This window comes from Electrona antarctica (genome assembly GCF_951216825.1).
Source record: "Electrona antarctica genome assembly, chromosome: 14".
NCBI lineage: Eukaryota > Metazoa > Chordata > Actinopteri > Myctophiformes > Myctophidae > Electrona > Electrona antarctica.
In genome coordinates this window covers 39,072,966-39,217,144 of record NC_136795.1, presented here as the reverse complement: position 1 = coordinate 39,217,144, position 144,179 = coordinate 39,072,966, and the positions used below count along the sequence as shown (strand labels likewise).

General features: G+C 44.1%; 5 protein-coding genes across 10 annotated transcripts; 2 read left to right on the top strand and 3 right to left on the bottom strand.

Annotated features, from left to right (window-relative positions):
• The first annotated feature begins 57,526 nt into the window (after positions 1–57,526).
• LOC306936878 (uncharacterized protein) lies at positions 57,527–62,154 on the top strand. 2 transcript variants are annotated; one of them, XM_079520528.1, is made up of 3 exons: positions 57,527–57,652; positions 58,012–58,115; positions 61,652–62,154. In XM_079520528.1, exons 2-3 carry the CDS (start codon positions 58,012–58,014, stop codon positions 62,088–62,090), a joined length of 543 nt encoding a protein of 180 aa, XP_079376654.1. In that variant the 5' UTR covers positions 57,527–57,652; the 3' UTR covers positions 62,091–62,154. The 2 variants fall into 2 exon arrangements, with proteins under 2 accessions (XP_079376654.1, XP_079376653.1); XM_079520527.1 differs by having other exon boundaries at positions 57,531–57,643; positions 58,005–58,115.
• A 9,974-nt stretch (positions 62,155–72,128) lies between these two features.
• Positions 72,129–78,360, bottom strand: LOC306936554 (keratin, type I cytoskeletal 50 kDa-like). The gene is made up of 9 exons (XM_079520110.1): positions 77,654–78,360; positions 77,382–77,599; positions 76,558–76,640; positions 76,208–76,364; positions 75,839–76,000; positions 75,041–75,166; positions 74,154–74,371; positions 73,052–73,185; positions 72,129–72,437 (listed from the first exon to the last, which is right to left on the bottom strand). The coding sequence occupies exons 1-9, from the start codon at positions 77,982–77,984 to the stop codon at positions 72,193–72,195; spliced, it is 1,674 nt and encodes a 557-aa protein (XP_079376236.1). The 5' UTR covers positions 77,985–78,360; the 3' UTR covers positions 72,129–72,192.
• A 3,640-nt stretch (positions 78,361–82,000) lies between these two features.
• LOC306937187 (keratin, type I cytoskeletal 19-like) lies at positions 82,001–87,811 on the bottom strand (the record flags this gene model as incomplete). The annotated part of the gene is made up of 8 exons (XM_079520853.1): positions 82,001–82,257; positions 82,804–82,925; positions 83,689–83,906; positions 84,845–84,970; positions 85,720–85,881; positions 86,101–86,257; positions 86,457–86,539; positions 87,275–87,811. 8 exons carry the CDS (start codon positions 87,809–87,811, stop codon positions 82,001–82,003), a joined length of 1,662 nt encoding a protein of 553 aa, XP_079376979.1.
• A 4,540-nt stretch (positions 87,812–92,351) lies between these two features.
• ramp2 (receptor (G protein-coupled) activity modifying protein 2) lies at positions 92,352–101,756 on the bottom strand. 3 transcript variants are annotated; one of them, XM_079520112.1, is made up of 7 exons: positions 101,713–101,756; positions 100,885–100,953; positions 100,611–100,646; positions 97,511–97,543; positions 97,106–97,280; positions 95,322–95,554; positions 92,352–94,581 (listed from the first exon to the last, which is right to left on the bottom strand). In XM_079520112.1, exons 1-7 carry the CDS (start codon positions 101,741–101,743, stop codon positions 94,574–94,576), a joined length of 585 nt encoding a protein of 194 aa, XP_079376238.1. In that variant the 5' UTR covers positions 101,744–101,756; the 3' UTR covers positions 92,352–94,573. The 3 variants fall into 3 exon arrangements, with proteins under 3 accessions (XP_079376238.1, XP_079376237.1, XP_079376239.1); XM_079520111.1 differs by lacking the exon at positions 92,352–94,581 and having other exon boundaries at positions 95,104–95,554; XM_079520113.1 differs by lacking the exons at positions 92,352–94,581; positions 100,611–100,646; positions 100,885–100,953; positions 101,713–101,756 and adding an exon at positions 97,824–98,112 and having other exon boundaries at positions 95,104–95,554.
• A 4,678-nt stretch (positions 101,757–106,434) lies between these two features.
• On the top strand, positions 106,435–134,042 carry ezh1 (enhancer of zeste 1 polycomb repressive complex 2 subunit). Of its 3 annotated transcripts, none has more exons than XM_079520543.1 (20): positions 106,435–106,661; positions 108,226–108,425; positions 108,675–108,800; positions 109,442–109,564; positions 110,612–110,729; positions 111,122–111,355; positions 113,579–113,681; positions 115,583–115,746; positions 116,458–116,549; positions 116,673–116,841; positions 119,501–119,685; positions 123,270–123,361; positions 125,160–125,188; positions 126,200–126,325; positions 129,279–129,457; positions 130,192–130,287; positions 131,224–131,305; positions 131,390–131,470; positions 131,946–132,030; positions 132,636–134,042. In XM_079520543.1, exons 2-20 carry the CDS (start codon positions 108,234–108,236, stop codon positions 132,694–132,696), a joined length of 2,337 nt encoding a protein of 778 aa, XP_079376669.1. In that variant the 5' UTR covers positions 106,435–106,661; positions 108,226–108,233; the 3' UTR covers positions 132,697–134,042. The 3 variants fall into 3 exon arrangements, with proteins under 3 accessions (XP_079376669.1, XP_079376667.1, XP_079376668.1); XM_079520541.1 differs by having other exon boundaries at positions 108,675–108,812; XM_079520542.1 differs by having other exon boundaries at positions 108,223–108,425; positions 108,675–108,812.
• The last annotated feature ends 10,137 nt before the right edge of the window (positions 134,043–144,179 follow it).

Genomic DNA, 144,179 nt, shown 5'->3' with positions numbered 1-144,179 from the left:
ACCCGTGATGCACTTTGGCTAAAAAAAGCTAAAAAATAAATGCACCATGTACCATTTTCCCTTTAGGAAGAGGGGGTGAAGGTCAGTTTGCATAAGGAGTTGTCCCGCTTCCCGTGTCTCTGTGGCAAACGTACTATGTACTCAAAGCAAGTTCTTATAGGTAGATTCAGTGATTTCACTTAATTCAAATATCACTTATTTTTTCTTATTTTTTGGATAATCCTCCCTACTATAAAGTGTGCTGACCATATAAGGAGTTCCTCCCTGTCCCCAGTGAGCCCCTGGGGTCAAAAAACCCTAGTTTCGGTTTGGGCTTTGGGTGGCAAAGCCTTCATCCAATCAGGATGAGAGGGGCCTTCCTCCAATCATGATCGAGTGGGGCGGGCATTGGTGCACGTGCTGTTGGTCTGTTGTACTTCCCCCACTGTAGAGCGTGTGCATGTGCACATCAAAAAACCCGGGTGGACCGGGTTTTTTTCCAAATCACCCAAATCACTGAATGCTCCTTTAAGTAGATGTACCTATAGTTACTTATGGGTGGGGGTTTCGGGGAGTGCACAAACACAGGAGCCAAATTCCTCCCAATACACAAATCTCTGCTCTGCTCGCTCACTCTGACATTCCGGCTCCATCCATAAATCGTTGGCGTCGTTCCAAATGGTATTTTGCTTCTGAAGGAGAAAAAATAAAAAAATAAACTTAAATTATTTCTCATCCTATACTATGTATTTCATAATCATTTATATCTGTTTAACCGCTCGGCTATACTGTAATGTTCTATTACTGTGCAAATAAGGGAAACAAAACCGAAACTCTCTCAGAATGTCTTCCTCGATATCACAAAACATGAGTTTCCTCTCTCGTCTCGTCTCACCCGTATATAAGATTCTGCTCAGTAATCCAATCTCATTAGCCGTATGAATGGAAGGCCCTCTGTGTGAATCCATTAACCCATTTCGCGCGGGAACCCCTTTTGGTGTTAGCATTATGTTATGCTTTAGCTATTGAAAAATAGCAGATCAACAAGCTCATAGCGCGCCACCGAGTGGCTGACATAGAAACATAGCTTTTTCAGAAAACTGTCAGGATGTAGAAGACATTTTTAGAATCTGATCTGGTAAAAAGGGGTTAATAAGGCTTTAGTGTGACTCTCTCTGTGTAATCTCTCCAACCCGGTGGGATTAATCACCCACAGAGAAAAGAAATCGATCCGTTTAATCACCAGAAGATGTGACAAAAACGCTGTACGTCTCGGATGTGGTGGGAAATTATTGGACGATTGAAATTCATTGGTGGGAGTGGGGACGACGACGACGAGAACCAGAGGCGGGAGAAAGACGTCGAGAAAATTGATCCTATATTGCACCTTAATGGGGCAATCGTTCCACTTATTCATGCTATTTATTAAAGCTCGGATTGGCAATTTATATCTTCTGGAAACAAGCAATGATGGAAGAAATACAAGAAAACGAATCAACAATAGAAGGGAAAAAAACGAAAAAAACATTGTAAATAGGATTGCCAAGAATAGTACTGTGTACTGTCCTATATTTACTAGTAAATAGACTATTGCTATTGCTTGTGTGTGTGCTGCAGCGTCACTCGCCGTATTGATGCATTCCGTGTTCGGCAGAGGCACACGTATTTGTGAAACGAGGCCAGCCGGCGTCCGCTGAGATGCGATGTAACGTTTTAAGTTTTGATGATGCCTCCATGAAGCCCATAATGAGAAGAAATGAGGGTCGGCTAGCGGCGTTAACCCACTAATAAAATCTGCCTCCCTTTAAAGGGTGTTAGAAAACCACAATTACCCCCATGACATATTTTACTGCATGATTTATGAAGTGAATATTACCTCTCTCTCTCTACCACCCCCCCCCCCCCCTGTCCCTTGCACTGGCAGCAGAGTAATAAAGGGAAGTTAAGGGGCGTTATTGATCGGGTAAAAAGTACTCTTTGATTTGCCTCAGAGCTGAGGATGAACGTGGAGGAGGGGAGAGGGGACAGACGAGGGGAGGAGAGAGGCGAGGGGCGAAGAGGAGATTAGCGGAGCGGGTAGGAAAGGAGTTGAAGGGAGACAAACGGAGAGAGGAGGAGTGGGGAGGAGAGGAGAGGTGAGGAGTGGAGATGAAATGAGAGGAGCGGTAATGAGTGGAGTGGAAAGGAGAGTAGAGGAGATGATGAGATGGCAGGAGGAGAGGAGAGGGGAGGGGAGGACATGGGAGGAGAGGTGTGGGGAGGAGAGGGGAGGAGAGGACATGGGAGGAGAGGAGAGGAGAGGGGAGGATAGGACATGGGAGGAGAGGTGTGGGGAGGAGAGGAAAGGAGTGGAGAGGACAAGGGAGGAGAGGTGTGGGAAGGAGAGGGGAGGAGTGGAGAGGACAAGGGAGGAGAGGTGTGGGAAAGAGAGGGGAGGAGAGGACATGGGAGGAGAGGTGTGGGGAGGAGAGGAAAGGAGTGGAGAGGACAAGGGAGGAGAGGACAGGCTATTGATGGGTTTCTCTGTCCCACAGTGATGTTGTGCTGCCGCAGCCCCCTGGCCGTCTGGACACCCGCCACGTGTGAACAAGCTTTCAGCTCACATCATCTTCTCCACTTCCACCTATAATTGGCCATATGTGTCACCAACACCCCACTGTCTGTATATGTGCTGCTGCTGCTGCTACCGCTGGCTGGCTGGCTTCAGGCAGGGAGGAGGAGGAGGAGGAGGAGGAGGAGGAGGAGGGGGGGAGATTACAGCTTTGACAAGGTGATTGGTGCTTGATGCCTCTTGCTTTGATATGTCAGGTGGGCCCAGTCATGAAAAAACACTTATGATCTCTTGCAGCCTTGAGGTGTGTTTTTTTCCTCCTTTGTCTTTCTTTCTTTCTTTCTTTCTTTCTTTCTTTCTGAAAACTGTAAAATGGGCAATAATAACCAATTGCACACACTTGCTTATGGTGACGTCATAGTTGCTCTAAGAGAAATTGTGACATTGTGACTGACCTGGTTGTGTAATTGATCTGGTTGCACTTGCCTATCATTAGTCATTATTATTGAAGGTGGTAACAGTCCATTTGCTCAGTAAAATATTTCGGGGGCATATTTAGAATGTTTGCAGGCTTGAGTATGTTGAATCTAGTTTGCATTAATGAGGATTTAGTTGACACAATGAAATAAAATGGCGATAGTATTCCGTGTGGGGCAGACGGCCTGTCACAGCCAGATTTGGGAGAGCAGCGCAGCTTTGTTGTTGCGAGGAAAGCGGTAAAATTAGACTTTCGTGGTTGTTTTCGTCTCAGATTTAGTCCGACGGAGCGTCACAGTATAACTCTATGGGGACACAAAAGCGACACAAAAGTAGGACCCGGAAGTATCTCAGGAGGGGGCGCTCACGTCACAGTTAAAATACTGAATAGAGCTGTACTTCTTTAACTCGCCAGAAAGGTAAGATTATATTTTTGTCACAATATCAATGTATAGTTGTTATTGTGTCAGTCTTTGTTTTTGTTTTGCCTCACGTTAAATGATGCCATGTGACATAAGTTGTGACTGATGTAGTAACTATTATTTCTGTCATTATTTTGTTCACTGATAAATTATTTTAAAGGCGTAGTGAAACGGAAATGGTGGACATTTTATTTTTAAGTTTCAGACGGTTTCAAGTTGAAACACCGCTTTGAAGTTTCTGAACCAATCAGAGCATCGCATCCCTTCAGGCAGTTTGACGTTGGTCTTGGGGAGTGACATAAGTATTGCCTTCAGAAGTCAATCAATAGTTTAGAACCCAGGAAAACCGTTTCAGTTAGTAATTGTTTTTCACTAAGTTTAACTAAATTTTATTAATTTTTTTCAATTACAATTTTCGTTTTTTAGTATTATTTTAGTTAACAACCTTACTCGAGAACCATCTGGCAAAACTTCAAACTCTTTGCATTTATCACCACATGGATCCGAGGGAGAGCGACCCCCGGCAAGAAGAATTTTCGTTTTTGTCCTGTTTTTGTTTTGTTATGCTTGTTTTGTTTTTGTCTTGTTTTAGTTTTTTTTGTATTTTTCATCCTTTATAGCTATGTTGAATAATTAAAAGGGCTGGCATTATAAGCTGAGGCTTCTGCCAAACACTCCCTTTTGGTCAACAAAAAAAAATACCCTGAATACATTGTATAAGGTGTGTTTATTTTAAATGACCAATAAACTTGAAACTTGAAGTAGTAAAAAGAAAAAAAAAAGAAGTCGGTCAGAACAGTGGTTTTCCCAGAACCGCCTATCTGACCGATATACCAATATATAGGCATATGGGGTTCTGGTTGTCCAGAACCTTTTAGCCATAACCTTTGACCTGCTTGTCATACAGACGACAGAAGAGTCACCTCACTGGACTCGGTTCAGAGTCCTTGTCCTTCATTGTGATTGACAAGAGAGATGATCAGAGGAGTAGAGTTTGTACCATTAAGGTTCAATCCTGGACTGAAGTATGGGTAGAGTCTCTCAGTGAAGGTGCAGCCGGTGAAAGAGTACAGATGAACTCTGGCCTCCACATCATAAAAGGAGACCAAACCCTCCTCATAATTCAAAACCACTCCCACTTTCTGGAGCTCCTCTTTTGCAGGGAGGAGGACACTAGGGCTATCAAGAGCCCGGTACTCATTTCCATTCCTCAACCATATAGTCCAGTAACCATTGTTGGGACTCGGATAGATTTCTACCTTCCTGTTGATGGACTCTCTGACCACTCCTATTGACCATTCAGTCTTCCCTCCAACCTGAACCTCATAGTAAAAGCTTCCTGAGGAAAAGCTTTGTTCTCCTAACACAGGGGTTCTCAACGTTTTTGGCCGGGGACCCCCGGAAATGCTTTGGCAATGTCTCGGGACCCCCGCCCCGCCCCCTCCCGACCCCCAATATAAATTGACTGCTACAATAACCTTAAACCATTTTGGGCGGGAACCCCTTTTGGTGTTTTAAGCATTGTTATAATTTAGCTATTGAAAAATAGCAGATCTACAAGCTCATAGCGCGCCACCGAGTGGCGCGCTACGAGCTTGTAGGTCTGCTATTTTTGAAAAATCGTGAAAATAGAAATGTAAAAAAAATCTTTTTTTTGGCGGTGCGTAACCGTGAGAGCTGCATCAGCTCAGAGCTTCTCTTCCCCAACTGAGTGATTTCCTGTCGCAGCCCTCTGATCATCCACTGGATTTCAGATTCTGTCCTGCTGTATTCTTCTTTCAACTGAACTGACTCCTGAACTGTTGAACCATCTCAGAGATCAAAGTATTGACAGAGAATGCTGGTCTCTTATGGAAGGTTCTGTTACATAGTGGACACTGATACACATCCTTAGTGTTCCAGTAATGTGTGATGCAGGTTCTGCAGTAGTTGTGTCCACATGGAGTGCTGATTGGATCACAGAACACATCCATGCAGATAGAACACAGGAACTGCTCTTCATAATGGAGAACTCTGGCAGACGCCATCTCCACACACTGACAATAAAACTGCAAATATATGAACAATACTTCAGAACTGATTATCTAGTAACCTTCCAGTGAAGTCTAAGCCACTCACACTGTGGGAATCATCTTTTAAATCCAACTCCTCAAATCACGACATCATAAAGTCAGATTTGGCAAAATATGGAGTTACTCAAATCACAACATCATATATGATATCTATATATCAGCTTTGCCCATATTAGGAATTCCCCAGATCTATGTGGCATCAGACCGGTATCCAAGTACTCTGATTGGATCAGGTAACCACGGCAACCTGATATCAACAGACAGTGACGCCGTGCGCTGCGATTACAAACGTTTCTTTATCAGTGTTTGTAAAATGTTTGAGCAGTGCTAGGCGCTCCAACATGTGTGTTTGTTAGTCCATGGGCTAGACCAGAAGTGAGGGACATTTTTGGTGGCAAAATCTCTTTGCTACCATTTTGTTTGCTGGGTCCATATACAGTAAGTACTTTGAGACATGATAGCATTTTCAAAAGAGTAGTTTTAATACTTTTTTGGGACAATCATTGTTTCCCCATTAACTCCCATTATATGCAGAGTAGGATTTTGTGCAGTTTACTGTAGATGGTATATGTTACAATTAAGTTTGTACACACACAAATGCTATGACATATAAAAGTATGTTATAAAAGTATATAAACATGTAGGACTATAATAGTAATAATAGCATAATTAGCTCATTAATCCCCAAAACAAGAAATGACTATAACTTTGCCTTACTTAACTTAGAAAGGTGATCTAAGAGTCTAAGTCTATGTTTGTGATGGTTAGAAATTAATCTGTTACCATATAGTGCAATCATGCCACCTTTTTAATTTGCATAATTTGCAAGTCGTGAAAGAAATGAGATCAAAATAAGGACATTTCTACATTTTTCACAATTTAGTCAAGGATTATCTTAGTCTCTCTTAGACTCTGAGTCTATACATGTCCTGAAATGTGTATCTTGCCATGACTAAATTATTCAACCTTTTGTCATTTAGCATATTTGCATACATTATGAAATAATTAGGCTGATACCCATAAATAGCTATATGTTTTGCTTTACCTTTATTGAGAAGGATCTTACAGTCTAAGTCTGTTTTGATGTCCATAAAATAATGTCTTTTTGATTGATTGATTGAAATATTTATTAACAGTTTGCAGAATTACAGTACATTTCAAGCACAAACTCATTACAAAGACTGTTAACTGTGAGTGGACGACCCAATTAAGCATTACACTTGTTTACAAGAGGGTCCACCATGTTCAATTCATCAAAACATTTAGAGACGTACAAATAGACACTTCTATATAGTCAAAGAACAGAACAGGAATTCATCATAAAGGAGGGAAAAAGGGAAAAGAAACATAAACAGTGAGGGGAAAAGGGGGTGGGCGGTGGGGGGGGGGGGATTGAGATTTTACGGGGGCCAGTTTCGAATTGCAGCCGTCCGTAGGTGCCCTTTGAGTGCGGTTTTGAAGGAGTCAAGGGATTTACATGTCTTAATGACTGTTGGTAGGGCGTTCCACATTTTGGTGGCATAGGAGCGAAAAGAATTTAGTCCCTTGTTTGTGCCGAATCTGGGTTGTACATGGTTTGTTGCACTCCCTCTGGTGTTGTGGGTGTGGACTTCGTTAACACTAAGGAAGTATTTAGACAGGTACATGGGTATATTGGTGGTGTATCGAATCTTGTGGACAAGACCCATTGCAAGATGCTGTACTCTGTCGTCGACCCTAAGCCATTCCAGCCTGTCAAAGTGGGCAGGGGTGAGGTGGGTTCGGGGATGAGGCCAAGAAGGAGCCTGACCAGTTTGTTTTGGGAGGTCTGGAGCCTTGTTTTAAGGGCCTTTGAGGTGCTGTGGTACCAAGAGGTGCATGCATAGTCAAAAAACCTTGTACGAGGGCTCCTGTTAAGGTCTTCAAGGTGTTTTTATTGACCAGTGAGGAGATCCTGTAAAGGAATCTTGTTCTTTGATTGACTTTTTTGATTACGTTGGTGGCCATTTTATCACCGGAAAGATTAGCCTCCAGGATGGAACCTAGGTAGGTAATTTCATCTTTTCGTGTGATAATATTGTCACCCACTCTAACCAAGAAGCCATCTGCCTTGCTGAGATTACTATTTGATCCGAAGAGAATGGATTCAGTTTTTCCCAGGTGTAAGGATAGTTTGTTATCAGCGAGCCAGGTGCAGATTCTACCGAGTTCAGAGCTGAGGGTCTTTTCAACCTGCAGTTTGTTCCTGTCCGAGACCAGCAGTGCTGAGTCATCTGTGAACAGGAACAAGTTGCAGTCACAAGCTGATGTCATGTCGTTTACATATATTAGGAACAGTAAAGGCCCTAGTATGCTTCCTTGTGGAACGCCACAGCTCACTGGGAGGGGGGGGGGGACAGTGTTCCGTTCACCTCCACCATCTGTTCTCTCCCCTCCAGGTAGGATTGCATCCAGCTCACTGATGTACTATCAAAACCAATAGTTTTAAGCTTGTTAACCAGTATGGAGTGGTTCACGGTGTCAAAAGCCTTTTGGAGGTCCAGCATGACCATGCCGCAGTATTTGCCAGCATCCACCTCGTGTTTGATGTGGTCGCTCAAATAGAGGAGGCATGTGTCAGTGGAGTGGGATGTTCTGAAACCAGATTGGAACTCGTACATTAATTTATTAGTGGCAAGATACTTTTCAACCTGTTCAAAGACTATTGTTTCCATCACTTTCGAGATGGAGCTTAGAATAGAAATAGGGCGGTAGTTTCCAGGGTTTAATTTACTCCCTTTCTTGTGCAAGGGGGTTACTTTGGCCAGTTTAAAATCTTGGGGGACCTGTCACTGTTTGATGGAGAGGTTTACTATGTGGGTGATGATTGGAGCTATGGAAATGGCTGAGTCTCTGAGAAATTTGGAGGGCACTCAGTTTTTTAAGTACCTCCTCAGTTGTTACCATTACCATTTTAAAATCATCTTTACAAACACCTAGGTTTTTGTAGAAGGCTTTGATGTGCTCTACACCAAAACGCCCAGAGTGGGAGGGCAGTTTGTTAACCAGCGTTGTTGCAATGTTTGTAAAGAAGAGTAGTTGGCTACATCAAGCTTGTCAGTGATGAGGGTGTCATTCGATTAATTGTCATAATGTCATAATTAAGTTATGTAACCTTGATGATTTTAATCCTGGCTCAAGCCTTGAAGGAATCAAGCATGTCTGGTCTGGCTACTTTCAAGTCTTCATGCGCACAGCTGAGGATGTCCCAGTCGTGTACACCATGTCAACAGATGACCTGTCCTAGCAAGATGTCCCTGAGGGCTTAGCAGTCACTACTTATTGAAATGACCAGTTGCCCTCTGAAAGAGCTGAGGAAACACCACCACACCTGGATATCCCTATCTGGTCAGCATATAACTCAATCCTGGCATCTTGAGAAGCCTTTGACAGAGGTCTTCATGCTTTGCATTTGATTGCAGCTCTACGAATGGCAAACACTGATAACAGTCTTGAAGCTGCGGGCCATGCTACTACAATAAAATCCCTCCCTGTTCCTGGAAGGAAACACTTGAAAACTTAGATGAAAAAAAAAACTAAAACAATTAGCCCTTCACTAAATCCCACCCCAAAAAGCGATTGTCCAATGCCAATCCAAATAGTTTAGCAACGGTTGCTATGCAGGTCAAGCTTTCTTTGCTGCTAACGTGCCTATTGGACAAGGATGGGTTGGGGAGGGACTTAGTGAAGGGCTAATTGTCACCTGCATGAGCGCCCATGCGCGGCCAGTGAGAACGGCTGCATTCATTAGCATGTAGCAGATGATATTTTCAGTTGGAGTGATAATTTCACCTCGAGTGAAATTATTACTCCAACTGAGCTGTAAGAAGACGGAGACAAACCGTGCCCAGTGCTGAATCAACCCCTCCGAGGGCCCTGGCGCTATACCAAATCAAAAGGCCCCATGCATGCACGCACGCAAAGTTACGTTGAAATCGGTGACCTATGAATATGGTTTTGACAGAAGCAACAGCTGTACAGTTGGAGGCCATCGATATTGTCCTTTTCTTTTTGCTGAGGTTTGCGTGATCTGCGCAAAAGGACAGTTAACCCATTTTGGGCGGGAACCCCTTTTGGTGTTTTAAACATTTTGTTATAATTTAGCTATTGAAAATAGCAGATCTACAAGCTCATAGCGCGCCACCGAGTGGCGCGCTACGAGCTTGTAGGTCTGCTATTTTTGAAAAATCGTGAAAATATTTATTTCAGAAAACTGGAGGATTTAGAAGGATTTTTTTAAATGTTGAGGTCAGGCCTAAATGGGTCAAATGATAAGGGACAATATCGGTGGCACCCAACTGTACCTATTTGGAATAGTCTCCAGTAAGTGCCATTGTTAATCCGGGCCAGTGGGAGCAGTAGCCAGCAGTAGCTCTTCAGAATATGGCAGCAGCCGTTCCAGTGGTTAAAGTTCAGACAGCAACTCTGATTGAAGGAGAATGTTGGTGTACTTCACTTTTCTAAGGGCTGTGATCTACTACAATGCTAGCCTGGCTAATATGCCAGACGCGAATCAGCCGGAAAAAAGCCTGCCGGTGTATTCGACAGTGCGATACTACTATGTGGCTATACTACAGTGCCCCCTTAGCTAGGAGGAGGCAGCTATTTGATGTCCTTTTGAAATGAAGTATACACACATTGAGGACCCTCAATGTGTGATTTAAATTTGTGGTGGATATTGATTTATTGATACGTAGATTAGTGTATTTGTAGAATGAACCCCTCCTGCAAACTTTGGAAGGCAATCATAGCCATTCGGGATGTACTATTTTACTGGGAGTGTGTATGCCAAGTTTGACACAACTCAGCGGCGTCTGAGATTAAGTCAGATGGACGGACGGACTTAAAAGAAAATATGGCATAGAAACGTTATGTGTCTTGTTATTATATATTCTGTTTCACGTTAACAGTGCAATTCAATATATTTAACGACAGCATCTCATCATTTATCAGACTTTGATCCATTTTCTGCCTGCCCATCTCTGTGTCTTTTGTTTATTTTGAAATATCAAATTGTTCTATATACTGTAGGTTAGTTGGGCATTTGATGAAAACAGGGCAGTATTATGCGTGTCTTAAGTACCAGGTCTTATGACTTAACTTAAGACCTGGAGGCGTGGTCAATGCTGTTTGGCCCCATAGAATAGCCAAATGGCATTGATCACGCCTCCAGGTCTTAAGTTAAGTAATAAGACCTGGTACTTAAGACACGCATAATACTGCCCATTATAGGCTTACATTCAGCAAAAATAGCAGATCTACAAGTTTGTGATGTGTTGTGAGCTTATATATAGACAAATAGGTGTAGATGGGGGGAAAAAGGAGGGAACCAAGTACAGACACCGGAAGGACCCCAGGCAGCAAAGTGTTTAGGGTCAATTCATTGCTATAATCCAAACCAATTTAATTTTAAGTGAAGCTGTTTTTACAGTAGCAGAACATACTAAAGTACCAACACGCGTTACGCATTGCAATAATTACAATAATGAAATAAGTAATATGAGGGTTGTGTTGCCAGACTTGACACACTACTGTTTATCTGTGCCGTCTGAATGTGGGCCGATAATCATAGGCTGCTGTGGAAGTGCATTGATGGGGACGACATGGCCTTGTCGACATGGCAACCGCATCTTGGCCACGCGACACTGCTGCAGTATAGAGGATGGAAAGTGCTGTCATTGTCATACTTTATACAGAAATATCCTTGCCCTTTATCTTGTGATTCTCTGATAATAGACCTGGTATCATCACATCCGCCACAGACGCTATGGAAACAAAACAATGCTAATGACACTTTTCATTAAAGGCAAATTATGGAAGTGTGCATTGCAAATGGAACACTCTTTGCAGTTGAATTAACACGAAGGATGTTGCTGTGAACCTTCCAACGAACAGATGTAGAGGACCAGTGGTGTCAAGTAACAACTAGTACATTTACTTAAGAGGTATTTGTACTTTACTGGAATATTTTCAATTTCCAATCATTTTACCACTACATCTCGGAGGCAAATACTGTACTTTTACTGCACTACGTTTATTTGAAAACTGTAGTTACTTTGATTATTATTCCAAAACATACATTAAACACTTCAGTATACTTTAAGTATACATTTTGATGTCAATGCTTTCTTATTTTTACTCAAGTACATTTTTAATTCTGGACTTTTACCAGTTCTACATTGCGGTATTGATACTTTGACTTGATTAAATCAATTGAGCGCACTTTTCCCACCACTGTAGATGATACAGTGTCTCACTAATTCATGCTGTACTCACTGTATTAATCAATCTAAATTCTGAGGCGTCCCGGTGATTCAGCCATTTACGCAGAGCACAAAACACGCACACATGACTGCACACATGCACAGCTTAGTGTGGACCCCCGTGGGGACCTACTGTAACTCTCCACGGGCACTGTGGTTGTACCACAGAGCACCGATACTAAACAGTGATTTACCACGCACGCACGCACACTCACGCACTCACACACGCACGCACGCACACACGCACGCACGCACACGCATGCGCACGCACTCATGCACACACACACACACGCACGCACGCGCGCGCGCGCGCACGCACTCATGCACACACACACACACACACACATGCACGCACACACACCCACCCACCATCAGTGAGAAACAGTGAAGCAAATGTTAGATCCGCTGAGATTCTGCGGCAGGTTTTTTAGACCAGAGCTCACTCCATTTTTTACATTGATTTTAACGCTCAGAATCGATTTCTTATTATTTATTTTGTATTATATACTATATCTATATATATATATATATATATATATATATATATATATATATATATAAATTCTACAGATGTCTGTCTGTGTGTCTGTCTGACTGTCTGCCACTTCCGTAGCACTGCACAAGACTGCTGCTCGCTTATGGATCCATCTCCAAACGCGACGGCGCAACTCAACGCCCCTCGCGCAACATTTCCCTGTGCTCTGACCTACGCTGCTTACAAGCACCAAACACGTGCTTGCACTATCTTCATTTACTTCATTTTTGCCAAAATCCCCTACTATAGCATCGCGCCGCCATTTCCTTCCTCCGATTGGCTACTGGGATACAGATGCATGACGGGAAGCAAGTAATGGCTCACAGTTTTCTCATCGCCAACAGCTAATTCTGCTACACTATACACAAACTAACCTATCCTATAGAATTGCGCGCCAACTCCGTTTCACTCTAGCGCCGAAGCTTTCGCCGGCCTGCGCATGCAAGCCGGTGACTACACACATCCGGGTACCAACTGCGTTAACACCGCAGTTGGTTGCCTACCGTTTTAAGGTCAACCACGCCGATGCAACTCCTTACAACTCAAGGAGTCGCATTGGTGTGGTTGACCTTAAAACGGTTTTGTCCCGAGGCGTTGCAACCGCTGTGGTTTGGGCTTTAGCCTGTGCCTAGTGCCTGTCTACCAATGGTGGAAAGTAACTAAGTACATTTACTTGAGTTTGACCTGAGATCAGATTCTAAAAATGTCTTCTACATCCTGACAGTTTTCTGAAAAAGCTATGTTTCTATGTCAGTCGCTAGCTATTGAAAAATAGCAGACCTACAAGCTCGTAGCGCGCCACTCGGTGGCGCGCTATGAGCTTGTAGATCTGCTATTTTTCAATAGCTAAAGCACAACATAATGCTAACACCAAAAGGGGTTCCCGCCCAGAATGGGAGGTATTTGTAGTTTATTTTGAGGTATTTCCAATTTCCAATACATTGAGAACTTGAGTTACTAGTTACTTTGTACATTTTGATTATTATTACAAAACATGCATAAACCACTTCAGCCCTATATTTCGGCCATTTGAAAATAGCCGGTCTGCTATTTTCAATAGATTTGTTGAAACACAGTAAGGATGAATGAGACAGTACAGTAGGACAGCAGCATGTTCATTTCCCCCACATGCTCCGGTCTACACATACTGTAAATATATGCATACAATACCCAGCAAGCACGGTCAGGACCTGGACGAATTGGTGACGCCTCGATTGGGGCCTGATCAAGTCAAACCAAGACCAAGTCAGATCCTGATTTCAACCTAACATAAATTCTGCCCACTAAGACGGACGCCCTGGATGAATCAGGGAGAATCCAGTCATATCATAATTGGTCAGACCTGGCCCAGAATAGGCTGTTTTATTTCAACTGGTGAAGGCGTCCTGGAAATGACGTAAAGATCATCCCCATATGGGCTGTGATCTGGCCTAGCCCCGAACGTTCTGAACGTCACCGGAGGACGTCATCATAACGTCATCTTGACCTCATTTTGGCTTGCTGGGTAGCCTATCCATACATACTGTATACAGTATCTAGGCCTACTACAGTATACTGTATAACTCCACTCCCCGCTCACGTTTCTCTCTCTATATACCAGCAGATGAGTTAGAGCTACAGTAGAGCTACTGTATGTTTTACCACATTTCAATAAAGTATAGTATAATGTGAGAGTAATGATGCAACGACATGAACCCCATCCATCCCCGCCCGTTGCCCTCCAAGGTCGCTCAGCAGCAGCAGCAGCAGCAGCGACAGAAGTAGAACCAGGCCGGGGCATCAGGGAACCTGGGGAGAGTTGGCTCTGTCCCCCTCTAAAGGGGTTCAGAGAGAGAGAGAGAGAGAGAGGCACACTGGCACCGTGTCACTTGTGATGACTTAGACACGCGGGACCATAGGAGACAGGGCGCCATCTGTTGTCTGTCAGTGAGCTGCGTGCGTTGACATCACGACCACATACTGTACGAAGGAGGCTCTTTTACAATCTACATCTCCTCACAGTCACAAGCTCTGCTTCCTATTCTGGCTCCCACCGTGTCCTCAGGATGTGCAATGTCAGTGGCCAGAGAGAGACTGTCCTCCGACTATCTCTGTGTGTGTGTGTGCGTGTGGCGTGTGCATGCGCCCCCCCTCCGTTTCCCTACGTCTCTCTCTGTCTAGTCTGAAGGCAAGACGTGTAGAATCTGCCGTGGGATTATGTACCGTGAGCTGCTAATAATGTGGAAGAGCCTCCCGGCTCTCACTCCCGGAGCAACGGTGCAATAAAGCCATGGAGTCGGTGAAATACATGGCTATTTAATGGAAGTCGAAAGGCTTCCGTGCTGCCGTGCTATATTTACAGTTAGCCTTTATGTCTGAGCCCTCGCCTCCTGTGCGCCTGTCCGCCTCAGCCTGCCTGCCAGGCTCCTCGGAGGAGCGCCGGGCATCTGCCGTTCCCTGCGACTCCCTCGCAAGCCTCCCACTCCCGCTGCCAAACACACGCTGCGCGGAGCGTGTGTGTGCGCGCTCGGGCCGGGGCAATAAAGAAAGAACAAAAAGAGAGAAACGGCAGCTTTATCAGCCCCGGTTACTCGTTTGAAATTGACACTTTGGCCTCGCGCCGCCTTTGCCTGCCGGCACGTGACAACACAATCACGACCGAGGCGCTGCCTTTCACGTTAACACATTTTGGGCGGGAACCCCTTTTTGGTGTTTTAAACATTATTATGTTATAATTTAGCTATTGAAAAATAGCAGATCTACAAGCTCGTAGCGCGCCACCGAGTGGCGCGCTACGAGCTTGTAGGTCTGCTATTTTTGAAAAATCGTGAAAATATTTATTTCAGAATAAAATATTTATTTCAGAATAAAATATTTATTTCAGAATAAAATATTTATTTCAGAATAAAATATTTATTTCAGAATAAAATATTTATTTCAGAATAAAATATTTTTTTAAATTTTGAGGTCAGGCCTAAATGGATTAAAGTTGTCTGAAAGAGTCAGTGGGAGTGCAAGGACATCTTCGCTAGTGGTGAGTGGCTGTTTGTTTCGCACTCGCTCGGCTCTCTCCCTGCCATTTAGTTTGGTGCCATCTGCCTCTCACACCCGAGTCAAAGAGTGGATGACACGACAGCGGCGCGGCTCCGTTGTCTTGTTCTATTTATTTCTCGCTAATGAGAAATCAGCGGAGGGACTGGCATGGTGCTCGCAACCGCACACATACTGTACAGTATACATCCATGGAAGTCTTCCCAAGGCCATATGGTTTATCTACAGGGGGCTGCTTGACTCCTCTGACTCTGGTACACAAGAGGCACAAACGTTGATCGCACTTCATAAGTCGGTTGACATTGAGAGCCTACATTACCTCCACCAACGGTAATGTTTGGAGCGAGATGGGGCTGTCTGACGCTGCATGTCCACTGAACACTGAGAATGCTATCTGTGGACGTGCGCGTGCGTGTGTGCGTGTGCGCGTAACGTGTGCGCGTATGTGTACGCGCGTGTTGTTCCAGTGACTGACAGGTGGCATGATTGTCTCAGAGCAGTGGTAACGAACTTGGCGAGAAAACCCTTATGAAAAGGCGGCATTGTGACAAGACGAGCTACATTATGAGGAATGCTGTTGGCCACTGGGATACGCTGTGAGATTCCACTTGTCAAGATTGCCCTCCCTCCATCTGAGATGCTGTGTCCACACGTGTTAACTCAACGTTAGGCTTAAGTGCGTGTGTGTGCAGCACGTCAGTTCTGAGAGAGAGAGAGAGAGAGAGAGAGTACAGCTCCGCGTGTCTAATCACTGTACAGAGCCGTGGAATGTTTGAACGGCTGCAGATTGACAGTGGCATGCATGCAATGTTTAATTCAGCATCCTTGCACCAGTGCTTTTATGTATATCTATACTGTGTGTGGCTTGCTCTGCGAGGCATTTCGACATACAGTAAATACACATACTGTACAGTACACATTATGCTACACAATTCATGAAGCAGTATAGTGTACACACTGACACTACACAGTGTAACTTGGTTGTTTGAACACTCAACGGGATTTAGCCATGCATTAAAATGATCTATTAAAAATCACACCCGTGTGAAGTGAGGGGCGCTAATATATTAAAGTCTAACTCATGTTGATTAGGTGTGATGTAATGGTGATGTAAAACAAACGGTGCAAACACAAACATTAAACGCCATTAACAATAAAGAGACAATATGACGTAAATGACACATTATGACGTAAATCTTCCCTTCATTGTCAATGCGTTGACAATGAACATTGAACTAAAGACAAACATTAAACCTGTGTATAGGAGGGGCTAGCGCCCTTCAAAACCAAAATGATGATATTGCACTTAGCCAATCCCATTATTGAGGGGCGCTTTCCGAAATGACATCATAGGCCAGCCAAGTCTATGGACCTTTAATGTTTTTTTAGCCTAATTATAAACGAGTCTATGGACTTTAATGTTTGTTTAGGGCATTAAATGACAACGTATAAGATGTCATCTCGCTGATTCATAGATAAATACATCTTGCAATAAATGTATTTAATTTTTCACGGACATGAATCTGAGACAAGAATCTGGGCGCCCCTCACTTCACACAAAGTGTGATTTTTACATAATATAACATACAGTAGATTACAGCTGCACTAAAGTCGTCCAGATTCAGGTCTGCTTTGAGCGGCTCAAACTAAGCGAAGCGCTCGCTCTGTGCTCATTCCAGACCTGTGGGACCCTTTTCTTTTTCCAGGGTGAAAACTCTTCCGTGGTGCTCCAAGGGTGACAGAGGTTAGTAATTGAGAGCGACATCATTACGCAAACCTTTTGTCATGGCCGCTGCATCCATTCCCCCGCGCGCTCTCCTTCGCTGGTCCTATCTCCTGGCCTATTGTCTCTGGGTCGGAGCTGTAGGACACAAAACCTCTTTCCTCCCTGAATTTCCACTGTTGCTCCCTCTCTCTCTCTCTCTCTCTCTCTCTCTCTCTCGGCTAAGCTATCTAACATTTCAATATAGCAGTCAACTTGTTTCCTTCTTCTCCAGTCTCGTCTGTCTTCATTACAGCCGGCGAGCAAACCATTTAACCCATTTTGGGCGGGAACCCCTTTGGTGTTTTAAACATTGTTATAATTTAGCTATTGAAAAATAGCAGATCTACAAGCTCATAGTGGCGCGCTACGAGCTTGTAGGTCTGCTTTTTTTGAAAAATTGTGAAAATATTTATTTCAGAAAACTGGAGGATTTAGAAGTTTTTATTTTTATTTCAAGGTCAGGCCTAAATTGGTTAAGTGCTCTATTCTGTTTAGAGGACACACCATTGTGGATGAGGTCGACCTTACTATATACGCTATATGGGTTGTATGCATTTCTGTAGGTGTGTGAGCAGTCAATATGAGGAGTCTTTCATCAAAGCAGGGTCATGTTTGAATGAATACTAGAGCGCTCGCCCCCAAAACACAGTCGCTCCGGGCGTACAGCCGGTGGAACTGCTCAGCGTGTTATTCATAAACGTAACCTAATGAACTATGCATAAGCGGTTAAACCTAACCTTATTGCTATCGTTAACCTCAGTAAAACGGTGCCAAAACCTAGCCCTATTCCTAAACTTAACCCCAGTAAAACTATGCCTAAGCCTAAAACTTATTTCTAACCTTATTCTCAGTAAAACAAGAATACAAGAACCGCAAAACAGTCAAAAAAAGTATGAAACTAGGAAAAACTCACTGACGTACTGTACAGCAGCAAAGTATAAATTAAGACAACAACTATAAGTGGGGATTGCTAACTTTCCCAGCCAGCGCAAATCTTTATTGCTAGATTGACATGTGGTTGGATTCCTATTGGCAATGTACAGTAAAGCTTAGCCATCTGGCTGGTTGAACCAGAGAAAACTGGCATATACATTAAGATGGTTTACTAAAAAGAAGTGTACTTTTGTCTGTTGACTGGAACATCGCTTCACTAAACAATTATCAATAAAAGTGAATAAGTGAGAATTCTGTTGCATTATTTTTAGTAACTTCATAGTGCTTATTGTATAAAATGTATAGTGTCTTCGAGTGAGGGGAGGACGGAGAAGGAGATCAGCCGGAGAATTGGAGCGGCAGGGGCGGTATTGCAGTCGCTGTACCGCACTGTTGTGACGAAAAGAGAGTTGAGCCAGAAGGCAAAGCTCTCTGTCTACCGAGCAGTCTTCGTTCCTATACTCTCACCTATGGTCATGAAGTGTGTCACACAATAAGGTCGCGAATACAAGCGGCCGAAATGAGTTTTCTTGTGGCTGGCATCTCCCTTAGAGATAGGGTGAGAAGTTCAGTCACACGAGAGAGACTCGGAGTACAGTCGCTGCTTCTTCGCCTGGAAAGGAGCCAGCTTAGGTGGTTCGGGCATCTGGTTAGGATGCCTCTCGGGCGTCTCCCTAGGGAGGTCCTCGAGGCACGTCCCACTGGGAGGAGACCCCGGGGCAGGGAAGTCTGGAACACTCTGGTGGAGCTGTTGCCCCGCGACCTGACTACGGATAAGCGGTTGAAGATGGATGGATATTGCACACATGCTGAACTTAGCAATGTCTGTTAAGGGTTTTGTTTAGTTTTTTGTCAGAATTCAAGAATTCACAATTCGAAGTGACGTGTCGTAAGTTTGTAGATCAACTATTTCTGCTATTTTTAAGAAAAAATGAACACCCCAAACGCCCGGGGTTATTTAATCCATTAAATCATAGCGCCCAGCGATTTATAGCAGCGGAGGACATTTAGCGACGGACCGGATGTTATCCCGGGTGTGGCTGAAGTAGCTTGATGTAGCCAAAACACTCTCGAGGCGATCGACAACAACGGGAGATATGATTAATTCTAACGCGACTAGCGACGGGACCGCGGTGGGCCGTCTAACACATTAGAATTGGATGGAATGATTTAGATGAAGAGTTATTAACGTTTTAAGATTTTCGATCTCGTCGGCTAAAATGGGGGGGAACATTTTCGATGACGTCCCACCGGAAAATAACATCGAGTGTTGCGCAACAGACGCTCCCAGCCTGTGGAGCGATGCGATCGGTTTTGATATCAATAATCTCCGTCTTTTTGATCAATCTCCGTGAGTGCTGGGCGTTACTAATTGATAGGGCGGAGAACTCTGTCCTGTGCGCTAAGGGTGTTAATGGAAATGAAGAAAAAAATATCAAAAGTTATTAAATGTGCCAGTGATTTCTTTGTGTATTTAAGTCACGTCTGCCCTGTGCAATTTGTGATTACGAAGCCTAAAAGGCAAACAGAAATTGTAACGTTCTAATGTTCAATGCAAAAAAAACACAATTATTTGTGTGACAATTAATCGCCAACTTAAAGTTATAGTGGTGAAAACCCTATATTGTCCCTTATCATTTGACCCATTTAGGCCTGACCTCAAAATTTAAAAAAAATCCTTCTAAATCCTCCAGTTTTCTGAAATAAATATTTTCACGATTTTTCAAAAATAGCAGACCTACAAGCTCGTAGCGCGCCACTCGGTGGCGCGCTATGAGCTTGTAGATCTGCTATTTTTCAATAGCTAAATTATAACATGTTTAAAACACCAAAAGGGGTTCCCGCCCAAAATGGGTCCTTTTGCGCAGATCACGCAAACCTCAGCAAAAAGAAAAGGACAATATCGATGGCCTCCAACTGTATATATTCCTGATTAGACAGAATCAGATGGAGTGATATTATAAACCTTTTTGATTTGTCCCAAAACTACGAGGACTGACCCCCAACCTCTGTTTTGCAAACACACAGCATAGCATTGTGATTCATCCACCTGAACCCTGCAGTGCCGGCGTTCTGGGGTGAACATTTGGCAGATGTACATAAGTTCACAGCGCATCCCTGACACAACGCGCTGTGAGCTCCTATAGGCTAAGATAAATGGTGTAGAGGGAAACAGTAGTGCGCCTCTGGTCATCCATACGTATAGGCTTTAACCCATTTTGGTGTTTTCAACATTATGATATAATTTAGCTATTGAAAAATAGCAGATCTACAAGCTCATAGCGCGCCACCGAGTGGCGCGCTATGAACTTGTAGGTCTGCTATTTTTTTTTAATCGTTAAAATGTGCCTCAAATCTTTCAGAAAATTGTCATGATTTAGAAAACTTTTTTTTTTATTTCGACGTCAGGCCTGAATGGGTTAAGTCTTAACATGAGTGTAACACATGTTGTTTAACCCATTTACGATTGAGACAAGATTCTACAAATGTCTTCTAAATCAAGACAGTTTTCAAAAAAAGGACCCCAAAAGTTTAATGTAATTGGCCGCCGGCGCTGACCCCCATCTGAAAATATTTTGTTCCAGGGACCCTTCCAGAAGCAAAGATTTGTGTTAAAAACGTCTGCGCCACATTTTCACGATTTATCAAAAACAGCAGATCTACAATCTCATAGCGTGGCACTCGGTGCCGCGCTATGAGCTCGTAGATCTGCTATTTTTCAATAGCTAAAGTCATGTAAAGTAATGCTTAAAACACCAAAAGGGGTTAAACGGGTTAAAAGCATGTTTAGTGCGCCAAGTAATCTGTATACTGTAGCTGTTCAATTCCTGAGCAATTCTCAGCTTATAGCACTGCTTCATTTGCTTCCAGAACACAGCTAACAAGCACACGTGGCACAGTGTCACGTGCACAGAACCCACGCACGCCTTCAAACCCAAACGGGCCAAACCCCACTAGAGATCTTCCAAGTTATATACTGTATAGTGCGGCATGTTATGTGTTATCCCTGATCATCATCTTTTTTAGTTGTTCCGAGCGTAGGACGATGATGTTTGCAGAGGAGAGACTCATAATAATAATAACAAGCGCTCACCTCACTCCCCCGCCATCTGCAGGAGTTCAACTCTCCGCAGGTGACCACCGACGGGGATGAGCACAGTCGGAGTCACGCTGAGGCCGAGACCAACACCATCAGACGCCAGTAATGAACCCCCCGCGGACCGCCCCGCAGAGACACAACCATGCGGAACTTCTGGGGTCACTCGCCGTGAGCAACATGCACAGTGTAAAAGTGTGTGTGTGTGTGTGTGTGCACTGATTGGACATGAGTCATATCTGCTGCTGGGAGGACCATATATCTGCTAGAAGGCTGCCTTTACTGTAAGCTCTGATCGCGAGTGACCCGCAGTGGTGGCGTTGTTGATCGCTGTCGGGATGCGTTAGTGTCATTAGGACTTGTGGTGGTTTAACCCATTCAGGCCCGACGTCGAAATAAAATAAAAAAGTTTTCTAAATCATGACAATTTTCTGAAAGATTTGAGGCACATTTTAACGTTTTTTCAAAAATAGCAGATCTACAAGTTCATAGCGCGCCACTCGGTGGCGCGCTATGAGCTTGTAGATCTGCTATTTTTTAATAGCTAAAGTATAACAGAATGCTTGAAACACCAAAAGGGATTCCCGCCCAAAATGGGTTAAAGCTATCGCTGATGAAAATGTATGCAGATGTTAAAGTCACATAATTATGATCTACAATAGTCACGAGGCCTATAATGGGGTCAGGGCATTTTCACCACTTTTACAGGTTACCGGCGTCCCCCAGGGGTCTATACTTGGTACCCTCCTTTTTTTCTTAGATCATGGTCCTACAAAGTATAAACATGTACATCACATTATACATACAGTACAATACAAAAGAAATACACAATACAACACAATACATAGATGCATCTGTCACTGAACAAGACATCCTTCTTAGATTTTCGAAGCTTTTTTTTGGGCAAGTATGCACTTGCCAACACAAACGATTTACGCGCGAGTCTCCCTACTTTTAACCTTTTCTCCTGCTGTGCTGTCAGTGCTCATGATTGGTCATTTCTCCAAGTTAATCTCCAGATTTCATGCCCAACGCTCGCACCGTACACAGAAAATGTCTGTCCACTTGGAGAGGTAGGTGAGGGCATATATGAAAAAAAGGCACCTTACCCTAAAAAAATTGCAACAGAAGGTTTCTCAACTGTTTTGTGTAGTATTAGGTGTCCTTAATAACATACTAAAAGTTTACCAAAGTTTGACCATGCGAAAGGTGTTATTTTAGCATAATATGCATAATATGCCCATAACATCCTATATAAGGCAAAAAAGTCCAAATTTCATCATTCTTTAAGTAGCATGTGACATATGAAACTAGGGTGATTTCATGATGCTGAATCCATTCCAAGCATTAGTTTTGCAAAAAAACACTCATTGGGCTAAAAACGGCCAATGCCGTCATCACAAATTGATGATGCCAGCACATTTTGGCAAGTGGGCATGGCCGTTTTAAGCCCAATGAGTGTTTTTTTGCAAAACTAATGCTTGGAATGGATTCAGAATCATGCAAACACCCTAGTTTCATATGTCACATGTTACTTAAAGAATGATGAAATTTGGACTTTTTTGCCTTATATAGGATGTTATGGGCATATTATGCATATTATGCTAAAATAACACCTTTCGCATGGTCAAACTTTGGTAAACTTTTAGTATGTTATTAAGGACACCTAATACTACACAAAACAGTTGAGAAACCTTCTGTTGCAATTTTTTTAGGGTCAAACCATAATTGCACCTGTCTAGAGAGACTTTCCCCTTTCTAACCCCTAACGCATGCACGCACGCACGCACGCACCGCACGCACGCACGCACGCACGCACGTACGTACGCACGCACGCACACACACACACACACAGGAGCACATGCATTCACATGCACACACTCACGCTAAGCTGAGTGGACAGTTTGGGGATAAGGCATGGTGGGTTGACTGCTGCCTGGCTTCAGGCTGCGCTGAGTGGGCTCATTCATGCCTGGCTCCAGGGACAATGGAAACGGGAGGAGGGGTTCATATGCAGGGAAAGGAGGACTGCCGTCCCCAGAATAGCATGTGGGGTGGCATGGACGTTTCCCTGATTGACTAGCGTGGCCTGACCAGGTCTGGGACCAGAGAGGACATGATGGTGTGATGTGGAAACAGTACTCATATTTTTTACTTAAGTATCAATACTGCAATATAGAAATACTCCGTTACAAGTAAAAGTCTGGAAGTCAAAATGTACTTGAGTGAAAGTACAAAAGTATTGGCATCAAAAATTTACTTTTCAAAAAGTTTTGCCAACAAGCGATGTATACACTTCTCATTCAACAGGTCTCTCCTGTTCTGAATCGTATAATCATGGTCAATTTGAATATCCTATATTAAGATTCCCCGCCGGCCCACCCACCCACGGGTGGGCCGGCGGGGCCGTTGGACAGCATGCACTGATGTCAGACATGCGCTGTTGCCTAACAACGCAGAGGTGCGCATGTGACGGGCCCCTGTCACATGACTCTATAGTCATGTGACGGGCCCCTGTCACATGACTCTATATAGTCATGTCATAGACGCGTTATTATGTATCCCACCGCAGTTCTAGGAAAGCCCTGCTGTGATTGGCCAGTAGTCGTTGTGATTGACAGTTCTCGTTTTTATGACCAGTCATTAGTCCTACAACTACAACCTATCTCAAACCCTCACCCTAAACCTAACCTCCCATGGGGCAGCACACCTAAACCTAACCTTAACCCATGTCTAACCAATGACTAGTCTAAACTAAGTATGCACCCCCCTAAACCTAACCCGAACGTCCTAACCTCAGTAAAACTATGCCTTCCCGGGGAGCCAATCAGACACATGGTGAGGCGGGTCTACCCTAGAACGTTGGTGGGATTCATAATCACGCGTCATAGAACATAGACCATAGACATAGAAAGGTAGACGCCTCCTTCGGCTCTATGGGGCGTAGTGCTTCACAGAAGCGGACGTTAGGGTCTGACAAGTCCCGGAAAAGACGTGCTGTGATTGGCCAGTAGTCACTTGAGTGGCAGCGTAGCTTCCGCACTTCCGGCGCACGTCCGCCCTCACGTCGACACCCATGGCTCAAGCGAACTGCAGCGGCCAATGAGGCATCTGTTTTTGAGGGGCGCCAGCCCCTCCTATATTCAGCTTTTAGTGAATATAGGAAACTTCGTCCTACAAAAAAAACATTACATTGACAATGAATGGAGAATTTTACATCGTATAGTGTCTGAGCAAATCGGCATAGTGTCTATTTTACGTCATGATGATGTATGATGATAAGAGCGTGTGATTTTTAGAGAGAATTACTCGGGTCTCTCTTCATGACGAATAAGCCTTTCGCCTTTTACTAAAGAGCGTGTGATTTTTTTATCTATGAATGTGATGACAACCGAACAACTGACGCATTGGTCAGTTGGTGGGCGCCGGACATCACATACTGGCATGTTGGGAGTGAAAGCATAGCGGAAAACAAAAGAGCTGCAGCCAAGACGTAGGCCTACTGTAGGCTGTACTGTACAATACAGTAAGCTGTTTAACCAAAGATCTTCCTGTGAAACCGCTGCTAGGATACAGTAGCACAGTACATCCTGATTTACAGTGAATTGACCTTAACGAATACAATATCTAAATACCCTAGGGTGTGTGTGTGTGTGTGGGGGGGGGGGGTCGATGTATTAAATCAGCTAACGCGCTCAATTGATCTGAAGCTGATGCTCTTTAACCCTCAGATCTTTGCCTTTTTGAGCAAAGCCCTGGGAGGTAACCTCCACTGCAGCGCCCGAGGCCATATAGTGAATAAGTAAACCTTGACTTTATTTTATTTATTTTTTACTTGCTTTCAAATTTCGACTCCCCAAGGACAGGCCTCTGAGGTTTAGGAGGCAGACTGTCCATGCTGCGGGCAACGGGGCACAGATAGAATATCTCCACGTAATTGTTTTGTTCACTTTGGAACAAAATCAAGTCTGTGTGTGTGTGTGTTTGTGTTAGTAGTGTGTTGGTGTGTTTGCGTGCGTGCGTGCGTGCGTGCGTGCGTGCGTGCGTGCGTGCGTGCGTGCGTGCGTGCGTGCTTGCGTGTGTGCACACTCACGTCTTTTGCCACCAACGTTGGAAATCTGGGGACTAATCGAGAGTTTGTGGGGGGTTTTTTTCTTCACTTTCTCTCTCTCTCGGTTTTCTTGGCACTTGTGCAGATGGCAGACCTTAAAATATCAGTTTTCTCATAGAGGTGAGAGCATGAGGAGAAGCGTGGAACCAGCAGGACCTCTTATTAGAATTCACAGCAGCACATTGTCAAAGGGGAGACGAGACAGAGACAGAGAGAGAGAGAGAGGTGTGATGATATGGTTGCTTGACTTTGATTAACAGCGTGTTTTAATGCATAGACATTATGCCTCTGTGTTAATTTAACTCTGAGAGTTTAACCAAACGGACCTCTCAGAGTTTTTCAGTGGACTGTGTATTCATCACGAATCGGAATACCTTGAAAAATACATACAGTATGTAAACACAATGGGGTGCATTGGTTTAGTCCGACACCACCCTACCCAAAACCCAAACCCTAAACCTAACCTCACAGGAAGCCACGGGTTAGTTTTAACCTGCCGCGGGTTAGTTTTAACCTGCCGCGGGTTGGTTTTAACCTGCCACGGGTTAGTTTTAACCTGCCGCAGGTTAGTTTTAACCTGCCACGTGTTAGTTTTAACCTGTCACGGGTTAGTTTTAACCTGCCACAGGTTAGTTTTAACCTGTCACGGGTTGGTTTTAACCTGTCGCGGGTTAGTTTTAACCTGCCACGGGTTAGTTTTAACCTGCCGCAGGTTAGTTTTAACCTGCCACGTGTTAGTTTTAACCTGTCACGGGTTAGTTTTAACCTGCCACAGGTTAGTTTTAACCTGTCACGGGTTAGTTTTAACCTGCCACAGGTTAGTTTTAACCTGTCACGGGTTAGTTTTAACCTGTCGCGGGTTAGTTTTAACCTGCCACAGGTTAGTTTTAACCTGCCACGCGTTAGTTTTAACCGGCCACGGGTTAGTTTTAACCTGCCACGCGTTAGTTTTAACCGGCCACGCGTTAGTTTTAACCGGCCACAGGTTAGTTTTAACCTGCCACGCGTTAGTTTTAACCGGCCACGGGTTAGTTTTAACCTGCCACGCGTTAGTTTTAACCGGCCACAGGTTAGTTTTAACCTGCCACGCGTTAGTTTTAACCGGCCACGGGTTAGTTTTAGAATTCACAGCAGCACATTGTCAAAGACGAGACAGAGAGAGAGAGAGAGGTGTGATGATATGGTTGCTTGACTTTGATTAACAGCGTGTTTTAATGCATAGACATTATGCCTCTGTGTTAATTTAACTCTGAGAGTTTAACCAAACGGACCTCTCAGAGTTTTTCAGTGGACTGTGTATTTATCACGAATCGGAATACCTTGAAAAATACATACAGTATGTAAACACAATGGGGTGCATTGGTTTAGTCCGACACCACCCTACCCAAAACCCAAACCCTAAACCTAACCTCACAGGAAGCCACGGGTTAGTTTTAACCTGCCGCGGGTTAGTTTTAACCTGCCGTGGGTTGGTTTTAACCTGCCACGGGTTAGTTTTAACCTGTCACGGGTTAGTTTTAACCTGCCACGGGTTAGTTTTAACCTGCCGTGGGTTGGTTTTAACCTGCCACGGGTTAGTTTTAACCTGCCACGGGTTAGTTTTAACCTGCCACGGGTTAGTTTTAACCTGCCACGCGTTAATTTTAACCTGCCGCGGGTTAGTTTTAACCTGTCACGGGTTAGTTTTAACCTGCCACGGGTTAGTTTTAACCTGCCACGGGTTAGTTTTAACCTGCCACGCGTTAATTTTAACCTGCCGCGGGTTAGTTTTAACCTGCCACGGGTTAGTTTTAACCTGCCACGGGTTAGTTTTAACCTGCCACGGGTTAGTTTTAACTTGCCACGGGTTAGTTTTAACCTGCCACGGGTTAGGTTTAACCTGCCACGGGTTAGTTTTAACCTGCCACGGGTTAGTTTTAACTTGCCACGGGTTAGTTTTAACCTGCCACGGGTTAGTTTTAACTTGCCACGGGTTAGTTTTAACCTGCCACGGGTTAGGTTTAACCTGCCATGGGTTAGTTTTAACCTGCCACGCGTTAGTTTTAACCGGCCACGGGTTAGTTTTAACCGGCCGCGGGTTAGTTTTAACCTGCCACGCATGTCGGGAGTAAGACAAGTTAGTTTTAACCTGCCGCGGGTTAGTTTTAACCTGCCGCAAGTTAGTTTTAACCGGCCACAGGTTACTTGTAACCGGACTAATGCCTGTCGGACTGTTAGTATGTCTAGCCAACGTACTGTATGCACCCCAACACAATTTATCTTATACTTTTTAAATATAGACGGCAAGCAGCAGATGGTTTCAGCAGAAATATCAGTTTCATTATCATTACCATCATCATCATCATCATCATCATCATCATCATCATCATCATCATCAGATGTCATTTACATGTTCACGGCCATCATGAGCAGACACGGTGTAAGAATGAATGGGGGCATTTTGCAGAAGCTGACAGTGTCCCCGTGCAGCCTTTTTTTTGCCGGGCTGTCAGGGTGCAGCGCAGGGAGGGAGGGAGGGAGGGAGGGAGGGAGGGAGGGGACTTGAATCCGGGATGCAGATGCCCATGCAGGGCCAGCAGCTCTCGGCCGTGTCTGACAAGAAGGATACACTGGCGGGGAATTGTCTTCTTGGGCCGTCAGCCTGAAACGCAGTACCTGGCCCCCAAACCCCATCTTTTCCATTCACACCTAATAGGCAATCCATCCATCCCCCTCTATCTTCACCCCTGTGATGGGCAGCTAATTAATCACAATTGTGCAAGGCTTCTTTTTATCCAATCCTCCCCCCAAAGACCCCCCTCCCCCCCCCCCCCCCCCCCTGCGAAGAACCCCATCCTCCACCACAGCCCCCATTCTTCTGGTGTCTCTCTTTTGGCCCCTTTGCAGTAAGTGGCTAAAATAAATTACATGTCCTGGAAACACTGATAGGCATGACAGAATTTCATGTGATATATTATATATATATATATATATATATATATATATATATATTATTATATTATTATATTATTATATTATTTATTTTTGTTTTGTTTTGCCGTTCAGGCAACTTTTGCCACTGCATGTCTGTGTTTACACTTTTTTCTCTCAGAGATATATATAAAGATGATCTGGTCATCGTCAAGTTTTCTGATGTTTTCTGAAACAACAACACCTGACGGACAGGTTCTATCGAACCGAGAATCCATAGACTTGACGTCTGTGATCTAAGTAGAAGTGACAGATGAGAGAGAGAGAGAGAGAGAGAGAGACTGAGAGAGAGAGACTGAGAGAGAGCAGCAGTAACAAAGGGTAAAGAACAGAGGTAGAAAGTCACCTAGAACAAAGAGAGAGAGAGAAAGAGAGAGAGAGACGACAGACTGTAAATGACTCCTACAGTCTGGTCTGTTAGCTTTAGGAACAATGTTCTGTCCCATAGAAAACCCCCAGGGTCCATAAGGAATAAAGAGTGGGTAAACCTCACATATCACAGTTTCTTTCGCACTCTTCTTATTGCTCCTGTGCCTCTCCTTGACAGCCTCGTGATTCATTTCCTCTGGCCTGAAAGACGGGAAATGAATAGAAAAGCTTGGATATTGTCAGCTGCTAAATGGAAAAACGCTGGCTCTGGAGACACATGTGGCACAGGCGCAGGTAAGAGTGGTGCATGCAATGAGAGACGACACTCAAATCATACGCTCATACACCAAGGTACTGTATATGCAAAAAGACACCAACGTCATTTTCGCTGTCGCAATTGTGTCGCAATTGTTTCCGAAATAATTTGCTCTCGAGCTGGTCCAGCCGGCTGCATTCACTGCCATGTATTCATGGAACTTCCGTCCGGTGCGAGGTTTGCCTCCCGCACCAAAGCGTCCATGAAAGTGTCATGGCGTACCATGACGTCAGTGGCGTCTCTTCCCTCTGTAAATGGATTCCTTATATACATACACCCATTTATCTGTGCATTCTTCTGTCTGTCCGCCCGTCCATCCGTCCATCCATGTCTTTTCTATTTTGTAATACTTTGAAACAGCTTGAAAAAGAGATAACTGATCTCAAGTGGCTACCAGGTAAAATATATCAGAATCAAGAATCAGAATCGGCTTTATTGTCACATCAGAGTTTTTGGGGATAAAAAAGTGGGTGAAATTCGTTTTTGTGCGTAGTTCCCATCATGTCATTGTTTCCAAGAAAAACTAAGAAAGGAAAAAGAAAGATGGTGGGGGGTGGTAAGGAGATCAAGGCAGGGGAAAAAAGAAAGTTTGAGTGCTTTACAGGTAATGGTTTTTCTTCTGTGTGGGTCTTAGATATTTACAAGCTTTTGCCACACACGGTACAACCAAAAGGTCTCTTATCTTATTTACAAGCTTTGCTACAAACTGTAAAACCAAATGGTCTCTTGGCTTTTTCCACAAGGTGCAATAATAGATAAATCAGACATACGGTATATACACTTATTGTTAATGTACTGTATCATGAACCGGCTCCCCTCTCTCACCCTCCTGGGGATATGGACGGGTGGCTGCGTAGGCTGTGTGAAATGTTCACAAATGCCACCATTTATCTTCCAGAGCCCACATGTCCGTCAGGTGTCATTCTACCGACGGGGTGCCTCATAGCGTTCCGCCGCGCGCCACGCAGTCGAGTTGTTCCAAGGTTTTACATCGGCATGCCATTTCGTCCACTCGCTCTCAGTTGTTAACCCATTTAGACCTGAGGACGATTCTACGAATGCCTTCTGAATCCCGACAGTTTTGACCTATGTCAAAACCTATGTTTCTATGTCAGTGGTTCTGAAACTATTTCATGTCAAGAAAACAAAAAAATATGTGTAATTGGCTGCGGACCTCCATCACAAAATATGTTGTTTCAGGGACCTCTCAGAAGCAAAGATTTGAATAAAGAATTTTCGCTGTGAAATAATATATGTTAAAAACAATTGCACCTGTTTTCACGGTAAAACAAAAAAAAATTGCAGATCTACAAGCTCGTAGCGCGTCACTCGGTGCCGCGCTACGAGCTTGTAGATCTGCAATTTTTCAAATAGCACAACATATAATGTACAACATATAATGCTTAAAACACCCGAAGGGGTGAATGGGTTAAGAGACGTGAACAATAACAACCACCGCTGGTAACCGTTCATGCGTGTGTATTGTCCCTGGTGAGACTATACTGTTGTGCAGATGCAACATTCAGGAGGGAAATGTAAGCCATTACGTGTAAAGGTTCTCCGTGTCAGTCGGCCCTGATGCAGACCTGCTCAGCCGTACCGAACGCTGAAGCAAAGAGAAATGGAAAACATTTCAAGAAGCGCACACATCATCTAAATGCACACATGTAGAATCAACATCACACAGAGATGGCGCATGAAATCAGACTGGAGATTAATTTCAGACATTTCAGAACATTCAACCTGCCCTTTGCCTTTATTATTAGTTTTTTTTGTATTATACATTTGAATAAAGACGTATTTGACTTTATTACATTCAGTATTATTATTTATTTTGTTTATTTTTAATCAGGGCCGGGACTTTTAACACGTTGATTTCGATTAATTAATTACAGAAAAAATGCCGCACTAATTTTGTTTTACCACGGAACATTTCTCACTGAACGAGTTTCAGGTGGACCGACCATAGTGGTGCACCAACCAACCTGGCTGCATCGCGTGCCGTCAGCAACAACAAACCCCAATTCACCAAAACTAATCAGTGAATGAAGAAGCCGCTTAGATAAAGCTTTTGCCCCGTGGATGGGAAATTAAGATTTAGAAGCTATCATATGGAAGCGTGGTCATAAGTGCTCTAAACAAACAAATCCCATAGACTTCATGGGTGCCATATGACCTAATCTTCAAAAGCCATGTATTGGAGAGGCTAGCGCCCCTCAGAAATAAATTGATTGATTGATTGATTGATTGATTGATTGATTGATTGGTGATCAATTGGTGTGTTGTGTGTGTGTGTGTGTGTGTGTGTGTGTGTGTGTGTGTGTGTGTGTGTGTGAGTGTGTGAGTGTGTGAGTGTGTGAGTGTGTGAGTGTGTGAGTGAGTGAGTGAGTGAGTGAGTGAGTGATTGAGTGAGTGAGTGAGTGAGCGAGCGAGCGAGCGAGCGATGATGATGAATAAGAACTCAAATAAATTGTGTTTTGGGACATTTTCCAGGACAGTTATCGCTTACCGGCAAGGTTGGCTACAGTAAGTGTGGTTAGAAATGGAAGATGGATCTAAATGCACTGCTGCATGGTTGTCTCATGGATCTAAATGCACTGCTGCATGGTTGTCATATGGATCTAAATGCACTGCTGCATGGTTGTCATATGGATCTAAATGCACTGCTGCATGGTTGTCATATGGATCTATATAAATGCACTGCTGCATGGTTGTCATATGGATCTAAATGCACTGCTGCATGGTTGTCATATGGATCTAAATGCACTGCTGCATGGTTGTCATATGGATCTAAATGCACTGCTGCATGGTTGTCATATGGATCTATATAAATGCACTGCTGCATGGTTGTCCTATGGGTCTATCTAAATGCACTGCTGCATGGTTGTCATATGGGTCTATCTAAATGCACTGCTGCATGGTTGTCCTATGGGTCTATCTAAATGCACTGCTGCATGGTTGTCATATGGGTCTATCTAAATGCACTGCTGCATGGTTGTCATATGGGTCTATCTAAATGCACTGCTGCATGGTTGTCCTATGGGTCTATCTAAATGCACTGCTGCATTGTTGTCTGACACAACCTTCTCTACCACATTGTGTCCAGGACGTAGTAATCCCGATATACGTTGTCAGCTGGCGGTGTTGTGCGCTGTATTAAAATATCAGATCTACAAGCTAACAACAGCTGGTTGCTCTGCTATTTACGGCACACAACACCTTCATACAGCGGAATATAAATGAAGCATTGTAATGTCCTTGGGGGTAAAACACGGAAGATTCCGCAAAGACAGCCAGCAGCCGTTTCACATGCCAGTTCTTGTTTGTGCTAGTATGGCACATGGCCCAATATTTGTACAAGTCACCAATTAATATTTATGAGCTTTTTCAGGATTTTGACTGATATTCATGATGTTTCTCATTGAGCCATCTGCCTGCTCGCTAAGTTGACGTTGAGGTCGGCCAAGCATTCCGCGGCCCTTTATGAGTAGACTAAGACATTATTATCATATCAAGCTCAGCAACCTTGACTTACCCCTATAATGTTTGAGCGTGAAGTATCCCATTCATTTATTTCCTTTTTTATGCTATTGTGTTAAATATATTAGCATATTTAATATACTGTACAGTATTGGTGTTGTGTGGGCAGGCTTAAGAAAAGACATACAGTTTATATTTAAACATTTGACAACCAGATATATCACGTGTTGTACAGGATAATGGCAAGGCTGAACTACGATGACAGTAAAATATGGTACAGTACAATACAGATGAAATGAAATGATTACTATATTTACCCAGGGTATCTGGGCTAAGCTCAAGAACTTGTTTCCAGCCAGGCCCTGCTCATAGAACATTTCATCGTAGTGGTTCAATGCCTTGTTCAAGGGCACTTCAGCGGTGGTAATGTTAACGTGTCGGACCGCTGATTCGAACTGGCGACCTTCCGGTATCAAGACCGCTCCGCAATCCGTTCGGCCACCGCTGCCACAATACAGAAGCCACACATAACACTACATCAGTACATCACAGTAAAACAAACAGTGGCTGAGGGCTCAAGCCATACTATTTAGTGTTAATTCATGCATTTGTAACTAAGAACTGTAGACCTTTGCTTACAGGGCCGTTTGGTTCCATTTGTATACTCTCTGCATTACAAATGAATACATTAACACTGAGGGTGTGACATTAGAAGCTATGTGACATTAACCCATTTAGGCCTGACCTCGAAATTTAAAAAAAATATTCTAAATCCTCCAGTTTTCTGAAATAAATATTTTCACGATTTTTCAAAAATAGCAGACCTACAAGCTCGTAGCGCGCCACTCGGTGGCGCGCTATGAGCTTGTAGATCTGCTATTGTTCAATAGCTAAATTATAGCATAATGTTTAAAACATCAGGGTTCCCGCCCAAAATGGGTTAACTATGTGACATTAAAAGCTAGGATACAGATGGCACAGGCGCATATCATAAATCAGAAACAACACGTCCCAGCTTACAGAGGATCCGCTAATTACTGGCAATTGCTCAGAGGCTCATATCCCCGATCATATCACGTGACGCCACCGTGTTTGCATAGTTTAATTTATTATCACAATTCTGTAGACTGGAGAAGAAAAAAAAAATCGTCCCTGCAAACATTCCTTTTAATGATAGTTTGTAATTGTTCATATTCATGTTATGTGCTATTATCATCATCGTTATGATTTTCTTCGCTGTGTCTGCCATTGTGAGTTGTTCCTTTGGCTTCTGTTTATTCTGAAAATGTACCTAGTTCTGATATGACCTGAAAATGATGATCATTATATGAGGCTCATACGGCTTGTGGTTTGTGACCTAACCACAGTGTGCAGTGGTTCAAGTATATTTACTTAAGTACAATGTTGAGGTATGTGTACTTTACTTGAGTAATTCCAATTTCCAATACTTTTACTACCACTCCACTATACATCTCAGAGGCAAATATTGTACTTTTACTCCACTACAATTATTTGAAAACGTTAGTTACTACTTAGTTACTTTGTGGATTTTGGTTATTATTACAAAACATACATTAACCACTTCAACCCTATAGACATTTCGGTCAAATAGCTGCATTGTGAGCTTGTAGATCTGCTATTTTCAAAAGATTTTTTTTTAGACATTTGAAAACTTGAAATGAGACATTCTGCAATTTGCATAATGAGTATTTTTAACTTTTGGTATTTTTTTTTGTACATTTTGAATTCTGGACTTTTAATTGTAAGTAACGGAGATTGTAATGAGCATTTCTATATTGCAGTAGCTGCATGGCTATTGATACTTTTACTTAAGTAAAACATTTGAGTACTTTTGCCCCATCTGTGTCACCAGCTCACAGCACATCATCATCATCATGACGCAACGACGACGAGATATAAATATGGTTTAATCCATTGAGACCTGGAACGCATCCATGTCACGTTAGCGTTTAACCACATTAACCATTAACCCATTTTGGGGCGGGAACCCCTTTTGGTGTTTTAAACATTGTTATAATTTAGCTATTGAAAAATAGCAGATCTACAAGCTCATAGCGCGCCACCGAGTGGCGCGCTATGAACTTGTAGGTCTGCTATTTTTGAAAAATCGTTAAAATGTGCCTCAAATCTTTCTGAAAATTGTCATGATTTAGAAAACTTCTTTTTAAAATTTCGACGTCAGGCCTGAATGGGTTAAATAACAACACTGCATGGTCTCCTCTCGGTACAGGATGTGCGACCGGCGCTCGTCCTACTTCCAGTGTTCTTCTTGACATTTCATGAACTGCTACCACACGCCAAGATGGAGGGGAGGGGGGGGAGGGGGGGAGGGAGGGAGGGAGGGGGGGAGGGAGCGACACCAGGGCATGGGAGGAGGAGGAGGGCGCTCCCTCCGTGTTGATGTTTGACTGGTTCTTCTGGCTATTAATACACCGTGCACACTGAGAAAGGGGCATTACGGATTCGCCAGCAAACAGAGCTCATTCAGAATGTCCCCTAGCTGCTCCACAGGCTATATGGGACTGATTTAGTCAAGTTGGTACTCGCAGTCAAATGGGCGTACATTTCTGTCCTGGTAAATTTATAGCAGTGCAAACATTTTAGCACTTAATTGTGTTTAGAGTGCTCGCAGGCTGCTTCAAAGAGGGGCTTGAGTTTGAAGCTCGTCTGCTTATATAAACAAGTCCCAAAAGAGCATTCTTTTTAATTTAATTGAATTCATATATTTCTATTACTTTTTTTTGTCTCCCCCCCAATTTAGTCGTTTCCCAATTCCCCGTTTGTAAACTGCTGTCCCTTGTTTCAGCGGGAGAGTGGAACCGTGTGCGCACGCCGCGCGCTAAGGTCAACATAACTTATCCCCCCCCCCCTCTGAATAGGCAACCCCTGGCCAAACCAGCAGGGGCCGCTATTGCAGCAAAAAAGAACATGATCCCTGCCATGTGTGTTGGTTGGAGTGGAGCCAGAGGCACGCCCCATCATCCCATACAGAGTTAATTCATACAAAACACTGTGTTAGAGAGCCGAGGGGAGCAGAGTTCACAGTCTCACTATCGACGTCAACCTCTCTTCAGTTCCACAGGTCATTAGACAGAATGTCCCTTTGACCTTTAAGTACTGTTCGCCTCTGTGGGAATCAATATACTGTAAGTGGCCTCAGTAGTGTATATACAGTAGTGGTGGAGAAAAGTATACTCAAATGTTTTACTTACTCAATACCGCAATGTAGCTGTTCTCTGTTAGGCCTCACTCAGACCTTTAATGCATTGCTGCATGCTTGCTGTATGAATGCTGTGAGTGTCATGGCGCCTCAATGCATTTCCAATGGAAGTCACATGGTTTGAGGACTACATTTTGGACTACAAGCTGCTGTATGGCTTTCGGCTGTGTTTCGACTGCGCCCCTCCCCCTCATACAACACAAATGTTGTGTCAGACCATGTGACTCCCATTGGAAATGCATTGGGGCAAGCTGTGTCACACCCTTTGTATACAGCAAGCACAGAGCAATCTGCAGCGACCGTGTGAGTGAGGCCTTACAAGTAAAAGCCTGGTTTTCAAAATGTACTTTAATAAAAGTACAAAAGTATTGGTATCAAAATGTACTTAAAGTACCAAAAATAAAAGTACTCGTCATTATGCAGAATGTGCCATTTTAAGTTTTCAAATGTATACAAATCTTTTGAAAACAGCCGATCTACAAGCTCACAATGCGTCGCATCGTGACGCATTGTGAGCTTGTAGATCTGCTATCTTCAAAAGAGCTTGTAGATAGGCATGATAGAAATGTATAGGCATATGGGGCTGAAGTGGTTAATGAAGGTTTTGTAATAATAATATCTTCACGCCAAAGCAAAGGGTGGAGCCCAGAGCTATTTATGCTAGTTATGACACTCCCATTTAAACTTACATTGTAAACGCTCATAATTATAATAGTTATATTATTGCCAAAACCAACTTCTAAAACGGAACAGTGCAAATCCTTGGCTGGTTTCCATTTAAAATAGACTATAATCCACCTCCTTAGATCAGCTTATATCAATCACAGGTGCGTGATTAGTTTCTGCAGTGATCCAACTTGTCTGTAGGGAAGGGGAGTGCTTGTTTTCCTTTCAAGCCCCGCCCATGTAGGACTACGGGTGACTGAGGGGCTTCGGGTGGGGCTTGTAGAGAAAACCATCTGTTCTGCATGGATTCTCGGCTGCAAGGCTAAGTACCTATAAGTATAGTATAGCTAAATCTGGTTTGAAAAAGAAAAAAATATCTCTGCTGTCGGCTGGGAAGAAACCACCACGAACAAATACACTTATGTGCAATTGAATGTGTGGGTGTGTGAGTCTGAGTATGAGTGTGCCTAAGTGTACATGCATGTCTGCTCATTTGTTCGGTTCCAATTATAGAGGGTATGTGCGTGACATCATCCTACCCAGAAGTTATGTGGGAACACCTACTGAGAAAAAACTATACTTTCTGGCCTTGACAGCTCATACATCCAAACAGAAAAATCTGATTGTATTAAACAACGTTAAACTCACTTTGCCACTCGATTTGCCACTCACTTTATGCATGCGCATACCTTCTATATACACAAGAGTGTCAAATTACTTAGGATCCATTTGGTTGAATTTGTTCCTATCCCACAATTTTGTAACCCATTTTTTCACCCAGTGTCAATTGCCTAATGTAATCCTGGGCGCTACACTCCAACCGGGGGAGAGCAACGGATTGACCTCATGCTCCCTTCTATGCATGAGGAGTGCCGCTTCTTTTCACCTGACTGGGGTTGGACGTAGCGTGTGGAAGGAACACGTTATTCCAACCAGTTCCTTTCCCCTCCATCAGGCGCCCCGGCTGGCCAGGGGGAGGCAGTTTAGAGACCAGAGATTACGGCATGTTTTTTGTGAGGGTACCTACACTACCCTAGGGGACACGGGGAAAACATACAAATTCCACACAGAAAGGCCCTTTCGCCAACCCCACCTAGGGTATGGGCGCTGATGATTCTGTGAGTTAATCCATTTTGGGTGGGAACCCCTTTTGGTGTTTTAAACATTATGTTATAATTTAGCTATTGAAAAATAGCAGATCTACAAGCTCATAGCGCGCCACCGAGTGGCGCGCTACGAGCTTGTAGGTCTGCTATTTTTGAAAAATCGTGAAAATATTTATTTCAGAAAACTGGAGGATTTAGAATAAAAATGGGTTAAATCAAGGCCGAGTACAAACAAAGCTGGAACCTAACTAACTACAGCTTGCGCTGCCGCCCCGTGTCACGGGGGCCCCGTGGAAACCCTCAATCACCCGCGGGACAGCCGACCTTGACTCTGAGTAAATACCGACACACACTCTTTATCAAAGGAGCTTGTACAAAAGACACGCTTTAGCAGAAAAGGCACATAACCATGGAAACTGAGGACTAAGGAGCCATCCGTTGCATTGTGCCCTTTTAAACTGTCAAGCCGTGATTTAGGACGAGAGCGGCGAGGGGGTGCGGGACACCCTCCTTTTAAAGCCTGTCCCCGTCACCTCTGGATGAGACAGAGTAACTCGACGAGGAGGGAGGAGGAGGGAGGCGGAGGGAGGGAGACGAGGATGAGTGTGCAGGCGGGGTTTAGTGTGGGAACTCGAGGAAGAAAAATAAAGAAGGAAAACAATCCATATTCATGCCTGGACACATCTGTCTATAAGCCGGTCCGTCGCTCCACATTCATCTGCAGACGAAAGCAAAATGTCACACCTTTCACGTGTTCGCCCCGAGGCCGGAGGATGTTTAATTGCGTGGGTTGGGGGAGACGTGGGTGGCGTGTTCAAAACGAGCCCACGTGCAGCACGGGCCGAACCGACCGGGCGGACTTGGTGGGTGGGTGGGCGAGTGTCGGCCGGGCGGTGGGGGGGGGGGGTGGTCGGAGGGGGGGAGGAGCAGTAGGTTAGGCGCTCCCTGCCAGCAACAAGACACGAAAGCAATAAATCTGATGAATGATGCCAAGCCACTCAGGTGCAAGATCACCCCCACCCCCACCACCAACACATCCACCACCAACACATCCACCACCACCCACCCACCGCCTCCTCCACCTCCAGCAGCCCGCCAGTGGCAGCACGCATACAGTACACACACACACACACACACACACACACCCCCAGCAGCACACAGCAGCAGCTGTGCAGACCCCTCCCCCCCCCCCCCCCCCGGGGTCTGGGACGCTGTCTTATTGAGCACTGGGCTGTTTACCGAGCAACGCTTCCCATCAGGTTTTTCGGATCAATGGGATTATATTTCTTATAAAGCAGGTGGACGAGAGGTGGAGGTGATTGGTTGAGTGTGCGGTGTACGCACGTGTGCGTGCATCTTCGTAGCGTGCGTGTGTGTGTGTGTGTGTGTTTGTGTGTGTGTGTGTAGGGGTGGTTTACATTTTGTACGCGTGTGAGTGAGTGAGTGAAAAGGGCTGAGGGCCAAGGCATCAGGACAGGTGTGTGTGCGTGTGTGTGTGCACGTGTGTGTGCTGGCTGGCTGACGGAGGGCTGTGCGATGATGGAGAAGCGAAGGGCGGGGCGGGGTGGCTGAACGGATGCCTGCAGAGATGGGATGTTAGGCTGGGGATGCGTATCGATCTCCTGTCCGTCTTCCCTTCAGACCATCAGCGGCAAACACAGGCCCAGTGTTTATCATTTAGTCGATGAGGAGAATGAGGACGCAGCATCGACGGCGGGGGTGGGGGAGGGGTGTGGATATGGAAATGCACGTCTGCAAACTTTCTGGGACGTACAGCGTCTTTGTTGTACATGCACAAAGATGATTGTTCCCCCGAATGCCTGTAAAAACAAAAGGGCAAAACGGAAAGAATAGCAAAAATATTTCAAATTTGCTAATTGCATTAAATATGACTTTTTGTTCTTTTCAGGCTGTTGACACTACAGTCTGGTTTTTAACAATGTTTTTCTCCCACTAGAATTTGTGTTTGAAATGCGTATTTGTTTGTGCATTATACTGTACAGTGTCTCTGTGTGTGCGTGTGTGTGTGTGTGTGTGTGTGTGTGTGTGTGTTTGTTTGTGTGTGTGTGTGTGTGTGTGTGTGTGTGTGTGTGTGTGTGTGTGTGTGTGTGTGTGTGTGTGTGTGTGTGTGTGTGTGTGTGTGTGTGTGTGTGTGTGTGTGTGTGTGTGTGTGTGTGTGTGTGTGTGTGTGTGTGTGTGCTCATGATCAACCAAAACAGTCTGTCCCAAATTCAAATATTGCTGAAATGAGGATCAAACTAAAGGAGCTCCTCCTTAAAACATGAATCCAAAGTATTCTTCCTTGAAGCACGAATGTATCATGGCCGCCACGCCCCCTACCCGTCCAGCAGTGCAGGCACTTAAAGGACCACTTCACCACTTTTCAACCTATCTTCATATAATAGGTCCTCACTAATAATCATGATAAAATGGCACAATTCTTTTCTACTCAGTCTATGTCTCGTAGGAGGGCTGTGGACAGTTTAGAAACCGTCCTCCAGTGACATCATCATTAGGCAGATTTTTTTTTTAAACAAGATTGTTTTACAAAAATGTTTAGATTTTCATTATCGTGAGAACGATGGCTTCCATTTTCGCATTGCAACTTTTCAGGACTAGAAAGCCTGCAGTTTCTTTTAGCTTGTATTCCCCATCGATGATGTCACTGGAAGACGGTTTCTGAACTGCCCACAGCCCTCCTATGAGACACAGACGAGTAGAAAAAAAATTGCGCCATTTTTTATTATTATTAGTGAGGATCTATTATATGAAGATAGGTTGAAAAGTGGTGAAGTGGTCCTTTAAACACATTTAGGACTGAGGCCCATTCTAAAAACACCTTCTAAAATTCTGACCTAAGTTAAATTCTTCAAATTAGTTGCTGCGAGAGTGAGGTCTAGCCAACACCAACTCGGGATTCCTGGATCGCTGCCCTCCACAATTTCCTATCCAACATCAGGTTCTTGAGCTCTGCAGTGTTGTCAGCCAAGCTGTCGCGCCGCAGCACGTCTACATACAGTACATAGGTGGTACGCTTCTTTCCCCTCCTGGCTTTGCCCTGCATGGTTGGCTCCCATAGGGTCAATTTACTTGCCTCAAGTTCTGGGTGCCTGACGCAGTGCCCTGCCAGCCTCATCCTTCTCTTTCTAACTTTGTCCGTGACCAGTGGTAGGTCCCAATATTCAAATATGTATAAAAATTACAAACTACAACCACAAGAAAGGTATATAGGTATATAGTTAGGTATATATAAAGGGTTACCTGTGGGTTAAACTTTCAGTGTTCAAAACAGTGTGAAACGGTGTCACAGATCCTTGATATATTTACAAGATTGTCCATTCAATGCCCGGGAGTGCATGGTGGTCACTCCACGTGTTTGAAAATAGCAGATCTACAAGCTCACAATCTGTCGCAATGTGACGCCTTGTGAGCTTGTTGATTGGCTATCTTCAAAGAGCGGAGTGTGTGTGTGCTGTGTGTGTGTGTGTGTGTGTGTGTGTGTGTGTGTGTGTGTGTGTGCGTGCGTGCGTGCGTGCGTGCGTGCGTGCGCGCGTGCATGTGCGTGTGCACGCGCGGCGTCCTCATGTGACCCAGTTGCTTCTTTTGGGCTTGTTTCTCTGACAAAATGTGGCAGCACTGGCTCCAATATTCTCCGTGGGTGTGTCATAATGTGTGCTCATGGTCACGTTCTAATTAAGAGAGAGTACCATCTCCGTGCGGTGCCCTACGCACACGTGACACGGATACACGCAATCAATCAAAGTTAATGAGCTTTGGTTCCTGTAGCTCCCACCTTTTTTTATGGCAACGGTGTGTTCGTGTGTTAGATCTTAGAGGTGTTACCCAGTGATGAGCAGCGACATTTTGCTCAAAGGCACGGCATGTACAATGTGTCCAACTGAAGTAGAAATTGAATGCATCGGAAGATTTAGTTGTTTTACTTTAGCTATTGAAAAATAGCAGATCTACAAGCTCATAGCGCGCCACCGAGTGGCGCGCTACGAGCTTGTAGGTCTGCTATTTTTGAAAAATTGTGAAAATGCGGCACAAATCTTTGAATATATATTCTTTCAGAAGACTTTCTATGGCAACGGTGTGTTCGTGTGTTAGATCTTAGAGGTGTTACCCAATGATGAGCAGCGACATTTTGCTCAAAGGCACGGCACGTACAATGTGTCCAACTGAAGTAGAAATTGAATTGAATGCATCGGAAGATTTGGTTTCAAACAAGAACGACGAGTCATGGCAGGTGCAGAAAGTGCTGCGGCTTGGCCGTCTCCGTGGTGCATCTTATCCTACTACGCGTTGTAGGATGGGCCCATATCCTGCCTGTGCCCAGGTGTATGTGTTTGATCTGACGTACTAAGAGCCTGACAGGCATTAATTAGTCTGACACCCTAAAGGCCTATTCATAGTCTGGAGTTTCGGTGGTGAGGTGACGAAATAACGTTGAGCGGTGGTGAGTAAAAACAGAGAGAAGGGCTGGAGCGGTGGCGGTGGTTTGCTCTTCACCGCGGCTCGTGACGTCATGTTGTAGTTCGGTGGTCACCTAACCACCGAAAATCCAGACTATGTAGGAGCCTTTTAAGAGACCCTAACCAAACCAAAACCTAAGCTACGGGTGAGTTATAACCCGCAACGCATGTGTCGGACAGTTGCATGTCGGACCAACGCCTGCGCGCGCCCCATACCGATGCCCATATGTCCTGTTCCTGTATTCAGCCAGTCTGAAACTTGTTTTAGATCCACTATTCCATGCCTGTATACTCTGTCCTCTATACTCTGTCCTGTATACTCCTGTATACTCTGCCCTGTATTCTCTGTCCTGTATACTCTGTCCTGTATACTCTGTCCTGTATACTCTGTCCTGTATACTCTGTCCTGTATACTCTGCCTGTATACTCTGTCCTGTATACTCTGTCCTGTATTCCATGCCTGTATACTCTGTCCTGTATACTCTGTCCTGTATACCCTGTCCTGTATTCCATGCCTGTATACTCTGTCCTGTATACTCTGTCCTGTATGCTCTGTCCTGTATACTCTGTCCTGTATACTCTGTCCTGTATACTCTGTCCTGTATACTCTGTCCTGTATACTCTGTCCTGTATACTCTGTCCTGTATACTCTGTCCTGTATGCTCTGTCCTGTATACTCTGTCCTGTATACTCTGTCCTGTATACTCTGTCCTGTATACTCTGTCCTGTATACTCTGTCCTGTATACTCTGTCCTGTAATCCATGCCTGTATACTCTGTCCTGTATACTCTGTCCTGTATACCCTGTCCTGTATACTCTGTCCTGTATACCCTGTCCTGTATACCCTGTCCTGTATACTCTGTCCTGTATACTCTGTCCTGTATACTCTGTCCTGTATACTCTGTCCTGTATACTCTGTCCTGTATACTCTGTCCTGTATACCCTGTCCTGTATACCCTGTCCTGTATACCCTGTCCTGTATACTCTGTCCTGTATACTCTGTCCTGTATACCCTGTCCTGTATACTCTGTCCTGTATACTCTGTCCTGTATACTACTCTGTCCTGTATACTCTGTCCTGCGCTTATTGGGCCTAGCTGCTTAAAACAGTGACAGAATGGTAGCATATATTTGCATATTTCCACTGATCAAATGCTGAAGCTTCAAAAGTTAAAGTAGGCAACAACTGCTATGTTGGAAAGGAATGTAATGAATTCACATTAAGTAAAAGTGTGTGTGTGTGTGTGTGTGTGTGTGTGTGTGTGTGTGTGTGTGTGTGTGTGTGTGTGTGTGTGTGTGTGTGTGTGTGTGTGTGTGTGTGTGTGTGTGTGTGTGTGTGTGTGTGTGTGTGTGTGTGTGTGTGTGTGTGTGTGTGTGTGTGTGTGTGTGTGTGTGCGTGCGTGTGTGTGCGTGCTTGAGCATGTGCGTGCGTGCGTGAATGTGTTTGTGTGTGAGAGAGAGAGAGAGAGAGAGAGTGAGAGAGAGAGAGAGAGCGTGTGTGTGTCTGTGTGCTTAATGCTTAATTACTGGCGGCTCTCCAGAACAAGTCCTCTAACCAGTTTGGATGTTGGCTAAGATTTACTCATTTTGATGCGTATTGTCTAAACTTGCTTCAGAGCTGTGTCGTCCCAGGAGGTGACACAAATGTATTCCTATCGCACACGGACGGCACTATTGATTTTTCCTCGGAGTGGGGAATTAATCCGCGCTGAGCACAAATCATCTCTGAAGCAGGCGTTTATTCCTGACTCTTATACCTGGAGTGCAGCACACCCGACCCCAGCCAGGCTTTATATCGGGTGGTAATTTGAGAAGGGGGATGCACTGGCATGCTCCGTCAAGTTTTTTTTAAGTCCCATCTTTAGTCTTTTGCCCTCTTGAAAACATACGCTACATAAACATGCACACGCACGCACGAGCACACACGCGCACACACAGACAGACCTACACACACAGATTAATGTCAAGGACGTCCCTGTTGAGAATTCTAAAACGTTATGAATTTAAATTAAAGACACATTTTTGTTCTACTCTGCTGTGGGATATATTCTGCTGCCTTGTCGCTTTTCTTTCCTTTTTTTGTCTTTTCTTTGATACCCAACCTCTCTGGTATAACTGGCACCCGGTGTAATCCCCTGTAATGGACGTGTAATATTTACACTTATACCGTAATCGCTTAAACATTCATTTATGGGCGCATATTTGGTTGTTCGCCGCTCATGACAGCCTATTCATCAAAAAGTGAACGTGCGGAACCTCGCGCCCCCTGCGGCAATCAATCAATATGCTCCTCTCCTCTCCTCATCTCGCCGTATAGTAGCAGCGCCATCACTGGAGATACGTCTTAGGCCAAAATTAACCCGTTTTGGCCTGACGTCGAAATTTTAAAAATGTCTTTTTAAAATGTATTTTTTTCTGGAAAAACCTCATGTTTCTATATCAGTGGTTCTCAATATTTCATGTCAAGGACACCACAAATTATATGTAATATGCCTCCGCCCCCCCATCTGAAAATATGTTGTTCCAGGGACCTCCCCAGAAGCAAAGATTTGAGTTAAAATGTTCACTCATTCAAAAATAGCAGACCTACAAGATCATGAGCTTGTAGATCTGCTATTTTTCAACAGCTAAAGTATAACATAATGCTTTAAAACACCAAAAGGGGTTCCCGCCCAAAATGGGTTAATCACTGTGAAGTTTGCATAATCCCCCGCCGGCCTACCCCACCCATTACCCCCCCCCCCCACCCCGTACGTACACCCCACCCCCTCCACCACCCCACCCATTACCCCCCCCACCCCGTACGTACACCCCACCCCCTCCACCACCCCACCCATTACCTCCCCCCCACCCCGTACGTACACCCCACCCCCTCCACCACCCCACCCATTACCCCCCCCACCCCGTACGTACACCCCACCCCCTCCACCACCCCACCCATTACCCCCCCCACCCCGTACGTACACCCCACCCCCTCCACCACCCCACCCATTACCCCCCCCCACCCCGTACGTACACCCCCACCCCCTCCACCACCCCACCCATTACCCCCCCCCACCCCGTACGTACACCCCACCCCCTCCACCACCCCACCCATTACCCCCCCCACCCCGTACGTACACCCCACCCCCTCCACCACCCCACCCATTACCCCCCCCCACCCCGTACGTACACCCCACCCCCTCCACCACCCCACCCATTACCCCCCCCCCACCCCGTACGTACACCCCACCCCCTCCACCACCCCACCCATTACCCCCCCCCACCCCGTACGTACACCCCACCCCCTCCACCACCCCACCCATTACCCCCCCCCCCCCCGTACGTACACCCCACCCCCTCCACCACCCCACCCATTACCCCCCCCCCACCCCGTACGTACACCCCACCCCCTCCACCCACCCCACCCATTACCCCCCCCACCCCGTACGTACACCCCACCCCCTCCACCACCCCACCCATTACCCCCCCCCACCCCGTACGTACACCCCACCCCCTCCACCACCCCACCCATTACCCCCCCCCACCCCGTACGTACACCCCACCCCCTCCACCACCCCACCCATTACCCCCCCCACCCCGTACGTACACCCCACCCCCTCCACCACCCCACCCATTACCCCCCCCACCCCGTACGTACACCCCACCCCCTCCACCACCCCACCCATTACCCCCCCCACCCCGTACGTACACCCCACCCCCTCCACCACCCCACCCATTACCCCCCCCACCCCGTACGTACACCCCACCCCCTCCACCACCCCACCCATTACCCCCCCCCACCCCGTACGTACACCCCACCCCCTCCACCACCCCACCCATTACCCCCCCCACCCCGTACGTACACCCCACCCCCTCCACCCACCCCACCCATTACCCCCCCCCACCCCGTACGTACACCCCACCCCCTCCACCCACCCCACCCATTACCCCCCCACCCCGTACGTACACCCCACCCCCTCCAACCACCCCACCCATTAACCCCCCCCCCACCCAGTACGTACACCCCACCCCCTCCAACCACCCCACCCATTACCCCCCCCCCCCCACCCCGTACGTACACCCCACCCCCTCCAACCACCCCACCCATTACCCCCCCCCCCCCCACCCCGTACGTACACCCCACCCCCTCCAACCACCCCACCCATTACCCCCCCCCCCCACCCAGTACGTACACCCCACCCCCTCCAACCACCCCACCCATTACCCCCCCCCCCCCACCCCGTACGTACACCCCACCCCCTCCAACCACCCCACCCATTACCCCACGCTGGAGCACCTTTTTACCTCTGAAGACCGTTTCTGATGGTGGAAAGGATTAATCAAATTGCCCATTCTCAAGGCTGATGAAATGGTAAGACGTGCCTATACCGCCACGGTATAATGAAAAGACAGCTGGGATTTTGCATTCAATGACTGTATCGCTGGCATAACTGATTGTATGTTCGTATTCCATTATTTGAATAGCTGTAGGCCTACATATATAACGTCACAAAATGCCACATAAAATCTCAGCTCCTACTACAACATGCAACTGGTGGACCATGAAATGCACTGCAGGGCATGAGGAGTCACGCAGGCCTGCAGCGTGTCATTAACATGTACAGTGTGAAGAGGTTATGTATTGTACGTTTAAGACATGATAGAACAATCAATTAGAACTGCAGACTCACTCCCAATCTTCCGCCGGAGTCTGAAAACTCACCTCTTCAGACTCCACCTTAATAATAATAATAATACAACTTTATTTGTATAGCACCTTTCATGACATGAAATGCAGCTCAAAGTGCTTTACAGAGCAATGGAGAAAAAAGAAAAGAAAAGGCATAAACATTAAAAAAAAAACAAGAGCAGTAATGCAATGCAGTAGCACTTGCACTAGCCTCGACGACCTTGCAGGCACATGCAAAGGCTAAAATATGTAATTTCGATAGCATATGTAGTAGACATAGCATTCTATAGTGTTTACTTATAGTTTCATTGTACAGATATTCTTCTGTTAGACAGATGTTAGGTTCTTAGTTTAATAAGTCTAATATCTCCCCCAGTCCATAGGGGATATCCCTTTGGTCTAGTGGTTAAGTTATTGGACTTTCACGCGGGAGACCCGAGTTTGAATCCCGGGCGTTACATTGGTGCCGTGACCCGGATCGGGTTTCCCCGTGGGAGGAGGCCAAAAAGGGGGATGAGTGTAGCAGAGTGGCTCACAGCCTCAGCCTGATGGCCTCAAAAGTCCCGGTCTATATAATGGATATCCCTTTGGTCTAGTGGTTAAGATATTGGACCATGCAGGAGAGCCGAGTTTGAATCCCGGGCGTTACAACAGCATGCATTTTAGCACCCGGTGGTGTCTTTATGCAATCGTTATCAATGGCCTCACTCAGACCTTTACTGCACTGCATTGCTGTTGTGAGTGTCATGGCCGCCCCAATGCATTTCCAATGGAGGTCACATGGTCTGTTGTATGGCTTTCAGCTGTGTTTTGACTGCCCCCTCCCCCTCACACAACACAAATGTTGTGTCAAACCATGTGACCTCCATTGGAAATGCATTGGGGCGGCCATGACACTACACAACAACAGCAATGCAGTGCAGTAAAGGTCTGAGTGAGGCCAATGTGAATGAAGCTTTTTTTGTTTTGTTTTCTGCTTGCTGCTGCATCTTGCACTTTTGCCTTATGTGCGCCTCCATGTTTTGGAGAAACGCCCTGGATGCCCCGCCCCCAAGGTAAGAAATAATAATCAACTCAAAGCAGAAAGTGCTGCAACTGCCCTGCATGAACAAGCAGTATGGGGCAAGAAGTACTCAGCGTTCTTACTTAAGTAAAAGTATCAATACTGCAATATAGAACTACTACTGTTACAAGTAAAAGTCTGGAATGAAACATGTACTTGAATAAAAGTACAAAAGTATCGGCATCAAAATGTACTTAAAAAGTATCAAAAGTAAAAGTACTCATTAGGCACAATGTCCCATTTCAAGTTTTCAAATGTAAAAGGTAAATGGTGCATTTATCCAAGGTGCTTTACATAGATGCATTACTGTACATTCACCCATTCACAACATTCATACACCGATGGCGGCGGAAACCATGCAAGGCACCAACCTGCACTTTGACACTAACTCTGGGGGAGCCGGGTTCGAACTGGCAACCTTGCGGTTGCCATCCAGCCGCTCTACCTATGAGCCAAATCTTTTGAAAATAACTTGCTTGCTTATAAAAATATATATAGGGCTGAAGTGTTTAATGTATGTTTTGTGATAGGATCCAACAGGAAGCACGCACATCTCAAGACATTCTGCAGGTGCTGGTCAAAAATATACGTACAATGAAAAAGGAAGGGATGTCCGCACACTGAGGACATCTATTTGTCCTCATATTATTTGTTACAATATCCTTTCCTTTTTTAATGTATGTTTTGTAACAATAATAATCAAAATCTACAAAGTAACTAGAAGTTTTCAAACAAATGTAGTGGAGTACAATATTTGGATACGAGATGTAGTGGAGTGTGAAGTAAGTATCGGAAATTAGAAATACTTCAGTAAAGTACAAATACCTCACAATTGTACTTAAGCACAGTACTTAAGTAAATGTACTTAGTAGTTACTTTAGACCAGCTGTGGCGCACCCAGCATTTTTTGCAAAACCTGCCTGATCGGGGCCTCGGGCTGAATCTAATGTATGTGTAATATGCGTATAGCTGTGTTGCTGTGCAGGTGTATTCAATCATGATCAATCAAATGATCACTTTCATATCTTTAAGAGCCGTGTACTACTATGCTCAGCATAAGGGCATACGTACTGTTAATTTCCATGGTGTCATGGAGAAAATCCTCTGAAACATAATTTCTCCCAAGGGCAAACTGGTGTGTACTAGTGGGGAAGGTGCAGAGTCATCATCAAACAGCAAACGTATGCCACCTCAAACAGATCGCCAGGAGCAGGTGATGTAAAATTAGCTTGTGAGGAAATAAACAAATTAATGCAGTTAATATGTGTAGCGTCAAGTCAGTTTTAGTATAGCACATTTCATGCATAGGTGCAAACTCAACGCGCTTCACACTAAAATACAACAATTAGCGAATGCAGAATTAGCAGAATGCATTTTAAAACCTCACTCAGCCATCCCCAACCCACACACACAACAACAACAACAACAACAACTATATTCTCAACACATAGGCAATTGCCGTGGCCATAGCCGTCATCACAAATGTGATAAGGTTTGGGCTATGGCCGAATTTAGGAGGAGTGTTTTTTGAGCATAACTAATGCTTGGAATGGATTCAGAATCGTGAAAACCCCATAGTTTGACACGTCACACATGCTACTTAAAGCATAATGTTTTTATTTTTGCCTTGTATAGGTTGTTAACTTGGTACCCCAACTTTCAGCAGCTGTCACAAAAGTTTCCCAAGGGAGTTGGGTTGGAACAAATTGAGAGGCGATAGTAGACACCTTTATGAACACATTTGTGAAGAAAGATAGTGGTAAGCAACTAAGCATTTATTTTGCAGATTTGCCACAAATCTAATTTCGCTAACTTTCCCTAACTACAGATACACAATATGCAGACATACAGTGCACACAAGCCCACTTTGTATTTTCCAAGTAAACTATGTGGATGGACACAACATATGGCTTGATGTGTGGACCGACCATGATACTGAGATGATACTGACAATCACATTATGGTGGTCCTGACCGTGACCAGTACCATGGAAATGTCCAGGTATTGTGTTACAGATAGTGAGAGAGAGAGAGAGAGAGAGAGAGAGAGACACACACACACACACACGCACACACACACACACACACACACACACACACACACACACACACACACACACACACACACACACACACACACACACACACACACACACACACACACACACACAGATGAAGAGATATAGAGAGATAGAGACAGAGTTATATATATCCAGCTCTCCCTTCTTCCAGAAATAAGTGGATTGGGCAGCCATCAAACATCCTTTCTACAGAGTCTGTGTAGTGCAAATGTTTGACAGTGCATGTTTGGTGCCATCTGGTGACTTGAAATGATCAAGGAAGGATTGAAATCAACTTCCACTTGCTTCCTTCATTAAACTGGAATAGCAGCCAGAGTGTTATACTTGGGCTGGTAAATGGCGTTATATGAACACGTACATCACAAAACAAAACAAAACAAAACAAAACAAAAACATACTGCAACACAGTAAGCACTGTGTAAATTGCAACTACTAGTTGCAATTTACAGCATGTCCGACTGTCCGTCCAGACTCATTATGATTGACACGTATTATGTAGTATAGAACATTGGTTCCCAAAGTGGGGTCCGGGGAGGGGTGCTTGAGGGAGTTTCAGGGGGTACCTAGCTCAATTAGAGATAGGAACCAAATGGACCCTTATGGATCTGTAACTCTGAGAGTGTACAAATGGAACCAAATGGACCCGTTAGGGTCCATTTGGTTCCATTTGTACACTCTCAGAGTTCAATTAACAGCTTTATCAATTTTATCAATTTAGGCATTTAGCAGACGCTCTTAATCCAGAGCGACAGCGGTTTTACAATATAAATTGGGGTACCGGAGATAGAAATCCCATTAAATCGGGGGTCCTACATAATGCGTGTGAAACTGGGGGGTCCATGAAATTAATATGTTTCGGAATCACTGCTAGAGAGCCGTAAAAATCCTCACTTTTCGGGGTCACTGGCATATGTTTTCAAATGGGGGGTCCGTGGCATAACAAATGTTGATTTGGGGGTCCTTGACACGAAAAAGTTTGGGAACCACTGGTATAGAAGACTAGTGAACGGATTAGTCCAGGAGATTCGATCAACCTCTCTTCTTGTCTCTTCTTGTCTCTTTTTGTCTCTTTCTCCCTCTGTTTTTCCTTATTTTTGACTACCTGTGTGTCTGTGAATGAATGCGAGGAAGGCAAAATGTATGATTTGTGACATAGGAATCTCTAAATACTATTTATTTGGTATGACTTGACATTGTTAATAGGTTTGTTGTTCTCGTTCTGCCGTACCTCAGTACCTGTATGTTGATTAGTGTGTAAGCTCACTGAGAAAAACCATAAACTGATTTTTTTCGCTGTTTTTTGTTTTGTTTTTTCGCTGCGGTTTGCGGATCCCAAAGTAGTAGGCTATCACTAGCTATCAGCCTGTCACAAACACCCCACTAGACAGCTGCGGAAAACAGATAAAACCGACCTGGTCCGAAAAAACTTTAGGCTATATTTTTGCCGGCAGGGTGCAACCGTGATTGACATAAAGTGAGGTTGATTTTTATTTTATTTTTATATTTATTATATTTTTGTCCTCCGAAATTCGATTCGATATTCGTCCGAAATAAATTGCACCAGTGTGAAAACACCTTAATTCCTCGTGCAGTGAAGGTGTTCACCAACAGTCATTAGTCCGACACCCTACACAAAGCACGCGGACACAACGCATGTCGCGGACGCAATGCATGGCGCGGACGCTACGCATGTCGGGAGCAACAGGTGATTTGCGCATGTCGGACTTAGAGTATATGAATAGAGACGGCACCCGGAGGAAACCCTGAGGCGAAATGGACATAGTGGCCGAATTTGGTATTGCAGCGCTGGGCCAAACTCATGAACGCGCTGGTCCGTTGACTATCATTGTGCACGTTCATGATGACACGTGAACGCTGTTTCATACGTGAACGCCGCTGTTTCATACGTGAACGCGTGCAATGATAGTCAACGGCCAGCGCGTTCATGAGTTTGGGGCAAATCCATCCCAGAATGCACTCTGTTCCTGAGTGAAATCGCCTCATGCGCTTTTGAGCAACTTAATGCAAGTGGATGGGAGGAGATATCCGGTGCCGTCTCTATTCATATATACTCTAAGATGTCGGACATGTCGGATAAACGTCTGCGTTCAGACTCCACCTCTAGTGCTCCTTCTATCCCTGCTCCTCACCTGCAATTTGATACATGCTATAGTTATACTGTGCAGATGTATGTGTGTTGGTTACTTGTTCACGTTTGTAAGACTTTAGTTCAGAAACACATGTTTTGTGAGGTCACAGTGACCTTGACCTTTGTCCTTAGATAACCAATAATCAGCCCATCGTTGAAGTACGATGTAATGAAGTTCCTTCCGGTTGTTCCTTCCTGAGAGATGATCATGAACATGGGACAGAGGTTGAGGTCACACACGGTAACCTCAACTTATGACCTCCACAATCTAACGAGTTCACAAGTGAGCACAAGTGGACAGAAATCCCATCAAGTAGAGGCCTGTCACAATTATTACATAATCGCCTAATCGCAGTTATTTCGAGATAATCGCAATTATTTTTGCATAATCGTTTCCATGTTGAAAAATGTCTATACATTGTCAAACATTTTTCAAAAATAGCAGAAATACAAGCGTACAAAGTGACGTATGTAGATCAACAATTTCTGCTATTTTGTACATTTTCTGGTAAGAAAAACATTTAGCCCAGGGCAGGTATTTGTCATACCTGCCCTGGGCTTTTTTTGAAGCCTAAAAGGGAAACAGAAATGCAAATTGTAACGGTCCAATGTTCAATGCAACAAACATAATTAACACTTTGACTACTATTCACGAGTTGCCCGAGTTAATTAATTGTAGAACACTTTCCCTGCGATTCGCGAGTTGCCCGAGTTATTTTTAAGTTTTTTTTTGCAACTGAATGGCTGGAAAATGGAAATGAGGAGTTTACATAGTACATGAATAAACTTTCCTTAATGGTTTCAGTATTAATTTATGATGATTTATGTTATTTTTGCAGTCAGTTTGTATTGGGGGTGGGGAGGGGGGGTGGGGCGGGGGTTGCGAGACATGGCCAAAGCATTTCCGGGGGTCCCCAGCCAAAAACGTTGAGAACCCCTGGTTTAATCCCCGTTTTTAATCAGTTTTAAGTCATACGGGCAATCCACCGGACAGAATGGGATATGAGACGCATTTTGATGACGTCATCGCAAAACGGTCCATCGCTCCGACATGCAAAGGGTTATGGGAAATTGAGTCCCATTGTACACAATGGCGAATCTGCCATTGTGTACATCTGTGATGGCCGCTATGGAATACTTTTCTACACTACAACAAGTGATTACACCGTTTTAAAGTAGATTTTCATGACAAGCAACTCAGCGGTCTGTTCAAAGGTAACGTTAAACATAGGCAGTCTAGCCGTAAATCTTCGGCATTAAACCTGTGAAATTAATCACAAAGTTAATCGCGATGTGTGACAACAATTCATCGTCAATTTGTAATGGTGACAGCCGTATACCTTAAGGCCCTCCTGAGGCATCACATTGGGACGGACAGATGTTTGTACAGTATATGTGTACATAACAACCCGAAAAACACAACACCTCTGGCATGCGGCTGTCACCGGCGTGGAGACGTAATCATTTCTAGAGCCGAGTTAATTATGTATATCCTGAAAGCCGTTAATCATGCCGTATTTATCCTAAATTATAGCTGTCAGATTATAGTCTCTTTGGAGTTCCACGATGAAGTCTGCTTTACAAATTGTTTTGAGACGTGTTCATTATAATATTGATCAGTCCAAGTAATGTTTGGCTGCAGTTTAGTTACAGTGATGTAATTAACCTATTAAGACCTGGAACACATCTGTGTCAACTTAGCTTTTAACAAATGTAACCATTATTTTAAACTGTTTGAAAATAGCAGATCTACAAGCTCGTAGCGCGGCACTCGGTGCTGCGCTACGAGCTTGTAGATCTGCTATTTTTTTTAAATGTGTACATCTTTGAATATATACTGTAATATTTCACATCGAACGTTTTTAACTCAAATCTTTGCTTCTGGGGGGTCCTTGGAACAACATATTTTCAGATGGGTCTGTGGCCAAATACAGGCAGGATTTTAGAAGAAGACATTTTGTAGAATCTAGTCTTATGGTATTAATGGGTTAAAACTGTAATTCACTGTGCTCTCTTATACAGTATGGAATATTGTTGTCAGCTTAGGTAGAAACCTCGTGGTGTACAGTGTGTTCAAAACCGTGACTTGTCAGGAAATGTAAAAAGGAACCTGTATGTGTTCCAATGGATCCAATTAAGTATTTCATATTATTTAGTCAAGAGCTCTTGTTAATAGTTTCAAATGAATCAAAACATTTTCAGAGCTTTTCCCAAAATTCCAAAACTTTCCAAAACAACCGCACTCTGTGTGAACTGAGCGGTGCATTAATCATAATCATCATCATCATATCATCATCATCATATCATATCATCATCATATCATCATATCATCATCATACTATAATTAACCGAATGTCTGAATGTGTGTCTGCATCTGTGTCACTGTAACTGCCGTAGCTCCTCACTGCCTGCACCAATCGCTCCCACTTTTCACACAGGCATTGACCATAATAATATGGAGGTCTTAACGAAGCCCTTTTTCCAATTTAACAAATTATAAATTAATAAGGAATTTATTAGTGAATTAAAAACGCACCCAGCACCCCCAGCGGCCACAAGGGGTATCTCACAACGGGTAAGGGCTAGTAACAATAATGCAGTGGTCTGTGCGTGTGCCTGTGTGTGCGCGCGCGCGCGTGCGTGCGTGCGTGCGTGCGTGCATGCGTGCGTGCGTGCGTGCGTGCGTGCGTGCGTGCGTGCGTGCGTGTTTGTGGCGCTGCTCAACAGTGCCACTTTAGGTCACCCAGCGGTATTGCAGCTGTTTCGTGCTCAGACAGACATACTGTAGGGACATACACACTCATAGGAGCGGTTGGCGATCCTACTACTAGGTTACAATTTGCCACGATGTAGCACTGTGTCAGACTGAGGAAAAGACAGGAAGCAGAGCTGGAGGTAGCAGAGACTAAAATGTTGAGGTTCTCTCTGGGAGTAACAACTTACACGGATGGATAGGATCAGGAACGAGTACATCAGAGGGACAGCACATGTCAGATGTTTTGGAGATAAAGCCAGAGAGGCCAGACTGAGAGGGTTTGGGCATGTATGTACAGAGGAGGGATAGTCAGTATCGGTAGAAGGAAGGATGTCGAGGTTGGAACTGCCTGCAGGCAGGAGGCCTAGAGGAAGACTGTTACAAATCATAAGTCTAGGGGTAAATGAGTGAGTAACATATGAAGGGGGAGCAGACACCAGGATCAAAATACGAGTATTTATTATAATAAGTATATATAATAAATCATAAAACGTATAATACAATAATGGCTCACCAAACAAAAGATACAATAAAGAGAACGACGCCTTTCCGAAGGGCGTTGCAGGACATCAAACAAACAAATAAACAATAAGGTAATTCAGTTGACAGTTAGCAGCGACAGAATAGTAATAGGTCCTAGCGACATTCCCCCCGAGCTGTCAGATACAGACTGGCTATATAGAGCACGGCGCATTCCTGGCCAAGGAGTGCGCGCGACCGGCAGCCAATCAGGGAGTCAGGCGTTGATCAGACGCCTGGCTAGAGCCGGCCCCTCGTTGGTGTAATACAAGGCAAAGCACAGCCAATCCAACCTGAAGTGGAACAGAACACATATATAATAGAAGGCGCTCTCTATTCCAATATATAGCAGATCTACAAGCTCATAGCGCGCCACCGAGTGGCGCGCTACGAGCTTGTAGGTCTGCTATATGGTTCATAACAAGTCTACTGGATGTATAGCTATATATATATATATATAATAAGAGATATCAAAGATAGGTCTAAACATATATATACAATATAACTATAACAATACCACCAGTTACCTCATATAGATATATACATAATATTAACCAATAAATATATATATCTATACTACATCATAACAAAACTAATCATAACAAATCATAACACACACGTGACCGCAGTCCACGTGACAAAGACCAAAGAGGAGATTTATGGATGTAGTGAAAGAGGACATGAAGTTAGTTGGTGTGAGAGAAGAGGAGGACAGGGTGAGATGGAGGCAGATGATTCACTGTGGCGACCTGAAGGGAAAAGCCAAATGTAATTTGGCATTTAATTTAATTTATGAAAACACATGAAATATGGAGATGCAAGGTTTCATCATTGGCCTGTAATAAGGGAGTCTTCTGCTCCATCCCTGTGGCAGTGTGGGGGCTCCACCACTGGGGGCAGTGTGGAGGCAGTGCAGTTTACCAATCAGCAGTGGTGGAAGAACTTAAGTACTTTTTTTTTAACTTAAGTATCAATACTACATGTAGAAATACTCTGTTACAAGTAAAAGTCCGGAATTCAAATTTTACTTAGGTAAAAGTACAAAAGTATTGGTGTCAAAATGTACCTAAAAGTACCAAAAGTGGGAAGTACTAATTATGAAGAATGTCCCATTTCACAAGTTTTCAAAAGCTCTTTTGAAAATAGCAGATTTACAAGCTCACAATCATCCATCAATGCATTGTGGGCTTGTAGATCACAATGCATCTAGATCTAAATGTAATATAGGGCAATATAAGTGGTTAATGTAGGTTTTGTAATAATAATCAAAATCTACAAAGTAACTAATATTAAAGTTTTCAAATAATTGTATGGAGTAAAAGTATAATATTTGCCTCTTATCTGAGATGTACTGGAGTAGAAGTAAAAGTACTGAACATTGGAAATACTCCAGTAAAGTAAAAAATGCCTCGAAATTAACTTGAGTAAACGTAGTTACTTTTTACACCACTGATAATCAGACGGTGTTGCAATGTGTGGTCGAGCCTAAAGGAATGTGTCACTTGCCAGCACCTGCAGCGTGTACTGAACACGCACGCACGCACGCACGCACGCACGCACGCACGCACGCACGCACGCACGCACGCACGCACGCACTCACACAGCCATGCACAGTCTCCTTTTTCATCCTAGTCAAGTTGGAGCATGAAATGTTCCATGAGGTTCTTCAGTACTGTTTATATAGTATATGTACCATACACACCCTGCATGACGTATGAGTTAATGGAAAGTTCAACTTGCATGTGTGTGTGTGTGTGTGTGTGTGTGTGTGTGTGTGTGTGTGTGTGTGTGTGTGTGTGTGTGTGTGTGTGTGTGTGTGTGTGTGTGTGTGTGTGTGTGTGTGTGTATAAATCATTTATTTATTTCCTTTGCCAAACGTACATTTCTAAAGTGAATATATTGAAGACTGATGTCAAGAAGGGAACCGGTGCATTGCTACGGTACAAACAACATTGCCTGTGTCTGTGGACAAATACAAAATGAACGAGTTGGACAGTTATTTTGGTCAGCAGGGGTCAAGTGCCTTGCTTAGTGGCACATCATCATGTGGGAGTTTCATCTGGTCTCTCCTGGAAGCATTCTCCATTTGAGAATGTTTCTCATTATACAAAGTCCGTTGAGTTCTCCTTCTCCAGCAGCTGTTCACGCACAATTCTCACCAGAATTTATGTCCTAATTTGTTATCCTTTTGTACAACCACAGCTTATTTAATTCCATTTACAGTAGGTGTACTATACAGTAGGTATAGTGACTGTACATGTAGTTACCGTTACCCCAGCGACTACACATTGGCAACAGACGTAAAACCAGCAAATAATGATCTCACAGAAATGGCTTGTTGGATGAGTGGCAGTGCCAGTGTTTGCTTCTTGGGTGCGTGTGTGGACACGCCCGTGTTTGTGTTGCAACAACTACTAACTATAGAGGTGAAGTCTGAAAGCGGGGATCTTTCCACCTCTCTGTGTGGGATCTAAAAGTACGGGATCTCTGCTACGACGTGGTGTGGCGGAAAGTGTTCAACTAAAAAAAAGGTGAATATGTTTAACTTTCTTTTAGAGCCCTTTTAGATGTGATGATGTGTTTTAATCATCCTGTTAGACTAGGTTTATTGAGACGGCAGCAGATGGCAGTATTATTTTATGTGTGCATATACTGTTTGCGTGAATGTATATGTGATATAACCCTTCTGGTGTGGTGGTGTGACTATATTTTAGCGTGAGAGTCACCATATCAAGGAGAAAATAATGTCAAAACATTTAAGTGTTTATAGTGTTTATACAATTTTCTCCTCTTATACAAGGACTCGACACACTCTACTCTATACGCGTATGAACAGTGACCTGCTTAGAAAGACTATATTATAAACTTTATGTCCTGTTCTCCCGCTCTCCAGCCAAGATGCCAGAAACTGCTGAGGCTGTGTCAGCCACTCTCACTACTAACAGACATTGCACCGTTGAAATCACCAATGTCAGCAGTAGCTACTGCCTCATCAACCCCAAGTAAGTTGGAAACACTTAACTTATACGTACAGTACCACAATTACAAGTTGTAAACAAAACAAAAGTAAAAATGCTCAATCTGAGGAGCTGAAAACACAAACTGGACAGTCAAAAAAATATATGTACGCTGATTATTTTCATCAATCCAAAGAGGGTGGGATGGAATTAATTTGGGCGGGACTGGCTCGGGGGTAGAGCGGCGTTCGATCCCAGGCTCCTCCAGAGTTAGAGTTGAAGTGTCCTTGAGCAAGACTCTGAACCCCTAATTGCAGGCTGGTGACTTGCATGGTTCCCTTTGCCATCGGTGTATGAGTGCGTGCGTGCGTACGTGCGTGCGTGCGTGCGTGCGTGCGTGCGTGCGTGCGTGCGTGCGTGCGTGCGTGCGTGCGTGCGTGCACAATCTATTTAAAGCGCCTTGGATAAAGGCACTATATAAATGCACCATTTCATTTATGAGGCAGTCAAAATAGAGAAAATGTCACTGCTCGCCCAGTATCAGACTTAGCAGAGACGCTGTAGCTAGAACAGATCAAACTGAATGAAAAGTGCAGCCGCACGCTCAGATCTGTGCAAGGATCTCTATAATTTGTGAGCTTTTGGTCAGAGGCCTTCTTCAAAGCCTCGATGAAGGTCTCTGACTGAAAGGTTGAAGACTCTGTGTGCAGATGGCCTTTTCATTTAACTTTAAGGAGATAAAAAGGAGCCGTGGTTAATTATTGGTACTCATCCCTAAGAGACTGTCCATCAGAAGAATCCGGCTGCTCCATGCGGGAGCAGCCGGGTGGGAACCATGAGGTTCCCGGTTCGACCCTGGGCTCCCCCGGAGTTAGTGTCCAAAGTGTCCTTGAGCAAGACTCTGAACTCTGACTCCCGATGTGCTGGTTGGTGCGTGGCATGGTTTCCTCCGCAATCGTTGTCTGAATGTATCTGTGAACGGGTGAATAGATGTATGTAAAGCGCCTTGGATAAAAGCGCTATAAAAATGTACCATTTACCATTGAAATGAATGCCTGCACCCATGATATTGTTCTGGTTAGCCTAGCAGGTTTATGTTTATTTTATTTTTTATTTTATTTACAATTCTACATGGGTGAATACTCTATACATACAGTACAGTATAAACCTCAAGTCATTGTTTTTATTGCAGTAACACCCAGTACTTCCAGAGTATACTGAATGTTTGTAGCAAACGAGATGAGTCTGATTTTAAACGGGCATAAATGCAGTTCCATAATTTACCAGTAAGAATGATAGTAAAAAATAGTAAAAGAAATAAATACACAACTTTAATTGCACTTTTTTTATGCATTGATCAAATCACTATCACTATTCATCACTATTCACTAACTGGTTTAACACTGGTTTAACTTTATTTGGTTCAGTTTAATTTTAAATTCAGATTTTGTTCTACTCAGAAGTTTGAAATGTGTAAACAAAGAAACAAGCAAGCCCATATTCACTCTAGACTATGTATTTATTTATTTTCTTTAGTCAGTGGCATCATGCTTCAAGTACATTTATCCATATCTGGCAGCCTGGCAGGGTATAGCCCATCTCTTGGACGGGTGTTTTTTTTCTCCATATGTGTGAGAACATCCAGCTATCCATCATGGAGTGACAGACGCCGCCTCATTGCACATTGCATGCAGGTTCACTCGCTGTTGCTTACAAGTCCATAGCAGTACTTGCCCAGTCACACTCCATCCATCAGCGTAAGCTGTTTCACCCTGGAAAACCCTCCAACGCTCAGAAAGTGCAGTTAAACTCTCTAGAAAAGTTACAAAGCGTGGCATCCTTCTGTTACAAATGTTTGTTTTTTTCTAAAACAGAACATTAGAAAAACGTTGTTTCGTTTTCCAAGAGATACCACAGGGAGAGTCCACAGGGAGAGTCCACAGGGGGAGTCCACAGGGAGAGTCCACAGGGAGAGTCCACGGGGAGAGTCCACAGGGGGAGTCCACAGGGAGAGTCCACAGGGAGAGTCCACAGGGAGAGTCTACAGGGAGAGTCTACAGGGAGAGTCCACGGGGAGAGTCCACAGGGAGAGTCCACAGGGAGAGTCTACAGGGAGAGTCCACAGGGAGAGTCCACAGGGAGAGTCCACAGGGAGAGTCTACAGGGAGAGTCCACGGGGAGAGTCCACAGGGAGAGTCCACAGGGGGAGTCCATGGGGAGAGTCCACAGGGAGAGTCTACAGGGAGTCTACAGGGAGAGTCCACAGGGAGAGATACCACAGGGAGAGTCCACAGGGGGAGTCCACGGGGAGAGTCCACGGGGAGAGTCCACAGGGAGAGTCCACAGGGAGAGTCCACAGGGAGAGGTCCACAGGGAGAGTCCACAGGGAGAGTCCACAGGGAGAGTCCACGGGGAGAGTCCACAGGGAGAGTCCACAGGGAGAGTCCACGGGGAGAGTCCACGGGGAGAGTCCACAGGGAGAGTCCACGGGGAGAGTCCACGGGGAGAGTCCACAGGGAGAGTCCACGGGGAGAGTCCAGTCCATGGGGAGAGTCCATGGGGAGAGGTCCACGGGGAGAGTCCACGGGGAGAGTCCACGGGGAGAGTCCACAGGGAGAGTCTACAGGGAGAGTCCACAGGGAGAGTCCACGGGGAGAGTCCACAGGGAGAGTCCACGGGGAGAGTCCACAGGGAGAGTCCACGGGGAGAGTCCACGGGGAGAGTCCACAGGGAGAGTCCACGGGGAGAGTCCACAGGGAGAGTCCACGGGGAGAGTCCACAGGGAGAGTCCACAGGGGGAGTCCACGGGGAGAGTCCACGGGGAGAGTCCACGGGGAGAGTCCACAGGGAGAGTCCACAGGGAGAGTCCACGGGGAGAGTCCACGGGGAGAGTCCACGGGGAGCAGGTTGAGACTGAACGTAGTTCAGGTGCAGAGTGGTCAAGCAGTGGGTTTCAAAGAGGGGCCACCAATTGGAAAACGAGAGAAAAATAATAATAATAAATGATATCCAAGACTTAATTCAATGTGATGCGTTGTGAGCTTGTAGATCTGCTCTTTTTGCCATAATTGTATTTATTTTTAACGGCTATACAGATGTGCCGTTTGAGAACATCACATGTCCTACCATTGGCAGTTCAGTAGATTGTCAGAAACAGAACAGTTCAGTAGATCGTCAGTGCATTGTCAGAAACAGAACAGTTCAGTAGATTGTCAGTGCATTGTCAGTAACAGAACAGTTCAGTAGATTGTCAGTGCATTGTCAGAAACAGAACGTCAGTGATAAATGGGAGCATTTGCCAACGTGTGATATGTTCATTCTATTCAGATTCCCTGCATAGATCATATAGTTGCTCTGCTGGACACTTCTTCTCAGTAGCAAAGCAGTAGAATTAGCATTATAGGCTAATCAGTGAATAAAACCTGCAGGGAAGACATGTATTTTCAGAACATCTTCAGTGAAAAGATCAGGAACGCATGAAGAGTTGGAATGGCACTTTCTGGGGGTCCCTGGCATGGAAAGGTTTTGGAAACACTGTGGTAAAACATTCTCTCTCTCTCTCTCTCTGTGCCTTCTTCTAGGGTGTACATGAGCAGTGGTTTCAACTACCACGCGCCCCAGCCCACCGTGCGTCCGACCCGCACCGAGGTGTGCTCCTTCACCAAGGACAACAACACGGCGTCGGGCGCCGTGGGCCTGCTGACCTACGACCTCTTCCACATGCAGAGCAGGACGTGCGCCCAGCGCGTCGCCGTCATGTTCTCCGTGCCCTTCGACCGCAACCTCTACTCCAACCGCCTGGCCGTGGGCGCCTTCGAGACGTCCCGCGACTGCGACAAGACGCTCTACGAGCAGATGTACGACGGGACGGAGGACCTCAGCAAGTTCGTCCGAGTGGATAAGGCCAACGGCAGCGGGCTGGAGTACAGGGGGGCCACGCCTTTTGACCTGAGGGCCACCATGTCCAGTATAGGAAAGGCCATTGTTAAGGTGGAGCTCTATGATAAAATGGGGCGATAGTGTCGCAGCGCAGTGGTCCTCAAACTTTAAAATGTCACACTCTCCCCTTGACTCTGACAGTGTGGAAATGGAACAGGGTCCATTTAGTTCTATTTGTACACTGTCAGAGTTACAGACTTTAGACGGGTGCATGTGCTAAGTACTAAGAGTCCGACAGGCATTAGTCCGACACCCAACCACATACCCTAACCCTAACCTCACAGGGAAGCCACGAGTGAGTTTTAACCGGCCACGCATGTGTCGGACTGTTGCACGTCGGACCAATGTCTGCGCCCCAATTTAGACCCCCTAAAGGAACCTAGAGATTCCCTGGAATCCACTTTGAGAACCACTGTAGTAGCGGAATCTACTGTAGCATGATACCGTTTGTTAAAGGATTTCTTAAAACATTATTGTGTAATGTCGGCTGAAACATCACAACCCGTCCATTAGTTTGTCTATTGCTCTTTGACCTCTGCATAAAATACATTGCATTCAGTTTGTAATAATAAATCAATCCTCGTGTTACTCTGTATGAGAGTTCGTGGTTTTCTTTTCCCCAACTTATGCACATAATTTTATTCAATTTAATAATACATTATAGTTACTAGTTACTTTGTAAATTTTGATTATTACAAAACATACATTAACCACTTCAGTCCTAAATACATTTTGTGACCCGTTGTGAGCTTGTAGATGTGCTATTTTCAAAAGCATTGTATACATTTTTGCATAGTGAGTACTTTTTACTTTTGGTGCATTTTGAATTTTTTATACCAATACTTTTGCACTTTTACTTAAAAGTACATTTTACTTGTACGTTGCAGTATTGAGACTTTTACTTAAGAAATATATATCCTTGTTTGTCACCTCCCTCTGCCATGACTTTTTCCCATCTTGGATCTTGTAGGAAGACCTAAATTAACTTCCCATTTTAAGCAGCAGTGTTTATTAAACACCACAACGCTCGGGGACCCCCAGCATATAGAACTATCGCACTTTATTGGGGCATGAATGTCTAATGAGGTTTGCTCGTCGTGGGGCATCGGTTTGATTTGTATATTGTTCATTGTCAATCAAATGTACCATTATTTTCTCTATTTCTTTCTACTCTAAACTCATTATTGCATGGTATTTAGTGTTGTAATTGAAGAGTCACCCTCACTAATGAGGCATTGAGAGTCAGCCACAATTCTCTAATTGTTCACAACTGCTTTGAAATAATCTCTCATTAGCATCTGACTCACCTCATATCCATAACGTAACTATCACAACACATTGAGACGTCTCCGTGACTTATTTCAGGAGGGAGACAATTAACCGAGACATCTTGAAAGATGATTTGTAAGGCATGAAAAAACCCATGGCCTATGAAGAAGAGTGCATATTACCGTGATCCGTGCACGGCATAGAGATAATTATTATAAGGAGCAATGCTATGTATTCCCTTTTCTACGAATGCAACTTTAAAGGACCACTTCACCACTTTTCACCCTATCTTCATATAATAGGTCCTCACTAATAATCTTGAAAAAATGGCGCAATTTTTTTCTACTCTGTCTGTGTCTCATAGGAGGGCTGTGGGCAGTTCAGAAACCGTCTTCCAGTGACATCATCGATGGGGAATACAAGCTAATAGAAACTGCAGGCTTTCTAGTCCTGAAAAGTTGCAATGCAAAAATGGAAGCCATCGTTCTCACGATAATGAAAATCTAAACATTTTTGTAAAAAAATCTTGTTTAAAAAAGAATCTGCCTAATGATGATGTCACTGGAAGACTGTTTCTGAACTGTCCACAGCCCTCCTATGAGACACAGACTGAGTAGAAAAAAATCGTGCCATTTTATCATGATTATTAGTGAGGACCTATTATATGAAGATAGGTTGAAAAGTGGTGAAGTGGTCCTTTAAGCGTTGCACGGTTGTGAAGCTTTTTCAAGCTAAGCTCAGTGAACACAATGAACACATTTCTGTTGTGCAGAAGAATCGTACACGGGCAGCAGTCTTTCCAAGATGTTTGCCGAAGAAGTTGCAGCGGATATACTCAACAAAATACATTTTACCATTGAGATCTACTGTAGCTTCATGTTTGTTTGCTCACGCTCCACAAACGTACTCATAACAAGTCAAATCTGTAGTGTTAATTTATCCATGTGAAATGACACTCCCAGAGTTAAATTTACCACATGAACCCTATAGAGTCCCTATTCTGGGCATGTCCTAATTAATACATTACTTCTCGCAGCTTGCTGCGTTCTTCATCGACGCACAAGCCAAGTGATCCACCGCTAAAAGAGTTGTACACTTTGTGTTTTTCACCCTGTCGCTCTGAGCATTCTGGTCAAGTACAACCAGATTCTAAGAATTGAAGAGAAGCTTGGAGACGAGGCTCGTTTTGCTGGGAAGAGTTTCAGAAAACCCATTGAGCGGCTGTGGCTCAGGAGGTAGAGCAGGTCGTCCAATGATCCCTGGGTCGGCGGTTCGAATCCCGATCCTTGGGCAAGACACTGAACCCTACATTGCCTCCAATGAGTTGGTCGGTGTGAGCTTGCCACCATTGGTGTGTGAAGTGAGGACGCTGGCGTCGACTGTTCGCCGCTTCACCTCCCAATGTATGAATAAATGAACCATTGTAAAGCGCTTTGAGCACTTGGAAAAGCGCTATATGAATGCAATTCATTTCATTATTATATAGTGAATTATTATTCGAAATATAGGAAACATCTGACAAAAATAGGTGAACATTGGTCAAAACTAGAAGGTTGCGATGGGTTGTGAGCTTGTGGAGCTGCTGCATTCTCTATTCTGCATATAGTTGTTATACGTATTGTCATTGTGGTGGAAAGTACATATTTACTTAAGTACTGCTGTACTTAACTATAATGTTGAGCTATTTGTACTTTACTTGAGTACTGTTTGTCCAATGTCCAATACTTTGACCTCTACTCCACTACATCTCAGAGGCAAATGTACTTTCACTCCACTACAATTATTTGAAAATTTTAGCCTACTAGTTACTTTATAGATTTAGATTATTATTACAAAACATACATTTCAAAACAAACACTTCAGCCCTATATACATTTCAGCCATTTGAAAATAGCCACAATGCATTGCGATGCCACACATTGTGACCTTGTAGATCTGCTATTTTCAACAGATATTTAGACATATGAAAACTTGAAATGGGACATTATGCACAATGAGTTTACTTTAACTTTTGGTACTTTAAGTACATTTTAAGCCAATACTTCCTGAGTATCCTGAGTATTGTAGAGAGTAGAGAGTATTTCTACACTGCAGTATTGATATACCTTTACTTATAAGTAAAACCTTTGAGTACTTTTTCCCTACCACTGGCCTCGAGCTGTGACGAGTGTCTGTATGAGATGTACTAAGAGAAGCTAATGGTTCTGGAATCAATTGCGTAGGGAACTACTTAGACATCAAGGCCTACCACGTCTCCCGTGGGCAGAGCCAGCATGAAGGTGCGTTGAGGTGTGGGATATAAGCCCATAGTCCAGCTGACGTGGTATTCCCCCCTCACTAAATCTGCTTAACCGTTTGACCGCTACCATTATTCAATCCCTCCGCCGCGTCCTGCCAGGGTTTTATCGCGCGTGACACTTACTTTGAAGAGCCAAATATCCGTAGTCGCATTTTACTATGAAACCATTCCGTGTGTGTTGACGAAGCTGGTGCTTGTTCTCTCGGTCGGTGGTGGAAAAAGTGGACCGCGAGTATCACAGCGCCTGCTACAGGCCGTTGAAAACGCTTGTCTGGGACAAAGCGACCCCTGCAATGTCGCTTCTGGAGATACATCCGTCTGAAAACAGATCGTATTAAAACATACATTAAATAATACATCGCTGTTAAACCGGCTTTTCCGGGTGTGGCACCGTACGCTATTCTACGTGTCTATGTTCCTGGCAGGCCTCGTGTTAAGATCACCGATTAGTTCGTTTATAAATCCAGCCTTTTTTTAAAAAGCCCCTGTCTGCTTCAATAGCATCCAGCTTTAAACTGGCACCTTTAGAAATTGAAATCAAAGGACGGCTTACCAGTGGACGAGTCGAGGGTGCATAGCTTAATGAAACGCACAAGGGCTCATCTGTATTTGCCTTGACATCGCAGGCTGAGAAATAATATAAGCCTCCCTGTTGAAGCTATTTGCGTTTGTCTGTTGATTGAGTCTGGAATGGCAAACAAAGTCCTTAAAGATAAATAATATCGACTGCTTTGAATTAGAATACAGAAGATATTTCTATGTATGGCATACTGTGGTACAGAGGTTGCTCAGTTTGCATGTCCCACTGCTTCAAACGCATCACTTTGAACAGGGAGGAGTGGTATATACCATACTTCTCATGGAAGGTTCAGGTCCAAATCTTTCTGCTATAGACCAACATTAAAACTGCACATAACATACATGTAACTTCTGAAAGAATATATGTTCAATTTTCAAAGATTTGTGCCGCATTTTCACGATTTTTCAAAAATAGCAGACCTACAAGCTCGTAGCGCGCCACTCGGTGGCGCGCTATGAGCTTGTAGATCTGCTATTTTTCAATAGCTAAAGTATAACGTAATGCTTAAAACTGTAAAACACCAAAAGGGGTTCCAGCCCAAAATGGGTTAAAGGGATAGTTTATTTATTGACATTTATTGAACTTAAGTTGTATGAAATACTTAATAAATACCATTAATACAGTGGTTGCAACTGTATTAATTGATTGCCCGAGTCCCGTGGTGGGAGTTCTGCTCTGGTTTTGGTGAATATTAAGTAGTTCCGGTCATTTTGCGGGAGGCACGCATTTAAAGTAAATTAATCCACAAAACTAGCGTCAATTGTATTGTTGACCTATTTCTAAAATATTAGCGCAACTTTCGTTCAATTTTGAACAGATTTTTTGGGCGTAGTGATATGGACACAAAAAACATAGTTCAGTGTGATAGAGGGGTCAAAAATGAACGAAAGTTGCACTATATGGTAGAAATTGGTCAACAATACAAGTGACACTCATTTTGTGTATTAATTTACTTTTAATGCGTGGCCCCCTGTGCCCCCCACAAAATGACCGGAACTACTTAGTATTTCACCAAAACCAGAGCAGAACTCCTACCACGGGACTCGGGCAAGTATTTCATACAGCTTAAGTTAAACAATTCTGAACTATCCCTTTAAGTTAAAAAATACTTTTATTTTTATTGTTTTTACCATTGAGCTAATAGAGCCTGCATTCCCACTATAAAATGTAACCTGATAAATGGATATTCTTTCCATGAGTCCTTTGTAAAGGAGCACACCTCGGTGCGGGTCGGACGCACGGTGGGCTGGGACGCGTGGTAGTTGAAACCACCGTTTATGTACACCAAGGTTCCCCAATAGGCGGCCCGTGAGGCGTCCCCTTGTGGCCCTTGGAAGACTTTTGTTTATTTTTAGGGCTAATGAAAGTTACAGGTGTGGTGTGTGCGATATGAAGTGTCAGATTACCATAATGACAGTAATCCTTAATAATATTCAAGGTATTTTGGCACTCAAGTGTACAAATGGAGAGTGTACAAAAGTTATAATAAATTGAGGTCCCAGATATCAATGGCATTAAATGGGGTTCAGTAGCCTCTGCATGTCAAACTGGGCATCTTTCAAATTAAAATGATGAGAATCACTGCTAGAACCCTGCCATATCTTTCCAAATGGGGTCTTGCCCTGAAAATGAATTAATTTGACACTCTCAAGAGTTAAAGATCTATAAGGGTCCATTTGGTTACCAACTCTCCATCATTTAGCTGGGGACCACCTGCAACCCCCTCAAGGACCACTGGTGAAAAATATGGCCCTTGATGAAAATGTATTGGGGAACCCTGATGTACACCCTAAGGCTGAGCTCACACCTTTAATGCACTGCATTGCTGTTGTGAGTGTCATGGCCGCCCCCAATGCATTTCCAATGGAGGTCACATGGTCTGTTGTATGGCTTTCAGCTGTGTTTCGACTGCGCCCCTCCCCCTCACACAACACAATGTTGTGTCAAACCATGTGACCTCCATTGGAAATGCATTGGGGCGGCCATGACACTACACAACAACAGCAATGCAGTGCATTAAAGGTGTGAGCTCAGCCTAAGGCCTCACTCAGACCTTTACAGCGTTGTGAGTGTCATGGCCGCCCCAATGCATTTCCAATGGAGGTCACATGGTCTGTTGTATGGCTTTCAGCTGTGTTTCGACTGCCCCCTCCCCCTCACACAACACAAATGTTGTGTCAAACCATGTGACCTCCATTGGAAATGCATTGGGGCGGCCATGACACTACACAACATTCATCCAACAAGCATACAGCAATGCAGTAAAGGTCTGGGCTCAGCCTAAATAAGAAGGCAGAGAGAGAGACAATGTTTTACCACAGTGTTTTCCATGCATGTTTATAATGCCTCATAGACATGAGATGCATAGCAAGTGCCATTTGTTCAACATTGTATTCCGCTGGGCCTTTTGAAGTGAAGTGTTTGCCCTGCTGGCTCCTACATAATATTTCATCTCTACGCCTAACGGGATAAATGTGCATCTTTCCGTCAGCGACACTTAACAATAACACATGCATTGTGTATTGAGCAAACAACTGAGACAGCCATGTACTGTAGGTGGTGGTTGTTAGTGTAATTTAACCTTGTAAGTCCAGGTTCATATCTGACAGTATAAATTATAGACCAAATCAATAACCCAGAGGAAACCTCTTGTTAAAATATTATTTGGGTTTATTCCAGAGATGAGGTCTTACAAGCGTTGGAAAGGCATAGCTCCAGATATGTTCCCCTGACGTGTTAAACATTGATACAGTGTTATATACTGTACATATTATGGGATGTTAGGTCTGTTTGCGTCAAGCGTCATCACGTCAACCATCATGACTTGCGTAGTTCCCTGGGCAACTAGGGTTGTTGACATTTTAAGCAGGCAACTCTAAAGGCATATACGGTAAAGTTATTCCAAGGTTAACAGCCCAACAGATGAAAAACACAATCAACGCAGTCTGTGAACTGCAAGTACTTTAACTAGGGCTGTGAATCTTTGGGTGTCCTTCGATTCGATTCCGATTCTTGGGGTCACGATTCGATTCAGAAGCTTTTTTTTTCCAGATTCAAAACGATTCTCTATTCAAAATGATTCTCGATAAAATACATATAGGATTTCATCACAATCTACTCCAGCCAACTGAAGTGACTATACTACAGTAACTTGAAAATTATGTTTACTGTGATTAGGGTAAGCTTACATTTCATATCGATTTTTGGAAGTTATGAATCAATTTTGAATCGTTCATACCGGGAATCGCGATTCTAATTCGAATCGTTTTTTTTTTACACCCCTAACTTTAACCATATACACATGAAAAATGGATAGAGGAAGAGGACATGCTAAAATTGCCTAGGATGTCATAACTAAATTATCCATAACTAATCAATATATTGATTGGATCACAGATCTATCAGATCAAGGAACTCGCCAAGTCAAACATGGACGAGATCCTGCCTGCCAAACAGCAGCTGATTTGGATGGCGTGGTGGAATTCCTGGCCGAGGAGACTTGTAGTTTATCTGGGAGCCGCAAAGGAAGGAGCAAAATAGCAACCTTTGACAGTTCACAAAATGGGTGTGTAATGGCGAGGCTGGCAGCCAGCGGCACATGCTGTGTCTTGTGCAACAACTCCCCTTACGCTGCCAGGAAATCCCAGTGGGACCTACCTTACCTTTTCATTCGCTGGGGCAGCTTTCCACAGCAGTATACAGCATGTGGGAATCTTGGATGGCGTTCAAGTTCTTCTTAAGCGACACAGCAGATTTTGACAGAACGTCAACCCGACGTTGCAGAATCAGGGTCCAGCAGAGAGAAGCCAGTTCTACCGATTAGGACGTTATCGGTTCATGTTCTAATTATACTGCTCAGTAAGTAAGACATTCATGGTAGTTGTGTCTATATTATAAACCAGAGCTCAATCAGTGAGAGAAACAGAGAGAAGGAGAGTTATGGGTCAGACTAGAGCTCGATCAGTGAAGGAGAGAGAGGAGTCCGGGGTGTAGTAAGGAGTGAGAGGGAGAGAGGAAGGGAGAGAGAGAGGTAAAGTGAGAGCCTATTTCACGCCGAAACCTGAACATTTTTTGACTTGGAAAGTTTATTATGTCTTCAAAATGCATAAACAGTGTAAGGGCCCCAGACGGAGATCTCCGTCCTGTTAATTAGTATGCCCTGATGCCCAAGATGGAGATTGATTAACAAGACGGAGATTAATGATATCAAACGTTAATAACTCGACCTAAATCATCCCGTCTAATTCTAAGAAAAGATTTTGTGTTAGACCGCCCCCCGCTGTCCAGTCGCTAGTCGCGTTAGATTTAATCATACCTCCCATTGTTGTCGATCGCCGTTAGAGTGTTTTGGCTACATTTTGCTGCTACATCCACATCCGGGATAACATCCGGTCCGTCGGTAAAAGTGCTCCGCTGCTATAAATCGCTGGGCACATTTATTTAATGGATTAAATAACCCTGGGCAATTAAGGTGTTAAATAGGGTAGGAATTCATATACCTTTCGGTTTCTGTACCTCATAAAAATAATTTCACACACTTCTTTACACATGTGAACCTGCGATGTGAAGTTGAGTTGACGGTGCTAGTACTGTATGTAAGTGACACAGTGACAGGAGGCCTCATCTTTTCCTACAGGTCAATAACTCATTAGACTCTTCTTAACGCGTCATTTTGCCATCTCTCTGGCAGAAATGTCAATGTTGATGTTGTCACATCGTCAAAACCTCCTCTCTGTCTTACCCAAATGATAGGTCTATATACAGCAACATCTGCACGGAGGCTTTCATTAACCTCCGGAAAACAAAGCCGCCACTGAGGCATAGCTCCCGTAATTTATACATTCCAGGAAGACATTATTGAGTTCCTAACCACCATTCTATCTACAATCTGAATCCTGCCGTTTCCCTGCTAGGTTCATTATGCTTTTGCAGCATTAACTGGTTACTGGCATGCACAAAGAAGCCCTGATCAAAGGTTTTTGCTTGCCGCCACCATTACATTTGCATACAAGCCATACATAATATAGAGGGATAAACTAGGTCTGTTTAGCCTCAATCCCTGAAGTACTGTCGAGCATTGAAGGCCTATTGGAAGAGTGACATACGGTCCCAATAAACAGATGGGGACAGCATTCACTGCACTAAGCAGAAACTTTTGTTCCTCCTCGCTTTGAAATGGGGATAAATCCCTGCACATATCTCTCCGTTTTCCTCTCCTTCAAGCGGGTGTGTTCTCTACACCTGCGCACCCTTGACGTGTGCTTGCTTTCATGTATTGTGGTGTCATGTGTTTGCGTACAGTATTTCTGCCAGTGATCGGCATTAGCTCTGGCAAATATCTGAAGAAATGTAGGCCTATTTACTATGTATTTAGCAGGGTGTTTTTCTAAAATGCTTTTAACTTTTATGATTTATAAAAAAAAATCTATTCTCCATTAGATCAGAGCTCTGATATGAAACTGGTTTTGGCCAGTTATGGTGAGGAAAGTCTGAGGGAGAGTGTGGGTGTGTCATTGAGAATACCAAATTAGCAACATTTATGAATACATTTCAATATATCCAACAATAATCCAACAGGAAAGACGTATGAGTTCCAGTTACATTTCTACGCCTTATAAGAAATCTCCAAACTGCCCTGGATTATAGTGTTGTTGTTTTTTTACAAATCATCTACATTCGGTTTTGAACTAAGAAATACAAAACAAGATTACAAGTAAATTGTAATTGTGTTCAATAGTTTACTCACTGGTCACTGGTATTTTGTGTCTTGATCGTTTGTTACCGTTATTTAAGTTTTGTTTGGGGCTTTTCTGAACCTTTACTTCATACTGTAGAATAGATACATTGTAGAGAGAGAACTTCAAACAACATTGTCAATCATTAATCATGGACAGTCACACAACAGTCACGGCAGAATGTATTTATTTTATTTGCTGTTATTTTGAGTTTTTTTGTGGGGCGGGGTGTGTAGTGTACTGTATGTGAATGATTGGTTTTCAGTGGTGGTGAAAGAGTGGATGGACGAGTCGGTGGGTCTATTCCTCTGCGACCACCTCTGCGACCACCTCCTCTGTGAAGACCTCTGTGATGACCTCGGCGACGCTGACCACTTCGCTGACCACTTCGCTGACCGCTTCCTCAATTACCTCCGCCACAGATTCGATCACCTCCGTCACCTGCGTCACTACCTCTGTCACGGTGGTTGTTGTGTGGCTGTGGCTGTGGACGCTGGCTTCTGCCACGACCTCTGGAACGACGGCTGCTACGACGGCCGCTACAACTGTGGAGATATAAGGAACCATTCAATACGTCGCTGTTTAAACTGCATGGACGACTTCATCACTTTTCAATCTATCTTCATATAATTGGTTACTCACTAATGTTCATGATAAAATAGCACCAACAAATCTACTGGGTCTCTGTCTCATAGGAATGCTGTGGGCAGTTCGGAAACCCGTCTTCCAGTGACATCATCGATGGGGGAATCCAAGCTAATAGAAACTGCAGGCTTTCTATTCGTTCTCACAATAATACAAATTCAATATTTTGTGAAAAGAATCTGCCTAACGATGATGTCACTGGAAGACCATACCATAGCCCTCCAATGAGACACAGACGGAGTAGGATTTTTTTTTACAAACATTAGTGAGGACCAATTATATGAAGATAGGTTGAAAAGTGGTGAAGTTGTCCAGCATATAAACTCAACAGTGGCATTCATGTTCAGAGGGCCTGCTACATTTCAAATAAAGCCTATAATAATAATAATAATAATAATAATAATAATAATAATAATAATAATAATAATAATAATAATAATAATAATAATAATAATAATAATAATAATAATAGCATTATTAAGAAAAGAATAAAAGGAAAAGTTTTTTCTCTGACCTGCAGCTACTTCAACCACAGGTGCACTCTTCATGACTGATTCCACCACAGTCACCTTGGTTACGGTTTTGCTACTGAGTCCGAGTCCTCCTCCGACTGCGAGTCCGAGTCCTCCTCCGACTGCAACGGCACCACTATGAGGAAGAGAGAGAGAGCACCACTATGAGGAAGAGAGAGAGAGAGAGCACTCAGGCACCACTATGAGGAAGAGAGAGAGAGAGAGAGAGAGAGAGAGAGAGCACCACTATGATGAAGAGAGAGAGAGAGAGAGAGAGAGAGAGCACTCAGGCACCACTATGAGGAAGAGAGAGAGAGAGAGCGAGAGAGAGAGAGAGAGAGCACCACTATGATGAAGAGAGAGAGAGAGCACTCAGCCAGTCAGCCTTGAAGTGAAACACAACACAACATACAACACAACATAACACAGCAGTACGTTCTCCAAGGCTGCCATCTGCAGGCTGCTTCCATGCAATTGCTCATACAGTAAATGCTAAACACTCACTTCATTTTATTAAATGGCTCTACATCAAATTAAAAGACGTATGTCTCAGTCATATAGTCACTAGAGCACTGGTTCGGTTCCAAAACATTTGGTCAGGACCCATTTGTGGGTCGTGGACACATTTTCATGGGTCCCTTGATGATTATTTTTTATTTATTTATTTTACTTTTTGCTTATTTATTTTTATTTCAAAACATTTTCAAAAAACATCCCCAAAAAAGTACAAAAATATGAAATAAAAACAAAATTCAACGATTATTTTCAGTGATTTCATGAAAAAATCTAAGAAATGCCATGAATCAGAAAACAAATGTTTAAGTAGTAGTGTAGTAGCACTATAGTGCGGGTCCCGGTCAAACGTCTAATCTCTCTTTTGGGTCACGGGCTAGGCCAAGAGGTTTGGGAAACGCTGGACTAGAGTTTGCCAGTTTCTCAGTCCAGTAGCCTGCGGTATTCGGTGGCCTACCCCATTTCTCAGTACAGTAGCCTGCAGTATTCGGTGGCCTACCTACCCTATTTCTCCGTCCAGTAGCCTGCAGTATTCGGTGGCCTACCCCATTTCTCAGTCCAGTAGCCTGCTGTATTCGGTGGCCTACCTACCCTATTTCTCCTTCCAGTAGCCTGCGGTACTCTCCGATCTCCATCTCCAGGCGGGTCTTGATGTCCAGCAGGGCCTGGTAGGCCTGGCCACTCTTCAGCGTGTCGGCCCTGATCTGTGTCAGCTGACCCTCCAGGCTCACCACGGTGGCCTGCAGCGACATCATCATGGCTCCGTAGCGGCCCTCCAACTCAGCCAGGCTCAGCTCCAGCGAGGATTTCTACAAACAAGGGCACATTCAACACAGACACACACCGTTTGAGCTGAGCTGAAGCCGTTTTGGTTGTCTTTTTCTCCATTCCCCACAGACACTGTTCCCACTGTAGACAGATGCAAAGGTTGAAGGTCACTTGAAGATGGAGTGCCGTGATTTTTGTATTTTTTTCCAGTTTTGCATGTGTTTATGAGGTGACAGTACTTCCTTAGACCCCTTGGTGTGGTTGTTATGTGCAATGATGACTTCCCTTTGTATTATGGGGTTTCTTCATGGAGACTGAAACCTTGACAGTCAAACGTGCCAATGAAAACAGTGATATAGTGAAAACATCACAATATCATCCCCTCCCCTAACCCCTCCCCCTTCATACAACAACAGCTGTGGGTGCGGCTTCAGTTCAGGTGGATCACCACCACCACCCACCAGGCAAACCAGGCATACTTAATGAACTGGTGGGCGTGTTCCTTTAAAACCTTTTCCAAGGTTTAAAAGGACAAATGGCATTAATAGACATTAATATTAATATTATATTTATATTATCATTAGTGTTTTGCCAATTATTGTTATATTATTGTTAAATATAGTTAAATTCACACCAGACTTCGTATCCAATGCCATGATGTAATAGGCATCCCTGCTACTCTGTGCTGTGGGGTGGGGTGGTTCTCTCACCATGCTCATGAGGGACTGTAGCTCCAACTGCAGGGTCATGAGTGTGGACTTGCTTTCCTTCACCTCCAGGCTGCTGGTCTGGATAATTTCTACGCTTTCAATCACCTCCTTCGTAACTGTTTCTGCCTGCATAAGAGAGCACAGTGCACGCACACACATCAGCATTGAGAGGCACAGTGCACACGCACACACACGCACGCACGCACACACACACACACGCACACACACACACACACACACACACACGCACACTCAGCATTCAGAGGCACCATGCACACACACAAATCAGCATTTCTCCACCTTTCACATATTTCTGATAATGGTGCCAAGATAACAATTCCCACACAGTGGGATTCGAAGTAGAGGAAAACAACAACAACAACAACAACAACAATAGAGAATCAACAATCAATTGTCAGTGTACTGGAAGTAGAGGGCTATGTAGTATTAAGTACTGTATTTAATGTACAATTTTGAGGTATTTGTACTTTACTTGAGTAACTCCAATATCCAATACTTTTACTTCTACTCCTCTACATCTCGGAGACAAATATTGTAATTGTACTCCACTACAATTATTTGAAGACTTTAGTTAACTAGTTACTTGTAGTAACTGTTATTGCCATGCTAGTGCAGTGTCTTGTAGTAACTGTTATTGCCATGCTAGTGCAGTGTCTTGTAGTAACTGTTATTGCCATGCTAGTGCAGTGTCTTGTAGTAACTAGTTAACTATTGCCATGCTAGTGCAGTGTCTTGTAGTAACTAGTTAACTATTGCCATGCTAGTGCAGTGTCTTGCCTTTGCCTTGAACCAGGCCTCGGCGTCTTTGTGGCTCTTGGCGATCACGGCCTCGTACTGCTCTCTGATGTCAGTCATGATGATGCTGAGGTCGGCCGCGGGAGCTGCTGCCACCTCCACGTTGACCGAGCCGCTCATATGTGCCGTTATGGACAGTTTCTCCTGTGGAATCAAACGCAGTAACGTCGGTAACACTGGCAGAGAGATGCATCTGCACCGGGTTAACATTCACAGCACTGTGGCATACCCAACGACGTTAACTGCCTATGTTGATGCATGTCAACGTCGAGGGGGGTCTATACAATCATCTTGGTGCAATATATTACACCGAAACAACAGTAGCTATTACAGGATCGACGGTGGTCCTACCTCCTCGTGATTCTTTGTCATGAACTCTTTCTCTTCCTTTAGCCCCTCCAGTGTCATTTCCAGGTCCGTTTTCAAGAGAGCCAGTTCTCCGAGCATCATCTTCAGGCCAGCAATGTCAGCGTCCACAGACATGCGAAGGCCGAGCTCACTCTCCCACCTCAAATGAGACAGTGTGAAATAAGTCAGGCTTTAGACGTACTATTATGTACAAAAAAAAGAAAAGAAAACGTGTAACGTACAGTAGGATAATTTATGTTCCATTTGCCCCAAATTAATGAGTTTGTGCCATTGATTTTTCTGGGATTATTCCGATTGCTCAAGCAAGCATCAAGTTTGAATGTCAAACGTACTTGATTCTGAAGTCATCTGCTGCCAGCTTGGTGTTATCCACCTCAAGGATCAGCTCTGCGATCACAACACCAGCAGCCATGATCTATCACACGCAAATAATGACTTGTGTCACTTTACATCCTCTGCATCAGTGGGCATAATCATCATGTAAGAACTTTCATCAAGGCTGTCAAAAGAGCGCATCGTGTTCATAACCTAGTAAATCAGTCAGAAAGCATACCCAATCTTGGATATTAAAGGCATATGTTTAAAGTAGGGCTGGGCAATATATGGATGCATATTGATATAATATCCATATTGTGGTATGAGATTAAAAAAGCATCTGGGATTTTGGATATCGTTATATTATGATGATATGGCATAAGTGTCATATTTTCCTGGTTTTAATTAAGCCCTTTAAAAAATCTGTACATTTTAAATAGCAAAAATAGCCAATCTACAAGACAATGTGTATTATCTTAAAACTATATTATCGTCACAATATTGATATATGGTCAAATACATTGTGATATTTCATTTTGTCCACAAAATCAAAAGCAACACCTAATATACTGTAACATTCACTACCGTGGTCCTCAAAGTGGTGTCCAGGGACCCCTATAGAGACCCTGATCCCTGACCCTGACCAGTCTATAACTCAGAATGTGTACTTTTGGTTCCATTTGTACACTCTTGAGTTACAGGGGTCCATGGCCTCTAATGCATACCAAACTGTGGGTCCTTGAAATGAAAACGTTTGAGGACCATTGAGTACAGTACGTTCCCTACATGTCATCCGTGCATGCATCTGTAGCCATCAGAACAAGGTTGACTTGAGCCTTACCTTGGCCCGGAGCTCATCAATGACAACCAGGTGGGCACTGAAATCCCGAGCCTCCACCACACGGCTGAGGCCCCAGCTCTTGATCTTCTCCTCCAGTTCGAAGTTGGCCTTCTCCAGGGCGGCCACCTTATCCAGGTACGTGGCCAGACGGTGGTTCAGGTTCTGCATCTCAATCTTCTCGCTGACCGCCACCACTGCGTCCGCGCCTCCACCTCCACCTCCTCCCAGGCCGAATCCACCTCCGCCTCCTCCCAGGCCGAATCCACCTCCACCTCCTCCCATGCCGAATCCACCTCCACCTCCGCCTCCTCCCAGGCCGAATCCACCTCCACCGCCGCCTCCTCCGAGGCCGAATCCACCTCCGAGCCCCGCGCCACCTCCACCTCCCATGCCGAATCCTCCACCAGATGCGGAGGAGGATGATATGCGGACCCCCATGCCCCCGGCACCTCCGTACACGCTGCCGGCCTTCCCGGACATCATGCCTACTCCCATGCCCAGGCGACCCCCGCCCATGGCGGCTCCAGCGCCCATTCCCACAGCCCCACGGCTGGAGAAGCTGCTGCGGCTGGAGGAGAAATTGTTGAAGGCAGAGCCCGTCATCACTGCGAAGAGATGAAGGTGTCTGGTGGTGTCCCTGTGTGTGCGAGGAGCTCAGATGGAGAGTAAAGGTATCCTCCCCTTGCTAGATGTATATATATGCCCGGCTCGGTGGGTGTGACAGGTATACCTTTTGAAGCCCAATGTGGAATGTGTGCTGACATGGAGTCCCTGAGGCGATTTGACTGATTTCACATTTTGTTCACTTCTCTGTTTGTGTCATTGTTGGAAATATATTTAAGATATAACCAATTTGTTGCATATAAAATGCAGAAGGGACAATTAATGATTCACTAATGATATAAAGGACTGTATAACTGAATTACTGAGCTGCACAGAGCTAAAACTATAAAAATACTCTTAAGAAAGTAATCAAAGAGTACCAATAAATACTCAGCACCACAACTCTAGGCAGAGAGCCTCTGACAATGGTAAAAAATGGTTACCAAACCTTTTAGATGACAAAGTTAACAATTAGCTTTAACAGGATTACTTTTAAGAGAAAGATCAACCTCCAAATGTTAATCTGAGCAGGAAATACTCTTTTAGAAAAATACCTTAAGTACCCAATAAAAAGATGAGACCACCAGGAAGAAGGATTGTCCAGTCAGAGCAGAATATGGTTTGGTCAATTCATTTTCAGATCAGAGAGACAGAACAGATACCCACATACAGCCAAATTACAAAATCTCTCACCCTGTGCCACCAAAATGCACAGGGTTGTCTCTCTCGGACACATCATGTCACAGGCATTAATACTGTAGATCACGTCAGTTGTTGATAAACGTTCATTGGCTGGTAAACAGTTCATTCCCGCAATATGCCACGCTGGCGCTGGTTGTCGAGTGCTCATTGGACCAGCACATGGATGATGAGACTGGTATCATGACAGCTTCCTTGGTTCCGTCCTTGAGGGCCATAAACCGGGAAAGCTCAGAGGCTGGCGTTGCTATGGCAACCTGAAGATAACATTCTTTCCCTGCTAGCTGTAAACTTTCGACAGAGAGAAATACTCCTATCTACTTTTCTCACTAGGCACCAAGGTCAAATACATGCAGTTCTCATATCAAAATAGACCTCTCAGTATGCGAGTTAACTTTGACTGGGGACAGACATTATGGAGACTGAATAAGGAGTCAACAAGATGTTAAATCTGAATGTGGCGTCAGGAAATCCATAATATAAATATGATAAAATAATATAAAGGATAAGATGAACAACCCGGAGTAAACAGCAGTAGGCTATGAGTAAACTGATGATAAAAGGGCAAGATGACAAAATATGACCTATAAGGAACACGGTCTGGGCCAAAGGGAACATTTAAACAATTCCATCCACCAAACTAACAGATCTACCATAACTCAAAATTATCTATCAGTCATAGTCACCCAGCTTCCTGATTGCTCAGAAATATGCAAAGCTTCATGGAAGGGGAGTATTCGTCCGAAATGAAGATCATCGTTCCACATTCTTGTTGATTACACGTCCCTTGGGATGTGCATGGCCGTCCAAAGCCAGGATTCATCTGCGTTTATATTTTAGTCGAAAAAAGGAGTCTAAAGCGCGTGGACCGTCGACGTGGGATTTGCATCGAACTTTGGAAAAATTATTTGGTGTGATTTTGTGTTTGTTTTCATATTTTGTTCTACTTTTACTGATGCAATGGGTTGACCGAGTTCAGGGTTATGGGATTAAGTGTTGGTTGGTTTTAAATCGGTTTTCCTAATTGGTACATTTTTTGATTTTGAATGTATTTACTTTCGTTTTACAGGTATTATTGTTTGGTGACTTTTGATGAATCACGACGGATGTTGTGTTTCTATTTGAGTCTTAATTGTATTCTAGCTTTCCAATAATGAATGGTGAGGGCGGACTGCAATTATGGTTCAAAACTAGTTTGTTGGTCATCATTGATGTGTCATTCGATTTTAGCTTTGATCGTGTTTTCAAGTCTCCTATGTCTGTGATACTTTAGCGGACATGGCAGAATGATACGATGGAGGTTCGAATTATTGCTTATTGTTTGTTTAATTTCAGTTTGATGTTTTTAGAGCGCCCAGGGGGGAACTTGGAAAATTTAAAGGTTTTGAAGAGAGAAAAAAAAATGATTTTTAAAATTTTAATATTTTGGTCCAAATTATGATTCATAATTCATAGTGACAGACTGAGTCTGTCAAAGGGGGAATGTGGTGTATTATGAATCATATAAGCATATATTATAGCTACTATAGAACATACAATGTTAAAATTGGACAGTTACAGAGAGGTTTCATTAAGGCAAAGTGGAGATTTCAGTAGACTAGACGACTCAGATTTCATTACCATAGGTAAAGCATGTTTACACTTACAACGAGCGGGACCAAAACAGGCTATTGTTAATGTCTGAAGCTAGCAACACCTTACTAGGGTAGAATGCAAATCCTTTTGTTCTGAGCTCCTTTGAAGCCGACAGAAGGTGTAAAGCAGAGTAGACTTTATTGTCCTACAGACAGCCCTACTGACTGACAAATGTCCATCCAGTATCTATCAGGTCTATGCATGTTGACTTAAAACATTCTATGTTGGATTGACTTTCTTAAAATGTCTTAAAACACTCTTCTGTCATTATAGAATAAAGATAAACGCTAGGAAACTAATACATAGACTGGTTACTAAACTATTAGTGCATTTAGTACTAATCTAAAATGTACTCTTAACATAGGTTTTATGTACCGAGTTAAACAGCTCATTCATTTCTTAAATATAGTCAGTTCAGTTTTATATACTTTCATTATGTTTAACTCTGTACGTTTTCATTGTATCTTTAATTCATTATTGTGGTTTATTTTAAAGTTAACTTTGTTACCAAATGAAGATGAGACATGCCCTTTGTCTAGAAATGCCCGCCTCTATCCGGAAGCCTGGCTCAGACCTCATTGGTTAAAAGTCAGGAAGTGTTCATGACCGGTGAGGGGAGGGACTTTTTGGGGAGAGCAATTCTTGTGTGTATATAATGACTTGCAACGGCTTCATTTCGGGGCTGTATCGATTAGTCTCATTTTGGACCGGAGGCTGATAGAAACAGTCAACTGCGTGTACCTTTTTATACGCATGTCTTGTTACGACCTGACTTCTGTGTTTACCAAATAAATGCGGAATGTCATGAGACCACCATCACGCGTTTTCCTTTGTTCCTTTCTCCTGCTCGTCCGAGGCGACACACACACACATCGAGATTCCACACACCCTTGACGTGTGCTTGCTTTCATGTATTGTGGTGTCATGTGTTTGCGTACAGTATTTCTGCCAGTGATCGGCATTAGCTCTGGCAAATATCTGAAGAAATGTAGGCCTATTTACTAGGCCTATTTGAATATGTATTTAGCAGGGTGTTTTTCTAAAATGCTTTTAACTTTTATGATTTATTAAAAAAAATCTATTCTCCATTAGATCAGAGCTCTGATATGAAACTGCTTTTGGCCAGTTATGGTGAGGAAAGTCTGAGGGAGAGTGTGGGTGTGTCATTGAGAATACCAAATTAGCAACATTTATGAATACATTTCAATATATCCAACAATAATCCAACAGGAAAGACGTATGAGTTCCAGTTACATTTCTACGCCTTATAAGAAATCTCCAAACTGCCCTGGATTATAGTGTTGTTGTTGTTTTTTTTTACAAATCAGCTACATTCGGTTTTGAACTAAGAAATACAAAACAAGATTACAAGGAAATTGTAATTGTGTTCAATAGTTTACTCACTGGTCACTGGTATTTTGTGTCTTGATCGTTTGTTACCGTTATTTAAGTTTTGTTTGGGGCTTTTCTGAACCTTTACTTCATAGATACATTGTAGAGAGAGAACTTCAAACAACATTGTCAATCATTAATCATGGACAGTCACACAACAGTCACGGCAGATTGTATTTATTTTATTTGCTGTTATTTTGAGTTTTTTGTGGGGCGGGGTGTGTAGTGTACTGTATGTGAATGATTGGTTTTCAGTGGTGGTGAAAGAGTGGATGGACGAGTCGGTGGGTCTATTCCTCTGCGACCACCTCTGCGACCACCTCCTCTGTGAAGACCTCTGTGATGACCTCGGCGACGCTGACCACTTCGCTGACCACTTCGCTGACCGCTTCCTCAATTACCTCCGCCACAGATTCGATCACCTCCGTCACCTGCGTCACTACCTCTGTCACGGTGGTGGTTGTGTGGCTGTGGCTGTGGACGCTGGCTTCTGCCACGACCTCTGGAACGACGACTGGAACGACGGCTGCTACGACGGCCGCTACAACTGTGGAGATATAAGGAACCATTCAATACGATGCTGTTTAAACTGCATGGACGACTTCATCACTTTTCAATCTATCTTCATATAATTGGTTACTCACTAATGTTCATGATAAAATAGCACCAACAAATCTACTGGGTCTCTGTCTCATAGGAGGGCTGTGGGCAGTTCGGAAACATCGATGGGGGAATCCAAGCTAATAGAAACTGCAGGCTTTCTAATCGTTCTCACAATAATACAAATTAAATATTTTGTGAAAAGAATCTGCCTAACGATGATGTCACTGGAAGACGGGTTTCTGAACTTACCATAGCCCTCCAATGAGACACAGACGGAGTAGGATTTTTTTTTTTACAAACATTAGTGAGGACCAATTATATGAACATAGGTTGAAAAGTGGTGAAGTTGTCCAGCATATAAACTCAACAGTGGCATTCATGTTCAGAGGGCCTGCTACATTTCAAATAAAGCCTATAATAATAATAATAATAATAATAATAATAATAGCATTATTAAGAAAAGAATAAAAGGAAAAGTATTTTCTCTGACCTGCAGCTACTTCAACCACAGGTGCACTCTTCATGACTGTTTCCACCACAGTCACCTTGGTTACGGTTTTGAGTCCTCCTCCGACTGCGAGTCCGAGTCCTCCTCCGACTGCAACGGCACCACTATGAGGAAGAGAGAGAGAGCACCACTATGAGGAAGAGAGAGAGAGAGAGAGAGAGCACCACTATGATGAAGAGAGAGAGAGAGCACTCAGCCAGTCAGCCGTGAAGTGAAACACAACATAACACAGCAGTACGTTCTCCAAGGCTGCCATCTGCAGGCTGCTTCCATGCAATTGCTCATACAGTAAATGCTAAACACTCACTTCATTTTATTAAATGGCTCTACATCAAATTAAAAGACATATGTCTCAGTCATAGTCACTAGAGCACTGGTTCGGTTCCAAAACATTTGGTCAGGACCCATTTGTGGGTCGTGGACACATTTTCATGGGTCCCTTGATGATTATTTTTTATTCATTTATTTTACTTTTTGCTTATTTTTTTTTATTTCAAAACATTTTCAAAAAACATCCCCAAAAAAGTACAAAAATATGAAATAAAAACAAAATTCAACGATTTTTTTCAGTGATTTCATGAAAAAGTAGTAGTGTAGTAGCACTATAGTGCGGGTCCCGGTCAAACGTCTAATCTCTCTTTTGGGTCACGGGCTAGGCCAAGAGGTTTGGGAAACGCTGGACTAGAGTTTGCCAGTTTCTCCGTCCAGTAGCCTGCGGTATTCGGTGGCCTACCCCATTTCTCAGTACAGTAGCCTGCAGTATTCGGTGGCCTACCTACCCTATTTCTCCGTCCAGTAGCCTGCAGTATTCGGTGGCCTACCCCATTTCTCAGTCCAGTAGCCTGCTGTATTCGGTGGCCTACCTACCCTATTTCTCCTTCCAGTAGCCTGCGGTACTCTCCGATCTCCATCTCCAGGCGGGTCTTGATGTCCAGCAGGGCCTGGTAGGCCTGGCCACTCTTCAGCGTGTCGGCCCTGATCTGTGTCAGCTGACCCTCCAGGCTCACCACGGTGGCCTGCAGCGACATCATCATGGCTCCGTAGCGGCCCTCCAACTCAGCCAGGCTCAGCTCCAGCGAGGATTTCTACAAACAAGGGCACATTCAACACAGACACACACCGTTTGAGCTGAGCTGAAGCCATTTTGGTTGTCTTTTTTTTTCTCCATTCCCCACAGACACTGTTCCCACTGTAGACAGATGCAAAGGTTGAAGGTCACTTGAGTGCCGTGATTTTTGTATTTGTTCCAGTTTTTCATGTGTTTATGAGGTGACAGTACTTCCTTAGACCCCTTGGTGTGGTTGTTATGTGCAATGATGACTTCCCTTTGTATTATGGGGTTTCTTCCTGGAGACTGAAATCTTGACAGTCAAACGTGCCAATGAAAACTGTGATATAGTGAAAACAGTAATATAGTGACATCACAATATCATCCCCTCCCCTAACCCCTCCCCCTTTATCATACAACAACAGCTGTGGGTGCGGCTTCAGTTCACCACCCACCAGGCAAACCAGGCATACTTAATTAACCGGTGGGCGTGTTCCTTTGAAACCTTTTCCAAGGTTTTAAAGGACAAATGGCATTAATAGACATTAATATTAATATTATATTTATATTATCATTAGTGTTTTGCCAATTATTTTGGGGACCACTTGCAGTATCCTCACGGCAAATCAGTTGGCCACAGGTTGAGCATCAGTGATTTAGAGGGCGTGGTACTCATTCATGTCCTAATTACAGTTGTTCAGTATACATTCATGGTTACATTCATATTTAGTATTCAATCAGTTTAGCAATAAAGCACTGCTTAAGGGCTATTTTCTCTGTGTAATTGTGAATAAATATGGCTATGGGTATATCACTAATCAAGTACACCCAGCATTTGTCGTTTTGCCTTCGCATTCCAGGCGCAGGCAAAAAAAACATTTTCAGAGTTAAATTCACACCAGACTTCGTATCCAATGCCATGATGTAATAGGCATCCCTGCTACTCTGTGCTGTGGGGTGGGGTGGTTCTCTCACCATGCTCATGAGGGACTGTAGCTCCAACTGCAGGGTCATGAGTGTGGACTTGCTTTCCTTCACCTCCAGGCTGCTGGTCTGGATAATTTCTACGCTTTCAGTCACCTCCTTCGTAACTGTTTCTGCCTGCATGAGAGAGCACAGTGCACGCACACACATCAGCATTGAGAGGCACAGTGCACACACACACACACGCACACACACACACACACACACACGCACACTCCGCATTCAGAGGCACCATGCACACACACAAATCAGCATTTCTCCACCTTTCACATATTTCTGATAATGGTGCCAAGATAACAATTCCCACACAGTGGGATTCGAAGTAGAGGAAAACAACAACAACAACACCAACAATAGAGAATCAACAATCAATTGTCAGTGCACTGGAAGTAGAGGGCTATGTAGTATTAAGTACTGTATTTAATGTACAATTTTGAGGTATTTGTACTTTACTTGAGTAACTCCAATATCCAATACTTTTACTTCTACTCCTCTACATCTCGGACACAAATATTGTAATTGTACTCCACTACAATTATTTTAAGACTTTAGTTAACTAGTTACTTGTAGTAACTGTTATTGCCATGCTAGTGCAGTGTCTTGTAGTAACTGTTATTGCCTTGCTAGTGCAGTGTCTTGTAGTAACTGTTATTGCCATGCTAGTGCAGTGTCTTGTAGTAACTGTTATTGCCATGCTAGTGCAGTGTCTTGTAGTAACTGTTATTGCCATGCTAGTGCAGTGTCTTGTAGTAACTGTTATTGCCATGCTAGTGCAGTGTCTTGTAGTAACTAGTTAACTATTGCCATGCTAGTGCAGTGTCTTGTAGTAACTAGTTAACTATTGCCATGCTAGTGCAGTGTCTTGCCTTTGCCTTGAACCAGGCCTCGGCGTCTTTGTGGCTCTTGGCGATCACGGCCTCGTACTGCTCTCTGATGTCAGTCATGATGATGCTGAGGTCGGCCGCGGGAGCTGCTGCCAACTCCACGTTGACCGAGCCGCTCATATGTGCCGTTATGGACAGTTTCTCCTGTGGAATCAAACGCAGTAACGTCGGTAACACTGGCAGAGAGATGCATCTGCACCGGGATGCAGTGCACGTTACCATTCACAGCACTGTGGCATACCCAACGACATTAACTGCCTATGTTGATGCATGTCAACGTCGAGGGGGGTCTATACAATCATCTTGGTGCAATATATTACACCGAAACAACAGTAGCTATTACAGGATCGACGGTGGTCCTACCTCCTCGTGATTCTTTGTCATGAACTCTTTCTCTTCCTTTAGTCCCTCCAGTGTCATTTCCAGGTCCGTTTTCAAGAGAGCCAGTTCTCCGAGCATCATCTTCAGGCCAGCAATGTCAGCGTCCACAGACATGCGAAGGCCGAGCTCACTCTCCCACCTCAAATGAGACAGAGACAGTGTGAAATAAGTCAGGCTTTAGACGTACTATTATGTAAAAAAAAAAAAAAAGAAAACATGTAACGTACAGTAGGATAATTTATGTTCCATTTGCCCCAAATTAATGAGTTTGTGCCATTGATTTTTCTGGGATTATTCCGATTGCTCAAGCAAGCATCAAGTTTGAATGTCAAACGTACTTGATTCTGAAGTCATCTGCTGCCAGCTTGGTGTTATCCACCTCAAGGATCAGCTCTGCGATCACAACACCAGCAGCCATGATCTATCACACGCAAATAATGACTTGTGTCACTTTACATCCTCTGCATCAGTGGGCATAATCATCATGTAAGAACTTTCATCAAGGCTGTCAAAAGAGCGCATCGTGTTCATAACCTAGTAAATCAGTCAGAAAGCATACCCAATCTTGGATATTAAAGGCATATGTTTAAAGTAGGGCTGGGCAATATATGGATGCATATTGATATAATATCCATATTGTGGTATGAGATTAAAAAAGCATCTGGGATTTTGGATATCGTTATATTATGATGATATGGCATAAGTGTCATATTTTCCTGGTTTTAATTAAGCCCTTTAAAAAATCTGTACATTTTAAATAGCAAAAATAGCCAATCTACAAGACAATGTGTATTATCTTAAAACTATATTATCGTCACAATATTGATATATGGTCAAATACATTGTGATATTTCATTTTGTCATCAAAAGCAACACCTGATATACTGTAACCTTCACTACAGTGGTCCTCAAAGTGGTGTCCAGGGACCCCTATAGAGACCCTGATCCCTGACCCTGACCAGTCTATAACTCAGAATGTGTACTTTTGGTTCCATTTGTACACTCTTGAGTTACAGGGGTCCATGGCCTCTAATGCATACCAAACTGTGGGTCCTTGAAATGAAAACGTTTGAGGACCATTGAGTACAGTACGTTCCCTACATGTCATCCGTGCATGCATCTGTAGCCATCAGAACAAGGTTGACTTGAGCCTTACCTTGGCCCGGAGCTCATCAATGACAACCAGGTGGGCACTGAAATCCCGAGCCTCCACCACACGGCTGAGGCCCCAGCTCTTGATCTTCTCCTCCAGTTCGAAGTTGGCCTTCTCCAGGGCGGCCACCTTATCCAGGTACGTGGCCAGACGGTGGTTCAGGTTCTGCATCTCAATCTTCTCGCTGACCGCCACCACTGCGTCTGCGCCTCCACCTCCACCTCCTCCCAGGCCGAATCCACCTCCGCCTCCTCCCAGGCCGAATCCACCGCCACCTCCTCCGAGGCCGAATCCACCTCCGAGCCCCGCGCCACCTCCACCTCCCATGCCGAATCCTCCACCAGATGCGGAGGAGGAGGATATGCGGACCCCCATGCCCCCGGCACCTCCATACACGCTGCCGGCCTTCCCGGACATCATGCCTACTCCCATGCCCAGGCGACCCCCGCCCATGGCGGCTCCAGCGCCCATTCTCACAGCCCCACCGCTGGAGAAGCTGCTGCGGCTGGAGGAGAAACTGTTGAAGGCAGAGCCAGTCATCACTGCGAAGAGATGAAGGTGTCTGGTGGTGTCCCTGTGTGTGCGAGGAGCTCAGATGGAGAGTAAAGGTATCCTCCCCTTGCTAGATGTATATATATGCCCGGCTCGGTGGGTGTGACGGGTATACCTTTTGAAGCCCAATGTGGAATGTGCTGACATGGAGTCCCTGAGGCGATTTGACTGATTTCACATTTTGTTCACTTCTCTGTTTCTCACTCTCCCAGTCACACATGTGCATGCATGCACGCACGAGCACACACAAACACACACACACATGTATGCTAGAGAGGGAGCCTTGCTCGGCCGTTTCTCAAACTGTTGACATTGCTATTGGATATTGTGCATAATGTTATGCAGCAAGCAAACATTTGTGTGGTCTTATTTAAGTCGATTATTATGCAGTCAACACTCTGGCATGCAGTTTAAAGGTCTCTTCCACACACCAACGCAACTTGTTAAATATGATCATCATCTCCATTATAAAGTCATTCCCTCGTATTAATAAGCTGTGAATTGTACTAAATACACATTCATTCTGTATGGCGTTACATAACAACATAATGTGGAATTGTTCCTTCAACATGTTCCCTGCTCCGTTTGGTTTGTGGCAGAGGGAGAGCGATAACAGGCCCACGGCGACCTGTCAGCCCATTACTTGTCAGCTAGATCATTGAAACGATGACGCCTAGGGGACACTTCATATCAGTTGATTTTACTGTAGTTTGTGCAAGTTCAGGCACCTCACAATATTATGTAATGTGCTGCGCCTTAGCTGAGGGAATTTTAAAGTGTTGAGCAGCTACAGGCGTTCCATGGCATGTTTAAAGATTACTTTCACCAAATAGATTGTTTTTAAGATGAGCTGACATCGTTTTTTTTAATATTCAGCCTGTACTGCATTTAAAAGCTCAAACACAGATCACATAAAGTTACCGGTATATACATATACATACATACACACACACACACACACATTTCCTATGCCTATTTAAAGTACCGTATATAGGCCTATAATGCGCTAAGCATAATTGCATAACATTATAACCATCTGTGCCTATTTGGAAAGGGAAGGCGTTGATTGATTGAAGTATTTATTAACAGTTTGCAGAATTACAGTACATTTCAAGCACAACTCAATACAAAAACTTAACTGTGGACGACACCACAGTCTGAACACGTCTGAATCAGTGATCAGTGATATTCAGTCCACGTGCGTGCGTGTGTGCGCGCGTGTTTTACTGGCTGTATTGTTTTGTTATATAAGTTCATGTAACACGAGAGCACCTGTACCTGTACCTGTACCTCCACCTGCAGCTATACTGCAAGTGCAAACCCATCCTACGTGAAACTCTGAAACACTTTGCTGTACGTGACTAATGATTCTAATCATAACATTTCATTTATTGGTTTGATTTGTTTGTTTGTTGTGGTTTTGAGTCAGCAAAATCTCATAAATGGGTGAGAATGGAAGGCAAGACCAGACAGCTGCAGCACTCTGATAGTTATTTATATAAGTGTTAGATGGATGTGTGATTTGTAGGCCAATGAGGCTCTATGCACACAGAATAAAATTAACCGATCTTCCTGCCTCCGGGCCCCTTCTCTACTTCCTTCACAGGTGTGATGATACTAATTAAGGCTAATGCTCCATTTAGTGTAAAGTGGTTCTCAAACTGTTTTTAATTTCAAGGACCCCCATAACTCAGAGAGTGTAGGCCTACAAATGGAACCAAATGGACCCTCTACACTCTCAGAGTTATACACACCCGTACGGGGCAATTTGGAAGCCACTTTGAGACCCACTGGTGTAGCAGAGTGAATCCAGTGAGCCAACATGGACAATAGCAGGCAGCACCCTGACTCTGTTTGATGGAACAGAGCCCATCAGTAACACCTGTGAAGCGGAAGCAGGGAAGTGGCCTGGAAGTAGGAAGACTTTATTCACTTAAGATACTGGATCCCTGAGGGCAAATCATAGAGTATAGAGTATTTTGGTGGTCAAATGCGGAAGTGCAACCGCACTCAATGTTAAAGCCCAGCTGCACTAGGGCCCAGAGCTTCAACGTTGAATAGCCTCACTGGCCCCTTGGGGCAAATTCAGTGTTACAGGAAGTAAGACACAAAAGGTGCATGACAACAACGTATACTGTAGCTAGTGATACAGAGAAAACACAAAGTATTTATGGCCTGGGCCGGCAGAGCACTCCAGGCACCTAGGCTGGTAATCCAGCCTAACAGAGTCCCAATCCTGACGAACTTTGCTGCGTGTATTCCCCCCATCTCTCTCCCCCTGTCAAACTACTGTAATTATATCGATAAAGGCAAAAAGCCCCAAAACATATTATGGGGCTAGTATTTTGATACAAATTAGGCTACAAATACTGGGTCAAATATCCTACAGACACTACCAGGACATGAGGAGGATATTGACACTTGGATACTGACCAGGATAATGACCATGATACTGACACAATACTGACACTAGGATACTGACACTAGGATACTGACACCTAGCCTCGCGTAGCCAGCCTTCATCTGCCTTTGCAATGCATATTTCTACGCGACTAAACACGAGGCTAACCGACACCATGATACTGACACCAGCACACCACAATACTGACACTAGGATACTGACCAGGACAATGACCATGATACTGACACCAGCATACTGACACTAGGATAGGCTACTGTCTACTGACCATGATACTGACACGTACCAGGATACTGAACATACGGAATTCAGGAATATCAATAGCTGCTTATACATGAACACAATGGAACTGCTACATCATGTCATGTGCAATAGAAGAACACGTCTGTTTCAATTTTCACTTTTAATGGCTACTAGTAGGCTACTACTATAGTATAGTGACTATAGTCACTAACTCTGTTCTGTCAGAGAGATTCAAAAGAAAGGAGACAATATCAGAGTGAACATTGCATTTCTTTTAGCGCACACTGTTGCAGAGGAACAGTACATCAGTGACACCTGCTGGTTCATAGTGGCATTGCACCCTTAAGTGTGTCCTCAATGAGTCAGACGCCATAAAAATAGATGAACATTTTCATGTCATTTTGGAAAATCAACAAGAGCTTCAACTGCCCTTGGGGAACAGTATGGTATTTATGAATAATATTGATTTTATTTGAGGTTTAAAAATTGTCATAGGAGATAAATTGTTGTGGACATGTATGGCTTTGAGTTAGCTATTATGTGTATTATGTAAAACTATGATAGAATAAGGACTACTAGAGTTGTGGGATTAGATGGAGGGCGGGACAGGGATGACCTGACTTGTAGAAAGGAAGAGGGTCACCAAACACACTTTTCCACCCAGCTCTGACAGACACACACATGTACACACACACACACACACACACACACACGCACACAGAGGCCCACCCAACAGTGCTGTGTGCGCCAGATGATGAGGGTGTGATACGCTCTGCTGTCACTGCTTCCTTCACACACTACATCAGTACTTGTAGAGCATAGCAACCGTACACAAGCAGCCATACACCAACCGCACACAGAAGCCACAGTAACACATGACCCACTGAACAATTCTATTACTATTAGGTCTGCAAGTATTGGTTCTTTATTAACTTAGCGATCGATTACTCTTTCTTTCGATATAATCGAGAAGCACGTTTTTGAGTGGTGTAAACCACTCCTACAACTGGCTTTTGTGTGCATAAAAAAATGACCATGGTTGCTATGTTCAAAATAATTTCTGACGTAATTAAATCACACCCGGGTGAACTGGATGACCGTAGCAACCGTGGTCATTTTCTCTGCGCAAAAACAGCCAGTTGTGAAATCACATCCAGGTGTGATTTCATTACGTCAGATCAGAGCTGATCAGGCTACATAATACCTTACCTTATTTCATTACGTCAGACATTACGTCAGACCACAGCTGATCATGCTATATAAAACCTTACACCACTCAGTTCACACGGGTGTGATTTTTTTATCAACAAATTGATGCAAAAAACACCTTTTTTGTCAAGGTTGATTAACCACTTAAGCCCTATTTTTGAGGGGTGCTAGCCCCTCCTATATACAGCTTTTGACCCCCACACGTTTTGCCATTGACAATGAAAGGAGAAATTAGCTCAAATGTCCGCCAAATATGACGTAAATTTGTGGCAACAGGCATTCTGATTGGCCAGTATGAGATGATCCATGATGATGTACGATGATAAGAGCGCCGCTCACTTCATACGGGTGTGATTTTTCATAGAATAAACGAGAAGCACGTTTTTTTAATCAACAAAAGACACCTTTTTCATCGAGGTTGATTAACCGTGCACTTATGGCCCTATTTTTCAGTTTGTGGTATACTATACAGCCGATCTACAAGCTTTGCCCCGTTGTGAGCTTATAGATCTGTTATTTTCACTGTTTAAACTATTTGAAAGGAGGAAAAAATCTATATTTAATGTTTCCCATAATCAATTAATTGTGTAATCGACAAAACCATTTCTTTAGGAGCACAGGAGATGGTGGTATAAATGAGCATTAAATTAACCAACCAGCAATAGAAATACAGATTTAATTATACGATATCAAATAATCACATTGCAATACATACAGAACAGTGTGAGAACAGACTGTATGTTAGTCTTGACAAAAGCAGAAATATGGTACAGTGTATATGTAGGCTACAGTACACATAATATTTCTTTGTTTAAAAAAAAACAACAGTGCTTACTTTGGTGTCATTGCCTTTCAAGGCTAAAAAATAATAAAAATCATATCATCGTGATTCAGGTAATACTTTACATACACTTTGTTAATCGTAGTTTATTTGCTCCAAAGAGCAGATGATTTCCATCCAGACATTTGATGGTAAATTAAAGGACCACCTCACCACTTTTCAACTTATCTTCATATAATTGGTCCTCACTAAAACAAATGGTGCTATTTTATCATGAACATTATAGTGAGGACCAATATGAAGAAAGTTTGAAAAGTGCTGAAGTGGCCCTTTAAGCTACAAGCTTATTGGCTCTTCACACAACAGTGAGGATTGTCGTCGTCGTCTGGAAAGCAGCGTTGGAAAGTAACTAAGTACATTTACTTACAGTTTACTTACAATGTTTAGGTATTTGTACTTTACTTGAGTATTTCCAATTTCAAATACCACTACGTCTCGGATCCAAATGTACTTTTATTCCACTACATTCATTTGGAAACTTCAGTTACTAAGTTACTTTGATTATTATTACAAAACATACATTAATCACTTCAGCCCTGTGTACATTTCGGCCATTTGAAAATAGCCGATCTACATCTACCGATTGTGAGCTTGTAGATGTGCTATTTTCAAAAGGTTTTGAAACATTTTAAATGGGGACATTCTGCACAATGTGTACTTTTATATTTGGTACTTTAAGTACATTTTGATACCAATACTTTAGTTCTTTTACCCAAGTAAATTTGGACCTCCTGACTTTCACTTGTAACAGAGCATTTCTAGATTGCAGTATTGATACTTTTACTTATTAAGTAAAAAAACAAAATGTGTGAGTATACTTTTTCCACCACTGGAGAGAAGGCGCTGCCAAATGACTCTTCAGTCAGTTCACAGAACAGACAATAGCAGGAAAGACATGCCATATTCAGGGCGTACCCACACATTATGTCCCGTCTGTGGCCCCTGACCCCCAACCTTCCCCAGTCAGTGACTCGCATACCGAGGCCAAAATATGCTTATTAGACTCTTCCTCCTCCTGTCTGTTCATTATTTCAACGCTCACTCATACACTATACAGTATGTTGTCGGTCCAAGGAGGGGGACCGTTGTCATAAATTAAAGTGTGTTATCTTCATCAAAATATTCCATTTAGGAAAACATCAAAGCAGCCAGTGTTCTGCTCTGTGGTGACACGTTAAGATCACAATCAGATTAGTTCAGAGGGCTTTCTGAACAGTAAATAGAGGTTATTTAGGCCCAAACTTTTCAAAACGTTTCAAAATTCTTCACATTTCCTATGTAAGCTTGCTATTTTTTGAAAATTGATTTTCAAAAGTCTTCGCCTAAGCCCAAAATAGGGACGATAGGGTAAGGATAAGTGGTTACGTACGTTGTTCTGTGAACAAACTAGCTTCATGTTTTATTAATCAACACAATGCGAGGTACATTAATGTACTTTTCTTTCACCTTTGCCAGCTTTAAGAGCTTTTGTCATTAAGCCCTGCATACGGACATGCAGGACAAGTCAGTCCAGTTGAGAAGAAGCATCTTATGCTTTCAGATTTCAGAACATTTTAGAAGGCGTTACAATTGTAATAACACTTGCGACCAACATGGTCACGGGTCTGGCTCAGATATAAAGGTCCTAAGATAGTTATTGTATAGCCTACTTTAGTTTTCACCATCATCAAACGATGTGGGGCACTGTCTGGAGTCACGTGGACACCAGACACGCACGCACGCACGCACGCACACACAGACATAATAATCTCTCATTTAAATATGCGGAATCCAATCAACTTGATGCCAGGATTATTGGACTATGGGGGACTATGAAGTGCAGGTATACATCTTTTAGGGAGACACAGTCCTCCACAGGGTTGTTGGTGAGTTGAATCAAAGCCCACGCATGCTGGACGGTGGCAAACAGGTAGCGGACGTCCTCCCCGGCTCACAAAAGACCGCCCGTCTCAAGTAGGAAATGTGACGTCAGCCTCAACTCATCATGGTTCTTCTCAGCGTCCAGTCTGGGGACCACGGGCGGACCAAATGGCGCCTTCTATAAGTCTGAGAGTGTAAAAATGTCAACATCTTGTACACTCAAGCGTTTTAAGAGTTAATTAAGCACTGAGGACATTGTACATTGGGGTTCCAGTATACCGCCTTAAAGGCAAAGTGCCGTAACTACATTTTTGGACACACAAAAGGATTTGTGTGTCCCCCAAAGGTCAAATTAGCCTTTGTGATTTTGGGGGATAAACAGTTACCTCAAGAACATATAGTTACAATTAGTGTAATATAATTTATTTGCCGATATCTCATTTAGCTGACCAGTTGAAACACTTTTAACATTAGCATTATGTTATGCTTTAGCTATTGAAAAATAGCAGATCTACAAGCTCATAGCGCGCCACCGAGTGGCGCGCTACAAGCTTGTAGGTCTGCTATTTTTGAAAAATCGAAGAACGACTGACAGAAACATAGCTTTTTCAGAAAACTGTCAGGATGTAGAAGACATTTTTAGAATCTGATCTCAGGTCAAAATGGGTTAAACCCAAAATATCAGCCAATGTTTTTCCCTTAGTTACTGTATAGCTTAGTTACGTGATCCTCAACCTTTTTAATTCCAAGGACCCCCCGTTTGAGATGTATTAGGCCACGGACCCCATGATATGTACCTCTGGGACCCTAATCTACACTATAAATTAACTGAGTTAAATGGATCACTTGGACCGCTGGAGGGCCCCAGGACAGACGTCGAGACACAGCCGATCCACTGGGGTCTATATATCAGGAGCTGCCGTCACCATTTTTGGTCTTCAGCACCACCAGGATGACCATGACGGGTATCAGGCAGATGGGCGTCATCACCAGGGCGAACACGATGCCCGGCGGCGGCTCGGTCAGCTCCTCCGTGGGACAGTTCTGGAAGAACTTGGCGTGGACGTCCACGAAGATCTGCTCCACCAGCGGGTTGGGCCACGGGATCAGGAGACACTCGGCCGTCTCCTCTGTGCAAATGGTGAAGTTATTGTACGCGCTGCCGTTGAGGAGCGGGAGCGAGGGTTGAGAAGACGTGATGCCAACATGGAAAAGAGCTGTTAGTGTGTTGTTTAACCACTTACTGTATATAGTGTACTATAGTGTATAATGTTGCACCACCTCACACTTAAGTTCAAACTTAGCCTAGTTATAGGTTAAATGGCTTTTAGTAATGCATAAGTCTTGACTTAAAAGCCATTTAAGCTATATCTAGGCTACGTTTGAACTTAGTGTGAGGTGGTGCAACTGGCTCTTAAAGCCTATATATATCATGACTGGAGGCATGGCCAGGCTATTATCACTGCGTAGATTTTAGTCTGGAACTTCAGTGTGGAAGATTTAGTCTGATTGGTCACCCACAACTCTGGGGTGAGCTAAATGTAATTCCAGTGCCAGACCAATCTCCCCAGGGATTTATTGTCTCCACCAGGCCGAAGGCATGGGGAGAGAGTATGTTTTGCACTCCGTCCGTGTGTGTGTGTGTGTGTGTGTGTGTGTGTGTGTGTGTGTGTGTGTGTGTGTGTGTGTGTGTGTGTGTGTGTGTGTGTGTGTGTGTGTGTGTGTGTGTGTGTGTGTCCGTCCGTCCGTCCGTCTGTTACCAGCTAATCTCCGGCACCGTTAACCCGGTCGATGCCAAACTTTGCACACACACTCCCTGGATGCCAACGATGAACCTCTGCCCCACATTTTCCAGAACGGCCTGTTATAGCGCCACCATGAGGCAGCTTTTCACATGTTTTACCTAAAACTGCACCGATCTGCGTGAAACGTTGCATGCACACTCCCTAGAGGCCAAGGACAAACCTTTGACCTGCATTTTCCGCATCTGCCTTTTATAGCGCCACCAGGAGGCCGACTTTTGTAAAACACATTTTTGGATATTACTCCTCCAGATTCTGTCCAAACATCTCACAAATCGTTACACAGTATCTCTATGGTCATGTGCGCAAGTCGGATCTGTCCGATATTTCATATTCCATCCTAATTGGCTATAATTGGCTTTCACAGTTTGCAAGATTGCCCCGTTTTGAACAAAAGCCTCAAATCACGAACGCAGCGTGCAATTTACGTGAAATCTTTCACACATTTTCTTACTAGGCTGAGGAATATATCCCACCCTTTTCACATTGGCCTGTTATAGCGCCACCAACAGGTTGATTTTTGCAAAACACATTTTTGGAACAAAATGCCTCAAATCATCCAATTGCCATCAAAGGCGTAAGAAGAAATGGCACCCTTTTCACATTGGCCTATTATAGCGCCACCAGGAGGCCACAACCTGACCTGCCCTGGTGGAGACCTGTGCCCCGAGGGGCACTTTTTCTAGTTTTCTCTGTGGCAGTCTAGTTTTCAGGCTAGACTGGAGATCCCCCAGGGGTCTATACTCGTCCCCTCCTTTTGTCCCTCCGTACCAAATCTCTTCGTCAAAAAGAGGCGATCTACTATGCCCAAATAGGGACGCTCTAAGGGTTCATGTGGTTAACCTGCATGTACGACATAATAATAACTTTATCATGGAACATAGTATGAATGCAACTATGCTTGTTACCTTCTTACGTTGCTCCAAATGCACCAGTCAGTGTTGTTCAGTGAATTCATAGTGTCTTCAAACACATTGGAGCACCGGTGTTGCAGCATGGTGTGGAGGCAATCCATCGGCTGTCCGGGGAAATAGTCGTGGCAGATTTCACAGATGTCCTTACAAAACGTCGCGTTCCCACAACCTACATGAGTTTGCGTGTGTGTGTGTGTGTGTGTGTGTGTGTGTGTGTGTGTGTGTGTGTGTGTGTGTGTGTGTGTGTGTGTGTGTGTGTGTGCGTGTGCGTGTGCGTGTGCGTGTGCGTGTCAGAGGGAGAGAGAGAGAGAGAGATTATAATTTAGTAAAGAAAGGATCTCGTATAGTTACAGAGAGTGTCCCTTTGCATAGGGAAATGTAGTTAAAATGTCATCCTACCATATGTACCAGCAGAAGCAGCATAAGGCGTATCTGGAGAGTAATAAGAAAACAAAAACAGTGTTAAGATTCAAAAAACGACATAACAGAAAGTTGGGAAAAAAGGGCCTATAGATATATTTCCATTCTGTAAATAAACCTTCTATTCTATAACAAACATGCAGCATACTTCAGTGGTGAAGAGAGTTTTATACATCAGCATTCCTCTCTATAGCTCATATAGTCACTGAAAATGTCCAACACTGTCTGTGAGACACACACATGTTGCAGCTGTGAAGGAGAGAGAGAGAGAGAGAGAGAGAGAGACACTCACCGCAGAGAAAGGAGAGAAACACCCCAAAGAAACCAAGCACTCCCTTCATGTCAGAGAAAAATCTACAAAGGTGCGTTTTAACCCAGCTGATGACCATCTATAATAATGAGGCTAAAGTTCCTAGACCGCGTACAGCGAGGCATAACAGGAAACCCGGCAGGGTGGGAGAGACGGACGCCGTGTAACCTTCAGTAACCAGATGTCCAAAACGGTGTTACCCGCGGTTACCAGATGTTCTCCGAGGTTTCCCGTCTGTCTCTCTCTGCCCTGCGTGCTCCTTTGGCAGCAGCTCTTCCTCTATCCAACGCACGCATTTCTGTAGGATTTCTGCGTTTGCCTTTTTAAAGGGGTGGGAGGCAACAATGATTGTCCTCTCCACTTCTCCCCCAAATAAAAGGGAGCACACCCAAGCGAGGCTGGACTCACATCTGAAAACCCTTTAGTCTTTAACTCTTGTTCTGCTTTTTAGTCTCAGTTTCTCACAGTGGAAGAAGAAGGGAGGCCTGGCCTGGCCGGCTCGCAGCATGTGATTTATTTGCCTTTTGGGCTGCCTCTGCCAAATAGGAAACATAAGTAAACATTTAGGGCTTGCAGGGTTTAGGGGTGGATGTAATCGTGACTCTGCATGGGTGTGCTGTGTAGACAGCCATGATTTCATATCTGGGTTAATTTCATCAAAACCTGGAAGAAGTTGTTATGAGGGCTAACCAGCTGTTTTGAAAAAGCAGATTACAATCCCACCCCACTCTCCTCAACACACACATGTGCACAAACGCACGCATGGACACACACACACACACACACACGCACACGCACACACACAACTTAAGCTATAGCTTACTGTGTGAGACCTCCTGACTTCACAAGTCTCAAACATGACGATCCTGGGAATATGTGTGTATGTATACTGTGTAAGAGGCCAGGCCATCCCTGGCAATGTGGAGCTAATAAGTATTTTATACCGGAAGGTTTAGTTTTGCATCGTAACGCTGCTCGTAATTAAAGCTCGCATCCCCAACGATCGTTGCACGGAGCAGAGATCAAAGTCTTAAATCTTGGGGGGGAAAGAGAGAGAGAGAGAGAGAGAGAGAGAGAGAGAGAGGGAGAGAGAGAGAGAGAGAGAGAGAGAGAAGGAGGAGAGAGAGAGAGAGCTGCATGCTTTGGTTGAATGAATCAAAGGATAACGAAACGCTCTGTGTCTTCTCAGGACAAACATGTTAATGTGCCAGTCACTGTGTCCACATGTTGAGCCACTCTCTCCACATCTGTTTGCTGAGCAACATTTTGATTTAGTAATGACATCAGGAAAATAAAAGTGTCTTTTCGGCAGAGGAGGAGCTCGCTCAGGGTTTGGGGGGGAGTTGGCAGGGGGAGGGAAGGAGGGGGGAGGGGAGGGGTAGGGAGGCACAGGATGAGGAACAGAGAAGGGGGCCTGTGTGTTCCACCACAGCTCCAGTTGTTTCACAATAATCCAGGGTTCATGCGCTGATCACAGACGTTGTATGGGGTGAATGACGAACAAATACAGGAAGTGAAGCGCAGTGGGGGCGACTCGTAATGAGGTTTGAGTTAACCTTTGACCCCATGCACACACCAGTGCGGGCCTGGTGTCTGCAGCTGCTGACCTCTTAAGCCTGATTTATGCTTCGTTGGGCGACGGTGTCATGCCAGCCGGAAATGGCAGACCTACAAGCTCAGCATGCAACGCAGTTGTTGTGTGAGCTTGTAGGGCTGCTATTTTGTGTGAGCGACACCACCGTACGGTGGTGTACTATGCTGTTGTAGGCTATCTTTGCAGATCTGTCCGTGTGAACGCAGCATGGCTTCACTGTTCAGACCTCCCCAGGAGTTTGTCTTGGGTTCTTATCTCACACACTGAGAGATCTTGGCAGAATGTACTGTAGAGTTTGTTCTGAACAAGGGGTTTTGTCATTTCCAAACCAGCCAACTGTGTTTATGAAAATGGTCCAAGAGTTCCCTGTGGATCTGTGTAGATTTCATCAAAGTCAAAGCTTATTATTTATTTTATAAGTACAAGGCAACTAAAATGCTAAACCAGAATACTGCCTATTGACTACTAGGATATGTCAAATCAGACACGTGCACACATAAGAGCCAACCAGCACCTGCCCAATTGCCTTCACAGGAGAAAGTGCCCTATTTATGGCTACATAATTTCTCTCATTTATATCTCTCTTGACGAACCACAGTTGCTCTCCACCCTGTCTCATTCCATACAAAGGCTAGAGTCGCTTGTTTTGTTTCCCCCCACCTGAAGTCTGGTTGTAGAAAGAAAGGGGACTGAAGTGGTCAACTCAAACATCTTATGGGTGGCACATGTTTCCTCAGTGTTTCTGAGACCTATGTGGTTGTGAAGTCTAGTTTTAGAATTCATGCAAATCACGCTCAAATGTGTCACCTTGTAAGGTTTCGCTGATGGAGTTTTTAACTGGTAATCAGTAAACATTCGAAAGCCTTTTCATCCACATTTTTCTGTAATATAGAAGTATGTACATAATATGTACATTATACTATACTATACTATACTATACTATACTATACTATACTATACTATACTATACTATACTATACTATACTGTTGCTTGACTGGATCTAGACTGGTTTCAAATAATTCTACTGTCCTCCAGTAAGTAATAGGCTATTTTGTTGTACTTCTAAATTCAGTTTTAGTTTCAGAATTTCAGGTGCACGGCCCTGCCAAAACATTATAGGTATATGTATAGAAATGAATGACATCAATAAAGAAAATGAAAGCTGTCCACTTACTCCCAGTGCTGTTCATGGTCTCTGTCATTTGATACCCTGTAGAAAAGAGATGCCAAGTTATTAGTCAACTGGCTCTAAAATCCTGGGTGTTAAAACAAAGACTGGTGATCTTGCAGTGTACCAGACAAGTGCTAAATGAAATGCTTTTTTTTTCATTAGTATGTCTATGCATTTGATGTATTACATTGTATTTACCTGCTTACTGTAAATCACTCACAGAGGATGAAGAGCGTCTGCTAAATGCCTAAATTGTAACAATAAACAAACAATTTACCTGATGTTGTGACATGTGGCACCCCTAACTCTTCGTTGACCAGTCCAGCTACGACAGCTGTGCATCCAGCTGTGGGAGAAATACATTGGCACTTGTCAATGCTATAATTAGCTACACAACATGTCATCATTACACATGGATGGGACTATACATAAGAAGGACTCCCAGATATCATACAGAAGTAATAATGTGATCCTTTATCGCATTATTACTTCTGTATGATATCTGTATGAGTATCTGTATGAGTCTTGGCTCTATATATGAATTGGCTATAAATGAGAGTGAATCAAATAGAAAACATTGGTCAGTGTTTATAGTGTATCCTCTCATTGTCCTGCATGCATCTCAGGAAATGCCAGAGAAATAAATAGACCATTTGACCTGACTCATGTGGTCTGTTAGTGGTAGTATCAAACTAATCTGAAATGTTTTGCAATGAACAAGTCAACTGTCCTTGTGAACTCGCTAATAATCACAATTTGATCAATGTGAATCACAAATTGTTCTTTAAACATTTAGTATTTAAAAAAAAAACACACACACACACACACACACTTTTCTGTCACAGCTGTAATGAAGGCTAGCCATCAACGCACCTCAGGTTTACTTAATGCCCCTTGAGCAAACCTTCTGTTGGTCTAAACTCAATCACGGGACCAGCTAAGCTCCAGTACTAAACACCCATTCGCTCTTCAAGTTACTGAGCATTCCACTTCTGAGGTGAGAAAAAGGGCATGTGTGTTCCACACCACAGCCCTGTTAACTCCTCACTACAGGAGTGCTGCAATGCTGCTGGACAGAGGAGGGAGAAGGAAAAAATCTACTTACCCAACAGGCAGAGCACCAGAAAACACCTCATTCTGCTCTGTACCTCTTCCCTGGTGTGGACACAGATTACATATCTCAAACTTTTTAGCAGGAAGGCTCTATAAAACAACAGGAAGCTCTCATTTCCTAGGATGGGCGGATTGGGTGGACTCCCACAATGGGACAGCACAGAGAGCCCCTGATAAGGGGAGAGGAGAACTACTGTGGTGCACACTGGTCCACCACCTTAATCCCCCCCCACCCCCCCCCCCCCCCCTCCCCTCCCTCTCTCTCTCTCTCTCTCTCTCTCTCTCTCTCTCTCTCTCTCCTCTCTCCTCTCTCTGTTTCCCTGACCCCACTTCTCTCACACACATTCTTTCTCTTGCCCCCCTCTTCTTTTTCCATATACATAATAAGTCAGGTGTAGAGACTAACACAGTACAGTTGTCATGCAAATTAATTGAAGCTTAATTGAAGTTAGCGCAAATTAACAAGTTGTGTAGATATTTGGCTGGCAACTCCATTTTCTATTTGTCTAACTGATTTCTACAGTTTGAAAGATTGTTTAGACCTTGATTATATATATTTTGTTAGAACGGTTGTCAGCTTTGTTGTTTTCTTAATTAAAAAAGGCATCCTTTTGACAGCGACAGTAAATGAGATGCAAATTACTTTGTTGAAGCCAAGCAGTGTCATTCTTTGGGAGTGGGACCAAATATCACCAGGCTTTTGTGTTTTGCATGGTTGCATCATGTTTGCGGTAAGTTTATGTACACTGTATAGGGCTTGTATGCTGTACAGTACGCTGCCTGTATATCGTGTCGTTGACTTGCTGTTGTTTTTAGTGCTGCTGAATTTGGAATAATGTTGCATGTGCTCTGTTGTTACATCATCCCCGAGCCCCCATTTCTACCCCCTACTACCCCCCATCTGGCTGTGATACAGCCTCTCCCTAGTGACGTCAACACTAAGCTGCTGTGGTACGGCGAGGCAGCGGGGACCTCCAGTGAGTCGAGAGAGTGATGCACTCATCCACGTCACTGAGCCACTCTCCTTCAGCTGCCTGCCGGAGTCTGGGACTGGGCCAGGTCAATCTGGGCCAAAAATGACTTCCATGTTTCGATCCACATGCGTAAAGGACGCTTTCCTTTCCCATCAAACAGATTGGATAAACACCAAACAACAAGAAGAGCTTACATGCATCAAAGTTTAGTTAAGTTGAAATGTCGAAATTGCCTGCGAGAGATAGCGTGATAACATGAATCATCTGTACTAAAGTTTACCAAATGTTTAGGCCAGTAACGTGTTCCAAATGATTGAAATGTATAAATCTTTAATGGTAAGACAAAACACAGGAATGCTCAACAAATGCCAGTCAGAGCTTTTTCTCTAAAATGATCTGAAGAGGAAGGGGGGGGGGGGGGGGGGGGGGGGGTCGATTGTTTCTTCAGCTGCACAGTGGATCTTTTGAACTGTTGCATGCCCAGGTTTTTGACACAGATCACAGGGGCCGCAAACATATAAAGATACCAGTCCCAATGTCAGATGCCAAGACAAACGGCCACAGTTTACATTGTACATAATTAAAATGCTTCCGCTGATAAGGCCTCCCTCCCGGGCTTATCTCTCCTAGCTGCGCGTGTTTGCTTTTGTTTTAAGGTCCCAGTATGTATCACACATGGCCTACTTCAAACAGCCATGTGGACGTGCCAGGCACAAGATACTGTCCTCACTGGACGCACATGTCTATTTAACGATGACAAGTGGACGACGTGGTAATGAATGAGCAGGCCTTTACAGCACTCCTTCTCAAAGTGGACCCCCAGGCGTCCTTGAAAAGGTATGAGGTGTTCCAATATATCCGATCTATCTAGATCGGTTATTTTCAAAAAGTGTTCTCAAAACTGTTATATTTTAAAAACATTTTAACAACCGATATCTTTGTATATGGGAGTCCCTGGCACAACATATTTCCTGATGGGGAGTCCGCGCCGCTCTGCGGCCAAAACATAACGTGGTGTCCTCTTTGACGAGGGCATGGCTGCATGACACTGAGTTGGCCATCTGATGATACACGAAAGAAGAAGTCCTCTTTGACTTTACTGTGAGCTCCAACATAGCAGCCTGGTGGAGAAACAACACCGTCTCCCTCTTGACTGCTGTTCTGTGTCACTCACCAAGTCAAGAACCAATTAAGCGATGGCTTGCGGCCTGGCCTGGACTGAACGAACCACATACGTTAGGGCAGCAGCAGAAGGCATGTCACACCAATCATTCCAAGCCAGGTTCAACTGTGTCACTAGATAGATACAACAGTAGCTTTACACTGCCATCTTGTGTGTAAAAAGAATAGAATTTGTGCCTGATTTGTGGAAGATGTTTTGTGGAAATTTGCCTAGAGGAAACAAAATAGGTCTAATTGGTCTTGAGCGCAGAGCCTTGACAAGGCTTTAACTTTTTGTTTGGATTAGTAATTGCTCCATTAAATAACCTCATGATGTGTGATAAAGATCTAAAGAGCTATCTTATTTTTGTATTATTATTATTCAGTTATGTAGAGTAGGCTAGTTACTGTAGATGTCAAATAAAAAAAGTTCAACTCCACTATAAAGACATTTAATTGTAACTAATTAATTCATTATTTGGTTTTATGAGTTTATTGCAATTGCAAATTCATAATTCATAATAACACAAGGTTGTAAGCTTATTAGATTATCAAGAAATCATAAGTGGTCGTTTTTTTGCTCACTTTTTGGATGTTGAGTTAAAGGGAATGGCTGCCCCTCTGTTTTGCAAATAGCAAGAGGGCTTTAACACGTCGACGCATGCGCATTGGATGCTCCGTCGTACGACGGTGTTGCGCGACGAAAAACAACCTCACAAACAGAGTTGCCATGTCCGCTTATTATAAGCGACTTTATTTGGGCTTGTTTTTCTGTGAAGTTATAGTTGTGGGCTACACTTTTTGGGGCTTAATTGTTTCTAAAGTGTATAGTTATTTGCTTATTTGTGCTTGTTTCCTAATGTTGTTTAAACCAGTTCTCAAACATTTTCATGTCAAGGACCCCGCGGTCCCCGGCCTGCCCCATGTATTTGTCCACGGACCCCCATCTGAAAAATGTTTTGCCAGGGGGGAGGCATACTATGGTCCGACGGAGCATTGGTTCGATATGCGTCCGCACCTCGGACTAGCGCCTGCTCCCGTGCTTGCGGTTATGGTTTGGGACCTGTTTTTTTTTCTTTTTTCTAAAATAAAAATAAATAAAACATTTTCCCAATATTTTTTGCAAAAATAGCCAATCTACAAACTCAAAACGCGTCTTGCATCGCTACGTGTTGTGAGCTTGTAGATCTGCTATTTTCAAATAGCTGATGAATATTAGATTTAAATTTGCTCATTTAATTGTGGAGATGGATTGGATGTTTTGTTCCACTTTTGCTTTGGCAATGTGTTTTCTCATGCCAATAAAGCTAAATTGAATTGAATTGAATTGAATTGACTGGAGACTGGACACTGGAGTCAGTGGCTTTACTTGTTCTGGGCTTGTTTTGATTAGTCTCTTGAGACAGACAGTTGACTCCACTCCGGTCAGGGGATCTTAGCATATTTGATCAACAGTATAGGAACTGGCTTTTTTTTTCTTTCTTTTTTTCTAACAAGGTTTTTTTTCTTCTTTTTTTAGAACAAACATCAAATATTGGTTAATTTTCCCAGTTTTCTAGCCCACAAAAGAAATCTGTATAATACTCCAATTTTCTGACCGACTCCGTCAATTCAAAGGAAAAGAGGGCGCCGATGGGGTCTCAGATTGGCTTTCCTAGACATGGTGGTCGCTTATTTCTGTCGCAAAATCTGGCAACGCTGCTCACAACCTCGGCTGTTTTCGACGTGCGCAACGAAGTATGAATCGTGCTTGATGACTCGGCCCTGCTGCGTTCTGTTCTGTAGCCCCACTTGACACGTCCAGAGTAGACAGTATAAACACGCACGGTACCGTGCTTCTGCCTGGAGGAATGGAATGGATGAGCCTGTCCGTCCATCAATAGCCTATAGGAGATATATTTTATAATGGAGATGTGGAAATAAATAATTCATAGTCTGACTGACTGCGGGCTACATCTGTTAGAAATTGTTATTGTTGTTGTTGTTGTTGTTGGCTATATACGTGTACGTCACCAACAATGTAATTGATTTGATATAATAATAATAATAATAATAATAATAATAATAATAATAATAATAATAATAAGGGTAATAATAATAATAATAATAAGGGTAATAATAATAATAATAATAATAATAAGGGTAATAATAATACTAATAATAATAAGGGTAATAATAATACTAATAATAAGGGTAATGATAATAATAATAATAATAATAATAATAATAATAATAATAATAATAATAATAATAATCATCATCATCCATTTGGTAGGCAAAATAATATCTATATACTTTAATGGTCAGCTGGTGATTTATTTAGTTTCCAGTAATTGAAGACCACGACATCAGATCCGCGGTGCATGCTATAAATGCCCATGCTGTAAGCACGCACGCTACTTTTCTTCCAAGACTGTTACTCTGGTATAGGCTAGTAGTATGATCATAATAAAGACGTCACCCTTCATTCGCTGCCTCTCTGCCTCAACCAACCAAACCATAAAGTGCGCAGCAGCTTTTTTATAATTGCAGCTCCCTCTTTACTACTACTACTACAAGGACATTATCTCTCACCAACCATGCCTACAGAGAAAACGTAGTGCCTGGATCCGATCTGCTGGTGGTGCTTGTGGACATCATTCACAATTCCACATCATCTGCGTCAATAAGAGACGAGAGAGATAGCGTTCCATGCATTGGGTCTGACTGAGGAGAGGAGTTATTATCATCGCCTTGCGGATTCTTCTAGTCCCAGCAGCAGCAGCCGCATATCAGAGAGAGAGGAGGACACGAGGAGGATTATAAGGTATTTGTAACTGCGACACACACACACTGACTGCACTGCACACTCACACTCACACACACACACGCATGCATGATTCACGTCCGTCCACCCACGAGAATAACATGTTGACATGAAAAATGAGCTTTACAGTAAACGCGAGCCTTAAGTGCTGTCTAGCTGCGGCAGATCGCCGCAGTCTTAAAAGTACCGAATAATAAATGGATCGTACGTTGCCTAATTTCAATGAGACGGCAGCTTTTTTTTTTATATATATAAAAACATTACACACATGAAAGCCAGGGCTGTAGCTATAGCTATACGTGCAGCTCGACTCATCTGTCCAGAGGAAGAAAACAGTGCATGCTACGTGTGCTGCCTGCATGCAGGCTCAGTCGTAAATCGTTGCAGGTTTTATGTATAAATATCAATATGTGTGTCAGATTAAACGGACGAGAAGAGGTGTGCATAAGGGTCGGTTAAGAAGAAATGCAGGAAAAACTGTACTAACTACGCACTTTTCTGGCTTCTCCGTTTTTTGCTTTTGGGAGGGAGGAAGAGGCACGCCCACTTCTCCTGTGCATGTATGTATGTATGTGTGCACTTGGAAATCGAAAACGTGATGTTAAATTTGAGATGGTTCCCCGTGCACTTTCTCCTGTCCTGTGCGTTCATTTTGTCTATGAACTTATATACACACCCACGATGAAAGATGGCGAATATCGTTGAGAGAAACCGTTTCAGTAAAGCAGGGTTTCATAGTAATGGCTTGTTGACTGTAGACCACAATGCTGTTTTGCCAACACAGGGGGGCAGTCGTTCTAACTAATACACGCACATACTGAAGGCCTACTGCATGTATGTGAACAGTGAAGTTTCAGAGAGAGAGAGAGAGAGAGAGAGAGAGAGAGTGAGAGAGTGTGTGTGTGTGTGTGTGTGTGTGTGTGTGTGTGTGTGTGTGTGTGTGTGTGCGTGCGTGTGCGTGCGCGTGTGACGTGTAAAGGAGACTAGAGAAAACAGTGTGACTTAAAAGGAATTAGGAAATGTGTTATACTTTGTTATTCTTTGGGTTTTGGATGAATTGTCTAAAAACGATTGGTTCTGTCACTCTGTGGCTTCCTTCCATGGGTACTCACCTGTCACAATTATTACATTGTTTATTACACTAATCGCAATTTATTTGTATTTCTTTTGCATAATCATCAATCCTTTCGATGTTGAAAAATGTCCATACATTTTCAAACATTTTGCAGAAATCTATAAGATGTCACTTCGTGACTGTAGATTCTGCAGAGACCACATATCTGCCCTGTGCAATTTGTGATTACGAAGCCTATAAGACAAACAGAAATACAAATGAATTGTAACATTCCAATATTCAATGCAAAAAAAACACAATTAAATCGTTAATCGCAATTATTTGTGTGACAATGTATTGTCAACATAAATGTGAGGACCACCTTGAAAACGAGACGATGTATCTCAACACTCAAGGGGCTTATCCTCAAAATTAATTTCAAATAAATAAATGTAAACGTGACAGCCCTACACCTACTCACCCCTCACTGCTTTGTCACCTCTGCAGCAGAGCCATACATGGAGGACACGGCAGCTCCTGCAGTGGCCCCGGGGGAGCCTGCAGCACCCCCAGACCCTGCACCTCCTCCTCAGAGTCAGCCTGCCTCTGGGCCCCCCTCGCGCAGCCAGCAGGAGTGGAGGAGGAGGGTCAAGTCGGAGTACATGCGCCTCCGTCAGCTCAAACGCCTCCGAAAAGCCGAGCAGGTCAAGGTGAGCCAGCAGAGCTGCTTTTCATATATGCTCTAAATGTAGGCTTATGGAAATTGATCTAAAGGTCAGCCCTTTGTGTTTGTGTGTGTGTGTGTGTGTGTGTGTGTGTGTGTGTGTGTGTGTGTGTGTGTGTGTGTGTGTGTGTGTGTGTGTGTGTGTGTGTGTGTGTGTGTGTGTGTGTGTGTGTGTGTGTGTGTGTGTGTGTGTACATGTACGTAACATGCAAACATGTCCCCCCCCCCCTTCTAGGCCCTATTTATGTCCAACAGGCAGAAGATTGAACAGCAAACAAATGCTTTGAACACAGACTGGTCCAAACTCAGGATTCAGTCCATTCCTGTGTCTACATCTGGCGGAGCCGTGCCTGGCAAGAAGGTGAGAGACAGGGTGAGAAAAGAACAGATCTTTATCCTATCCTGTCAATAAACAATCCTGACTGTATGACAGGACTGGGTTCATGAAGCTCCCCTGACTGCTCCAGCTCCATTAGTATAATCCTGTCTGTTACTGTGCTTATTTGGAACGGCCGGTCTTGAGCAAAGTACCCAGTAGTATAATAACACTAGTCTCAAGCCTGTGACTTTCTGCCCTGTTCTCTTACTGGGAGAGCTCTCCTACTGACATAAACCACAAAGTGATGATGACTAGAAGAAGTCTAACAGCACATGACAATAAGTCTTAACAGTTAAAACGCCCATAGGATGTAAGAGCATCGCTGTGTTGCCATTATGTACTATTCTCACTGTAGGGAACTGACCGGTATCTGGTATTCAGTTTATTGCCTGTAACTGTAGCCTGTGTTGCATCATCTGTCTTTGTGATACAGATGTGTATGGTAAAGTTTCATCATATTTCTTTGTGATACAGATGTGTATGGTAAAGTTTCATCATATTTCTTTGTGATACAGATGTGCATGGTGCATTGGTGGAGTTTGGTTTCATCATGTTTCTTTGTGATACAGATGTGCATGGTGCATTGGTGGAGTTTGGTTTCATCATGTTTCTTTGTGATACAGATGTGTATGGTGGAGTTTGGTTTCCCTGCGTTCAAAACTCAGAGCACTGCCCTGAAGCCTCTCTCCCTGGTGGTGGGAATCCCCTTCATGTACTCTTGGTCGCCCCTGCAGAACAACTTCATGGTATGATGAAGTAGTACTTATCTACACCAGATCACTTTGATAAAAATAGCCGATCTACAAGCTTGTAAATCAGCTATTTTTGCAGAATGTTTGCCTAATGACATGCCCATAATAGTGACGTGAGGGTTTCATATTAAGAAGCAGACAAAGAGTGTAAAGTGGCTGGGTGACCTTAAGGCAGACTGGAACCCATGACATTGTGGTAATGTTGCTCAGCAAGTGGTTGGTTGACTCACCAGGATGCTGCTGAAAAAGAAAATAAGCTACTGTATGGAAAGCTATACTTACACTGTTGCTACAGTGAGTTAAGTTGACATCTGGGAATTCCTGACCAATTTGTAATGAAATCATGCAATAACATTAGTTATTATGGCATTGCATATTATTCATTGCAACAGTAGCTTATCATACCTGTGTTCAGCCCTTTCAAACATTCCAATAGCAGTACAGAAGGTGAACCATGCCACTTGGTATTATGTCACCTGACATGGTCAGACATAGTCAAAATGGATACAAGTAATATATCCATCCATCCATCCGTCTTCACCCGCTTATCAGTAGTCGGGTCCCGGGGGCAACAGCTCCACCAGAGTGCTCCAGACTTCCCTCTCCAGAGCAACATTAGTAACTTCCTCCTGGGGGATCCCGAGACGTTCCAATGCCAGTGAGTCGATGTGTTTCCTCCAACTGCGCCTTGGTCTGCCCCCTAGGTCTTCTCCCAGTGGGACGTGCCTCGAGGACCTCCCTAGGGAGACGCCCGAGAGGCATAAGTAATATATATGAATGGAAAACTTTAGCCGTGTCAAATAGATCTGAAGATGAAAACAGATCATACACACACACACATACACACACACACACACACACACAAACACACACACACACACACACACACACACACACACACACACACACACACACACACACACACACACACACACACGTGTGCACGTGCCCACACATGTGAACACACGTGAGCGCACACGCGCATGCACACACACCTGCTCACACACCTGCTCACACACATCTCCGTCTGCTCCTGCGCAGGTGGAGGATGAGACGTTCCTGCACAACATCCCCTACATGGGGGACGAGGTTCTGGAGCAGGACGAAGCCTTCCTGGAAGAACTCATCGACAACTATGACGGTGTCCACGGAGACAAAGGTGTGCGTGCGTGCGTGCGTGCGTGCGTGCGTGCGTGCGTGCGTGCGTGCGTGCGTGCGTGCGTGCGTGCGTGCGTGCGTGCGTGTGTGCGTGCGTGCGTGCGTGCGTGCATGCATCTGTGTCTGTGTCTGTGTCTGTGTGTGTGTGTGTGTGTGTGTGTGTGTGTGTGTGTGTATGTGTTTGTGGCTGCATGCCAGATGCTGTGACTGTGACACTCAACATACTGCCTTGATGTCTCAATTATTTCCGACGTGCACTTGTTGCACATATGCTGATCATTGTGGTACATCACGACGTGTCACGACTGACGTGACACATTGTGTGCACAACGTTCAGTTAAAACATCATAATTGATGATGGTTTTGATGTCATTCTCTCTTCGTCCCGTGCAGGCGGGGGGTTCATCAACGACGAGATCTTCAAGGAGCTGGTGGAGGCTCTGAGCCAGTACTCTGACCAGGAGGATGAGGAAGATGAGGACGAGGCGGGGGACGAAGAGCCCGAACGGATCGACGAAGCAGCGGAGAAGAAAGACGAGGAGAGGACGATGAGGAAGAGCTCGTCGTCGGACGGCTCGGAGGAGACCAAAGCCTTCTTCAAGCGGAAGAGGAGGAGTGTTCATGAAGGTGCGTCGTGATAGCTGGCTGGTGTGTTGTACTGTAGCTGGTGTGTTGTCTACTGTAGCTGCGGGGTGGATATAGAAGAAGGGATCTTTGGTGCTGGCTGTGCGTGTAGATCAGGGGTCATCAATATGTCCGTACACAGGGGCGGCTGTGGCTCAGGAGGTAGAGCAGGTCGTCCAATGATCCCTGGGTCGGCGGTTCGAATCCCGGCTCCTCCTGTCCTGTGTACTTGGGCAAGACACTGAACCCTACATTGCCTCCAATGAGTCAGTCGGTGTGAAATCAGATCATACATTGATGTATTGAGACGCACGCACACACACACACACACACACACACACACACACACACACACACAGTGTGTGTGAATGTGGGAAGTGAGGATGCTGGTGTAGACTGTTCACCGCTTCACATCCCAGTGTATGAATGAATGTAAAGCGCTTTGAGCACTTGGAAAAGCGCTATAAAAATGCAATTCATTATAAATGTGTCCGTGGCAAATACTTGGCCTTGTCTGTATAGCAACATTTTGATTTTCGTTTTTACACACCATTATGGTGTTCCAATTTGGATCATAAGACCCAAGAGAAAGTCAGTCTCCAGGTTTTCTTCAGAATATGTATGACACTGATTTACTAGTACTAGTGGTTCTCAAATGCTTTATTTGCAAGGACCCCCTTACGGGTCCACTTGGTTCCATTTGTACACTCTCAGAGTTACAGACCTGTTATGGTCATTCAGGGCTAGCTCTTTATGTGTTCAAGAGGTCACTGGTCTCCATGTTACACTGTCCTGGTGCCAGCCCAGGAGGTCACTGGTCTCCATGTTACACTGTCCTGGTGCCAGCCCAGGAGGTCACTGGTCTCCATGTTACACTGTCCTGGTGCCAGCCCAGGAGGTCACTGGTCTCCATGTTACACTGTCCTGGTGCCAGCCCAGGAGGTCACTGGTCTCCATGTTACACTGTCCTGGTGCCCAGGAGGTCACTGGTCTCCATGTTACACTGTCCTGGTGCCAGCCCAGGAGGTCACTGGTCTCCATGTTACACTGTCCTGGTGCCAGCCCAGGAGGTCACTGGTCTCCATGTTACACTGTCCTATGGTGCCAGCCCAGGAGGTCACTGGTCTCCATGTTACACTGTCCTGGTGCCAGCCCAGGAGGTCACTGGTCTCCATGTTACACTGTCCTATGGTGCCAGCCCAGGAGGTCACTGGTCTCCATGTTACACTGTCCTGGTGCCCAGGAGGTCACTGGTCTCCATGTTACACTGTCCTGGTGCCAGCCCAGGAGGTCACTGGTCTCCATGTTACACTGTCCTGGTGCCAGCCCAGGAGGTCACTGGTCTCCATGTTACACTGTCCTATGGTGCCAGCCCAGGAGGTCACTGGTCTCCATGTTACACTGTCCTGGTGCCAGCCCAGGAGGTCACTGGTCTCCATGTTACACTGTCCTGGTGCCCAGGAGGTCACTGGTCTCCATGTTACACTGTCCTGGTGCCAGCCCAGGAGGTCACTGGTCTCCATGTTACACTGTCCTGGTGCCCAGGAGGTCACTGGTCTCCATGTTACACTGTCCTGGTGCCAGCCCAGGAGGCCACTGGTCTCCATGTTACACTGTCCTGGTGCACAGGAGGTTACCCCATCCATGGCTGTCACAGACCACAGCAGTGTGTTGGCACGGGGCATTGTTTACTTTAGGTCCCTGTGTCCCGCCGTTTGGGGACAGTGTGTGAGGGAACCTGTTTGTCCATGTCACTGATATGGCCCGGCTCTAATTACAGAACCTGTTGACCTGTTGCAGGCAACAGTGCTTTATGGGAAACTAGGCCGTATCTATAAAACACCACAAGTAAAGAGTGAGAGACATGTTGTGCAACCTTGGGAGTTAACTCAGCTATTGTCAGGATTATGCCGGATTTATACTTAGGCGTGAGCGAAAAGAACCGATCTATAAGCTCACAAATCGTAAAAATTTGGCTTTACACTAGTAAAGGATACTATGTACAGTCGTTGTGTACCCTAATTCTCATACATAGTGACATTATACATCCCAGACATTATACTGATGAGACAGTCCAACTGGCCTGGTGCATTGTGGGAAACACACTCACACACTTGTGAATCTGGAATAGAAAACACCTGCTGCTTGGAGAAGATTGAATGACCTGGATAACTTAACTCTCATTGTCCACTGTCTTTTCTCTCTGTCTCCGTCCGTCCACCACAGTGAGGGATTTGTCCAGCAGTAAGAAGATCCCACACGATAAGATATTCACAGCCATCGCCGCGATGTTCCCCTACAAGGGCACCATGGAGGAACTGAAGGAGAAGTAAGACACGGTGCAGTGGTGGGAAAAGTACTCAAATGTTTTACTCAAGTAAAAGTAACAATACCGCAATGAAGATGTACTCTGTTGCAAGTAGAAGTCTCGTATTCAAAATGTACTTGAGTAAAAGTATAAAAGTATCGGGTTATCGGCATCAAAATATAATTAAAGTACTAAAAGTGATAAGTACTCATATTTCACAAGATCAAAATGTATAAAAAAATCTTCGCGGGCTTGTAGATCGGCTATTTTCAAATGGCCAAAATGTATAGAGGGCTGAAGTGGGTAATGTATGTTTTGTAATAATAATGAAAATCTACAAAGTAGCTACTTACTTACTTTTCTAGTTACTTACTTTTCAAATAAACGAGTAAAAGTACAATATTTGGATCCGAGATGTAGTGGAGTAGAAGTAAAAGTAATGGAAATTGGAATTGCTCAAGTAAAGTACAAATACCCCAAAATTGTACTTAAAGTACAGTACTTGAGTAAATGTACTTTACGTAACTTTCCAGTACCACTGGTAGTGAAAGTGGGCATCTCTGTGCATGCTGAGGGGACTTGTTGCTTAGTATTCACCATGGAGACATTCAGAGCTCTTGGGGAGAGAAAGTAATAATGCTCACTCAAAGGGAGCAGTGGCATCAGCATCTGAAAGAGCTATTGACAACCCTCTTCCAAATTCCCCCTCAAATGAACACACTGAAGTGGGTCGATTCACTAAGCTGTTTACACCCATATTTTGGGTGTAAAGGAATTTTCCAAACTTCCCACGTTAGTAGTCTATAGAATAAGGACTTATAATGGCATATAGCAAGCTTTGGTCCCATGAGCAGACTTTGAGAAAGAGTGGCCCTTCGCAAAATTTACAGACAAAAAAAAGATGACTGAACTACTAACGTGGGAAGTTTGGAAAATTCCTTTCCGTCCAAAATATGGGTGTAAAGGAATTTTCCAAACTTCTTTACACCCACAGTATGGGTTTAAATAGCTTAGTGAATCAGGCCCTCAAGTCAAAGGAGAGTCCTCTACAGTTTCCATTTCTCACACCTCCAGGTGCTTGCTCTAAGCTCTGTTATATAACGGGGACTTTTGTAAATGTGCAGAGCTCTCGAAGAGGAACACGTGTGGCATTATTCAGCTGGGTGTCATCCACTAAATAGTGTATGATAGGAGATGTCGTGGGTCCGGATGCATAAAGACAGGCATCACACGGCATATAATCAGAAAATATAATGAACTCTGTGGAAGGACAACACCCAGTAAGAAAACATTTTTTTGTTTATTTTGTGAATCCTTCAATCCTTACAGTTTAGCAGTATACTGTACATAATCCTAATTATATACAGTAAAAGTGAATCCACTACGCTTTGTGTCGCAGCCTAAGATCCCCTAGCTGGGACAATAATTCATGATACAGCACGGGTTCTTCTCATGCCACGAAAAATGTTCTTTGACTACCTTTTTTCACTGACGAAAACTAAATTAAAACGAGATAAAAAAAATATTGCCATGTGATATACTGACCTTTTCATCAACAAATAAAAACTAGACAAAAATATTAGGGAGGGTATAGTGGAGAAGACATCATTTGCGCTCAGGTGTTGCACTCTGAAAATAGCAGATCTACAAGCTCACAACGCATTGCGTTGTAGATTGGCTATTTTCAGCATGCAACCAAGTGTAAAATCTGGCATTACGACGCCATCAAGGCCCGCCAAAATGTTTGTCAGCATTTTAGTCATCAAAATCAACTGTAGATTTAGTCGACTAAAATCGTATGACATTTAGTTGACTAAAATTAGGCTAACACTAAAACATTTCAGGTGACTAAAATATGACTAAAACTAAAGTAAATGTCATTCAAAAAACTATGACTAAAACAAAATCAAAATGTGATCCAGATACAAGGACCTCCTGGAGCCCTCCAGCCTGGTGAAGCTGCCCCCCCTCTGCACCCCCAACATGGACGGACCCTTCGCCAAGTCTGTGCAGCGAGAGCAGGCGCTGCACTCCTTCCACACGCTCTTCTGCAGACGCTGCTTCAAATACGACTGCTTCCTCCACCGTAAGAATCACTCCTCCTCCGGCAATGAATTTTACTCTTTCATTAGTATCCCCCCCCCTCGTCCGATTGGATATATCTATCAATTATTTTAAGCCTAGAATCAAAGCCATCCAGGACCCTGGTGAATCATAAGTTCATAACCATGATGAAACCTTTGATTCTGTGAAAAAATATAATTGAGTAATTAATTATACGATATACTACATTTAATAGTTACACCTTGTGTAACTATTAATCCTGGATTCTAGGCTTAAAATAATTGATATAAATATTTCTGTAAATCTCTATGGGAAAAATGAATGGACAAATGTTCCGTGCAACCAGAAAACCATGGCCACTGCTATGCCCTATTGGATGTGGTTTTATTTTTTTTATTTATTTTTTTATGTTTTTTTGCGGCTTTCGCCTTTATTTTATGGAGGGACAGACAGTAGGCTGACAGGAAATGGGGAGAGAGATGGGGGGAAGACATGCAGTAAGGGCCGTCGGGATCGGGAGTCGAACCCGCGGCACACTGCCAGACTGGATTACCAGCCAAGGTGCCTGGACCACTGAGCCACGGCCCAGGCCAGATGTGGTTTTATTTAACTTCTCCCCATGCTTCCTCTAACATCCTACCATATTTGTTTATCCTGTTTTTTTGTATAAAACATGCAACTTATGCAACTGTTTGTTGCATACATCAAGGAATGTCTCTTTGTGTTCCTGAAGCTTTCCACGCCACCCCAAATGTTTACAAGAGGAAGAGCAAAGAAATCCGCATGGAGACCGAGCCCTGTGGCCTGGACTGTTTCCTGCTGCAGGTGTGCATCATCAAGCCCCTCGTTTATCAAACACCGTTTCATTCTTGTTTTCTAGTCACTGACTGTTCTTCTCAGTGGTTCTTTCATTTCTTCACCGGTCCTTCTTGTGTTTCTCCTCTGAAGAAAGGGGCTAAAGAGTTTGCGGATCGGAGTATGTTGCCGTCCCAGCGGTCTCGCCGGAGGCGGAGACAGCCCCGCGCCCCGAGCACCAGCAGCTCTGGGCCGTCAGGTTCTGCCGAGGACGGAGGCAAGATGGAGGGAGACAGCGACCACGAGACCGCCTCCTCCTCAGGTAGGAGAGAGAGGTCATCTTGTTCGGATATTATTGGCTTCCGAAACGTCCAATCGACCCCGAATTCTAATTACATTTTGAGGGACCACTATAGAGTGCACCACCAAAAATCTTTTCTGGCAAAAAGTTGAACATGAATGTTTTCGCTTCGGCGGCAGTAATTTCACTTTCGCATTTCCTTGTCGCCTACTCGCGGTAGGCAGATTGTGGAAATGTCCATATTGCCGTTATTACATGGTCCAGATAAGAACATACTTATCGGTTGAGAACATTCGAAGCGGGTGACAATACGGTATGTTATAGAAATGCTATTCTTCCCCACGGATTCCTCTAATCCAGGGGTTCTCAACGTTTTTGGCCGGGGACCCCCGGAAATGCTTTGGCAATGTCTCGGGACCCCCGCCCCCTCCCGACCCCCAATATAAATTGACTGCTACAATAACCTTAAACCATTTTGGGCGGGAAACCCTTTTGGTGTTTTAAGCATTGTTATAATTTAGCTATTGAAAAATAGCAGATCTGCTATTTTTGAAAAATCGTGAAAATAAATTTTATTTTATTTTTTTGAAAATAATTTGGGGACCCCCTAAAATAATTTGGCGACCCCCCCGAGGGGTCGCGACCCACGGGTTGAGAACCCCTGCTCTAATCAACGGCTGCAACACGCGACTTGTGATGGGCCAACAATTCTTTGCCATTTCTCAAAATGACCTAGTTCACGGTCCAGCAAAACCAGTTTCTCATTGAATCTTAGGTGAGAAATAGACCGTGCAGTTGCTCAATCTTCATTAATTTCCCAGCAGCACAATAGCTGGTTTACAGTCAAGTTTCAACAGTTGTTACGTGGCTGCCACTTTCCATATCCACCGACAAATACACTCATCGAAGCGGTCAAGGATAACACAACTCCATTGTGGTGTATCGACTGTAAGTTAGAATCATGACGAGTGTAAAGAAATAAATGTCTGTACTGTCTCCTCTATGCATGCAGTACAGCTGTATATATTTATTTGAGTGTGTCGTCAGTGTATGACTAAGTAGTGGACGCGTCATTTACAGTAAACCTCCACCGCATCTGTTCTAATGGCACCGGCTCAAATAACTGACTCGAGCACTTCAGAAAAGGGAAATTTGGCCGGAGATGACAGTTTGAAAACACTTTCTGAGCTCAACTTTGTTTCTGCTCCTCCGTCTCTCTCTCTCTCAGCTCACCATTCGCTCTCTCACCCCTCCAAACAAAATAACCCATTTTGACCTGAGATCAGATTCTAAAAATGTCTTCTACATCCTGACAGTTTTCTGAAAAAGTTATGTTTCTATGTCAGTGGTTCTTCGATTTTTCAAAAATAGCAGACCTACAAGCTATGAGATGGTAGATCTGCTATTTTTCAATAGCTAAAGTATAACGTAATGCTAACACCAAAAGGGGTTCCCGCCCAAAATGGGATAAGCCAACCATCAGTTTAGCAGCAGGCTCCAGCCCCAAAACAAACATTCCCTTCCCCGCGGGCCCTCCTTTGAGCTTGGTTTCTTTCTTTTTGACATCCTCGTGTGGAGGGAGAGCAGAGGGAGAGGAGAAATAAAGAGCACTCTCCTGTGGCTGTTTATCCCCTTCTTTCTCTCTCTCTCTCCCCTTCTGTTCTTTGTACCTAACAGGCCTCGCTGTAAGCCACTACAAGACAGACAATTAGAAAACTGCTGACATTTGGTCAGTGACTCAGCAGAACCTCTCTCTCTCTCTCTCTCTCCCTCGTAAGGAAAACAGATTGCTGAACAACACGTATATAGAAGCGTTCCCGGGACTGAGCCGTGTCGCAATACAGCAGTGCTGCATTTCATCCTGTTGCCAAGCAACATTCACTGATCTGCCCTGAACCGCCGTGGGTGTATGAACGCAAAGTGTCAAATATCCGTCAAGCTAACGTGAACTTCCAATGGCCTTGTGTGAGTGACTGTGTGTGTGTGCGTGCGTGCGTGCGTGCGTGCGTGCGTGCGTGCGTGCGTGCGTGCGTGCGTGCATAAGTGCATGCATAAGTGCGTGGGTAAGGGACAGATGTCCTCACAAGTATATGAATAGTAGAATTTGAGAACTAGACCTTTGTGAAGACAATTTGACAAGAGAAATGCTTGTTTTATGGTTAAAACATTATTTGGGGAGCTGGTCTTAAAGTTAGGAAAATATTCAGGTTGGAGTTAGGTATACGCATTGGGTTTGGAGTTATTCTTGTTTTATACATGCACGTGTGTTTCGTACTGAAAATAGCTCACAATGCGACAGCTATATTTGCTATATTTGGCTAGGGTTATATGATAAAAAATGTATGGTCATACCAAAGACTGTAAAAAATGGGTCCCAAATTGCCTCCCTGCTTGGCACTCAGCATCAAGGGTTGGATTGGGGGGGTCAGATCAACTACAAAATTATTCCCGAGCGTGGCACGGCTGCGGCTCGCTCCTCCAAGAGATGGGTCAAATGTGGAGAACAAATCTCGCATAACAGTAATGTATGTGACTATAACTTTAACTTTAATGTTCTCAAAAGTATAGTAACAAACGTGTGTGTGTGTGTGTGTGTTTGTGTGTCTGTGTGCATGTCTGTGTGAGTGGCGTGCCTGCGTGCCTGCATGCGTGCGTGTATGTGCGTGTGCGTGCGCCACAGAGGAGAACTCTCGCAGTCAGACTCCCACCAAGCTGCGTGCGGTGGAGGAAGAGGCTGACCGCCAGACGGAGGTCCTGGTCCAGTGGAGCGGCGCTGAGCAGTCTCTGTTCAGAGTGCTGCACGGAACCTACTACAACAACTTCTGCTCCATCGCTCGCCTCATCGGCACCAAGAGCTGCAAAGAGGTGAGATCAGAGGGCTGTCACCATTATTACACATTTATGTTGGTGGACACGGGGGGTCCAGAGTGGACAAACATCAATAGTCAAGTAAGACTTGTCGTCATGTCTGAAGGCGTTGGTCAAAAATATCGATTGGAGTAGGCTGATGTCATCAATATGACGTCATAGGCCGGCCTAGATTCCATATTTGGCATGCATGACACATAACTCCATATATGGGCATTAAAGGGATACAGAAATCTCCAGGCATAAAAGGGACACTCTGACAACAACAGGTACAACGGTGATTGCATAACTGGGAGGGACATGCTTTTCCAACTTGCATCTTTTCCTGAATTGCATCGTTCCCGAGTAGGCTGGTGCTCAACGGTCTAGTATTCAACAATGCATAGAATAGAGTATGTGAACAAGAAGTAGTGGGATGGAGCCTGATGACAGTGTGCACAAGGCATTTGAAATGTCAGAGCCACAGTATAAAAAAAACCTTAACGGCAAATTAAACAACACATGTTGTTGTACTTTTCCAAGTGAAATATTGAATGCTATAATAATAATAAAACTAAAACGGACACGTAATGTTCTAGCTATGAAGTTTACAAATTCACACCATACCTGTTTTGCCCAAAATGTGGCGTCCTCCTCGACTTTGCGTCAGCGCCAGTGTCACAACAACTCACGCACGCATCCGATGCCTGTGGTTTTTTATGGTGTGAGTAATTGCAGTGACTGCAGGCAGAACGGCATGTGGCACACTGTAAATGAAGATACGTACCAGATGCTACATGTTTCCCACTCCCCTCGCGGTCCCCGCGGAGTTAGAAACCCCTGTCCTTACTTAAATATGTCCCAAACCGCCCCCTAAGGTCTTCCACTGCTGGCCTGCTCGCTTTGCCTAAAAAAATGGCAACAAAAAAATACGGGGAAGCAGCTTTTTGCTTCTACGGGCCGACGGCGTGGAACAAACTCCCACTGTACCTTCGACAGGCAGCCTCTGTAGACATTTTTAAAGCACAGCTCAAGACCCACTTCTACACCCTTGCTTTTAATTGATTTGTTTTTTTAATTTCTTTTGTTATTCATGTCCTCACTGTATTGCATTACTGCTCTTGTTTTTTAATGTTTATGCCTTGCTTTTCTTTTCTTTTTTTTCCCTTCTTCATTGCTCTGTAAAGCACTTTGAGCTGCATTTCATGTCATGACAGGTGCTATACAAATAAAGTTTTATTATTATTATTATTATTATTACGTCAGGCGGTCCCCGTGGAGTTATAGAAACCCCTGTCCTTACGTCAGGCGGTCCCCGTGGAGTTAGAAACCCCTATCCTTACGTCAGGCGAGCATCAAATGGATGTGGCACTGGCAGGAGAGTTATAGGAAACACATTACAGCCATGCATTCTCACATTACAACGCGGGACTCTTTAGTTGTCATTGCTGTCAACCAGAACTCTTGTATTTCCATGTTATGTTTTTCTGTAAATGAATACCCTTACTTTGTCGTACGGGAGAGTCACGCAAAAGTAACGAAAAAATGTCTGGTCTACAAGCTCACAACGTGCCGCGATTTTTGCTGATCTATTTTGTTTTTTTAATATTCTAACAATGGAAAGTATTAACAAGAGCCTACGTCAGGCGGTCCCCGTGGAGTTAGAAACCCCTGTCCTTACGTCAGGCGGTCCCCGCGGAGTTAGAAACCCCTGTCCTTACGTCAGGCGGTCCCCGCGGAGTTAGAAACCCCTGTCCTTACGTCAGGCGGTCCCCGTGGAGTTATAGAAACCCCTGTCCTTACATCAGGCGGTCCCCGTGGAGTTATAGAAACCCCTGTCCTTACGTCAGGCGGTCCCCGTGGAGTTATAGAAACCCCTGTCCTTACGTCAGGCGGTCCCCGCGGAGTTAGAAACCCCTGTCCTTACGTCAGGCGGTCCCCGTGGAGTTATAGAAACCCCTGTCCTTACGTCAGGCGGTCCCCGCGGAGTTAGAAACCCCTGTCCTTACGTCAGGCGGTCCCCGTGGAGTTATAGAAACCCCTGTCCTTACGTCAGGCGGTCCCCGTGGAGTTATAGAAACCCCTGTCCTTACGTCAGGCGGTCCCCGCGGAGTTAGAAACCCCTGTCCTTACGTCAGGCGGTCCCCATGGAGTTATAGAAACCCCTGTCCTTACGTCAGGCGGTCCCCGTGGAGTTATAGAAACCCCTGTCCTTACGTCAGGCGGTCCCCGCGGAGTTAGAAACCCCTGTCCTTACGTCAGGCGGTCCCCGTGGAGTTATAGAAACCCCTGTCCTTACGTCAGGCGGTCCCCGCGGAGTTAGAAACCCCTGTCCTTACGTCAGGCGGTCCCCGTGGAGTTATAGAAACCCCTATCCTTACGTCAGGCGGTCCCCGTGGAGTTATAGAAACCCCTGTCCTTACGTCAGGTGGTCCCCATGGAGTTAGAAACCCCTGTCTTTACGTCAGGCGGTCCCCATGGAGTTAGAAACCCCTGTCCTTACGTCAGGCGGTCCCCGCGGAGTTAGAAACCCCTGTCCTTACGTCAGGCGGTCCCCGTGGAGTTAGAAACCCCTGTCCTTACGTCAGGCGAGGATCAAATGGATGTGGCACTGGCAGGAGAGTTATAGGAAACACATTACAGCCATGCATTCTCACATTACAACGCGGGACTCTTTAGTTGTCATTGCTGTCAACCAGAACTCTTGTATTTCCATGTTGTGTTTTTCTGTAAATGAATACCCTTACTTTGTCGTACGGGAGAGTCACGCAAAAGTAACGGCTGATCTACAAGCTCACAACGTGCCGTGATTTTTGCTGATCTGTGTAGTTTTTTTGAATATTCTAACAATGGAAAGAGCCTGTGACTAAATAATAACCCACAAAATTAGATCTATTTATCCAAACAAAGTTTTCTTAAATCTTCAATTTCCTGAAAAGTAACTGTTTTGGACATACACCATTTCCACGCGATTTGCACGGGCAGTAGAGCAGAGTGCCCATTATACTATGAGAACCGTCCAAAAGGCAGACAACATGGCAGTGCTGCATACACATTAAGTAAGGCCACATTTGTCCTTTAACATTCTAGCCCTATTCCTCTCTCTGCTGTGATGTGATTGGTCAGGAGTCAGGGACTCTGCTTCCGTGATTGGCAGAAGCCCGCTGTCCGTCACATGCAGGGCCGCGCCCCTTCTGTGTGACTGAGTGTGGAAATGCTGAAAGCAGCTGCAGCGTTATGTGTCTGCCTGTGTGTGTCCCAGGAACCACGCCAAATCAGTTTTTTGGCAGACAGAGGTGGGCAGGGTTTCTCTCTCTCTCTCTGTGTGTGTGTGTGCGTGCGTGCGTGCGTGCGTGCGTGCGTGCGTGCGTGCGTCTCTGGCAGCAGCAGTGGAGTTTTGACAGGAGAGGTGGGTGGGAGCAGGAGGATTTTCTATGTCAAATCCTACTGATGTGACAATGCGTTACTCACTCACTGACTACCATTAGTTACATCACGGTTAGTTACATACAATTTAAACAGACTTAGACTTAGAATTTACAATAAACAAGGTTACTCTTTGTACTTTGTCTTCATAAGTATATGTGAATTTGTCTTCATAGGTGTATGAATTTGCCTCCAAAGAAATCCTGATCCACCACGTTCCTCTGGAGGTCGGAGGGGTCGCGCCCCAAAAGAAGAAAAGAAAGCACAGGCAAGATTAGTATTATAATATCAACATATCAATAATTCATTCTGCGCTCTAGTCCTCGTTGTAGCATATGATGTCCAAGTGGTGCAGAGAGCATTTTAGGACAGTGGAATACACACACACACGCACACACACACACCAGCCCTAATCCTCCATTAGCGGTTTATTTAGCAACATTTCAAACGGGGGTCTTCTTCATGACCAGCTTTGTTGTTGTTGAACGTTTGCTGAGTAAACCACTCAAGAGCCCCTTTTCCACCAGGGTTGAACCGGTTCTGTTCTTTTCCACCAGGGTTGAACCGGTTCTGTTCTTTTTTCCACCAGGGTTGAACCGGTTCAGTTCTTTTTTCCACCAGGGTTGAACCGGTTCTGTTCTTTTTTCCACCAGGGTTGAACCGGTTCAGTTCTTTTCCACCAGGGTTGAACCGGTTCTGTTCTTTTTTCCACCAGGGTTGAACCGGTTCAGTTCTTTTTTCCACCAGGGTTGAACCGGTTCAGTTCTTTTTTCCACCAGGGTTGAACCGGTTCAGTTCTTTTTTCCACCAGGGTTGAACCGGTTCAGTTCTTTTTTCCACCAGGGTTGAACCGGTTCAGTTCTTTTTTCCACCAGGGTTGAACCGGTTCAGTTCTTTTTTCCACCAGGGTTGAACCGGTTCAGTTCTTTTTTCCACCAGGGTTGAACCGGTTCAGTTCTTTTTTCCACCAGGGTTGAACCGGTTCAGTTCTTTTCCACCAGGGTTGAACCGGTTCAGTTATTTTCCACCAGGGTTGAACCGGTTCAGTTCTTTTTTCCACCAGGGTTGAACCGGTTCAGTTCTTTTTTCCACCAGGGTTGAACCGGTTCAGTTCTTTTTTCCACCAGGGTTGAACCGGTTCAGTTCTTTTTTCCACCAGGGTTGAACCGGTTCAGTTCTTTTTTCCACCAGGGTTGAACCGGTTCAGTTCTTTTCCACCAGGGTTGAACCGGTTCAGTTCTTTTTTCCACCAGGGTTGAACCGGTTCAGTTCTTTTTTCCACCAGGGTTGAACCGGTTCAGTTATTTTTTTCCCGCCTAATATTGAACCAGTTTGCTACTGAAAATTAATTGGTTCAGAACCCTAACCGTTGGTTAGGAACTGGAACCAAAAAATGGCGTCCAGTTCCGTGGAAGCACCACGGTTCCAAGAATCTAGTTACGGAACCAGTTCTAGAACCAAAATGATTTGGGTGGAAAAGGGACAGAGGAGCATTGATATTGTAGTTGTTAGACCAGGGTCATCAATATCTGGAACCAAATGGACCCTTAACCCATTCAGGCCTGACGTCGAAAAAAAAAAAAAAAAAGTTTTCTAAATCATGACAATTTTCGGAAAGATTTGAGGCACATTTTAACGATTTTTCAAAAATAGCAGACCTACAAGCTCGTAGCGCGCCACTCGGTGGCGCGCTATGAGCTTGTAGATCTGCTATTTTTCAATAGCTAAATTATAACATAATGTTTAAAACACCAAAAGGCGTTCCCGCCCAAAATGGGTTAAAGGTCGTCGGTTTTCCGAAAAACGCGCCCAGTGTGCAACCACCTTAAGGGTCCATTTGGTTCCATTTGAACACTCAGAGTTACAGACCTGTTATGGCCATTCAGGGCTATTTCTGGTAATATTATTGTCTACTCATTTTGTATGTCCGTGGCAAAAAATGGGAATTATGACAAAAATCTCCACCACCGTGGCGATGATGACCCCTGGATAGATAGATAGATAAATACTGTTGGACAATGTTGAATAAACGACTTCATCTGTTGTCTTTCTTTCTGACTTGACAGATTATGGGCCAAGAATCAACTAAAGAGAGGTATGTGTATGTAATGTCCCACATAACATGTGCCATCCCTTTGAAACACCATGCAGCACATGGTTTAAAGTTCTCAGTCGCCACGACCCATTTCAGTCATTTGGAGTCCATATAGAAGCCAGCATGTCTTCTATGGAAGCACATTGCGCAGCGCAAGTAGCCCATCTACAAGCTCGCAGGTGCATTGATTGAGAGCTTGTAGATCGGCCACTTTTGGTTATTATTTTAATATTAGAGCATTGGAAATGGTCTAACTATCAATATGTGCAGCAACATCTTCCATAAAATAACAATGGTCTGGGATATTTCATGAAAGCAAAATGTTAAAGACCCAATCTGTGATTTCTTCACCTGGTTGACAGTACTGTATGTAAACAGTGTGAGAGGACTACTTTCACACATCAGGACACCATTTTTCAGTCCTGAGATTTTATTTTGCTTTAATCCAGTGGTTTTCAACCACTGGATTAAATCCGACCACCAGTGGTCCTTGAGGGGGTTCCAGGTGGTCCCCAGCTAAATGATGGAGAGTTGGTAATCAATTGGAGACCCTTATACATCTTTAACTAGAGCGTAAAATGAATTCGGGTCCATTTGGTTTCATTTTACGCTCTCAAGAGTTACATTATCTTTGTGAAACATCTTTATTATTTAGTTTACAAGAAGTCTATAACTCTATAATTGTTATTTTGATCGTTTGCGTGTTATCTCTCCTAATGGTAACATCAATACAGCATGGAATTATGGACAAAATCTTATCCAACGACAACAAAATATTCTTTAGTTTTGGGTCCGAGAGGCTAAATCTCATCAAATGGTGGTCCGTGGCTCAAATGCCAAATAAATAAATAATGGGCCTTGAAATGAAAAGGGTTGAAAACCACTGCTTTAATCCATGCATGCATCTTATTATTGTGCCTTTTCAAAAAAGGTCTCACCATTATCTATCTCTCACACACACACACACACACACACACACACACACACACACACACACACTCACTGCTCCAGATAGCTCGTCCAATCAGGTGTACAACTACCAGCCATGTGACCACCCGGACCACCCGTGTGACAGTTCCTGCCCGTGCGTGATGACCCAGAACTTCTGCGAGAAGTTCTGCCAGTGCGAGCACGAGTGTGAGTGTCACCTTTCACTCACTCACCTATCTATCTATCTCTCTCTCTCTCTTTGTGTGTGTGTGTCTCTGTCTCTCTCTGTCTCTCTATCTCTCTCTCTCTCACACACACACACACACACACACACACACACACACACACACACACACACACACACACACACACACACCCTTTGAAGCACAGACAGACGGTGTAGCGTTACGTGGTATAGAATCCTAAGTGTTGATTTGACTCTGAAGAGTGTACACATAAAGGAAGGTTTCATGTGTTACACTCTTAGGAGTTGAATAATGAACTCTGGGATTTCACTGTGTTGTAGAGTCAGATGAACGCGTCAGCGGAAAGGTGATGTACATGGTGTTTCCACTGAGAGCTCTGTCTCTCTCTCTGTCTCTGTCTCTCTCTCTCTGTGTGTGTGTGTGTGTGTGTGTGTGTGTGTGTGTGTGTGTGTGTGTGTGTGTGTGTGTGTGTGTGTGTGTGTGTGTGTGTGTGTGTGTGTGTGTGTGTGTGTGCGTATGCGCGTGCGTGTGTGTGTGCAGCACACGCACACGCGTGTGTGTGTGCAGCACACGCACACGCGTGTGCGTGTGCGTGTGTGCGTTGCCAGGCCACAATAGAGCGAAGCGGCAGACTGGAAAGTGAAAGTGCTGCAGCCAAATGGACCCGTAACACCGGGGCTCCACCGGGCGCGTCAGCGTCGCGTCACCGTCAGGGAATGTTCCCTTTTTAATCAATGAAGGGTGGCTCCACTGCCCGCGTTGCGTGACATTAACGCGTGCGACGGAGACGCAACGCGTCCGGTGGAGCCCTGGCGTTAGGGTCCATGTGAGAGACTTGAGTCCAACTCCTGCTAGCGGTTCTCGAATGTTTTTTTTGCAAGGAGACCCCCTGTTAACTCTGAGAGCGTTCATTTGAACACTCTCAGAGTTACAGAGCTGTTATGAAAGAGAGACCTCTGGCAGGGAGAGGTGGGCGTCTTGTCTTGTCTGGCGTTCGCAACGTGCCGAGGCATTCATCAGGGCAGGAATGAGCCAGGACACAATTTTAGAAATGGTCAAGACTTCTTTAAAGAGGTGTTTCTTTGAAAAACAAAGAAAAAGGTCCCGCACACTGTCAGACACTTGCCAAAATGTTGCTCTTTATTAGGTCGACGTTTCGGTCGATTAGACCTTCATCAGGACAGACAATCTGTCCTGATAAAGAGCAACATTTTGGCAAGTGTCTGACATTGTGCGGGACCTTTTCTTTGTTTTTCAAAGATACCCTCTTTAATGTTTGCTCCATTGCCCTACGCACCTGTCACTAGCCTTCTGAGGTGTGCATCGGCCTTTTGCTAAAAAAAATCCTAAGACTTCGTGCCAGCGATAGAGAAAGGGAGAGAGCTGAGGAGAGTTTTTTATTATTATTTTTGCCTAGATGGATTCATCTCGTATTAGTTCCTATTTCAAGCATGAATCACCATGTCCTTCCACCGCCTTTTCCTCTTCTCTGTGTCCTTTCCCGTAGCCGAGGAGAGCTTAGCACCAGGCGGGAAGCAGCCCCACGGCGGTGGTAACATGTGTGTGCACTAAAGACTTGGAGAGGAATCAAAGGGACGTGCACAGGCTTCGTGCCCGAGATACAGCATCATCCACACGCACACACGCACACACACACAGTCACACACACACCAATACACCCGAGATACAGCATCGTCCACACCACCATTACTATGAGTCAGACAGCTGTGGTTTTAACAATGCCCCGCGATATGCACAGCCACACGCACACACACACACCCACTAGTACGACACACAGCCACACGCACACACACACCCACCAGTACGACACACAGCCACACGCACACACACACACCCACCAGTACGATACACAGCCACACGCACACACACACACCCACCAGTACGACACACAGCCACACGCACACACACACACCCACACCCACTAGTACGACACACAGCCACACACACACCCACCAGTACGACACACAGCCACACGCACACACACACCCACCAATACGACACACAGCCACACGCACACACACACCCACCAATACGACACACAGCCACACGCACACACACACACACACACACACACAGTCACACACACACCAATACGACACGCACACACACACAAACACACAGGCAAAGGGATTCACAGTTATGATGGCAGCAAAGAGGGAAGACAAATACTTCCCGCCGCCCTGCCTTGATACGTGATATTTTCTCAGCCGTAGTCTGCAGCAGTAAGAGAGGCAGTTAAGTTCCTGCTCGCTCTCTCTCTCTCTCTCTCTCTCTCTCTCTCTCTCTCTCTCTCTCTCTCTCCCTCCGCCTGTCTGGCCGGAGGGCGTTGGGCTCAGTGCTGCAGCAGAGCTGTATTTCAACATAGCTGCCAGCAGAGGTCCCTGATTGATGATATTATTTCCCTGTGGTTTTCAGCCACTGAGCCTCTCTCTGTGTGCAAACTGCGATTGCCGTTCGAGAGGGAATTATTCATCCAAAATCGTCATCCTATCGGGGCTGCCAAGTCGTCGGGAAGTCGAGCATTACGTATCTGTGGTGCAGAGTGTCATTTTTTTTTAACCCATTGATACCTGAGGCTGAATCTGGGAACGCCTTCTAGGGCCTGACCTAAGGTTTCTGAAAACCTTCAAATTTTGATTCATTATTTTTTTAAATAGTTATGTTTTTTCAAAAATAGCAGACCTACAAGTTCATAGCGCGCCACTCGGTGGCGCGCTATGAGCTTGTAGATCTGCTATTTTTCAATAGCTAAATTATAGCAATAGCTGATGAGACACAGAGAGAGTGCCGGCATCAAGGGTAGAACAACGTATAGGTTGCACCAGGCATCAATGGGTTAAAGGCCCACTGCCAAGACTTCTTCGGTACTCTACAGTCATGTATGTGTCTGTTCTGAGTTCTTATAACACTATGTCTAATTGTTTGTTATCCAGGCCAGAACCGCTTCCCGGGGTGCAGGTGTAAGACCCAGTGCAACACCAAGCAGTGTCCCTGCTACCTGGCCGTGAGGGAGTGTGACCCGGACCTGTGTATGACCTGCGGCGCCGCCGACCACTGGGAGAGCAGGGTGGTCTCCTGTAAGAACTGCAGCATCCAGAGGGGGCTGAAGAAGGTACGGCAGGTCACATAATAAGGCCTATTCGTACTCCAGTTTTCGGTGATGAGGTGACCACGTGGTCACCTCATCACCGAAAACTGCAGTGCGAATGGGTGCAGTAGTAAGTTCCGACCAGTCGGACCCCGTACGAGTAGGCCTTAAAGGAGCATTCAGTGATTTGAGTGATTTGGAAAACCACCCAGTCCGCCCCGGTAACAAAATGTGCACATGCACGCTCTACAGTGGGGGGGAAGTGCAACAGGCCAACAGCATGTGCACCCCACTCGATCATGATTGGAGGAAGGCCTCTCTCATCCTGATTGGATGAAGGCTTTGCCACCCGCCACCAAAACTGAAACTAGGGTTTTTTGACCCCAGGGGCTCACTGGGGACAGGGAGGAACTACTTATATGGTCAGCACACTCTATAGTAGGGAGGATTATCCAGAACAAAAGAAAAAATAAGTGATATTTAGTTTAAGTCAAATCACTGAATATACCTTTAAGGCGCTTAACCGTCTTGTCCAAGAGCAGCATGTAAACACCTTGTCCAAGTTTAATGTTTCTGATGTCTTGATGTTTTGTTGTTTTTTATGTCCTATGTTTGGAAAGGTGCTATATAAATCAAATTCATTCATTCATTCATTCATTCATTCATTCATTCATTCATTCAAGAGCAGCATGTCTGAATCAAACCGCTCCAACCTTCTTCCTCCTGACCTCACGTACATCCGACCTGCTGTATTTCAGCACCTCTTGCTGGCCCCCTCAGACGTGGCCGGCTGGGGAACCTTCATCAAAGAGCCCGTTCAGAAGAACGAGTTCATCTCCGAATACTGCGGAGAGGTGAGTACATTTAGGTTCTCGCTGCAGCACGTGGAAATGAGGGTGGATTGAAATATTTATCTCGGCTCAAGAATTAACGTAATAGGTTAACGTTAATTCTGTAATACAACTGCTACTCAGAGCAATGCATGGATGCCCTTACCGTCACCACACTACACCCATCCATGCCTAAACGGAACCATAATAACTGCTTAACGTACAAACTTAACCCTCTCTCTAACCTAATGGCTAAACAAAAGGTGGTCAGGAGGACGAATCATTTCATGAACAGCACAACTAGAAACTAAAGTACGATAACAACTTTCTGAAACTTGCTATCGTACTTGACTCAAAGCAGAAGCCAGTGGCATGCGATCACATTCCGGGTTGGAATGATCTATCGCTCTACTCTCGAGGGTGTGTTTGTGGGCAGACTCCAGCAGATTGCCACTTAGAGAATGTTGCAGCTGTGAACCTTTCTATTTTGCAACAGCAACTCCACTTTCTACTCCGGTGGTTCTCAGATATTTTCATGTTCAAATATTTTCATTTTCATGTATTGTTTGACACGAAAAAAGTTCTGGTCAGCGTCCAAATAGATACAATTTGTATCTATTTGTATTAAAAACAATACAAAAGAAAACACAAAATATAAAAGGGAAAGTGCTAGGAGAAGGCAAGAAGCCCAAATGGCTTATACGAGGCCTATACTGTACCTACTGTATGTATAACACAATAAAACATTTAGAACATGATTTGTTAACAAGATAAACAGAATTCCCGAAAGACAAATAGCAGTTCTACAACCACACATGTCACTTTGCAATGTAATGTGAGCTTGTAGATCGGCTATTTTCAAACAACCACGGTTTAAATCAGGGTTAAAGTGGTTAAACTGATTGTAATGCTATGTGTGCGTGTGTGCGTGCGCGTGGGTGCATGCGTGCTTGTGTACAGTTAATCTCCCAGGATGAGGCTGATCGGCGTGGCAGGATCTATGATAAATACATGTCCAGCTTCCTTTTCAACTTGAACAACGGTACGTGTTCCTCTCCTTTCCTCCGTGATTGTATAACTGATAATACGGTAGATTTATTCACATGTCATCCGTGTCTCTCAATAGACTTTGTTGTGGACGCCACGCGGAAAGGGAACAAAATCCGCTTTGCAAACCATTCGGTCAATCCCAACTGCTACGCGAAGGGTAAGACACCGCTTGGATGTAATACTAGGTAGCGTGTAGTAAGATGTAGTAATACACTGACACAGTACTTCATGTAATACTAGTAGCATGTAGTAAGATGTAGTAATACACACAGTACTTCATGTAATACTTAGTAGCGTGTAGTAAGATGTAGTAATACACACAGTACTTCATGTAATACTAGTAGCATGTAGTAAGATGTAGTAATACACACAGTACTTCATGTAATACTAGTAGCGTGTAGTAAGATGTAGTAATACACACAGTACTTCATGTAATACTTAGTAGCGTGTAGTAAGATGTAGTAATACACACAGTACTTCATGTAATACTAGTAGCATGTAGTAAGATGTAGTAATACACACAGTACTTAATGTAATACTAGTAGCGTGTAGTAAGATGTCGTAATACACACAGTACTTCATTTGAGCATGAGAGGATTGTTGTGGGATGGGTTTGCTGCTGTTTCTTCTAGTGGTGATGGTGAATGGAGACCACCGCATTGGGATCTTTGCCAAACGGGCTATCCTTCCAGGAGAGGAGCTGTTCTTTGACTACAGGTAGGGAGATCTGAGCCTTCACTCATTCGGCGCCGTGATCGCCTTTTTTAGATGCCTCCCGGTTCCAAACGCCCTCTGCGCCGAGATCACCGTTTGGACGCCTATTTTAATATCAATTGATTACGGTTCACAACTGTGTCCTGTACGTGCTCATAACACTCCAGTTGTGGTGCGATGAAAAAACACACCGTTTTTAGAATCGTAATATCTCGGATTCTTGCTTTTGGCTCAAAACAACCGTGATTTGCGGTTCATTTCTCAAGTCTAAACAATATGATCCTTGGTTACAAAATGTATGTTTTGGGTGAATTAAATAACAATCGAGGCACCTGTAGCGATAATTCACTTCCCGACTCTCGGTTTCTGCGTGAAGTGGCTTTCAAACTAAGAGTCTCGCCATATTAAAAGACTTGGTGGTGGTCCTGGTCCTGGAGTACACTTTCCCCACACCAGATGGCAATGTCGACAAATCATGTCAGTTTTTCACATTAAAATAAAATGATAGTTGCGAAATACACCAACGTATCAGACCAGCGTACAATATTCTTACAACGATGCATCGTGACAACAAACAACACCTCCCGCTTTGTGTCTTCCTCTTGCAGATACAGCCTAGCCGACGCTCTGAAATACGTGGGGATAGAGAGGGAGTCAGAGATGTCTTAGCTCCACCGGTTACACGACTACAGAAAACCCCTTCCTGAACATCTCTGCCATCCATCTATCCATCCATCCATCCATCCATCCGCTAAAGCTTCTGCCCCGCTCCCTATAGTCTGGCCTAAATGGGTTTACTGACTTGGCCCGCGCTGCTGCTGCTGCTGCTGCTGCACTTCCTAACACAATAAAGTAAAGTTCCACCCCTGTTGTTGTTGATGGTGGTACATATTACTGCTCTGCAAACATTGTTAACACCTCCTCCTCTGGAAAATCCTCATTGTATACTTTCATCCACCCCCTAATTATGCAGTACATTCAAATCCTCAATGTTCATTTTTTACTCTGAGAGTGTATGAAGGTATAGGAAAGGCTTGCACTCGAGAGAGTCCTGTGGTTCCCAAACTTCTCAGGTCGAGACCCAAAAGAGAGATTAGACGTTTGCCCGGAAGTCGGGACCCAAACTAGTGAAAACGGCAGATCTAAAAGCTCACAACGCGTCGCTTCGCACCGCGTTGTGAGCTTGTAAAGTGGCTATTTTCACTACTTTGTCAATGTAGTAATAGAAAATAGGTCCCGACCCACTGTTTGGGAAACAGTAGGCTTATTACAGAGAGCTCAGCGTTAAAGTCCTCAAATGAGAAAAGGCTCACACGCAGACAATAAGATGCAAAAATATATATATTTTATATTACACACGTGAAAAAGGTGACATAAAGTGCATAAGGTGAGCGGTTCTCAGACCACCAGAGGACTGTCACTGAAACCTGTTATTTGTGCACTCTCTGAGTTACAAATGGATAAATGAAAGCAGTTAAGGCTTTAACTGTACAAAACCACCCCCGCCAAGCTTATATGAATACTAAACAATTCTTTAATGGCAATAATCTACCTACTGTCAATAATATCGCTTTCATCAGACCCAAGAAGAGAATCACGCCAGTCTGCTTTTTTTTGTTGTTTTCATTCTGTCAAAGCAAAGAGGCAACGGTTATAACTTCTGGTTACTGTGTGGTACTCTCTCTATCTCAGTGGTTTAGTTACTGTATTTATATAGCCAGACTTCTGTTTTTGTTTTATACCTCTCAGTATGTAACGCAAGCTTTTACATTGTACCTAACAGTGAGATACATAACAGTGCATGTGTTTTCTCTTGGATGAACAGACCATTACAAAACATGCCAGAGTATTAGTTTCACTCCAATGCCGCTCTATGGAATCACAGTATCACGTGATGTTACCCTAAAGCCTAATTTATAATAATATGTACGATCATGTTGCTCGCTTAAAATATATATTTTTTTATTGTTATTATTATTCTGGGCGGGAACCCCTTTTTATACTTTAGCTATTGAAAAATAGCAGATCTAAAAGCTCATAGGAGCTTGTAGGTCTGCTATTTTTGAAAAATCGTGAAAATGTGGTGCAAATCCTTGAATATATATTCTTTCAGAGCGAACGTTTTTACCTTCAAATCTGACATGGAAACATGAGGTTTTTCAGAAAACTGTCGGGATTTAGAAGACATTTTTTCAGGCCTAAATGGGTTAAAAGCAACACAATGCATTGTTTTCAGTGAGCAACACAGTCATACAACTAAACATAGATTAGGCTTTACTGTTCCTCAGAAGATGGCATCTTGGTGGCTCCACTGTCTGGCACTATAGCCCTGGTTCAGGAGTTTCTGTAATGCCCAAGTAAAGCTCTGTGTGTGAACCTGTACTACTGTGGCTATAGCATCTACTACGATAATGGTGAAATACGTTAACCGTGCATTTATGATATCAATGTTCTGCAACAACAACACAAAATATATATGAAAAGAAAACAATATATATTAAAATAATATAGGCAACTGACCGAGAAACCGACTGACTGAATGTAAATTGTAGTTGGTGGTGGAGAGAGATCTCATTCCTGTTCTCATTTCAATGTACAAAATGTAACCTTGTGCCACGGATACACAAAGCAATGTACATTTACATCTATAGCCTTTACCATCACGTTTACATGATCCTCATTCAGTCATTGAACTTCAAAGAAACTATTCTGTACAGTATACCAGGGGTTCTCAACGTTTTTGGCCGGGGACCCCCGGAAATGCTTTGGCAATGTCTCGGGACCCCCGCCCCGCCCCCCAATATAAATTGACTGCTACAATAACCTTAAACCATTTTGGGCGGGAACCCCTTTTGATGTTTTAAGCATTGTTATAATTTAGCTATTGAAAAATAGCAGATCTACAAGCTCATAGCGCGCCACCGAGTGGCGCGCTATGAACTTGTAGGTCTGCTATTTTTGAAAAATCGTGAAAATAAAAATTTATTTTTTATTTTTTTGTTATTTTTTTGAAAATATTTTGGGGACCCCCCAAAATAATTTGGCGACCCCCCGAGGGGTCGCGACCCACGGGTTGAGAACCCCTGCAGTATACGAATGAGTCTTCTCTTCCTTTAATACATCTTCTAAGTGCCAAATGATTCCACACGGAAGGTTGTTACAGTGTGGACGTGTTGCTGAAGGTAACCACAGTAAGGTTATGATGAGCTTGGGAAATAGCTAAATTAAGCATTTGACCAAATATTAAAGTGCCCCACATCATTTGGACTGGTTTTAGTTTTCATACAGTATGTCTGCTTGTTTTGTACTGCATCCAGGTCTTTATCTGTATACTCAACTTTGCAATTGTCAAAACATCAAAGTCCAATTTCACATGAGATCTTTTCTGAACAGAGATGAGTGAAACAAAAAACAGTAATCTATTGTCTAATGTACAGTGTATGCCTATAGAAATAAATCTTTAACTTTATACATTACCCATGTCTCTGGTATCATTGAGTGTGGTGGCTGCGGGCTGACAGCCTGATACTGTACAACTTGTACAACGTGTTGTACACATCGTGTCGCACATAGAAAATAGCCCATCCATAAGCTCACAACGTGTCGCGCGTGTTGTGAGCTTGTCGATCTGCTATTTCTGATTTCTCAACTATACTAGGCCTCAGTGGCGTGCACAGATAGACACTAGGTGGTGCTAGAGCACCTGCCCTTTGCCCTCTGGACAGCAATGTGCCCTTTTTGTACAGTATGTACAGTATGTGGACCATGGTGACATTGATCAATTCTTGATAAAAAGCATGCCCCAAAATCTATAAATCTATTAAGGCAACCGGGCTGGTTCCACGCGCTGCACAAGGTGACCTTTTGTCACTTGAGCACCTGCCCCTCTAAATGTCTGTGCACGCCACTGCTAGGCCTTATTGTATACAGTAGATACCACACTGCAGCAGTGATTATTTCCTTCAAGCTTCTTTTATTGAAGTGACAATTTGGTTTTGCCTCAATTTACATAGTAATGGTCATTTACAGTGAAACTATTACAAAACAAAACCCAAAGCACACCAAGGAAGAAGTAACGGAAAGGTCCTTAATGTCAGTGTGATCACAAACACAACTTTAATATGACGTATCGATTCGTCATCAACCTGCTTGCGCCTTTGCTCCTCCCTCATGGCCTGGTCTCCCTCCCTCCCTCCTCTGTACAGTAAAACACAGTGTTCATTCCACTCTCAAAGTGTTCAGATCCATTTTTCTAATGGACAAACGGCGTCCTCGTTGCCACATAGCGCTAAATCATGGCTAGTTTCCCAACTCCCCCCAATCTTATTTTGCCTCTGTTATCAGGATGTTGAATTGGGCTTATCAAATGAGCTATGCTCAGTACCAGATTAGTGCTCCCAAGTGTGTCTATCCTCAGAGCATCAAGGGTTTAGGCTTAATTTATGCTCCATGCCGCCAAAAAGATCTACAAGCTATATTGTACGATGATGCCATATAAAATTTGGCATAATTCGCAAGAGCTGAACTGGGAAACGCCATTCTGGGCAGCTATAGCACCTATAGTCTCTCAAGGCAGAAAACTCTTCCACGATCTTCGAATGCTTACAGGGAGCATGTGTGACTCCACCTCGCAAAAGTTGTGACAGGAACCCGTCATCTGTTTGTCGTTTCAGTTCACGAAAATATATTTTGAAATGTCTTAAAAATATACTTTTATAATTTCCATCTCTACTAAACGGCAAGCTAGACAGGCTTCGCTTCGACTAATTCAATTTACAGTATAGGACTTAGGCGAAACGTAAGTGAGGGGAGGCAGGACATCCGCTTTATTTTCTTCACATTTTGAGCGATTGGGATGTACAGTTGGAGGCCATCGATATTGTCCTTTTCTTTTTGCTGAGGTTTGCGTGATCTGCGCAAAAGGACAGTTTGGTGTTTTAAACATTATGTTATAATTTAGCTATTGAAAAATAGCAGATCTACAAGCTCATAGCGCGCCACCGAGTGGCGCGCTACGAGCTTGTAGGTCTGCTATTTTTGAAAAATCGTGAAAATATTTATTTCAGAAAACTGGAGAATTTAGAAGGATTTTTTAAAATTTTGAGGTCAGGCCTAAATGGGTCAAATGATAAGGGACAATATCGGTGGCACCCAACTGTACAAGCTATTAGACGGAAGCACATGAAAATGGTGTGAGACAACATTCTGTCTGGAGAGACTATAGACATCACCTGACCTACAGTAGCTCTGTTATCTAGACCAGTGGTTCCAAAACCTTTTAGGACGTGACCCAAAAAAGAAATTGGGACGTTTGCCCGGGACCCAAACTATAGTGAAAATAGCAGATCTACAAGCTATTTTCACTACTTCTTAAACATTTTGTTTTCTAATTTATGGAATGAAATCTTCATGAAAATACTGGAAACAAAATCATTGAATTTTGTTTTTAATTCATGAAAACTTTTGCTTTTTTGGGAATGTTTTTTGAAAATGTCTTGAAATAATAATAATAATTATAAACAAAATATACTAGGAAACAAAAAAATAAAGGCACCCATAAAAATGTGCCCTCGACCCACCCATAAAAATGTGCCCTCGACCCACATGTGAGTCCCGGGAACCAGCGATCTAGATCACCTCACCACTACTGGTGCACAGCAACTAGTGAGGTGGATTATTATGGGCTTTATGTGTGCACAAGGTTTTCATTAGACACGTTGATCTGTTGCTCAACATTGGTAGGAGGGGGAGGGGGGTCTTGGTGAACAAACAAACTATGAATACACAAACAAACATGTCTGCACATTCTGTCACTCACTCACACACACACACACACACACACAGTCTCCAGGGACCACACGCACTATCAAATCCTGCTGAGAGTATGCCAACGTGGAGACATTTGTACACTGTCAGTTACATTAACACGCCACAGACATTATCGTGCACGTGTGGGTGAACCAAAGAAAAAACAGCGTTGCAGTGATGCAGCCAGGCAGAAAACACATACCAAAAGTGTTAAAGAACATTACTTTTAAAGGGTGCAGCGTATACATTTATATCAGGGGTCGGCAACCTTTTTGAAATGAAGTGTGCCATGTTTGTATTTTCTAGATTCGTCAGCGTGCCATGTCAACATTCACTTTAATTATTTATGACACCTCATTAGACTCTCCCAGGTTCAGGTTTGAATGAATGTCAAATTATGTGCAGGATGTAATTTGCATACAGATTTGAGGGGACACAATTTAATTGTGTCCTTTTCTCTCATGTGATTACCCTCCCCTGTGCAATGTTGGCACTAAGGTTGCCTAGCCCTGATTTATATGATACATGTGTGATTGTTCATCTAACAAAAAACTAAAACAAAGCACAACCAACTCTTTGCATTGATCAGCGTTCACTCGGCTTCCCCACTGTTCAGTCAGCATTCGGCGTGTAACAGCTAGCGCACTCTTATAGAAATAAAAAGCCATAAGGATGGCCATATTATCTGTACACATGTTTCATACAATAGTAATTCCTGCTGTTGTTGATAGTATCGCTTAATATACAACCACTCTCTCACGGTGCAGTACATATAACAAGTCCTCCGTTCCGCCGAGAACGGGTCCTGTATACGTTCTTTATCCTGAGCATACTATAGAAAGCTATGATGGATGTAATGGTATAGTTCCACTACAGAGCATGTAGTGGTACCTCCACTACAGAGCATGTAGTGGTACCTCCACTACAGAGCATGTAGTGGTACCTCCACTACAGAGCATGTAGTGGTACCTCCACTACAGAGCATGTAATGGTACCTCCACTACAGAGCATGTAATGGTACCTCCACTACAGAGCATGTAATGGTACCTCCACTACAGAGCATGTAATGGTAGTTCCACTACAGAGCATGTAGTGGTACCTCCACTACAGAGCATGTAATGGCACCTCCACTACAGAGCCTGTAATGGTACCTCCACTACAGAGCATGTAATGGTACCTCCACTACAGAGCCTGTAATGGTACCTCCACTACAGAGCATGTAATGGTAGTTCTACTACAGAGCATGTAATGGTAGTTCTACTACAGAGCATGTAATGGTACCTCCACTACAGAGCATGTAATGGTACCTCCACTACAGAGCATGTAATGGTAGTTCTACTACAGAGCATGTAGTGGTACCTCCACTACAGAGCATGTAGTGGTACCTCCATTACAGAGCATGTAATGGTACCTCCACTACAGAGCATGTAGTGGTACCTCCACTACAGAGCATGTAGTGGTACCTCCACTACAGAGCATGTAATGGTAGTTCCACTACAGAGCATGTAATGGTAGTTCCACTACAGAGCATGTAATGGTACCTCCACTACAGAGCCTGTAATGGTACCTCCACTACAGAGCATGTAATGGTAGTTCCACTACAGAGCATGTAATGGTACCTCCACTACAGAGCATGTAATGGTACCTCCACTACAGAGCATGTAATGGTACCTCCACTACAGAGCATGTAGTGGTACCTCCACTACAGAGCATGTAATGGTACCTCCACTACAGAGCATGTAGTGGTACCTCCACTACAGAGCATGTAATGGTACCTCCACTACAGAGCCTGTAATGGTAGTTCTACTACAGAGCATGTAATGGTATAGTTCCACTACAGAGCATGTAGTGGTACCTCCACTACAGAGCATGTAATGGTATAGTTCCACTACAGAGCCTGTAATGGTAGTTCTACTACAGAGCATGTAGTGGTACCTCCACTACAGAGCATGTAATGGTACCTCCACTACAGAGCATGTAATGGTATAGTTCCACTACAGAGCATGTAGTGGTACCTCCACTACAGAGCATGTAATGGTACCTCCACTACAGAGCATGTAATGGTACCTCCACTACAGAGCATGTAATGGTAGTTCTACTACAGAGCATGTAGTGGTACCTCCACTACAGAGCATGTAGTGGTACCTCCACTACAGAGCATGTAATGGTAGTTCCACTACAGAGCATGTAATGGTAGTTCCACTACAGAGCATGTAGTGGTACCTCCACTACAGAGCATGTAATGGTACCTCCACTACAGAGCATGTAATGGTAGTTCTACTACAGAGCATGTAGTGGTACCTCCACTACAGAGCATGTAATGGTAGTTCCACTACAGAGCATGTAATGGTAGTTCCACTACAGAGCATGTAGTGGTACCTCCACTACAGAGCCTGTAATGGTAGTTCCACTACAGAGCATGTAATGGTACCTCCACTACAGAGCATGTAGTGGTAGTTCCACTACAGAGCATGTAATGGTACCTCCACTACAGAGCATGTAATGGTAGTTCTACTACAGAGCATGTAATGGTAGTTCCACTACAGAGCATGTAATGGTACCTCCACTACAGAGCATGTAATGGTAGTTCTACTACAGAGCATGTAATGGTAGTTCCACTACAGAGCATGTAATGGTAGTTCCACTACAGAGCATGTAATGGTACCTCCACTACAGAGCATGTAATGGTACCTCCACTACAGAGCATGTAATGGTAGTTCTACTACAGAGCATGTAATGGTAGTTCCACTACAGAGCATGTAGTGGTAGTTCTACTACAGAGCATGTAATGGTAGTTCTACTACAGAGCATGTAGTGGTACCTCCACTACAGAGCCTGTAATGGTAGTTCCACTACAGAGCATGTAATGGTACCTCCACTACAGAGCATGTAATGGTACCTCCACTACAGAGCATGTAATGGTACCTCCACTACAGAGCATGTAATGGTAGTTCCACTACAGAGCATGTAGTGGTACCTCCACTACAGAGCCTGTAATGGTAGTTCCACTACAGAGCATGTAATGGTACCTCCACTACAGAGCATGTAATGGTACCTCCACTACAGAGCATGTAATGGTACCTCCACTACAGAGCATGTAATGGTAGTTCCACTACAGAGCATGTAATGGTACCTCCACTACAGAGCATGTAGTGGTACCTCCACTACAGAGCATGTAATGGTAGTTCCACTACAGAGCATGTAATGGTACCTCCACTACAGAGCATGTAATGGTAGTTCCACTACAGAGCATGTAGTGGTACCTCCACTACAGAGCATGTAATGGTACCTCCACTACAGAGCCTGTAATGGTAGTTCTTCTACAGAGCATGTAGTGGCACCTCCACTACAGAGCCTGTAATGGTAGTTCTTCTACAGAGCATGTAATGGTACCTCCACTACAGAGCATGTAATGGTACCTCCAGAGCATGTAATGGTACCTCCACTACAGAGCATGTAATGGTACCTCCACTACAGAGCAGCTTACATCAGGGGAGCAGGGCAGGTCTCACTGCGGTGTCCACCTTCACGGCAAAATCCTCAGGGTTAATTTCAACATTCATGATTCAAGACGATTTATTTGTCACTCTGGCCCCTTTTCCACCGAAAGAACTTTGGTTCTTGAACTGATTCGTGGAACCTTATTGGTGCTTTCATGGGAACCGGCAAACATTGTTTGGTTCCCGTTCTGAACCAACGTTTAGGGTTCCTCTGAACTAATTAATTTTCAGTGGAAACACTCTAGACTGGTTCAAATTAACTGAACCGGTTCAACCCGGTGGAAAAGAGGCCTCAGATAAGTACAACAACGTGGCGCGGTAACTACTGTAGACTCTGAGAGTGTACATAGTCAAGATAGACCATTCTGTTACAAAACGGATACTTGTTTGGTTACATTCGTATGCTCTCTTGTGTTCTAATTTATAAATTGACACTGAGGATTTTACTCGTGTGTGTGTGTGTGTGTATACACAGTACATCACAGTCATAGGATTTACATTCAAAACACCCCTTTTTTTCCAGCTCTTTTTTTCTTTTCTTTTTTTTAACAAACCATAAGAATATAAAAGTCCACAAACACTGTTCACATGTCGTTACGTCTGTTACTACATCCTAATCACTATGACAGTAATGCCTCATTTATGCTGTCATATGACAGCCGCCTAGAGTCTCGTTGCAGCGCACATTGTGTATTCAACGCGTTGCACGCACAATGTGCTTTATGCTTGTAGTAGAGTGGCTTTTTTCGGCACACAATTTCATCATAGAACAAAGTACAACTTAGTCTCTACAAGTCTCTGCGGATGAAATGGGACACATAACACCATTGGTGGATACTGCTGGAGAAAAAGCTGATATTATTGCATGTCAATTCAAAGTGCGGTATTCATGCTCTAGATATGCATAGCTAATTATTAGGCAGATGGATTTTTTGCTTCCCAACTATAAAGTAGTGTCTTAACATCAAAGAGCGTTACTGTATGGTGATGATATAGCTCAAAGCTTTACACGCCAGTTTCACCTCTTTGCAAAGGGAACCTTCAGTGGGTTCTTTTCTCTCGGATGAAAGCAGCTAAAGAAGCGATGACATTGCGGATCCCGTAGCGTAGCGGATGCAAAATTACAGCAGCAAACGTGTAGCGGTTTGTTGAGAAATACATTTACACTCTCGTGGTCTTCTGTACAGTGTCTGTGCCCAGTGTGTGTATAGTACATGTTTGCTTGCCTTTTTAAAGATGGTCGAATTGGGGGTTATTATTCACCCTTAAAAGATGCTCGTTTCGGATGTAATTTGATAGAACTGTGGCAAGTCTCACTCTTTTCGCCCACCGTCAGACGAAGGTGTTCGGAGATGACATACTGTTGACTGCACTGTCGCGCCCACCGCCCAGCTCTCGGCAGCATGTCCATAATACAAGCAACTGGAAATAATACAGACTCTAAACGAGACCTTTTTAAAGTTTAAATGTCCCTGGATATATTTTAACTCTGGATTTGTTTCTGCACCAAGTCTACTGTGTTGTCATGTCCCCTATGTTGTTGTTGTCATGTCCCCTATGTCCCCTGTGTTGTCATGTCCCCTATGTCCCGTGTTGTCATGTCCCCTATGTCCCCTGTGTTGTCATGTCCCCTATGTCCCCTGTGTTGTCATATCCCCTATGTCCCCTGTGTTGTCATGTCCCCTATGTCCCCTGTGTTGTCATGTCCCCTATGTCCCCTGTGTTGTCATGTCCCCTATGTCCCCTGTGTTGTCATGTCCCCTATGTCCCCTGTGTTGTCATGTCTCCTATGTCCCCTGTGTTGTCATGTCTCCTCCACCAAGTCTACTGTGTTGTCATATCCCCTATGTCCCCTGTGTTGTCATGTCCCCTATGTCCCCTGTGTTGTCATGTCCCCTATGTCCCCTGTGTTGTCATGTCCCCTATGTCCCCTGTGTTGTCATGTCTCCTATGTCCCCTGTGTTGTCATGTCTCCTCCACCAAGTCTACTGTGTTGTCATGTCCCCTACCCAACTCACTGACCATTCAGAGGATCCTCATGTAATCACACATTCATTTGTAAAGCTCCACGCCACACGGTCGACGATGTGAATACCCTATTTGGCAAAGCTGCTTATCTATTAAAACTATGGCGATTCTGAACCGTTAACGTGTTTCTTTTTTTTTTATAGGTGATACAAAGTCATAGGCTGCAATACAACAAGTACTGTATAAGCATTACATACTTTTACTCGTCTTTAAATTCATATGTATATAGGCCTACTGTATATCATCTCAAAGCTTCACATCATCGCAAAGCTCCATGCTTGTCAGGTTTGTTCTTTCTTCGGTTGGTTCAAAAGCAGGGAAGAAAATGTGCTTATTTATGAATATCGGCGTTGTTTGCTTGTTGCTATGTTTTGTTTTTGCTTGTTTGTCTTTTCCGTGGCTCTGGATTATTTGACCAGTTTTCAGATTAGCTCCGGCTTGTTGTTCAATATCAAAGCTATGGTGTAACAAATGGCTCTCAAGGCGAGATTGTCATCAAGATAATAACATAGTGTATACAGCAACATGTTGGTATAGCTTCGACCTGTAGTTTGATTACTAATCTTTCACTGTATTTTTGGCCAAAGACGGGAGAAACAAGAAATGAAAGACTGTAACTCTTGAATACGTCAATGGAAATCGCAGTATAATTAAACTTCACATTAAATCCCATTCCCACAGTGTCAGATTTTAGTCCCAGTCTGAATAAGCCATTGGTTCTCAAAGCGGGGGGTCCATGCAGGGACCCTCAGGGTTCCTCGAGGGGGGGTCCAAATGGTCCCTTACAGGTCTGTAACTCTGAGAGTGTACAATTCT

Coding starts and splice junctions, on each gene's coding strand:
- LOC306936878 (XM_079520528.1), top strand. CDS start 58,012: ATGCCAGAAACTGCTGAGGCTGTGTCAGCCACTCTCACTACTAACAGA. Junction 58,116..61,651: donor TACTGCCTCATCAACCCCAA/GTAAGTTGGAAA, acceptor GCCTTCTTCTAG/GGTGTACATGAGCAGTGGTT.
- ramp2 (XM_079520111.1), bottom strand. CDS start 101,743: ATGAGGTGTTTTCTGGTGCTCTGCCTGTTGG. Junction 97,281..97,510: donor TGCTTCTGCTGGTACATATG/GTAGGATGACAT, acceptor AAACTCATGTAG/GTTGTGGGAACGCGACGTTT. Junction 95,555..97,105: donor ATTTGGAGCAACGTAAGAAG/GTAACAAGCATA, acceptor CCTCAACGGCAG/CGCGTACAATAACTTCACCA.
- ezh1 (XM_079520541.1), top strand. CDS start 108,234: ATGGAGGACACGGCAGCTCCTGCAGTGGCCCCGGGGGAGCCTGCAGCA. Junction 108,426..108,674: donor GAAAAGCCGAGCAGGTCAAG/GTGAGCCAGCAG, acceptor CCCCCCTTCTAG/GCCCTATTTATGTCCAACAG. Junction 123,362..125,159: donor AAGAAGAAAAGAAAGCACAG/GCAAGATTAGTA, acceptor CTGACTTGACAG/ATTATGGGCCAAGAATCAAC.
- LOC306936554 (XM_079520110.1), bottom strand. CDS start 77,984: ATGACGGGCTCTGCCTTCAACAATTTCTCCTCCAGCCGCAGCAGCTTC. Junction 76,365..76,557: donor GCAGATGACTTCAGAATCAA/GTACGTTTGACA, acceptor GTCTCATTTGAG/GTGGGAGAGTGAGCTCGGCC. Junction 75,167..75,838: donor AGGCCTGGTTCAAGGCAAAG/GCAAGACACTGC, acceptor TCTCTTATGCAG/GCAGAAACAGTTACGAAGGA.